Below are 142,551 nucleotides of genomic sequence, written 5' to 3'. Positions count from 1 at the left end.
TGTTTAACTTAGACTTTCTCGTAACCATGCATTGGTGTCAATGAGATTTATGCAGACATTTGAGTTTGAGAAGGGCCCATGGTCTCCAAAACATTGACGGGAATTGTATAATTATGGTCTTTGGATATTAATCATTTCCCGAAGTGTGAATTAGATGTGGGACTAAAGCATTTGGGTGTATCCATGTTTCACTTCGGAGTGTAAACAGAGTATATATGTAGGTCATTCAATGTGGAACATGAATGTATGATAAAAATGAGCACAAAGAAATGCCATTTGGATGTAGAAGAGCTATATTGTTAAATTACTATACACTCACTGTATTGTATGAACATAGATATATTAGATAGTGAAGCTAAAACATTTAATTTGGCTCTGAGGTGGCAGTACAGAATTTCACCTTTTTATTTTATGGTATTTTCACACATATCTGTTTTACCATTTAGAAATGAAAGCACTTTATGTATCTTGTCCCCCCCATTTGAAGGTATCATAAGTATTTGGACAAATTCACTTATGTGTATTAAAGTAGTCAAAAGTTTAGTATTTGGTCCCATATTTCTAGCATGCCAAGACTACAACAACCTTGCAACATTTGTTTTGGTTGTTTTTCAGATGATGTTGTGTCTAATAGAAGGGAATGGTAAATAATGTATTGTCATTGTAAATAAGAATAGAATATGTTTTTGAACACTTTACATTAATGTGGATGCTACCATGATTACGGATAATCATGAATGAATTGTGGATAATGATGAAAAAAATGCCAACCTCCACTGTTATTGGTAATGGTGATAGGTTAGCATCTCTTGGGGGTATGATCTTTGTGCCTTTAACTTTCTCACTCATCATTATTCACAATTCCTTCAAGATTATCTGTAATCGTGGTAGCATCCACATCAATGTAGAAGTGTTCTTTACTGTCGCCTCATATGAAACATTTGATCTAAAATTCAAAATACTGGAGTATAGAGCCTACAAAATGCTGGTGTATATCCTACATGTCAAACCCCTTTTCCAATGGACATTTTGTGGTAAAAAGAATTTCAGATCTGTCATTTCCTCTGTGTCCAGGTTGTGTGGCGTTACCTCCTGAACGTGTACCCCGATGGGCTGACCGGTCAGGAGAGGATGGACTACATGAAGAGAAAGACTAGGGAGTACGACCAGCTAAAGGGGGAGTGGTCAGCTAGGGTCAGTCCAGAGGACCTGGAGTTCATCAGGGGCAACGTACTGAAGGACGTCCTGAGGACCGACCGGGCCCATCCCTATTACGCCGGCTCCGAGGACAGCCCCCACCTCACCGCTCTCACCGACCTGCTTACCACCTTTGCCATTACACATCCACAGGTGTTGGGATCAATTATTTCTCTGTCCTCTTTGGTAGCCTGCTGGTGGCGTTATACGGACATGTTTGCATTCCTTTTACATTCCTTGACATGCTAAGGGGTGTGGCGTTATTAGCTCAGTGAGAACAAATATATGCTCAACGCTGGTGTTTGGCATCTTCAATTCTTTCTATTTGCTTTTGAGTAATGATTAGTAAACTCTATCTGCCTGCAGTGATACAGTATATAGACAAACGTATGTGGACACCCCTTCAAATTAGTGGATTTGTCTATTTCAGCCACACCCATTGCTGACAGGTGTGCAAAATGGAGCACACAGCCATGTAATCTCCATAGACAAACATTGGCAGTAGAATGGCCTTACTGAAGAACTCAGGGACTTTCAATGTGGCACCGTCATAGGTTGCCACCTTTCCAACAAGTCAGTTTCTCAAATTTCTGCCCTGCTAGAGCTGCCCCGGTCAACTGTAAGTTCTGTTATTGTGAAGTGGAAACATCTAGGAGCAACAATGGCTCAGCCACGAAGTGGTAGGTCACACAAGCTCACAGAACGGGATAGCCGAGTGCTGAAGCGCACAGCTCATAAAATAATTGTCTGTCTTCGGTTGCAACACTCACTACCGAGTTCCAAACTGCCTCTGGAAGCAACATCAGCACAATAACAGTTTGCCGCGAGCATTATGAAATGGTTTCCATGGCTGAGCAGCCACACACAACCCTAAGATTGCAATGCCAAGCGTTGGCTGGAGTGGTGTAAAGCTCGCTGCCATTGGACTCTGAAGTAGTGGAAAAACGTTCTCTGGAGGGATGAATCATGCTTTACCATCTGGCAGTCCAACGGACGATTTTGGGTTTGGCAGATGCCAGGAGATTGCTACCTTCCCAAATGCATAGTGCCAACTGTAAAGTTTGGTGGATGAGGAATAATGGTCTGGGGCTGTTTCTCATGTTTCGGGCTAGGGAAATCTTAACGTTACAGTTAATAATGACATTCTAGACGATTAAGTGCTTCCAACTTTGTGGCAACAGTTTGAGGAAAGACCCTTTCCTGTTTCAGTATGACAATGCCCCTGTGCACACAGCGGGGTCCATACAGAAATGGTTTGTCGAGATCGGTGTGGAAGAACTTCACTGGCCTGCACAGAGGCCTGACCTCAACCCCATCGAACAACTTTGAGAATAATTGAAACACCGACTGTGAGCCAGGCCTAAACGCCCAACATCAGTGCCCGACCTCACTAATGCTCTTGTGGCTGAATGGAACCAATTCCATATTAATGCCCAATATTTTGGAATGAAATGTTTGACAAGCAGGTGTCCACATACTTTTGTTCATGTAGTGTATGTAATCCTAGTTTTTGATGTGTTTTAATTCATTTCAACTCTGTTTCATAGGTGTCGTACTGCCAAGGCATGAGTGACATCGCTTCTCCGATACTTGCCGTTATGGACAATGAGGCACATGCATTCATCTGTTTCTGTGGCATCATGAAACGCCTAGAGGGCAATTTCCGCCCGGATGGCCAACTCATGTCCGTCAAGTTCCAGCATCTGAAGCTGCTACTGCAGTACTCAGACCCCGAGTTCTACTGTTATTTGGTGTCCCGCGGAGCTGATGACCTGTTCTTCTGTTACCGCTGGCTGCTCTTGGAACTCAAACGGGAGTTTGCCTTCGACGATGCCCTGAGGATGCTGGAGGTCACCTGGAGCTCCCTGCCTCCTGATCCTCCCGAAACGGAAGTGGAGCTTTTTGGGCCGCCCCTAGAGACAGACCAGACCAGAATGACATCTGAGAGTGGTGTTGAAAAGAGGCCTGCTTTCGCAGGTGAAGAAGAAGGGGAGCAGAAAGAGAAGCAGCGACGACACATGTTGAGGCCTTCAAGAGAGGAGGCAGACGGCGGGAGAAAGATCGACATGGAGGAAGGAGAGCGGGAGGACAGAGGAGCCAGAAGAGAGGGTGAGGGGAACTTCGACATGCCTTACGTAGGAAAGGAGAAGGCGCACAACAATGCACCTGTTCCTCCCTTTGAGAAGCAGACCAGTTTTGGTGAGTTCAAATACTACAATGCACGGAACAAGGACAGCTTTGATTTCGTGGAGAGAGACCCACCAGAGGGTCCTGTTGAGATGGAAGCCTCCTTGCACCCTGTATCAAGTCCACCGGCCCGGCAGGGCACCGAGGACAGCGAGGAGGATCCAGGGGAGAGAGCACCTCTTATAACGGATGATGACAAGTCCTCCAGCCCAGAGACGGAGGAGAGGAGCTCCCCTAATGGACAAACAGCCTCTCCGGTCTCCCCATTTCCTCATGGTCTGCCAAGCTGGAAGAATGGTTCCTCTCTGTCTCCAGGCTCCACTCCCTCCCCCTCAAGTTGGAGAGGTGCCTCCCCAGACACCCCATCACCAAAGTACACCTCCCCCATTTTACCCAACGGAAGGGTTGAGTCGCCAGAGAAAGCCACAAGAGGATTTGCTTCCTTTGCCTCGGTGCCGAACGGAACCGGAGCTAACTCTCCCGCTACCCCAACAGGGAGGTCCTTGGTTTCCTCTCCCCTACTGACTAGATCATTGCTCTCCTCCCCTATTTTGTCCTTCGGGAGAGCTCTTCCTTCGCTGCCGGTCAGCACAGTCAACAAGTCCTTTCCCAGTAACCTCCCTTCTCCTTGCAGCAGAGCCTCCAGCACCGCACCCAACACTCCAAATTCAACCAAACCAGAGAATACCACCATCAAACCTTGTTCCCTCCCACCGCCTCAAGAGTTTGGTAAAGGGAATCCTTTCATGTTGTTCCTGTGCCTGTCAATCCTGTTGGAGCATCGAGACCACATTATAAAGAACAGCTTTGATTACAACGAGCTGGCTATGCACTTTGACCGCCTTGTTCGGCGACACAATCTGGGCAGGGTGCTGCAGCGCGCCAAGGCCTTGTTTGCGGACTACCTGCAGAGTGAGGTGTGGGATTCAGAGGAAGGGGATGAGGTCAGCTCGGACTCGCCCACCACAGTCACTGCTGCTTTCCACTCCCCGCCCCCCTCTGCCACCAGGCCTCTTTTTACCCCTTTGTCATCCTCTCCAAACTCCACCTATAATCTGGCTGATACCATACCTTCCCCTTCTTCACCTGTCTCCCTCTCTCCCTCCTCTTGACTTCTGTCACTATATCCCCATGCCCAACACATTTACACTACAATGACTAATAGTTGCCTAGTCCAGCTGTTTGTCCCTTTATCGTTGCTCATCTTATTTAGCTCTACACCCATACCAGACTTGACTAGAAGGTTACTACTGTACGTTTTTCATGTCTATGCTGTCAGTATTGCTCTTCACTCCATTTCCTCTAATCGACAAGTCCTCATGCTTACTCTTGCCTTGCTATGCACTCATCCATTGAGTTTTTACTGTTTCAAACTTTTAGTTAAAGGGATAATAATAATGTTTCAAATACCTTTTACCTTTATATGGTTAACATAGATAAGAACCTCATTGGATAAGCCACAACTGTGTCTTCTTGACCAAAGAGCTCTAGTTGTGTGATCACACTGCTAAGAACCAACACCGGCACATTGCTAGTCTGGACTCTTTACATAACGGCAGTGTGTATGGTTACTGGTTCAAGCTCTGCCCCCTCTGTTCCCTGACTTGGCTACAGTTGGAGTGAGCAGTGGGTGCTGGCCATTGGAACTATGGAGAAATATGAACAGTATGAATGAGTCATGCGATTCCCCTTAAAAATGCCCTGTTGAGAATATATAAAATATGCCTGTATTTGACTGCACACGTGCCAGCATAGTGATTGAGGACACTAACAACAGCAACTGAGCTTTGTAAAGGTTATATTCGTGAGTCAGTAATTGCATTGTGTATCATTACATTTTCTATCAAAATAATTTCAATACTGTATAATTTTGTTGTTGTAAGGTCACATTTTAAATATCAAGGTGAGATGAAGTTATTTTCTTTAGAAATACTATGAAGCATGGTGTGCCCCATAGGAATCTGAATGGCAAAGAAAAGTTACAGTATATTGGGAGAGGCCTTATAAGAAATGAATGGGTTTCAGTACTGCAGTTTCATGGCCAGTTTCTGCATTTGCGCTCACAATTGACTGTTTGCTTTTGAATCACACAACCACTATGATCTGAACAATATACTGTATTAAATGGGAATGTTTTGCTATTCAGGGGTTCAATGGATCATTCAATCGATAACAAAAAAATGGATACACAAATTTTGCATTTGCCCAAGATCATGTATGGCCCTAGGTGTGTACATTGCACAATGTGCACATAGTTACTATATGGTGCTAAAAGATTTCATAAAGTATAGGATTCATCATGGCTTTATGAGAATGGTTATAAATGTATAAATTAATGTTATATTGCACAGTTTTGGCCATATATGGTCACCCCTGAACTTTTCTTAAATAATTCCCTATTTCTTCTCTAATAAGTTTAATCAAAAAGGTACTTTTGGTCACCACATCTTATTGGATTTTCAACCACCGGACAAATTAAGCATTCAAAGAAAATAACACCCTCTCCACAATAAAACATGGGGGAGGTTTGCTACCACTGGTACAGGGCTTGAATGTGTACAATACATTCAGATTAACTCAGCAGATTATCAAGGTGGTTTGGAGTGCAATGTTCAACCCAGTGTACAAAAACTGTCGATGTTAAATGTCGTGGGTCTTCCAGCAGGTCAACAATCCCGAACACACATCAGAAGCACGCTGGAATGATTCAAGAAGAAACTCTGGACTGGCCAGCAAAGAGTCCAGATCTGAATCACATCTATAACCAATGGCTAGAGCTGAAAACAGCAGTTGGTGGAGGGCTCCCCTCAAATATTGAAGAATTAGAGCAGTTTGCTGCTGAAGAGTGGGATAAATTGACAGTAGAAAGGAGCAGCAAGTTCATTGATGGCTACAAGAAGCATTTGTTGGCAGTTACAGTGCATTTTATAAATATTCAGACCCCTTCACTTTTTCCACATTTTATTTTATGTTACAGCCTTATTCTAAAACATTAACTTATTCTACACACAGAGCGAAAACTTTAAAATGTAAAACACAAATACCTTATTTACATAACTATTCAGACCCTTTGCTATGAGACTCAAAATTGAGCTCAGGTGCATCCTGTTTCCATTGATTGTCATTGAGACGTTTCTGAAACTTGATTGGAGTCCACCTGTGGTAAAATTCAATTGATTGGACATGATTTGGAAAGGCACACACCTGTCTACACAAGGTCCAAGGGTTCACAGTGCATGTCATAGCAAAAACCAAGCCATGGAATTGGAAGGAATTGTCCGCAGAGCTCCAAGACAGGATTGTGTCGTCACAGATCTGCGGAAGGGTACCAAAGCATTTCTGCTTTCATTGAAAGTCCTCATTGAAGGTCCTCAAAAACACAGTGGCCTCCATCATTCTTAAAGGGAACAAGTTTGGAACCACCAAGACTCTTCCTAGAGCTGTACACCAGGCCAAACTGAGCAATCGGGGGAGAAGGGCCTTGGTCAGAGAGGTGACCAAGAACCCGATGGTCACTCTGACAGAGCTCCAGTGTTCCTCTGTGGAGATGGTTGTCCTTCTGTAAGGTTCTCCGATCTCTGCAGCACTCCACCAATCAGGTGTAAGCCACTCCTCAGTAAAAGGCACATGACAGCCCGCTTGGAGTTTACCAGAAGGAACCTAAAGGGCTCTCAGACCATGAGAAACAACATTCTCTGATCTGATGAAACCAAGATTTAACTTTTTGGCCTGAATGCTAAGCATCACATCTGGAGGAAACCTGGCACCCTCCCTACGTTGAAGCATGGTGATGACAGCATCATGCTGTGGGAATGTTTTTCAGCGGCAGGGACTGAGAGACTAGTCAGTCGAAGGAAAGATGAACGGTGCAAAGTACAGAGAGATCCTTGATGAAAACCTGCTCCAGAGCGCTCAGGACCTCAGACTGGGGTGAGGGTTCACCTTCCAACAGGACAACGACCCTAAGCACACAGCAAAAACAATGCAGGAGTTGCTTCGGGACAAGTCTGTGAATGTCCTTGAGTGGCCCAGCCAGACCCCGGACTTGAACCCAATCGAATATCTCTGGAGAGACCTGAAAATAGCTGTGCAACGACGCTCCCCATCCAATCTGACAGCGCTTAAGAGGATCTGCAGAGAGGAATGGGAGAAACTCCCCAAATACAGGTGTGCCAAGCTTGTAGTGTCATACCCAAAAAGACTTGAGGCTGTAATTACTGCCAAAGGTGCTTCAACAAAGTACTGAATAAAGAGTCTGAATACTTATGTAATATACACTGCTCAAAAAAATAAAGGGAACACTTAAACAACACAATGTAACTCCAAGTCAATCACACTTCTGTGAAATCAAACTGTCCACTTAGGAAGCAACACTGATTGACAATAAATTTCACATGCTGTTGTGCAAATGGAATAGACAACAGGTGAAAATTATAGGCAATTATCAAGACACCCCCAATAAAGGAGTGGTTCTGCAGGTGGTGACCACAGACCACTTCTCAGTTCCTATGCTTCCTGGCTGATGTTTTGGTCACTTTTGAATGCTGGCGGTGCTTTCACTCTCGTGGTAGCATGAGACGGAGTCTACAACCCACACAAGTGGCTCAGGTAGTGCAGCTCATCCAGGATAGCACATCAATGCGAGCTGTGGCAAGAAGGTTTGCTGTGTCTGTCAGCGTAGTGTCCAGAGCATGGAGGCGCTACCAGGAGACAGGCCAGTACATCAGGAGACGTGGAGGAGGCCGTAAGAGGGCAACAACCCAGCAGCAGGACCGCTACCTCCGCCTTTGAGCAGGAGGAGTACTGCCAGAGCCCTGCAAAATGACCTCCAGCAGGCCACAAATGTGCATGTGTCTGCTCAAACGGTCAGAAACAGACTCCATGAGGGTGGTATGAGGGCCCGACGTCCACAGGTGGAGGTTGTGCTTACAACCCAACACCATGCAGGAAGTTTGGCATTTGCCAGAGAACACCAAGATTGGCAAATTCGCCACTGGCGCCCTGTGCTCTTCACAGATGAAAGAAGGTTCACACTGAGCACATGTGACAGACGTGACAGAGTCTGGAGACGCCGTGGAGAACCTTCTGCTGCCTGCAACATCCTCCAGCATGACCGGTTTGGCGGTGGGTCAGTCATGGTGTGGGGTGGCATTTCTTTGGGGGGCCGCACAGCCCTCCATGTGCTCGCCAGATGTAGCCTGACTGCCATTAGGTACCGAGATGAGATCCTCAGACCCCTTGTGAGACCATATGCTGGTGCGGTTGGCCCTGGGTTCCTCCTAATGCAAGACAATGCTAGACCTCATGTGGCTGGAGTGTGTCAGCAGTTCCTGCAAGAGGAAGGCATTGATGCTATGGACTGGCCCGCCCGTTCCCCAGACCTGAATCCAATTGAGCACATCTGGGACATCATGTCTCGCTCCATCCACCAACGCCACGTTGCACCACAGACTGTCCAGGAGTTGGCGGATGCTTTAGTCCAGGTCTGGGAGGAGATGCCTCAGGAGACCATCCGCCACCTCATCAAGTGCATGCCCAGGCGTTGTAGGGAGGTCATACAGGCACGTGGAGGACACACACACTACTGAGCCTCATTTTGACTTGTTCTAAGGACATTACATCAAAGTTGGATCAGCCTATAGTGTGGTTTTCCACTTTAACTTTGAGTGTGACTCCAAATCCAGACCTCCATGGGTTGATAAATTTGATTTCCATTGATAATGTTTGTGTGATTTTGTTGTCAGCACATTCAACTATGTAAAGATAAAAGTATTTAATAAGAATATTTCATTCAGATCTAGGATGTGTTATTTTAGTGTTCCCTTTATTTTTTTGAGCAGTGTATATATATATATATATATATATATATATATATATATATATATATATATATATATATATATATATATATATATATATATATATATACTGCTCAAAAAAATAAAGGGAACACTTAAACAACACAATGTAACTCCAAGTCAATCACACTTCTGTGAAATCAAACTGTCCACTTAGGAAGCAACACTGATTGACAATAAATTTCACATGCTGTTGTGCAAATGGAATAGACAAAAGGTGGAAATTATAGGCAATTAGCAAGACACCCCCGAAAACGGAATGGTTCTGCAGGTGGTGACCACAGACCACTTCTCAGTTCCTATGCTTCCTGGCTGATGTTTTGGTCACTTTTGAATGCTGGCGGTGCTCTCACTCTAGTGGTAGCATGAGACGGAGTCTATAACCCACACAAGTGGCTCAGGTAGTGCAATTCATCCAGGATGGCACATCAATGCGAACTGTGGCAAAAAGGTTTGCTGTGTCTGTCAGCGTAGTGTCCAGAGCATGCAGGCGCTACCAGGAGACAGGCCAGTACATCAGGAGACGTGGAGGAGGCCGTAGGAGGGCAACAACCCAGCAGCAGGACCGCTACCTCCGCCTTTGTGCAAGGAGGTGCACTGCCAGAGCCCTGCAAAATAACCTCCAGCAGGCCACAAATGTGCATGTGTCTGCTCAAACGGTCAGAAACAGACTCCATGAGGGTGGTATGAGGGCCCGACGTCCACAGGTGGGGGTTGTGCTTACAGCCCAACACCGTGCAGGACGTTTGGCATTTGCCAGAGAACACCAAGATTGGCAAATTCGCCACTGGCGCCCTGTGCTCTTCACAGATGAAAGCAGGTTCACACTGAGCACTTGAGCACATGTGACAGACGTGACAGAGTCTGGAGACGCCGTGGAAAACGTTCTGCTGCCTGCAACATCCTCCAGCATGACCGGTTTGGCGATGGGCCAGTCATGGTGTGGGGTGGCATTTCTTTGTGGGGCCGCACAGCCCTCCATGTGCTCGCCAGAGGTAGCCTGACTGCCATTAGGTACCGAGATGAGATCCCCAGACCCCTTGTGAGACCATATGCTGACACATGCTCATTTGTGGCCTGCTGGAGGTCATTTTGCAGGGCTCTGGCAGTGCACCTCCTTACACAAAGGCGGAGGTAGTGGTCCTGCTGCTGGGTTGTTGCCCTCCTACGGCCTCCTCCACGTCTCCTGATGTACTGGCCTGTCTCCTGGTAGCGCCTGCATGCTCTGGACACTACGCTGACAGACACAGCAAACTTTTTTGCCACAGTTCGCATTGATGTGCCATCCTGGATGAATTGCACTACCTGAGCCACTTGTGTGGGTTATAGACTCCGTCTCATGCTACCACTAGAGTGAGAGCACCGCCAGCATTCAAAAGTGACCAAAACATCAGCCAGGAAGCATAGGAACTGAGAAGTGGTCTGTGGTCACCACCTGTAGAATCACTCCTTTTTTGGGGGGTGTCTTGCTAATTGCCTATAATTTCCACCTTTTGTCTATTCCATTTGCACAACAGCATGTGAAATGTATTGTCAATCAGTGTTGCTTCCTAAGTGGACAGTTTGATTTCACAGAAGTGTGATTGACTTGGAGTTACATTGTGTTGTTTAAGTGTTCCCTTTATTTTTTTGAGCAGTGTATTTTATAGATTTGTGAAAATGTCGGAACCTGCTTTTCCTTAGTCATTATGGGGTATTGTGTGTAGATTTGAGGAGGGGGGGGGGACAATTTTATGAATTTTAGAATAACAAAATTTGGAAACGTCAAAAGGTCTGAATACTTTCCAAAGGCACTGTGTCTTGTAAAAATGTGTGCAACTAAGTACTATAGCTCTGGGGTGCCAATAATGTTGTCCATGCCATTTGTCTTAAGTTTACAATTTTAGTTTAGAAAACAAAGTTTACATAAATCAATTGGTTCTGCAATGTTGGCAATCCAATGACCAGGGGTGGAGACATAAAGCTTTTTTTCAATTTCAACTTATTTTAGAAGAAATAGGAATTTTAAGAAAAGTGTACGAGTGCCAATATATTTGTCTGGAACTGTATGTCTGGAGAATTCTCTTTTCCTTTAAGATATTCGATTGATTGGTCAATATTTTACTCTGAAGCTAAACATTCCACTGTGAATTATGTGGGCCACTTTCAGCAGGACAGAATGTTGTGTAACATCCAGGTAGAAATATACTCAACAAAAATATAAATGCAACATGTAAAGTGTTGGTCACATGTTTCATGAGCTGAAATAAAATATTTCAGAAATTGTGTGTATGCACAAAAAGCTTATTTCTCTCAAATGTTGTCCACAAATTTGTTTACATCCCTGTTAATGAGCATTTCAACTTTGCAAAGATAATCCATCCACCTGACAGGTGTGGCATATCAAGAAGCTGATTAAACAGCATGATCATTACAAAGGTACACCTTGTGCTGGGGACAATAAAATGCCACTCAAAAATGTGCCCTTTTGTTACAACATAATGCCACAGATGTCTCAAGTTTTGAAGGGAGCCTCCAATTGGCATGCTGACTGCAGGAATGTCCACCAGAGCTGTTGCCAGATAATTTAATTTAAATTTCTCTACCATAAGCTGCCTCCAACATTGTTTTAGAGAATTTGGCTGTATGTCCAACTGGCCTAACAACCTCAGACGTATGGTGTTGTGTGGGTCATCGTGAACATAGTGCCCCATGGTGGTATTAGGGTTATGGTATGGAAAGGCATAAGCAATTTGAATGCACAGAGATACCGTGGTGAGATCTTGAGACCCATTGTGCCATCCCCTCATGTTTCAGCATGATAATGCATGTTGCAAGGATCTGTACACAATTTCTGGAAGCTGTAAATGTCCCAGTTCTCCCATGGCCTGCATACTCGCCAGACATGTCACCCATTGAGCATGTTTGGGATGCTCTGGATCAATGTGTATGACATCGTGTTCCAGGTCCCGCCACTTCGCACAGCCATTGAACAGGAGTGGGACAACATTCCACAGGCCACCTTTAACAGCTTGAGAAGAAGATGTACTGCATGAGGAAAATGGTGGTCACACCAGATACTGACTGGTTTACTGATCCACGCCCCTACCTTTTTTTAAAGGTATTTGTGACCAACAGATTCATATCTGTATTCCCAGTCATGTGAAATCCATAGATTAGGGCCTAATGCATTCATTTCAAATTACTGATTTCCTTATATGAACTGTAACTCAGTAAAATCTTTGAAATTGTTGCATGTTGCGTTCATATTTTTGTTCAGTGTATATTATGTAGAACAAACCTGCTTCTGACATGTAAAATAACGTACGCGTCATGGAAAATCCTTGTCTCCAAAAAGTACACTTCAGGAATTTATTTTTATTTTTGGAGATCTTTCCAATTTTTGGGAGTCATGTCAACTCTTTTCATGACATTTCTATCTGCAATGTTCCGCAACGTTTGCCTACTGAATGTTGGTATCATGGTATCATGTGCAGTAGCATTGGAAATGTGGTCCTGATACACCATGTAACAAGAAGAGGCAATTACTTCATTATGTTGTATAGAGTTAGCCTAAATGGAACCTCTTTGCAGTGAAGTGCCTCATCACCAGAAGTAATTGTGTACATGTAGCCTTGATTAATGTTAGTTTTTTTGTGAGCTTGATACTCATCTTTATTTACTCCACCAACAAGGCTTATCTTCATATTGAACAGCTTGTGTGTAGCCATTAAGGTTGATGGATTTCTTTGTGGGACCTACCAAAACCACAAAGTCCTTGTGAAACATTTTTTAAAGGTACTGTAAGTGCTTTGGACAAGGGCAATGAGAATGTGGGTTAAAATCTTTTGAAATGCCAATACCCAGCACAAAATGCCTTCATCAGGTGAAGTAGTACATTTAGCTGTAGGTGTATGGAAGACAGGCTAGAGAATGGGTTGAATTGGTGTGTAGAAGTATTGTCTATGAGTCATTTCAGTGAGTGTGAAATCCTGCAGGCATGCTGGACACATTTTGAAATAGATCATCTCATGATATACTAGAAACATTTTCATAGATTCTAAGTGATCATATTGACTGTATTTTTTATTTTAAATCTTATTAATACCAAGTGTAGATGGTGTCATGTAAAATAATAAATACTGCATATTTTAATGAACCAGACAACAAAATCCTGATACAGTGCCTTCAGAAAGTATTCATACCCTTTGACTTATTCCAGATTTTGTTGTGTTACATCGTGAATTCAATAGATTTTTTTTCTCACCTATCTTCTCACTACTATTGCACACAGTGAGTCCATGCTATTTATTACATTTTTACTCCTGAACTTATTTAGCCTTGCTATAACAAAGGGTTTGAATACTGATTGACTCAAGACATTTCAGCTTTTCATTTTTTATTAATTTGTAAACATTTAAAAAAAGATAATTCCACATTGATATTATAGGGTATTGTGTGTGGGCCAGTGTCAAAATAAAATCTACATTTAGTTCATTTTAAATTCAAGCTGTAACAAAAAAAAATGTGGAAGAAGTCAAGGGGTGTGAATTCATTCGAAAGGCACTGTATCTATCTAGATTAGTCCCATGGAAGAAAACATCTTATTTTATGATGAAAATGTACACTGAACAAAAATATAAACACAACATGTAAAGTGTTTTTCCCATGTTTCATGAGCTGAAATAAAAGATCCTGGAAATGTTCCATACGCACAAAAGCTTATTTCTCAACTTTTGTAAACTAATTTGTTTATATCACTGTTAGTGAGCATTTCTCCTTTGCTAAGATAATCAATCCACCTGACAGGTGTGGCATATCAAGAAGCTGATTAAACAGCACGATAATTACACAGGTGCACCTTGTGCTGGGGGTAATAAAAGGCCACTAAAATATGCCGTTTTGTCACACAACACAATGCCACAGATGTCTCAAGTTTTGATGGAGCGTGCAATTGGCATGCTGACTTCAGGAATGTCCACCAGAGCGGTTGCGAGAGAAGCTAATGTTAATTTCTCTATCATAAAACCTCTCCACCGTCATTTTAGAGAATTTGACAGTATGTCCAACCGGCTTCAGAACCACAGACAACGTGTATGGCATTGTGTGGGTGAACGGTTTGATGTCAAATTTGTGAGTGCCCCATGGTGGCGGTGGGGTTATGGTATGGGCAGGCATAAGCTATGGACAATGAACACAATTGTATTTTATCAATGGCAATTTCAATGCAAAAAGATACCGTGACGAGATCCTGAGGCCCATTGTCGTGCCATTCCTCCACCGCCATCACCTCATGTTTAAGCATGATAATCCACAGCCCCATGTCGCAAGGATCTGTACACAATTCCTTGAAGCTGATATTATCCCAGTTCTTCCATGGCCTACATACTCACCAGACATGTCACCCATAGAGCATGTTTGGGATGCTCTGGATTGATGTGTACGACAGTGCGTTCCAGTTCCAGCTAATATCCCGCAACTTCGCACAGCCATTGAAGAGGAGTGGGACAACATTCCACAGGCCACAATCAATAGCTTGATCAACTTTATGCGAAAAAGATGTGTCGCGCTGCATGAGGCAAATGGTGGTCACACTAGATACTGACTGGTTTTCTGATCCACGCCCCTACCTTTTTTTTTTAAGGTACAGTATCAACAGATGCATATCTGTATTCCCAGTCATGTGAAATCCATAGATTAGGGCATTTCAATTGACTGATTTCCTTATATTAACTGTAACTCAGTAAAATCTTTGAAATTGCTGCATGTTGTGTTTATATTTTTGTTCAGTATAATTGCTTTGCAATTTCACTCAACTCCTTTTGACTCTTCCTTCTGAATGCAATATTGGTTGCAATTTGCAGAACTTTTGCATTTGTAGGTCATATTTTCTTTCCTGAAAAAATTGACCATATTTCTTACACCTTACATTTTGCATTTTGTCTGAGGTTGTAAAAGAACGTGAAAATCATGAGTTTAACTGGACAGGGCCTTTAACAAGGTTTATAAGTTATTGTCCTGATTTGGAAGAGTACTTGTGATATTTGGAAATAACTTATAATGATGATTATTTCTTTTCTTTGTATGTCACGATCGTCGTCACGTGGAAGAGAGGAGGACCAAGGCGCAGCGTAATAATACATCTTCTCTTTTATTTAAGATGAAGACTAAACGAAACGAAGAACACTTTACAAACTAAACAAAAACGTGAAGCTATATAAACAATAAGTGCAGACACAGGCAACTTACACATAGACAATCACCCACGAACTACCTAATGAATATGGCTGCCTAAATATGGTTCCCAATCAGAGACAACGATAGACAGCTGTCTCTAATTGAGAACCAATCTAGGCAACCATAGACATACTTACACCTAGACTGAACACTGCCCCATAAACATACAATAACCCCTAGACAATACAAAACACATACATCCCCCATGTCACACCCTGACCTAACTAAAATAATAAAGAAAACAAAGATAACTAAGGCCAGGGTGTGACAGTACCCCCCCCCCCCCCCAAAGGTGCGGACTCCGGCCGCAAAACCTGACACAGAAGGTAGGGTCCGGGTGGGCCTTCTAACGGCGGCAGCTCAGGTGCGGGACGTGGACCCCACCCCACCATAGTCAATCCCCGCTTTCGTGTCCTCCTCTTAACGGCGACCCACCAAAATAACCCCACTGTACTGATGGGCGCCTCTGGACAGAGGGGCAGCTCCGGACTGAGGAGCAATTCCGGCATCGCCAGCGTGACAGGCAGCTCCAGGCTGACTGACGACTCTGGCAGGTCCTGGCTGGCTGGCGGCTCTGGCAGCTCCTGGCTGGCTGGCGGCCCTGGCAGCTCCTGGCTGGCTGGCGGCTCTGGCAGCTCCTGGCTGGCTGACGGCTCTGGCAGCTCCTGGCTGGCTGGCGGCTCTGGCAGCTCCTGGCTGGCTGGCGGCTCTGGCCGCTCCTGTCTGGAGGCTTAGTGCGTGGTGCCGGAACTGGTGGTACCGGGCTGGAGACACGCACCACAGGGCGAGTGCGTGGAGGAGGAACAGGGCTCTGAAGACGCCCAGGAAGCCTGGTGCGTGGTGTTGGCACTGGTAGTACTGGGCTGGGGCGAGGAGGTGGCACCGGATATACCGGACCGTGAAGGCGTACTGGAGCTCTTGAGCACCAAGCCTGCCCAACCTTACCTGGTTGAATGCTCCCCGTAGCCAGGCCAGTGCGGGGAGGTGGAATAACCCGCACTGGGCTGTGTTGGCAAACCGGGGACACCATGCGTAAGGTTGGTGCCATGTACACCGGCCCGAGGAGACGTACTGGAGGCCAGATATGTAGAGCCGGCTTCATGGCACTTGGCTCAATGCTCAATCTAGCCCGGCCAGTGCGGGGAGGTGGAATAACCCGCACCGGGCTATGCACACGTACAGGAGACACCGTGCGCTCTTCCGCATAACACGGTGTCTGCCCGTACTCCCGCTCTCCATGGTAATCACACACCTCAGGGCGAGTACCGTGTATACTATGCCAAACCAACATCTCTCTCTCTTTGCTCTCCTCCAATATCACCAACAACTCATCAAATGTCTCATAATCTCCCATCCTTTCACTTTCCTCCAATCTGTCCAATAACTCCTCCACATTCTCCGACTCGTACCTCAATTTCGCCAACTGCTCCTTATGGTGAGCACGGGGAACTGGCTCAAGTCTCCCACTTGACACAGCCACACTCCCCGTGTGCCTCCCCCCAAGAAATTTTTGGGGGAGCCTCTCGGGCTTCCATCCACTCTGCCTTGCTAGCTCCTGCTTCTGCTGCTGCTGCCGCTGCTTCCCGTAGCCACGCTGCTTGGTCCGAGTTTGGTGGGTGGTTCTGTAACGGCAGTCTAAGTCGTCCTCCTCCTCAGACGAGGAGAGGCGAGAAGGATCTGAGGACCAATGTGCAGCGTGGTAATTTTCCATGATTTAATTAACACAAAACAAGACACTATACAAAATGACAAAACAAACTAACCGTCACAGTCCTAGCTGGTGCAGACAAAACACAAAGACAGGAAACAACCACCCACAATCCCCAACACAAAACAAGGCACCTATATATGATTCTCAATCAGGGACAACGATTGACAGCTGTCTCTGATTGAGAACCATATTAGGCTGGACACAGAAACAGACAAACTAGACACACAACATAGAATTCCCACCCAGCTCACGTCCTGACCAACACTAAACAAGCAAAACACATAAGAACTATGGTCAGGACGTGACAGTATGTCCATGCGAAGTCGTGACGAAAAAAGAAAGGAAGAAGCTAGCCGTTCTATTGCCAATCAACAAGAAAGGAACGTGCTTATAGACACCTGCCATAACTACGCTTGCCCTATGGATAATCTCATGCTTTCGAATGCTGTTGAAGATGACGAATTCCCCTCTTTACAGGTTACTCGGTGCAAATGAACTCTACCCTTTCCTTACTCATCAACTCCAGGTCTGGCGCGAACACCATGGTTATCAAAGGCTTGAAAAAGACTGAAGTTTGCATGTGGTGAAATCAAGGATGTGAAAATGAGTGGCAAAAGATTTAAAAAGTGTGGAAAAGTTGGAAAAGAATAACAATGTCTACCATAGACGTCTCACTGATCTGGAACAATACACAGAAGATGGAACCTGAGACTCTACGGCGTGCCAGAGGTAGAGAATGAGGATGTGCGACGAGAGGCTATCCGCCTCTCTGCCAAGAAGTTATGCCTGCAGAGAAGAACAAAGTTGGTGATACCATCGACGTTGTGCATCGCCTCAGCAAGAAGGCGGAGGACATAGAAAGAAGGAACAAGTTGTGGCCAACGATCAAGAAAGCACGAAACGAGGGAAAGGCTGCTTACTCCGTCGGAGGACGAGGCTTCATCAACGGTTCAGAAATCCATATTCAGAATCTCACCAGAAGGAACAGATTGATGGTTTCAGCTATGGTATTCTCATTTTCCTTGTACTGATTAACGTTACCTAACTGTCACGCCCTGGCTATAGAGAGGTTTTTTATTCTCTATTTTGGTTAGACCAGGGTGTGACTAGGGTGGGCAGTCTATGTTCTTATTTCTATGTTGTTGGTTTTCTATGTGTTTGGCCTGGTGTGGTTCCCAATCAGAGGCAGCTGTCTATCGTTGTCTCTGATTGGGAGCCATACTTAGGTAGTCTGTTTTCCCATTTTGTGTTGTGGGTGATTTATTTCTGTTTAGTGTGTGTTGCACCTGACGGAGCTGTTTCGGTTGTCACTTTGTTGTTTTTGCTTTTTAGTGTTCAGTTTCTATTAAACATGACGAACACTTACCACGCTGCGTTTTGGTCTTCACCTTCTTCCGACGACAGCCGTTACACTAACAAGCATCAGGTGACTGTTTTTTTCCGGAATACTCAGGTACCTCAATTTATTAGTTTGTTCTTGTATGACCAGACCAGAAGGCCTATTTTGTTTACAAACTTACGAAGAAGACTGAATGTTGTATTTATTTTTTATGCATACAGTAACTAAGATACTGTTTTAAAGGGGCATACAGGTAGGCCAACTAGTCAGAATTTGGGTTTAATACTTTTTATGGAAAAGTTTGATCTTACTGATATATTGAGAGAGAGGTTTCCGGCTCACATATCGTTCACTTGGAGTAACAAAACAGGTTCCAGACAGTCCAGAATAGATTTTTGGCTTATATCCAAATGTATTGATAGTGAGTGTGTTACTACAAATATTTGTACTACTTGTATTTGTACTACAAATATTTGTACTACCACAGACCATAGGGCCATTTACATTGATATCAAAATATTTATCCCTGATACTAACCTTGGTAGAGCATCCTACAGGAAGCTAAATAGCTTGTTATTAAATAATGATGTAGTTAAGTTTGAGGTTAAAGATCTGCTCTCACACTTTTGGGAAAGGGCTTGTGAAGAAAGATATTATTGCAAGAACTGCAAGAGCTCTAAATTTGAGGTGTCCAAGTACCTTAGAAATATAGTAGTAATCTTGCTAAGACCAAAAGAGCTGAGGAGGAAATTGTGATCATTAAGATAACCTCTAACGAGTCACAAACCCGGATCCGGGACCCCCCCATCAAAAAGGCTGACTAGCATAGCCTAGACTAAAGCCACAGGGATATCATATAATAAAATGTTCATGAAATCACAAGTCCAAGACACCAAATGAAAGATACACATCTTGTGAATCCAGCCATCATTTCAGATTTTTTAAATGTTTTACAGGGAAGACACAATATGTAAATCTATTAGCTAACCACGTTAGCAAAAGACACCACTTTTTTTACTCCACCATTTTCTTACTGCATCAGTAGCTATCACAAATTAGCTAAGTAGCTATAATTTCAAAAGTGACCAAAACATCAGCCAGGAAGCATAGGAACTGAGAAGTGGTGTGTGGTCACCACCTGCAGAACCATTCCTTTTTTGGGGGTGTCTTACTAATTGCCTATAATTTCCACCTTTTGTCTATTCCATTTGAACAACAGCATGTGAAATTTATTGTCAATCAGTGTTGCTTCCTAAGTGGACAGTTTGATTTCACAGAAGTGTGATTGACTTGGAGTTACATTGTGTTGTTTAAGTGTTCCCTTTATTTTTTTTGAGCAGTGTACAGTGGACAGTTTGATTTCACAGAAGTGTGATTGACTTGGAGTTACATTGTGTTGTTTAAGTGTTCCCTTTAAAAAATAAAGGGAACACTTAAACAACACAATGTAACTCCAAGTCAATCACACTTCTGTGAAATCAAACTGTCCACTGTACACTGCTCAAAAAAAATAAAGGGAACACTTAAACAATATATTATTATTATATTACCACAATAGCAAACATCACAACAGCATTGATTCAAGCCAAAAATACCCATAACGTATAGCAAACATCACAACAGCATTGATTCAAGCCAAAAATACCCATAACGTATAAACCACCAAAATATATTAATTTTTTCACTAACCTTCTCAGAATTCTTCAGATGACAGTCCTATAACATCATATTACACAATGCATATAGAGTTTGTTCGAAAATGTGCATATTTAGTGGCACAAATCGGGGTTATACAATGAGAAAAGTTGCCAAGCTGCCCAGAAAATGTCGGGAGAAATCTTTGGAGAGGCACCTATTCTAATCAATAAATAATCATAAACTTGACTAAAAAATACAGGTTGGACAGCAAATGAAAGACAAATTAGTTCTTAATGCAATCGCTGTGTTACATTTTCAAAATTAACGTTACTTCAACATACAGCGTGCGTTAAAGCGAGGCTGCATTGAAATTAATGGCGGCTTATGCATTTGACATTTTTCAACAGAACAACGAATTATCAGCATAAATAGTTCTTACTTTTTGATGAACTCCCATCAGAATCTTGGGAAAGGTGTCCTTTGTCCAAAAGAATCGTTGCTCGGTTGTAGAACGTCCTCTTCAACGTTGCAATTAGCAGTAAACATTAGCATTTGAGACAGAGATACCCAACTCCCTAGAATGCCACGAAAATAAATACCCGAAAATCGCAATATACTGACATAAACTGATATAATTCGGTTTAAAATAACAACAATATGATGTCTTTAAAGCCTATATCGAATAAAAACACAGCCGGAAATTTCTAAGAGCTATAACCGAAGGTTCTAGTACAATATGCCAAGGTCCTCAGTGCGTCAGAGCAAAGAGGGAAAAGACCAGACACTTCCTTGCCAAGCGATTTATAACCTTTCAGATCTACGTAGAGACTCCATTTCAAGTCTCCCTATTCGCTAACATCCAGGGGAAGGCGTATGCAGTGCATCTCAACCAATAGATGACAGGCAGATTTATAAACAGATCTCAGAGCAGCTTGCAAAATTTTGCATTCTCACATCCACATAGGAAAATTGCTCTAAGTCCAGTTCTGTTTCACTCACAGATATAATTCAAACGGTTTTAGAAACTAGAGAGTGTTTTCTATCCAATAGTAATAATAATATGCATATTGTACGAGCAAGAATTGAGTACGAGGCAGTTTAATTTGGGAACGTAATTATTACAAAGTGCTAACAGCACCCCCTATTGACAAGAAGATAACTTGCCTTTCTCAGAGGTCCCCGGCCGGCCTCTCGGGGGAGGAGAAGATGGAACTGAATGAGTTACAAAATAAACTGGATAAAATATATAGATTAAATCAACTGGATAATATATATAGATTAAATACACTGGATAATATATATAGATTAAATACACTGGATAATATATATAGATTAAATAAACTGGATAATACGTATAGATTAAATCAACTGGATAATATATATAGATTAAATCAACTGGATAATATATATAGATCAACTGGATAATATATATATAGATCAACTGGATAATATGTATAGATTAAATTAACTGGATAATATATATAGATTAAAAGTAGAAGGAGCCTTTATTAGATCTAGGAAAAAATGGATTGAGGAGGGAGAACAGAATTCATCCTATTTCTTTAGACTTGAAAAATGTCACTCTACAAATAACACTATCCATAAGTTAAACATTGATGGTGTTATTACAGATGACTAAAAATGAATAGCTACATACTGTAGCAATTTTTACAGGAAATTGTATAGCTCTACGTACTGTCAGGAATCCATAGATGTTTTTTGACTCGCTGAATAATGTTCACTCTATCAGTGATACAGAATCTAAACAGTGTGATGAACCCATCAAAGTTGAAGAGATTATAGAGTCTATCAAACATCTAAAGAACAATAAATCACCTGGTGTTGATGGAATTACTTCAGAATTTTACAAATTATTTTCTGAACAAGTTAGCTCCCTTCCTATTTGAAGTCTTTTTAGAGAGTATTCAAAACAATGTTCTACCTCCTACAATGAGTCAGCGGTTAATAACACTGATACCTAAGCCTAAAAAAGAAGTGCTGCTCATCGATAACTGGCGTCCAATTTGTCTTAATAATGACTATAAGATATTAGCCTTACTACTTGCAAAAATATTTAAAGAAGTCCTGGATGCAATCATTGATGAAACAATCTGGCTTTGTGAGGAACATGCATATTTCTAACAATATCAGACTATTGGACATACTTGATTACTCAGACCTAATAACCGAGGATAGCTTCATATTATTTTTTGTAAGGCATTTGACACAGTAGAGCATCAGTTCCTCTTCCACTCCCTTGAGAGACTTGGCTTTGGGGATTTTTTCTGTACTCTCTATTCAAATGGTAACACCTCTATCAAATTGAAATATGGCACCTCACCTAGATTTGAGTTAAAGAGAGGATTTCGGCAAGGCTGTCCTATCTCTCCGTATCTGTTTTTATTAATCACCCAACTTCTTACAAATTCCTTAAATAATAGTCCTGTACAAGGTATTTCCATAGCTGGTAAAGAAATTATTATGAGCCAGCTAGCTGACGATACTACACTTTTTCTGAAAGACGCTAACCAAATTCCCATATGTGATACGATCCTTTTCCAAAGAGTCTGGTCTACATCTTAACATTAATAAATGTGAACTCATGGCTGTAAAAGATTGTGCGACACCTTCATATTATGGTATTCCAGTGAAAGAAGAACTTACATATTTAGGCATACCCATTACTAAGGATCAGAAGTCTAGAGGCTTACTAAATTTTAACCCTCTTATTAAAAAAAAACAGAAGAAGCTAAATTGATGGCTAGAGGGACTTATCTTTAAAAGGAAGAGTCCTAATAACCAAGGCTAACGGTATCTCTAGGCTAACATATGGCGCTCTATCTTTATATCTTGACGGTAAAATAAGCAAGGAGATAGACCAGATGCTTTTCAACTTTCTGTGGAGAAACCGTACCCATTATATTAAGAACACTTTTGTAATGAACACTTATGAGTATGGTGGGCTGAATTTTCTGGACTTTACTACCTTAAATAATACTTTTAAGATCCTTGTAAGGGGTGCGTGTTGGTGGCAGGGAAGTCAGCCGCAGGAGAACGAACTTGGTATAAACGGAGTTGTTTAATAAATACTGACAAACTCCAAAACAACAAAAATGTACAAAATAACAAGTGGGTACAAAACCCGTCGCACACCAATACTAAAATGCACATCACATACAAACAAAACAATCTCCGACAAGGATATGAGGGGAAACAGAAGGTAAAATACACCATATGTAATTGATGGGATTGGAACCAGGTGTGTAGGAAGACAAGACAAAACCAATGGAAAACGAAAAATGGATCAATGATGGCTAGAAGGTCAGTGACGTCGACCGCCGAACACCGCCCGAACAAGGAGAGGGACCGGCGGAAGTCGTGACAATCCTTTGGATAAAATAATTCCTAAGAAGACCCACATCTATGTGGAATTTTATTCCTGTCTTTATCATGAAGACATTTATCATGTCTTCTCTACTTTTGGTGGCCTTAACTTCATGTTGGTTTGCAATTATAATATTGACAAAGTTTCAGTGAAACTTTCTGCTTTTCATCGGCAGGATTTCTTGTCATGGTCCTTAATTTATTAGCATACATTTTCTCCACACAGATATTATTTATGGAATAATCAAGATATATAGTATAAAAATACTTATTTGTTTTTTAAATATTGGTTCTGAAATAATATCCTATTGGTGAGCCAACTTGTAAATGCAGAGTTTTTTAAACTTAGTTATAAGGAATTCTTATCACTTTACAAGGTCCTAACACCTAAAGATTTTGCAATTGTTTTAGATGCCATTCCCTCAGTTATTGCTTTATTATTCAGGAACATTACCACTGTTGACTCATCAGTAGGAAAGATTTGTTTATCTTTTGGTCCATTCAACAACAGAGCGATACGAACCTTGTTTCAGCAGGATGTTGTATCTACACCTTATGTCATGCCTTATTGGAACAGATTTATTGATAATATCTGTTGGAAAAAAGTTTGGATATTGCCACACACATACCTACTTAACAAAATTAAGGAAGTTTCCTTTAAAATTGTTCATAAATATTATCCTGCCAATCACTAAATGAAGAAGTTTAAGGAAAACATAAACTCAAATTGTACCTTTTGTAATGACCACCCAGAAACAGTGTTGCATATTTTTGGGCATTGTATTCATGTAAGGAAACTGTGGCAAGACATCAGAAGATTTATAATTGAACACATTTATGAAGATTTTACAATATTGTGGAGAGATGTACTGCTTGGATTCTTTACCTACAATAGAAATTAACTGAAACACGTTTATGTAATTAATTTCATTATTCTTTTGGCCAAATCTCATATTCACAAATTAAAATTTTAAAACGAAACACCACATTTTATTACCTTACAAAAATAAATGGAACTATATTTTAAGACAATTAAATACTCTATTAACAAAAAAGCTGTCAGAATTCTAAGTGTATGTATGTCCCTTTATGATATTATACCTCAAGCCCAATTGTCCTTTGTATACTATGTATTTCAAGTTTATTTTATATAGCCCTTCGTACATCAGCTAATACAGGGGTCGGGAACCTATGGCTCCCGAGCCAGGTGTGGCTCTTTTGATGATTGCATCTGGCTCGCAGATCAAAAAAAAAAAAAAAAAAAAAAGTGTGATTTTTTATTATTATTTTTTTTATCCCCTTTTCTCCCCAATTTTCGTGGTATCCAATCGCTAGTAATTACTATCTTGTCGCATCGCTACAACTCCCGTACGGGCTCAGGAGAGACAAAGGTCGAAAGCCATGCGTCCTCCGAAGCACAACCCAACCAAACCGCACTGCTTCTTAGCACAGCGCGCCTCCAACCCGGAAGCCAGCCGCAACCAATGTGTCGGAGGAAACACCGTGCACCCGCCCCCCTCGGTTAGCGCGCACTGCACCCGGCCCGCCACAGGAGTTGCTGGAGCATGATGAGACAAGGATATCCCTACCAAACAAACCCTCCCTAACCCGGACGACGCTAAGCCAATTGTGTATCGCCCCACGGACCTCCCGGTCGCGGCCGGCTGCGACCGAGCCTGGGCGCGAACCCAGAGACTCTGGTGGCGCAGCTAGCACTGCGATGCAGTGCTCTAGACCACTGCGCCACCCTGGAGGCCTATTCTCACTTGTTTTAATCCAACCATCGATTTTTCACTGCTCATGTCCTGTTCAGGGCTGCAGGAGCAATTGTCCATTATTTTAATTAAATGATACTGGCCTACGCCGGCCGTTGCTAGGTAAAACAGGTAAACGCCTCCTTTTGAATCAGTCTGCTCGGTCATTAGCTCAAAGCTAACCCTTCGACGAAGAAGATGGCAAAAAGAAAAAAGATGACGAGTATCGTACATTTCAGGACGAATGGACCGAAGAATTCGCCTTTGTGGAGAGAGCAGGTTCTGCGGTGTGTCTAATTTGCAATGACAAAATTACATTGATGAAACGGTCGAATGTAAAGCGGCACTTCGACAAATTCAGAGGCTTATTATACTGACATTTAGTTGAATTCACGTTTAAAATATATTATATGGCTCTCACTGAAATAAATTTCCAAAATATTTGCTTTCATGGCTCTCTTAGTCAAAAAGGTTCCCGACCCCTGAGCTAATATCTCGAAGTGCTGTACAGAAACCCAGCCTAAAACCCCAAACAGCAAGCAATGCAGGTGTAGAAGCACGGCGGCTAGGAAAAACTCCCTAGAAAGGCCAAAACCTTGGAAGAAACCTAGGAGGAACCAGGCTATGCGGGGTGGCCAGTCCTCTTCTGGCTGTGCCGGGTGGAGATTATTAACTTGTGTTCCCACAAGTACTTCCTGTATGGATTTGCTGTTAATAAAATTAAAAAAAAAAATAATAATAATAATAATATCCCCGGATTGGTCTATTTAGTTTGCTTCCAAGCGTTCCCGTAAAATTCGCGATGTTGCGTCTCTGAGTTTAGAAACTCTGTGTTTATAACGTCATTGTTCCATCCATGTACGGGCCGGGTGTTGTAAATATAAAATGAGAACAGAACGAGAGAGGCAGCCTTTCTATGTAGCTGGCATCAATGCAGGTAGTGCAAAATAAAGTCAAAACACCCATCAGGTAGCATACCGGTGTTTTGCAAGCATTAAAAGGACAGTTCCGCGAGACTATGCTACACAGGAAAAACTAACTGCCAAAACCCGGGATCGAACCAGGGACTTCAGATCTTCAGTCTAACGCTCTCCCAACTGAGCTATTTCGGCCACGATATGAAAACAGACAACTGCGATCACTAAGTCCACTTTTTGGTATTTTGCCTTAACGTTACATTCCCACTGATTCTGTAAGAGTATACGTTATAAGTGCCTCATGAGCTTAGTTCAACTGTCGTACTCCATCAGAACCCAGAATATAAGCTTGTTTTACTTAATTGTTTGTATACAATGTCATTGTAAACAAACAATGTAACGCCTCAAAACATGGTTTATGTTGATGTCATGGCTCTGGCTTTGACTTTTAGAGTGAATATCAAATCAAATGTATTTATATAGCCCTTCTTACATCAGCTGATATCTCAAGGTGCTGTACAGAAACCCAGCCTAAAACTCCAAACAGCAAGCAATGCAGGTGTAGAAGCACGGTGGCTAGGAAAAACTCCCTAGAAATGCCAAAACCTATAGAGGAACCAGGCTATGAGGGGTGGCCAGTCCTCTTCTGGCTGAGCCGGGTGGAGATTATAACAGAACATGGCCAAGATGTTCAAATGTTCATAAATGACCAGCATGGTCAAATAATAATAATCACACAAGTTGTCGAGGGTGGAACAAGTCAGCACCTCAGGAGTAAATGTCAGTTGGCTTTTCATAGCCGATCATTAAGAGTATCTCTACCGCTCCTGCTGCCTCTAGAGAGTTGAAAACAGCAGGTCTGGGACAGATAGCACGTCCGGTGAACAGGTCAGGGTTCCATAGCCGAAGGCAGAACAGTTGAAACTGGAGCAGCAGCACAGCCAGGTGGACTGGGGACAGCAAGGAGTCATCATGCCAGGTAGTCCTGAGGCATGGTCCTAGTGCTCAGGTCCTCCGAGAGAGAAAGAAAGAAAGAGAGAGAGAGAGAATTAGAGAGAGCATACTTAAATTCACACAGGACACCGGATAAGACAGGAGAAATACTCCAGATAGAACAGGCTGACTCTAGCCCCCCGACACATAAACTACTGCAGCATAAATACTGGAGGCTGAGACAGGAGGGGTCAGGAGACACTGTGGACCCATCCGATGATACCCCCAGACAGGGCCAAACAGGCAGGATATAACCCCACCCACTTTGGCAAAGGGGGGGGGGGGGCGCCAACCCAGACAGGAAGATCACATCAGTGACTCAACCCACTCAAGTGACGCACCCCTCTTAGGGACGGCATGGAAGAGCACCAGTAAGCCAGTGACTCAGCCCCTGTAATAGGGTTAGAGGCAAAGAATCCCAGTGGAGAGAGAGGAACCGGCCAGGCAGAGACAGCAAGGGCGGTTCATTGCTCCAGAGCCTTTCCGTTCACATTCACACTCCTGAGCCAGACTCCACTCAATCATATGACCCACTGAAAAGATGAGTCTTCAGTAAAGACTTAAAGGTTGAGACCGAGTCTGCGTCTCTCACATGGGTAGGCAGACCATTCCATAAAAATTGAGCTCTATAGGAGAAAGCCTTGCCTCCAGCTGTTTGCTTAGAAATTCTAGGGACAATTAGGAGGCCTGCGTCTTGTGACCATAGCGTACGTGTAGGTATGTACGGCAGGACCAAATTGGAAAGATAGGTAGGAGCAAGCCCATGTAATGCTTTGTAGGTTAGCAGTAAAACCTTGAAATCAGCCCTTGCCTTAACAGGAAGCCAGTGTAGGGAGGCTAGCACTGGAGTAATATGATCAAATGTTTGGGTTCTAGTCAGGATTCTAGCAGACGTATTTAGCACTAACTGAAGTTTTATTTAGTGCTTTATCCGAGTAGCCAGAAAGTAGAGCATTGCAGTAGTCTGAACCTAGAAGTAACAAAAGCATGGATTCATTTTTCTGCATCATTTTTTGACAGAAAGTTTCTGATTTTTGCAATGTTACGTAAATGGAAAAAAGCTGTCCTTGAAACAGTCTTGATATGTTCGTCAAAAGATGGATCAGGGTCCAGAGTAACGCCAAGGTCCTTCACAGTTTTATTTGAGACGACTGTACAACCATCAAGATTAATTGTCAGATTCAACAGAAGATCTCTTTGTTTCTTGGGACCTAGAACAAGCATCTCTGTTTTGTCCGAGTTTAAAAGTAGAAAGTTTGCAGCCATCCACTTCCTTATGTCTGAAACACAGGCTTCTAGCGGGGGCAATTTTGGGGCTTCACCATGTTTCATTGAAATGTACTGTGTGTGTGTTATCACTCCCCCTAACAGGGAGGGGGCCAGAGACAATTACTCGATGCCGACACATCTTTCTAGCTGATTTACAGGCTGAAGCTATGTTGCGCTTGGTGACCTCTGACTGTTTCATCCTAACATCGTTGGTGCCGAAGTGGATAACAATATCTCTATACTCTCTACACTCGCCAGTTTTAGCTTTAGCCATCACCATCTTCAGATTAGCCTTAACTTTGGTAGCCCTGCTCCCTGGTAAACAGTGTATGATCGCTGGATGATTCGTTTTAAGTATAATACTGTGGGTAATGGAGTCGCCACTGACTCGTTTTTTTTCAATTTGTCAGAGCTAATGGTGGGCAGCTTCGGCGTCTCAGACCCCGTAACGGGAGGAGTAGAGACCAGAGACGGCTTGGCCTCAGACTCGCTGCTTAATGGGGAAAACCGGTTGAAAGTTTCTGTCGGCTGAATGAGCGACACTACAGCATTTCCCTCCAGAAGCCATGAGAAAGTTGTCCGGCTGCGGGGACCGTGCGAGGGGATTTGTACTAACGTTACTATCTGTACTTACTGGTGGCACAGACGCCGTTTCATCCTTTCCTACACTGAAATTACCCTTGCCTAACGATTGCGTCTGAAGCTGGGCTTGCAGCACAGCTATCCTCGCCGTAAGGTAATCGTTCCCCTGTATATTATGAGTACAGCGACTGCAATTAGAAGGCATCATGTTAATGTTACTACTTAGCTTCGGCTGTTGGAAGTCCTGACGAACCATGTCCAGATAAAGCGTCCGGAGTGAAAAAGTTGAATGAAAAAAAGTTGAGTGAGGGAAAAACTAAAAATATAAACGGTAATTAAAAAGTAAAAACCGTAAAGTTGTCAGGTAGCAAAGTAAGGTTGGCAACAAAACGCACAGAAACACGCAAACAAGTCTGCAAGTGGAGAATACACTTGCAGACTGGAGAATACATTTCTCCAGTCCCATGCATCAGCTTTTTACCAGACCATAACAATGGAAGGGTTTTACCAAAACAGTGGAAGGGTCATCGCTCTGATATTTTTTGAATGGCAGAGTTCCCATTAATTAAACATCGAAAATATGTTTGGTAATGTACCCAGGGGCGCAACTTTGGTTTTAGAAGTGTGGGGCCATAATAAAATAATACAAAATTATAACGTATTTTTTAGGGGGTAGATCAACTTTAATATTGCAGATAGATTGAGTATACCACATCAGTCACCAGCTGCATCAATAAGTGCATTGATGATGTCTTCCCAAAAGTGACCATACATACATACGCTAACCAGAAGTCATGGATTACAGACAACATCTGCACCAGGCTAAAGGGTAGAGGTGCCACTTTCAAGGAGAGGGACTCTAACCCGGACGCTTATAAGAAATCCAGCAATGCCCCCCCCCCCGAACCATCAAACAGGCAAAGCGTCAATACAGGACTAAGATTGAATCCTATTATGTATAACAAGTGGCAACAGTGAGGGACTTGTTTCTGGAGAGATGGATCTTTAAAAGTAGAAGCACGAACTGTTTGGGCATAGACCTGGATAGTATGACAGAACTCTGCAGGCAATCTACAGTAGATTGCAATTCCACCCCCTTTAGCAGTTCTGTCTTGATGGAAAATGTTGTAATTGGGGATGGAAATGTCAGAATTTTGGTGGCAATCCTAAGCCAGGATTCAGACACGGCTAGGACATCAGGGTTGGCGGAGTGTGCTAAAGCAGTGAGTAAAGCAAATTTAGGGAGGAGGCGTCTGATGTTAACATGCATGAACCCAAAGCTTTTACGGTTGCAGAAGTCAACAAATGAGAGTGCCTGGGGACACACAGGGCCTAGATTAATCTCTACATCACCAGAGGAACAGAGGAGGAGTAGAATGAGGGTACGGCTAAAGGCTATAAGAACTGGTCGTCCAGTGCTTTGGGAACAGAGAATAAAAGGAGCTAATTTCTGGGCGTGGTAGGGTAGATTCAGGGCATAGTGTACAGACAAGGGTATGGTAGGGTGTGAGTACAGTGGGGGTAAACCTAGGCATTGAGTGACGATGAGAAAGGTTGCATCTCTGGAGGCGCCAGTTAAGCTAAGTGCGGTCTCCACATGTGTGGGGGGTGGGACAAGGGGGCTATCTGAGGCATGTTGAGCAGGACTAGGGGTTCCACAGTAAAATAAAACAATGAGAGCTGCCCTAAACAAGGCATATTGACATTAGAGAAAGGTATAAAGCAATCACAGGTGTTGATTGAAAGAGCTAAGACAACAACGGGTGAGACAACAACGGGTAAACAGCTAGGACAACAACAACGGGTAAATGGCGATGAAAGGGCAGAGAGGGTCAGTTAGCTACACACAGGGCCTGAGATCGAGGCTGGGGCCGACAGCTAAACAAAATGAAGTACCGTGTTAATGAACAGTCCAGCAGGCATCAGCTGTGTAGCCGAGTGATCATAGGGTCCAATGAGCAGCAATAGATGAAACAGGGAGCTTTTCGGAAGCAGATTACTACGCTAGGCGAGCGGGAGACATGGCATTCAGGAAGCTAGCAATCCGGGTCTAGCAGAAGGATCATCACCAACATCTGCGACGCACAGGCCAGTTGAGAGCATATCGGTCGAATTACACCAGCAGACCAGTCGTGATGGATCGGCGCGGCTCCGTGTCGACAAAGGGTCCAGGCCAATTGGCAAGAGAGGTATTGTAGGTGGTGTACTTTGTTTGCTAGCCGGGAAATGGGCCTAGCTCGAGGCTAACTGGTGCATGCTTCTGGACAAGGGCGTTAGCCACAATAGCCACTTGGTAGCAACTAGCTAGCTGCGAAGATCCGGTGTAATTAGTAAGGAACTCCCCTCACGTGGGTGTCTAGGTTTAAATTGAAAAGCCCTCTGTAGAATGAGTATGACATGCCTGCCTTAAAGGTTAACTCTCAACCCCAATTTCAGCCTTTGCCCAACCCCTTCAAATTTGCAAAAGATCCATTCTGGGCTGCGTTCAGTAAGCTTTTACGTTCTGGAATCTTCAATTGAACAGAAACGGTGCTGTACTGAACGACCAGTTGAAAAACGGGAAGGGGTTGGGTTGTGGATTGGGGAACACTGTCAGCATGGATACTGCCCTTTAAATACGTCACTCATTGCTTCAAGCCACACCTCGCCACCCCCACCAAACAGGAGCAAATGTACCTCAATGTCTTCAAGCACATACAAGAACGATTTTGGGAAACGTGTCGTTCAGTACAAACCATTCCAAAACGTAGCAAACATTCAAGCAAACTGAACACACCTCAGGTGAGAAGTTGTGGGTAGGGGGAATTGCTCATAAATATTTATAAATTAACGTAGTTGTACATGAGCCCAACATTTTATCATTCTTACCAGAAGTCCACTGGCACGCTCTGATAATAAAATGACCTTTATCTCACAGTGGTAAAGCTCAGAGTTCCTGACATCTATTGCCACTTGCGTTATAAGTTTGAATCCCCCATGGGGCGCAAGAAAAAAAGTGTGCTCACATTTAGGAGGAAAAGTGCAATCATCACCTTGAAAATGAAAATGAGTGGCTCAATTCAATCCACCACGCGTTGCAGTATTTACGAAGTAGCTCTTTTTCCAATTGTCAAATTAATTAAGATTGGTTTTGGGTAGTGTATAAAAACCTGCAACTACTACCAGAGCGACCCCTCTCACAGGTATACTTTCCCTTTTCAGAATTAGAGGTGTGTGGGCATGGGATGAATATTGTAAATAAAGTATTTGGAAAAAATATATCTTCCCCATGTGGGATTAGTACTCACAGCTAAATATTTTTTGAACTAACCCAAGATAGACCACAGCCTGTCATTTCCAATGGGAGCAAATGAATAATTGTGGGCAGAACAAGCAAGGAGGTGGGCAGAACCAAGCATGAGCAAGCGACATCCTTTTGGCGCATTCTAGCATGTATTTGCATACAGTGCATTCGGAAAGTATTCAGACCCAGTGACTTTTTCCACATTTTGTTACATTTCAGCCTTATTCTAAATTAAATTAAACATGTTCCTCATCAATCTACACATGTCACGGATTCCTCCGGAACTTTCATTAATCACACCTGGCCCCTATTCCCAATGATTAGTAATTGTATAAGTGTGTCCTTGGTTTACCATTGTCCTGTCGATTGTCCTGTCTGTTTGTTCGTGTGAGTACCTGTGCTGTGTATTTTGGCTTTCGTACTATTGTGGATTTTGCAGATGATTACGCGTCTCGTCTCGCGCTTATGTTATTTATTCGAGGTACTCCTCGCTTTTGTTTGGTCTTCATGCCTGTGCCTTTACACGGCACGCCGTAATTTGGGTGTAATAACAAACCCTATTACGCATTCCTGCGCCTGTCTTCCGACCCTCGTTCCAACGTGACAACACACAATATACCATCATGACAAAGCAAAATAAAGTTTTTAGAAATGTTTGAACTGTATTAAAAATAAAAACAGAAATACCTTATTTACGTAAGTATTCAGAAAGCCAGCATCCCGGAGTCACTGTTGAGACTGGTGTTTTGCGGGTACTATTAATTTAAGCTGCCAGTTGAGGACTTGTGAGGCGTCTGTTTCTCAAACTAGACACTCTAATGTACTTGTCCTCTTGCTCAGTTGTGCACTGGGGCCTCCCACTCCTCTTTTGGTTAGGCCACTTTACGCTGTACTGTGAAGGGAGTAGTACACAGCGTTGTACGAGATCTTCAGTTTCTTGGCAATTTCTCGCATGGAATAGCATTCATTTCTCAGAACAAGAATTTACTGACGAGTTTCAAAAGAAAGTTATTTGTTTCTAGCCATTTTGAGCCTGTAATCGAACCCACAAATGCTGATGCTCCAGATACTCAACTAGTCTAAAGAAGACCAGTTTTATTGCTTCTTTAAATCAGGACAACAGTTTTCAGTTGTGCTAATATAATTGCAAAAGGGTTTTCTAATGATCAATTAGCTAATCCAAGTTTATAATTTTAAAAGGCTAACACAACATGCCATTGGAACACAGGAGTGATGGTTGCTGATAATGGGCCTCTGTACGCTTATATAGATATTCAATTTTTAAAAATCTGCCGTTTCCAGCTACAGTAGTCATTTACAACATTAACAATGTCTACACTGTATGTCTGATCAATTTGATGTTATTTTAATGGACAAAAAAAAAAGGACATTTCTAAGTGACCCCAAACTTTTGAACGGTAGTGTAGGTACTGGATGGCAGGAAGCTTGGGCCCAGTGATGTACTGGGCCGTACACATTACCCTCTGTTGCGCCTTACGGTCAGATGCCGAGCAGTTGCCATACTAGGCGGTGATGCAACCGATCAGGATGCTCCCGATGGTGCAGCTGTAGGGCTTTAAGGATCTGGGGACACATACCAAATCTTTTCAGTCTCCTGGGGGGAAAAGGTTTTCTCGTGACCTCTTCACAACTGTCTTGGTGTGTTTGGACCATGATAGTTCGTTGGTGATGTGGACACCAAGGAACTTGAAACTCTCAACACGCTCCACGACAGCCCCATCGATGTTAATGGAGGCCTGTTCGGCCCACCTTTTCCTGTGGTCCATGATCTGCTCCTTTGTCTTGCTCACATTGAGGGAGAGGTTGTTGTCCTGGCACCACACAATTTGTTATGCATTAATGAAGTTTTCAATAATCACTACAGTTAATGCAATGCTGCATTTGAAATTAAAAGACTTCATAGACTAAAGCAATTCCTTGAAAGGAAGTGAACAATGTTTTTTTAATTTCTTTAGGAAATTACATTATTATGAAAAGTGTAGTCATAATAAACTACTTTGTGTTACTACTGGTTCATGAAGGCTGCATAGACATATGTGACCAAAGGCAGCGAAATCACATGGCTAGACAATTCAATGTGTCATTTTCTAAGTTGACAATCCTTATCCCCCTCCAGGCTTGTGTTTTGATCAAAAGACTCTGAAAAAAGTCAGACATTTAGAGATAGCATTAGAGGTGACCAAAGTCCATTTAAAATTGATATAGCAACTGTGAAATCAATGTTAATGATAAGGTATTACCTATGTGTCACATAGAGGAACCTTTATACAAGCCCGAGTCTCTTGTGTGTCCTTCAACAGTGTGCAGTTCGCATCTGGCGTCCCTTCAAAATATGCTTTAGCCTTAATAGGATACCCTATTGCCTCCCTGGCATGGAAACAAATAGCAAATAAAGAGTTAGATTCACCCAATTTACACACCAAACAATAGCAGAGTGCACAGATTTCACACTGCACCAGATAATATTGAATGTGCCACTGAGCCCAAGCACTGCCTAAATTGTGTGTAGCCTACTTATTGAGAGGCATAAGAGTAGATACACACAAATTACTTGGTTAATCAGTGTGTAATAATAGTATACTATACAGTCTCCTTACGGGTATTCTGAGAGATTAGGTATGCACTTGCGTTCTCTGGTCCTTTTGGCTCCTTCTCCACAGGGGGGCTCACAATGACTCCACTCACTCCATTCACTCCAGTTACCATCAACTAAACACAAGTGAAGCATTATGTGAGGAACATAACTTCTTAGTCTACTGGTTATGAAATCTGATTTATATTATTCAACTATCACTGAAAAACAATGCAACACTTGGATTGAATTAAAGTTGAAAAAGGCATCAAAACAAACACAGCTCAATCAATGGAGGAAAGAAAAAAAATTAACTCACAGTAGCAATATTTAATGTCAAAGCAGGGCCTGTAGTCTGTGATCTTTCCTTCACACGTCAGCCCACCAAAACCTGTGTGTTCACACCATCTTTGGCGTCTTTGCTGTCCACCAATTTTACGACAGTTAATTTTTCCTCTATTAGATTTACATTCTTCCCATGTCCCCCACTGCGACCACTGACCATCCACTGTGGAACAAAGAAATAACTATTATCCCCATGGGAAGTCTTTCAGTTCTTAGGAGGGCTTGAAGGACACAATGGTTACACTACTGAATACCATACACAGTGTTACGAAACCAACTAGCTAGCCTACAGATGTTGATACACTCGCTATGTCTAGGGGTCCTAGAACTAGCTAAATGGTCTGTAACCTGATTTAATCTGTGCATTTATGTGAAAAGTCAAAGTATGCGGACAGTGTTGTATGCATGTGCCCCCAGGGGACAGCAACCTTAACTCGGTCCAGGGCCAGCACTGTCTTGAACCCCAGGTTGGCCAGCCCAAGGGGATTATCATTTGTTCAGTTCATGGTGATGAAAATAATTATATACAAAAAGGAAAGAACAAAAATCCAAAACTAAAGAGGTAACGCAAAACAAACACTGGCAGGCCGTACCTGTGTGCTTATCAAGTTCTCGCACAATACTTGGACCCGGTTACCGCTGCCACCTAGAGATGTGGTGTGGAAGGGTGCTGTCTATCTTTTGCTAACACTAAACTACGCCCCATATCATAACAGTAATATTATTACTGTTAAAGTATATAATATTATAATTACAGTGACTAAAATATAAACATCTGACCTCAGTTGTGTGAAAGCTATAATCCTCTCAAGAGAGGCTAAGTTTGATCAAATGACTCATTCACTAAAAACAACATTTGCTCAGAGGTTAATAACTGATGAAATGGGCAGAGGGAATGGGTTATTCTCTGGCTGTCAGTATTTTACCTGGGCAATGGTTTTTGCTATTGCAGATTTGTGTGTCTTTATTAGATCCAGAGCAGGGCAGACCTCCATGTTTAGGGGCTGGGTTGTCACACTGTCTGAGCATTTCCTTAACCCCCACCCCACAGGTAACGGAGCAGGAGCTGGGTGGGGCCCATGGCCCCCAGTTACCATTCACTGTTGAGGATAAAGAGGGAGGTTTGTTTTACATACACTATGAGTACATGTTAATGCTACATTCTGTGTATGAATACAAGCAATAGCTTTAGGATATCAGTCAGAACCTCAGAGGAAAATTTGATTGCTTTGCCATGTCATTTACCAGCACATGAAGGAAGCTCATCACATATCCTAGTTTCACTCCCTAACCCAGGGCATTCATCACCAGGGGGTTCTGAGGACGGTGGTGGATTGGAGCATGATCTGCAGCGCCGCTGTGTAGGTCTGGGTAAATCCTCCCTTGCACAAGTGCCTGAGCATGGCTGCCAAGTCTCCCAGTTTGACCAACCACCATGGGCTACAGTCGAAATAGGAGGTGAGTGGTGAAAACATGTCAAACTTGTATCATGTATGGAGATTGCTATTGCATTACATGAAGGAATAGAGTGTGTCTTTATCATGATGGTCATTACTTGGACAGACGCGATCAACCACGCAGTGTTCCTCCTCTTCACTTGGACCTTCGCAGCTGCTTCCACATCTAGGTGGTGGTTCGGTGCATGTCCTCACTCTCTTTCTCATGCCCTTCTCACAAGTTGCTGAACAGGGCTGCCACTCACCCCACTTGCTCCATTGTCCATGTTCTGAACAATTTTCAGCAAGATCATCAAAAGAGGCACAAAATACCTTGACTTCAGATATGATTGAATGTATGTTCCCTGACTGTTAGAAAGGGTCTGTACCTGGACAACAGTCTGGCTCAATGCAGACTTTGGTCTCTAACGTTAGTTTCTGAAGCTCTTGAAGGCTACTCTTCGGAGTACATTTTCCCTGTCCCTGGCATTCTCGTCGTCTCTGCGAAACTCCCTCCTTACAGGGGACAGAGCAGCGGCCCCAAGTAGTCCATTCAGACCACGAAGCTGGGCTACAGGTGACATAAAACACACCATATCACATCCTGCACTGGGACATTAGACATCCAAATCTGAACCAATTGAGACTCACCCACAAAACTTGCATTTTCCATCTGCTCCAATGTAGCCATAGTGAGGGTTAAGACAACAGTCTTCAATTGTCACTTCTCCCAGGAGATCGCCACATTCCCCATTATCAAACCTGCTGTAACATTTCACCTCCTGTGATACTGGAAATGTATAAATTGTTCTAGTCACTGCTTCAATCATTTTTTTCTAGCATTTTACCATATTATTAAAAAGTAACGTGATGTGTCTAGCATAATAGTGAAGTGTTGTGTTCACAAATCAATATACTAAATATCACATTTAGTTTACTGTTGTTATGAGGTTCAAAATAAATATTTATTTTTAAACAACAATAATAAAGTCACTGACCTGATTCCCTGAAGGTGATCAGCAAAACCAATGAAGTCCACAACACCTGGACCATTTCTCTGTCGGTCTATGCCTAGTACTTCTTACTCTAGCTCTCTGTCCACTCTCACTAGCAGGCTTCTCCAGAGATACTGTATATAATGACGAGATGGTATTGTCCCCGCCCTAACAATGGGAGTCGTCCCAAAGGCGAGGAAGGCAGGTGATCTGCTCTGCTTATCAGTCTCTCTATGATTGGTCTACTTTTTGCTGTATTCTCGCGGGAGTGGGACCTCTCACTTCACCTCTTCCTCTCTGGTTTATGTTTCACTTTATTGGAATTTGGAAACAAATAGGAACGGCATGCATCCCATTCCCGTAAGGTTAATAAACTCATACCTCCCCCTGACCATCTTGATCTGTTTGCAGCATTGTTACGCAATTGTTGGACAAAATGCCAAATGCACTACCTAGCTATGTTTAAGTATCCACCCAAATCTAACTGCCTGCAGCTCAGAAAATGCATATTCTTGATACCATTTCAAAGGAAACCCTTTGAAGTTTGTGGAAATGTGAAATGAATGTAGTAGAATATAACACATTAGATCTGGTAAAAGATAATACAAAGAAAAAAGCATGCGCTTTTTTGTACAATCATCTTTGAAATGCAAGAGAAAGGCCATAATGTATTATTCCAGCCCAGGCACAATTTAGATTTTGGCCACTAGATGACAGCAGTGCATCTGCAAAGTTTTAGACTGATCCAATGAACCATTGCATTTCTGTTCAAAATGTATCAAGACTGCTCAAATGTGCCTAATTGGTTTATTAATAACTTTTCAAGTTTAAAACTGTGCACTCTCAAACAATAGCATGGTATTCTTTCACTGTCATAGCTACTGTAAATTGGCCAGTGCAGTTAGGTTAACAATAATTTAAGCTTTCTGCCCATATCAGATATGTCTATGTCCTGGGAAATGTTCTTGTTACTTACAACCTCATATTAATCGCATTAGCCTACGTTAGCTCAACCGGGACCCGATCCTGTAGAGGTTTTAAACATAGAAGACTTACAGACTTTAAGCAATATAAAAGATAAAAGTGAAATAAAAAATATGTAATCAAATAGTATAAAAGCGACAGGCAGTGTATTAGAGATACAGTTTAAGATTTTGGATGCCTGATTACCATACATTTTGAAGACAGTCATTCTAATCACTGTATGAATGAAGCAATTTGGAAATATATGAAGCAATTTTGGCAATTTGCCCAATAAAAGTGCATAACTTTTGACTTAAAAAAAACCCAAATTCTTGTCATTTAGCAGACGCTCTTATCCAGAGCGATTTACAGATCATCTAAAAGGTAGCTAGTTGAGAAAACCACATCAGTCATATTTAAAAAAAAAAAAATGTATTCAATATTTGCTCAACAAACATTGCACCTCATCAGAAAAATATTTTCGCAACTAACTGCCTTATCTCATTATTTCCAGTAGGCTGTGCTCGTGGTAGGTGACATCCACTGACAGCAGACACACCCCGCCCAGTAGGTGGCGATCAATAACCTCTCTTGAAATTATCTGCCCACAAGCTGATGAAAAGGCCAAACAATTCCGGTGCCGGGTCGACACGACAGTGTTGCCCTGTCAAAATGCTCGCCCGGTTGTCACGGTTTGGGCCTGCCTTGACCCGTTTTCGCACAAATCCGGCGTTTGGGGCTCGGTTCGTATCGCAATCTCCACCCTCGGGTGCTGCTGGTTCGGCCACTGTGTCGGATTTGCAGCCTTCACGTGCCAAGGAAAGTCATGGACACGCAGAGGTCAGCGCGTTCGAGAAGGTGAGTTGGTTCTGAATCGAAACGGAAATACCCTACTCTAGCTAACCAGCTCATATCTGGTATTATTGACAATATTTCACATTCAATGTAGTTTGACATAACAATACACATTCCTTCAGTCAAACAGTGCCTAAATACTTTACTAACTGCACTCATGTGTAGCAAATACTAGCCAGCTAACAATCCAGTGTAGCATGAAAGCATAATAACAATCTCAAATCTCTACAGAATCGAGATTATCATGGGTTCTCTCAGGATCCTGTCGTTGACGAGTGGAACATGAGGATGGCCTTCTTCTTTGGCATCTCTATGGCTATTGTGGTTGGGGGTACCTTCATCCACTATTTACCAGACCATGGGTATGTTTAACCACACTGCACATCCCTCCTTGTTACTTTGTGGCTTGATCTTCATCACTTGCTGGAGCAGGTGCACAATGAGTAAGTGACAACTGAAAAGCCGAGCTACAGTAAAAATATAACACTGCTAGGAGGACTCCACAAAAAACGAGCTAGATGAATGCAACCAAACTACACTGATGAATGTTTTGAAACAGATATTTTTAGTTAAAGGGACATTCCAAAACGTCTCTACTTCATATTCATCATCAAAACCACCACCACATAAACATGTGAAAATTGCATGTTTCTATGTTTTGTAGTAAAAAAAAGATGGGGGAAGATAAGTCTAGAGACTAAGTGACAGCTTCATATTCATCATCTCCAGCACAACCTCAACATATGTGAAAACTGCACATTTATGTTTTGTAGTAACATCGACCAATTAGTATGCAATGCACACTGATGTTACTACAAAACATAGAAATGTGCAGTTTCCACACATAGTTGAAGTCGGAAGTTTACATACACTTATGTTGGAGTCATTAAAACTCATTTTTTCAACCACTCAAATTCTTGTTAACAAACTATAGTTTTGGCAAGTCGGTTAGGACATCTACTTTTTGCATAACAAAAGGAATTTTTCCAACAATTGTTTACAGACAGATTATTTCACTGTATCACAATTCCAGTGGGTCAGAAGTTTACATACACTAAATTGACTGTGCCTTTAAACAGCTTGGAAAATTCCAGAAAGTGATGTCATGGCTTTAGAAGCTTCTGATAGGTTAATTGACATCATTTGAGTCAATTGGAGGTTTACCTGTGGATGTATTTCAAGGCCTACCTTCAAACTCGGTGCCTCTTTGCTTGACATCATGGGAAAAATCAAAATAAATCAGCCAAGACCTCAGAATAAAAATGGTAGACCACAAGCCTGGTTCATCCTTGGGAGCAATTTCCAAACGCCTGAAGGTACCACGTTCATCTGTACAAACAATAGTACGCAAGTATAAACACCATGGGACCGCGCAGCTGTCATACTGCTCAGGAAGGAGACACCTTCTGTCTCCTGGAGATGAACGTACTTTGGTGCGAAAAGTGCAAATCAATCCCAGAACAACAGCAAAGGACCTTGTGAAGAGGCTGGAGGAAATGGGTACAAAAGTATCTATATCCACAGTAAAACGAGTCCTATATCGACATAAACTGAAAGGCCGCTCAGCAAGGAAGAAGCCACTGCTCCAAAACCACCATTAAAAAAGCCAGACTACGGTTTGCAGATGGGGACAAAGATTGTACTTTTTGGAGAAATGTCCTCTCGTATGATGAAACAAAAATATAACTGTTTGGCCATAATGACCATTAGGTTTGGAGGAAAAAGGGGGAGGCTTGCAAGCCTAAGAACACCATCCCAACCGTGAAGCACGGGGGTAGCAGCATCATGTTGTGGGGGTGCTTTGCTGCAGGAGGGACTGGTGCACTTCACAACATAGATAGCATTATGTCGATATATTGAAGCAACATCTCAAGACATCAGTCAGGAAGTTAAAGCTTGGTCGCAAATGGGTCTTCCAAACGGACAATGACCCCAAGCACGCTTCCAAAGTTGTGGCAAAATGGCTTAAGGACAACAAAGTCAAATTATTGGAGTGGCCATCACAAAGCCCTGACCTCAATCCTATATAAAATGTGTGGGCAGAACTGAAAAAGCGTGTGTGAGCAAGGAGGCCTCCAAACCTGACTCAGTTACACCAGTTCTGTCAGGAGGAATGGGCCAAAATTCACCCAACTTATTGTGGGAAGCTTGTGGAAGGCTAGCTGAAACGTTTGACCCAAGTTAAACAATTTAAAGGCAATGCTACCAAATACTAATTGAGTGTATGTAAACTTCTGACCCACTGGGAATGTGATGAAAGAATAAAAGCTGAAATCGTTCTCTACTATTATTCTGACATTTCACATTCTTAAAATAAAGTGGTGATCCTAACTGACCTAAGACGGGGAATTTTTATTCTGATTAAAATGTCAGGATGTGTGAAAAACTGGTATTAAATGTATTTGGCTGAGGTGTATGTAAACTTCCGATTTCAACTGTATGTTGATGTTGGGGTGGTGCTGGAGATGAATATGAAGCTGACACTTAAAAAAAGGCCCTTTCCCGGTGTGAGGAGACTTACCATACGACAGTGGGCGATGTGACCAGAGTGTACAGAGGCCCAGCTTTATGCAAATCATCAGATGTTGCTGCGTGATACCCAGTTGGGAGGAGTGTGGGGGGGTGGGGGGGGATTCTTACAAGATAGCTTTGACACATGCTGTTTGGGAGAAGTGGACTGATCTAGGCAATGCCTGAACAAAAATTAAAGCGCCATGTACAACAATTTCATAGGTTTTACTGAGTTACAGTTCATCTAAGGAAATCAGTTAAATTTAAATGAATTAGGCCCTAGTCTATGCACTTCACATAACTGGGAATACAGATATGCATCTGTTGGTCACAGATACGTACCTTTGAAAAAGAAAAAAAGGAACCAGTTGGCATCTGGTGTAACCACCATTTTCCTCATGCAGCGTGACATCTCCTTCGCATAGTTGATCAGGTTGTTGATTGTGGAATGTTGTCCCACTCCTCTTCAATGTCTGAAGTTGCTAGATATTGGTGGGAACTGGAACACACTGTCGTACACATCGATCCAGAGCTTCCCGAACATGCTCAATGGGTGACATGTCTGTTGAGTATGCGGGCCATAGAAGAACTGGAACATTTTGTGCAGATCTTAGAGACATAGGTCCGTGCATTATCATGCTGAAACATGAGGTGATTGCGGCGGATGAATAGCACGGCAATGGGCCAGGATCTCGTCACGGTATCTCTGGATTCAAATTTCCATCGATAAATTGCAATTGTGTTCGTTGTCTGTAGCTTATGCCTAACCGTACCATAACCCCACTGCCACCATGGGGCACTCTTTACAACGTTGACATCAGCAAACCACTCACCCACACAATGCCATATATGCGGTCTGCCATCTACCCGGTACAGTTGAAACTGGGATTCATCCATGAAGAGCACAGTTCTCCACTGTGCCAGTGGCCATTGAAGGTGAGCATTTGCCCACTGAAGTCTGTTACGACTCTGAACTGCCGTCAGGTCAAGACCCTGGTGAGGACTACGAGCACACAGATGGGCTTCCCTGAGACGGTTTTTAACAGTTTGTGCAGAAATTTGGTTGTGCAAACACAGTTTCATCAGCTGTCCAGGTGGCTGGTCTGACGATCTCGCAGGTGAAGAAGCCAAATGTGGAGGTCCTGGGCTGGCGTGGTTACGTGTTCTGCGTTTGTGAGGCCGGTTGGACATACTGCCAAATTCTTTAAAACAATGGAGATGGCTTATGGTAAAGAATGAATATTGAATTATCTGGTAATAGCTCTGAATTATCTGGTAATAGCTCTGGTGGATGTTACTGCAGTCAGCATGCAAATTGCACGCTCCCTCAGAACTTGAGACATCTGTGGCATTGTGTTGTGACAACTGCACATTTGTGTCCTTTTATTGTCCCCAGCACAAGGTGCATCTGTGTAATGATCATGCTGTTTATTCAGCTTCTTGATACGCCAACCTGTCAGGTGGATGTATTATCTTGCCAAAGGAGAAATGCTCACTAAAAGGGAAGTAAACAAATGTGCACAATTTGATTGAAATATGCACAAAAAGCTTATGTACAACTTTTGCGTTCTTTTATTTTAGCTCATGAAACGTGGGACCAACACTTCACATGTTGCATTTTATATTCTTCAGTGTAGTATCCAGTTGATGTGGGGTAACGGAGCATACTTATCATAGCACAAATTCACATTTTTGTTTTGGAAAAGTATTTTTGGATAATAGGGTTTCAGATTGACAGTCATTTAGCAGACGCTCTTACAGTAGTGAGTGCATACATTTTTCGTACTGCTCCCCCGTGGGAATCAACCCCAAAACTCTGGCGTCGCAAGCACCATGTGCTACCAATGGTGCTACATAGGACAATAAGCTGTATTACAATGGACTGATGGAACTTTGGATAGTAGACCAGTCAATTCCACAAGTCAATGCTGTGTTCCTGGACTCAAAATGACAACGGTGCATATAGATACGATGTCTTAGTGCTAAAACAATCTACTGAGTTTTTAAAACAATGGCTCGCAACATGGTTCAATGCACTGATAAATCAGCACCGTCTACTTTTTAATTTTTTCAAATTGATGGCATCTTGGCGCTAAAATGGGGATCAGGTATACTGTGCTAATGGGATTTTTTTTTTTTTTGTATAATGGAGAGCAATGTGCACTACGGTGAACTTAGCCAACAATGCATTTGTGGTACATGCATGGGGCCAAAATGTTAATGCACCTCCATTGTTGTTACTGTTCGGTTGTCTCCATCTCTGCACCTCTAAACAAGTATCCAAGACAAACACCTATGTGCTATATTGAATTGATCATCACAAACACTATTTGATTAGTCTTTTTGACCTATCTTTTTCTCACCAGTATGAGGCAGTGGGCCAGGAGGGAAGCAGAAAGGTTGATCACACAGAGGGAGGCTGCAGGTCTTCCTCTTATGGAGGAGAACTATTATGACCCAAGCAAGATTGTGCTACCAGGAGCTGGAGAGGAGTAGGATGTACTATAAGGAGCTGTTCACTGATAATGTTTATTTCTGACTGTTTCTTGTCAGTAAAATGTAATAAATGTCTACCACACCATTGATCATTATTTTGTAGTCAGTCAAACTGAATAGCCCTTGGTAGCAACTGACTATTGATGACAATGAAGTAGTACGATAGTCAAACTACTGCAGTCATTGCTCTGCGAGCCCCTTGTACCTGCCCCGGGCCACATCTCCAATGGATGATACCACAGCAGTGAAAGTGTGATGTCATCATGCACCACCTGCAAAGAATATTACAGTAGGAGATACCATCTCCAGGAAGTCTGGAATACATTGACAACACAGTGACGGCATGGATGTGCACAGTAGTCATCAGCAATGTGCTGGTTGACAAACTTGAATTTGGTCTAATGACCATTCTGAAAGAATAAGATATGGCTTTAAGTACCTACTGGTAACTAAGCAAGATAATGCACGTAACTGTCTGATGAATCAAAGCCTCACTGACAGCTGTCGTGACTTCTGCTCCATCAGTATGTCCACGCTGGAGCATTCTGTATTAAACCTGATTGTCAGTCTTCAAGGATGCTCAAATTTGTCCACAGCACCTTATCACAATACATTCAGGGATAGGCTTCAGTTAAGCTCTATTATGAAACTACCTAAAACATCAAAGTTCTGCCCCTGATTCTCAAATAGGGGACCGGGACCAAATCTAGTCCACAACATATTTTCATGTTGCTGGTTTAACATTTAGTAGATTAAGAGATTGTGTTACAATACGTTTTAAATATGTGCACGCATGACCAAGTCGCTTAGCATAAAAGCGTAATAAAATACATTTGAAAGATGTTCGTCATATGACGCAGCGCAATAGTTCTCTACCCCTGTTAGGGAGATCGGGGTCAAGGCATCCCATTGGTCGAGTTCCTGCCCAACTAGATGTTCAGGTGTTGCATGGTATCAACCACTGTTTGTGTTCCATGTCATCGACTGTGCAGTCGTGCATCAGATAGCTATGGTCATGTTTCCCTGTTCAGACATTGCTGATACATGCCAGATCTTACAATGCCTAGTTAGGTGTTTTACGTATCAACTAACGACATATGTTATAGCAGTCTGGTACACGACGGCATAGTCGATGACGTGCCACGCAACCATTGGTTGATGCATGCAACGTCTGAGCAGGGGAACACGGCCATGATGTGGTTAGCTGATTTGTTCAATACCTATCCAGGCGTTGTAAGATCTGGCATGCGTGTACAATGTTGAAGGCTTTTCAATTAGTATGAGAAACATCTCCCTATTTCAACCATAATATTGCCATTGACCTTCATGATGCTGTCTCTACAGAGCATAAGCAAGCAATAACGTTCATACTACAATCACTTAACGTTACAACGCCTATTATTGATTTACTGCCGTATACAATTTTGCTTTGACCCCAAAATATCCTAACCTATTGTTGAAACCATATGGTTGGGGGAAAAATATCCACTTTTCCATGCACCGGTATACGTTTATCGAGTTGTTGGCTTAAATATCTGTCACTCATTAATTTGAGGTTTCCTATTGGCTGGAGATCACGGGCATAGGCGGATGTTATCGGCGGGGCACTGTTGGGGCCGGATTGAAGGGTCGGACAGGAAAAGAGAAGGAAGGCGAGGACATCTGTAACGAAAACGGTATTAAAACGAGGAAATGTAAACTATTTATAACTTTGGTTGCTCACCTTGAAAATATATAAGTTATTTAGTAAATATTTGAATGAGGCGTTAAACTTGCTTTCTGTAGGCAAGATGACATGGGGCTATAATACGAGAGACTAACATTAGCCAACATTAGATGGCTAAACTAGCTAGCATTAATGACGGAAACGAACGAACAATTGAAGTGAAAAGACTCCTTGTTTCAGACACCATCAGCCAGAGCTGGACAGGAAAAGCTAGCAGGTCATCATAGCCAGGTATACAGTGCCATCATCACCGTTGTGAAGTTAGTAACACACTGGTCTGGAAGCTAGCAACTCTTCGCACTTGCCAGTGCCTGGGCAAGATCTCTAGCTTTCTAGCTAACTTGCTAGCCACTACTGACAAGTGACTTAATTTTCAAAACCGTCGTCCACCGACCCAGCATATGTTACACTTGGGTGTTTTAAATGGGAAAATCGTTGTAACTAGCTATTTGTTTGTCCAACAAGCTAACACTGACTGAGTTGACGTGAAGGGGGGAATTAGCTAGTTAGTAGTTTGGGTGCGGCGTTTTGTTGTTGAGGCCATGCATCCAGGTGGTGGCAAACAGTGTCTTCTGCAGGTAGACTTCTCTTGGCTAGTTGTGATAGTTTCACTAGGTATTATGGGTAATTTCATGTGAATATGGAACAAAGAAAGTCCACGTATTTTACTGAAATTCAGTAGTTAGGTCTAGAAAGATGGTTGACATGGCCAGTATTGGCGTTTTTATCTGAATTTGAGTATTGGTTATTTGCGAAATAATGAACCAAGCTTTGGTTATCATAAACGTTTGGGTTTACAGGCCTCCAACAGTAATTGACTGAAAAGCACTGTGCAATGTTGCCGAACGAATCAGGCTGTGATACCCTTGGCTACACAGTCTGGGATTAATGCCATACATTTGTTTGGAAAATGTCTACATGCCAGAATGTTGAATACAATTTGATTTGAATTTACTCTACCGGTTGTCTGTGTGGTTTGTCCTCTTGCGGATAGGAATTTGAGAAAAAATATCTACAGGGAGTTATAATTAAACCGACAACCATGTAAACACCTGCAAGACTTAGGGTAGTATGCATGCATTGCGGGCATGTCCTTCCGTCTTGTGCCCATGCTTCAGGTGAAGAGCAAACAATCCAGATCCACGTTTTGAGGTCGGTTTAATAATACTTTTCTGTGAATAGTTTGTCCATTTTAAAGGGAGAAGGACAAAATCAGCGCACAACAGGTAGAGTAAATTCAAATGAAGATTATTCAACATTCTGACTTGTAAAGGGACTGTTTGGTATTGAGTGGAAGCATCTACACTCTGATTCGTAGAGGCAATGTAGCCTCTTCGCTCCAGTAGACTTGTACACATTGGGCTCCCATCGCTGAAGGCTACATCCCTTATCCCTGAAAACATATTCACCAGCCCTTTACCTATTTCCAAGAAATTTCCCTTCACTGAAGGCAAATCTATAGCCCAATTCGGAATGCCTTACAATGGTTATACAACGTTTATATCCAAGTTTTCCAGAGTTTACCAAATTCATTCCATATTTCCCTAAAGGTGCAATGGGATCATGCTGGGATCTTGCATAGTAACAATTGAAGGATGTGTTTTTATGCATATTCTATAACTACACTGCTCAAAAAAATAAAGGGAACACTTAAACAACACAATGTAACTCCAAGTCAATCACACTTCTGTGAAATCAAACTGTCCAATTAGGAAGCAACACTGATTGGCAATAAATTTCACATGCTGTTGTGCAAATGGAATAGACAAAAGGTGGAAATTATAGGCAATTAGTATGACACCCCCAAAAAAGGAGTGATTCTGCAGGTGGTGACCACAGACAACTTCTCAGTTAAAATGCTTCCTGGCTGATGTTTTGGTCACTTTTGAATGCTGGCGGTGCTCTCACTCTAGTGGTAGCATGAGACGGAGTCTACAACCCACACAAGTGGCTCAGGTAGTGCAGTTCATCCAGGATGGCACATCAATGCGAGTTGTGGCAAAAAGGTTTGCTGTGTCTGTCAGCGTAGTGTCCAGAGCATGGAGGCGCTACCAGGAGACAGGCCAGTACATCAGGAGACGTGGAGGAGGCCGTAGGAGGGCAACAACCCAGCAGCAGGACTGCTTCCTCCGCCTTTGTGCCAGGAGGTGCACTGCCAGAGCCCTGCAAAATGACCTCCAGCAGTCCACAAATGTGCATGTGTCTGCTCAAACGGTCAGAAACAGACTCCATGAGGGTGGTATGAGGGCCCGACGTCCACAGGTGGGGGTTGTGCTTACAGCCCAGCACCGTGCAGGACGTTTGGCATTTGCCAGAGAACACCAAGTTTGGCAAATTCGCCACTGGCGCCCTGTGCTCTTCACAGATGAAAGCAGGTTCACACTGAGCACATGTGACAGACATGACAGAGTCTGGAGACGCCGTGGAGAACGTTCTGCTGCCTGCAACATCCTCCAGCATGACCGGTTTGGCGGTGGGTCAGTCATGGTGTGGGGTGGCATTTCTTTGTGGGGCCGCACAGCCCTCCATGTGCTCGCCAGAGGTAGCCTGACTGCCATTAGGTACCGAGATGAGATCCTCAGACCCCTTGTGAGACCATATGCTGACACATACACATTTGTGGCCTGCTGGAGGTCATTTTGCAGGGCTCTGGCAGTGCACCTCCTTGCACAAAGGCGGAGGTAGCGGTCCTGCTGCTGGGTTGTTGCCCTCCTACGGCCTCCTCCACGTCTCCTGATGTACTGGCCTGTCTCCTGGTAGCGCCTCCATGCTCTGGACACTACGCTGACAGACACAGCAAACCTTCTTGCCACAGCTCGCATTGATGTGCCATCCTGGATGAACTGCACTACCTGAGCCACTTGTGTGGGTTGTAGACTCCGTCTCATGCTACCACTAGAGTGAGAGCACCGCCAGCATTCAAAAGTGACCAAAACATCAGCCAGGAAGCATAGGAACTGAGAAGTGGTCTGTGGTCACCACCTGCAGAATCACTCCTTTTTTGGGGGTGTCTTGCTAATTGCCTATAATTTCCACCTTTTGTTTATTCCATTTGCACAACAGCATGTGAAATTTATTGTCAATCAGTGTTGCTTCCTAAGTGGGCAGTTTGATTTCATAGAAGTGTGATTGACTTGGAGTTACATTGTGTTGTTTAAGTGTTCCCTTTATTTTTTTGAGCAGTGTATTACGGACTGAAGGGACTAGGGAGTGAGCTTGGGAAATGTGGTTTTAAACGTATTTTACCGAAGTAGTAAACACATTGTATCACCCATACCGATTGGTAAGGTATTCCGGTTTAAAGATTTTACTTCAGTGACAATTTTTATTTTAGGAAATAGGTCAACCCAGAGGACTGGTAAATATGTTTTGGGGGATATGGGATGTAGCCTTCAGTGACGGTAGCCCACTGTGTACAGGTCTCCTGGAGCAAAGGGGCTATGTGCAATGGAAATTCTCCATTGGATGTTCTTCTTAGTCCAGGAGGATTAAGCTAAATCTGTGTGGGGGAAACTGGCACTATGGAAATGTTTCATTATGTAGCCTAACACAGTCTGTAGTCACTGGAGCTGAAGTTGGTGGCTGGCTTTCATGTGTCCTTCAGGGCCAAAATGGGACTGCTCGTCGAACATCTCATTCTAAAATCATGGGTGTTCATATGGAGTTGGTCCCCCCATTTGCTGCTATAACAGCCTTCACTCTTCTAGAAAGGCTTTCCACTGGATTTGGAACATTGCTGCGGGGAATTGCTTTCATTCAGCCACAAGAGCATTAGTGAGGTTGGGCACTGATGTTCAGCGATTAGGCCTGGCTCGCATTCGGCGTTCCAATTCATCCCAGAGGTGTTCGATGGGGTTGAGGTTGGGCATCTGTGCAGGCCAGTGAAGTTCTTCCACACCGATCTCGACAACCCATTTCTGTATGGACCTCGCTTTGTGCATGGGGCATTGTCATGCTGAAACAGGATAGAGCCTTCCCCAAACTGTTGCCACAAAGTTGGAAGCACAGAATCGTCTAGAATGCCATTGTATGCTGAAAGCATTACGATTTCCCTTCACCGGAACTAAGGGACTTAGCCCGAACTATGAAAAACTCCAAAGTTGCCATTATGCATTGGGGCATGTAGCGTTTTCCTGGCATCTGCCAAACCCAGATCGTCCATTGGACTGCCTGATGGTGCAGGGTGATTCATCACTCCAGAGAACGCGTTTCCACTGCTTCAGAATCCAATGGCGGAGAGCTTTACACCACTTCAGCCGACGCTTGGCATTGCTGATGGTGATCTTAGCCTTGTGTGCGACTGCTCGGCAATGGAAACCCATTTTATGAAGCGCCCAACGAACAGTTCTTGTGCTGACGTTGCTTCCAGAGGCAGTTTGGAGCTTGGTAGTGAGTGTTGCAGACTATTTTTCTGCACTTCAGCCCTCGGTGGTCCCATTCTGTGAGATTGTCTGGTCGACCACTTTGCGGCTGATCCGTTGTTGCCCCTAGACGTTTCCACTTCACAATAACAGTACTTTAGCAGGGCAGAAATTTGACCAACTGACTTGTTGGAAAGGTGGTATCTTATGACGGTGCCATGTTGAGGTCTTCGGTACGGGCCATTCTACTAACAATGTTGTCTTTGGAGATTGCATGGCTGTGTGCTCGATTTTTATATACCTGTCAGCAACGGCTAAAATAGCCGAATCCACTAATTTGAAGGGGTGTCCACATATTTTTGGCCCTGTAGTGTATGTTGAAAACTTGATGCTGACATACAAAACATTTTGGGACTATATCAACAATGGACTGATGAAACCAATACCAAAAGATCGTTTTTGGGTAGAGTTTTCCTTTAACACTTTTTGAAAAGTGAAAAAATAAATAATATATACATGCATACATACAGTCAGTCAGTACCGGTAAAAAGTTTGGAAACACCTACTCATTCAATGTTTTTTCTTTATTCTTACTATTTTCTACATTGTAGAATAATAGTGAAGACATTAAAACTATGAAATAACACATGGAATCATGTAGTAACCAAAAACGTGTTAAACAAATCAAAATATGTTATATTTGAGATTCTTCAAAGTAGCCACCCCTTTGCCTTCATGACAGCTTTGCGCACTCTTGGCATTCTCTCAACCAGCTTCATGAGGAATGCTTTTCCAACAGTCTTGAAGGAGTTCCCACATATGCTGAGGACTTGTTGGCTGATTTTCCTTCACTCTGCGGTGCAACTCATCCCACACCATCTCAATTGATTTGAGGTCGGGTGATTGTGGAGGCCAGGTCATCTGATGCAGCACGATCACTCTCCTTGGTCAAATAGTTCTTACACAGCCTGGAGGTGTGTTTTGGGTCATTGTCCTGTTGAAAAACAAATGACAATCACACTAAGCGCAAACCTGATGTGATGGTGTATCGCTGCAGAATGCTGTGGTAGCTATGCTGGTTAAGTGTGCCTTGAATTCTAAATAAATCATAGTGTCACCAGCAAAGCATCATCACAACTCCTCCTCCATGCTTCACGGTGGGAATCACACATGCAGAGATCATCCATTCACCTACTATGCGTCTCAAAGACAACAGTTGGATCCAAAAATCTCAAATTTGGACTCATCGGACCAAAGGACAGATTTACACCGGTCTAATGTCCATTGCTCGTGTTTCTTGACCCAAGCAAGTATCTTTTTCTTATTGTTGTCCTTTAGTAGTGGTTTCTTTGCAGCAATTCGGATGACAACACTATACATGTCAGCTACTACAGCGACTGAAATGACTGCAACATTAACAAAGAGCTGCATTAGTTTCAGAGTGGGTGGCAAGGAATAAGTTAGTCCTAAATATTTCTAAAACTAAAAGCATTGTATTTGGGACAAATCATTCACTAAACCCTAAACCTCAACTAAATCTTATAATAATAAATGTGGAAATTGAGCAAGTTGAGGTGACTAAACTGCTTGGAGTTACCCTGGATTGTAAATTGTCATGGTAAAAATATATTGATACAACAGTAGCTGATGGGGAGAAGTATGTCCATGATAAGGTGCTGCTCTACCTTCTTGACAGCACTATCAACAAGGCAGGTCCTACAGGCCCTAGTTTTGTCTACTGTTCAGTCGCGTGGTCAGGTGCCACAAAAAAAATGTGCAATTGTTTCAGAACAGGGCAGCACAGCTGGCCCTTGGGTGTACACAGAGAGCTAACATTCATAATATGCATGTCAATCTCTCCTGGCTCAAAGTGGAGGAGAGATTGACTTCATCACTGCTTGTATTTATGAGAGGTATTGACATGTTGAATGCACCGAGCTGTCTGTCTAAACTACTGGCACACAGCTCCGACACCCATATATACCCCATAAGACATGCCACGGGGCCTCTTCACAGTCCCCAAGTCCAGAACAGACTATGAAAGGCGCACAGTACTAAATAGAGCCGTGACTTCAAGGAACTCTATTCCACATAAAGTATCTCATTCAAGCAGTAATATTAGATTTTTAAAAACACCTTATGGAACAGCGGGGACCTTGAAGCAACACAAACATATACACACACACGATAGCATACGCACTATACATACATGTACACATGGATTTTGTACTGTATATATGTGGTGGAGTAGGGGTCTGAGGGCACATGGTCTGTGAATGTATTACAATGTTTTTTAAATGTTTCTGTACCAAATATTAAGTTCTGCTTTTCTGATGTATCAAATACTTATGTCATGCAATAAAATGCAAATTAGTTACTTAAAAATTTCTGGATTTTTGTTTTAGATTCCGTCTCTCACAGTTGAAGTGTACCTATGATAAAAATTACAGACCTCTACATGCTTTGTAAGTAGGAAACCTGCAAAATCGTCAGTGTATCAAATACTTGTTCTCCCTACTGTATATATACACTGCTCAAAAAAATAAAGGGAACACTAAAATAACACATCCTAGATCTGAATGAATGAAATATTCTTATTAAATACTTTTTTCTTTACATAGTTGAATGTGCTGACAACAAAATCACACAAATTATCAATGGAAATCAAATTTATCAACCCATGGAGGTCTGGATTTGGAGTCACACTCAAAATTAAAGTGGAAAACCACACTACAGGCTGATCCAACTTTGATGTAATGTCCTTAAAACAAGTCAAAATGAGGCTCAGTGGTGTGTGTGGCCTACACGTGCCTGTAAGACCTCCCTACAACGCCTGGGCATGCTCCTGATGAGGTGGCGGATGGTGTCCTGAGGGATCTCCTCCCAGACCTGGACTAAAGCATCCGCCAACTCCTGGACAGTCTGTGGTGCAACGTGGCGTTGGTGGATGGAGCGAGACATGATGTCCCAGATGTGCTCAATTGGATTCAGGTCTGGGGAACGGGCGGGCCAGTCCATAGCATCAATGCCTTCCTCTTGCAGGAACTGCTGACACACTCCAGCCACATGAGGTCTAGCATTGTCTTGCATTAGGAGGAACCCAGGGCCAACCGCACCAGCATATCGTCTCACAAGGGGTCTGAGGATCTCATCTCGGTACCTAATGGCAGTCAGGCTACCTCTGGCGAGCACATGGAGGGCTGTGCGGCCCCCCAAAGAAATGCCACCCCACACCATGACTGACCCACCGCCAAACCGGTCATGCTGGAGGATGTTGCAGGCAGCAGAACGTTCTCCACGGCGTCTCCAGACTCTGTCACATGTGCTCAGTGTGAACCTGCTTTCATCTGTGAAGAGCACAGGGCGCCAGTGGCGAATTTGCCAATCTTGGTGTTCTCTGGCAAATGCCAAATGTCCTGCACGGTGTTGGGCTGTAAGCACAACCCCCACCTGTGGACGTCGGGCCCTCATACCACCCTCATGGAGTCTGTTTCTGACCATTTGAGCAGACACATGCAGATTTGTGGCCTGCTGGAGGTCATTTTGCAGGGCTCTGGCAGTGCTCCTCCTGCTCCTCCTTGCACAAAGGCGGAGGTAGCGGTCCTGCTGCTGGGTTGTTGCCCTCCTACGGCCTCCTCCACGTCTCCTGATGTACTGGCCTGTCTCCTGGTAGCGCCTCCATGCTCTGGACACTACGCTGACAGACACAGCAAACCTTTTTGCCACAGCTCGCATTGATGTGCCATCCTGGATGAGCTGCACTACCTGAGCCACTTGTGTGGGTTTTAGACTCCGTCTCATGCTACCACTAGAGTGAAAGCACCGCCAGCATTCAAAAGTGACCAAAACATCAGCCAGGAAGCATAGGAACTGAGAAGTGGTCTGTGGTCACCACCTGCAGAACCACTCCTTTATTGGGGATGTCTTGCTAATTGCCTATAATTTCCACCTGTTGTCTATTCCATTTGCACAACAGCATGTGAAATTTATTGTCAATCAGTGTTGCTTCCTAAGTGGACAGTTTGATATCGCAGAAGTGTGATTGACTTGGAGTTACATTGTGTTGTTTAAGTGTTCCCTTTATTTTTTTGAGCAGTGTGTATATATATATATATATATATATATATATATATACGAAACATGCAACAACTTCAAAGATTTTACTGAGTTACAGTTCATAGAACGAAATCAGTCAATTGAAATGAATTCACGTGGCCCTGGTCTATGGATTTCACATGACTGGGCAGTGGTGCAGCCATGGGTGGGCCTGGGAGGGCATAGGCCCAACCACTGGGGTGCCTGGCCCAGCAAATCAGAATGAGTTTCTTTCCCACAAAGGACTTTATTACAAACAGAAATGCTCCTCAGCCCCCCCCCCCCCCCCCCCCCCCAGACAATCCCACAGGTGAAGAAGCCAGTTGTGGAAGTCCTGGGCTGCATGGTTACACGTGGTCTGCGGTTGTGAGGCCGGTTGGACGTACTGCCAAATTCTTTGAAATTACGTTGGAGGCGGCTTATGGTAGAGAAATTAACATAAAATTATCTGGCAACACCTCTGTCCTGTAGTCAGCATGCCAATTGCACGCTCCATCAAAACATGTGGCATTGTGTTGTGTGACAAAACTGCACATTTTAGAGTGACCTTTTATTGTTCCCAGCACAAGGTGCACCTGTGTAATGATCATGCTGTTTAATCCGCTTCTTGATGTGCTCACTAACAGGATTGGCAGGTAGCCTAGTGGTTAGAGAGTTGGGCCAGTAACCGAAAGGTTGCTGGATTGAATCTCCGAGCTGACAAGGTAAAAATCTGTCGTTCTGCCCCTAAACAAGGCAGTTAACCCACTGTTCCCCGGTAGGCCGTCATTGTAAATAAGAATTTGTTCTTAACTGACTTACCCGTTTTTATTTATTTATGTAACCTTTATTTAAACTAGGCATGTAAACCAATTTGTGCACCGCATTTGAGAGAAATAAGCTCGTTGTGCTTCTGGAAAATGTCTGGGATTTTGTATTACTTTGTTTTTTTTGTTCAGTAATATATTACTATATTAATGTCCGATTTTTTTTTCCCCCTACACATTTTGATTTGCTTTGTTGTGTTGCTATATTATCACTGTGATACACAATAGTTTTTCAATAACATTTTTGCCACTTTTTTTGCTGGATTTATACTTTAACAGACATTGTCTTGCAGATGGCTGCGATCCGTAAGAAGCTGGTGATCGTGGGAGATGGTGCTTGTGGGAAGACCTGTCTGTTGATAGTCTTCAGTAAAGACCAGTTCCCTGAGGTCTATGTACCTACAGTGTTTGAGAACTATGTGGCAGATATTGAGGTGGACAGTAAGCAGGTGAGATTGTATGTTTAGTAACACAGTTTGCCATCAAGACATACTTTGAAGCACCCTTTTAATGTGGATGTCTTGTGGTTTACACATTTTGATAGGTAATAATTTATTCAGAGACAATTGCAGTGTTTGGCCAAACAGCAGTGTAACTGTGAATATCTGCTCTCCCTGTGAGTTCTAGGTGGAACTGGCCCTCTGGGACACAGCCGGACAGGAGGACTACGACAGACTAAGGCCTCTCTCCTACCCTGACACTGACGTCATTCTCATGTGCTTTTCCATAGATAGTCCTGACAGCTTGGGTAAGACCTTGGTGACTAATATTCATATTTGTCATACATGGTAAATGCAACAAATTATCGTATCACTTGCAGCAGTTTCCTAAAACGATCCTGTGTCTGAAACAGAGAATATCCCAGAGAAGTGGACCCCTGAAGTAAAGCACTTCTGTCCAAATGTGCCCATCATTCTTGTGGGTAATAAGAAGGACTTGCGGAATGACGAGCACACACGTCGGGAGTTAGCAAAAATGAAGCAGGTACAGGATGCATTATGAATTCTTATTATGGGATTTCATCAAGTAGACTCATTGCCCCGATCCATTGAGGATATATTTTTTTAATTTAACATTGAAATTGAACAAACCATGCACATTTGTTTGTGGTTGTGTTGCCTTATAAGCTACCTTCACTTAGTGTACTGTTGTCTAATTATACACCGGTTCAGAGGGTTTTGTTTAGTTGGTTTATCCAACATGCTAGTGACGTTTTTGTTTGGCTTGTTGTAATGATTGGTGGTTTAGTATGTCACAAAGGATGCCAACCATAGAATGCCTCTGAACACGTTTCCAACTCTGACACATGAACAGGAACCAGTGAAGCCAGAGGAGGGCCGGGACATGGCTAACCGCATCAACGCGTTTGGCTACTTGGAGTGCTCAGCCAAGACGAAAGACGGTGTGAGGGAGGTGTTTGAGATGGCCACCAGGGCGGCGCTGCAGGCCAAGAAACGTGGCAAGAAGAATGCCTGTCTCCTGCTATAGAGAGCTGGGGAAAGAAGGGAGGGCAGGGGGAAATAAATCAGGCCAAGGAAAATGCTGCACCCCTCTGTCTCCATCTGTGGAAGGGTGGGGGAGGTTCGAGGTGGGCAAGGGAGAAAAAGATAATTAACAAGGCCTAAGGAAATGGAGAAGGTCAAATGTAATGAAAAGGGGAGTTTACATTTTTAAGGCCAGGGTGGTCGTCAACGGCTTTCAGTATAAGATTATCGTATGGTTAACATTTTTTATTGGGTCTTGGATGACTAGAAGGGTAAAGCAAAAAACACTATCTCTGGTAAACTTATGTCTGAGTGTGGTAGTGATCTCTGAGGGACGGGATAAGATTGGTGTTCTTGATCGGTCAGAAACCCCAGGGCTATTGGCCTGGTTCATAGAGCGGAGCATCATCAGAGAAAAGGGGGGATAGATTACATCAGAATTAATGTATGTTCTCCTGACTCTCGGTGACCTCCTTGGCTTGCAGTGTGTCTGTGCTTGTCTTTCATTTCTGTCCAGCCATACCATAGGTGTTTATTTTCTTTGTTCTCCCTATGGATAGACTAACCCTATCCTTGTGTGGACCAGCACCTCCTTCTATGATATTATTGGTCCAATCACATTGTTCACTTGATACAAGCAATTTAGATTTATTTAAATAGCTAAATGTTTTTATTTGCCTTTGACTATAGAATTCATATTAAAATGCATACAATAATGATACCAACTGATTTTTGTTAGTTTTATAAGCCTGTTCATAAATTGTAATGAAAAATAATTTTAGAATTTGGTTTTGTCATAAGTTGGGCTCAAGTCAGATAAAGATGTACATTTGATGTGGACTTTTGTATTAAGTGATACTAAGTTTAGCAAATTTGGGGTTTTGCAAATTTGGTATTTTCTGCTTGCAGATTGTTTTTGCCTGCATGCCAGGCTGTTATTGGGAGTGAGTTTTAAATGTTGACCTATTTCTCACTCCCTCCAGTCCACCCCTCACTCCGTCTTTCTAACAACTGTTGATGATGTCTTATGGCTTATCCTATATCAGTTATGCATATTTAGCAAATCTAGTAACTTTAGAATGAAAGTTTAAAAATAAAATGCAAAATGCTTAAAGTAATTCATGAATAAGAATAACAAGATGTCAAACTATTAAATACAAGTAACTTTAAAAAGATCTTGGTCATTTGTGAGGGGGGAGGGTTCTTGTATACAAATGCATCCTCACATTTCCTCAGTCCTTTTAAATGTACTCTAAGAAAATAAATTGTTATAGGGAATGATAGGTTGTATCGTTCTTTCATGTTTCATGCCTCAACACAATCACAAGAAAATGTAAGACTTACAAGAAATTTCACAGAATAGATCAAGGCATCTAGGAAAAGAGTGTGTTTCCTAACCATGTCACAATTGGTAACAAACTCCTCTTAATGGGGCTTTGAAAAGAAATGAATCCTCTGCTGTTCTTGTTGGTGTTTAAAGAATTGACAGTTGTACTACTGTTAACCTTTAGAACTATACTGAACAAAAATATAAATGCAACAATTTAAGATTTTATTGAGTAACAGTTCATGTAAGGCAATCGGTCAATTTAAATAAATGTATTAGGCCCTAATCTATGGATTTCAAATGACTGGGAACACAGATATGCATCTGCTGGTCACAGATGCCTTAAAAAAGTAGGGCCGTGGATCAGAAAACCAGTCAGTATCTGGTGTGACCATTTGCCTCAAGCAGAGTGACACATCTCCTTTGCATAGAGTTGATCAGGCTTTTGTTTGTGGCCTGTGGAATGTTGTCACACTCATCTTCAATGGCTGTGCGAAGTTGCTGGATATTGGCGAAACTGACACGCTGTCATACACATAGATCCAGAGCATCCCAAAAATGCTCAATTGGTGACATGTCTGGTGAGTAAGCAGGCCATGGACGAACTGGGACATTTTCACCTTCCAGGAATTGTGTACAGATCCTTGCGACATGGGGCTGTCCATTATCATACTGAAACATGAGGTGATGGCTGCGGATGAATGGACCTCAGGATCTCGTCATGGTATCTCTGCAAATTCAAATTGCCATCGATTGTGTTTGTTCGTAGCTTAAGCCTGCCCAACCCATAACCCCACCGCCACCATGGGGCACTCTGTTCACAATGACATCAGCAAACCCCTCGCCCACACGACGCCATACACATGGCCTGCGTTTGTGAGGCCGGTTGGATATACTGCCAAATTCTGTAAAACAACTTTGAAGGCGTCTTATGGTAGAGAACTTAACATGAAATTATTTGGCAACCGCTCTGGTGGACATTCCTGCAGTCAGCATGCCAACTGCACGCTCCCTAAACACTGTGGCATTGTGTTGTGTGTCCTTTTATTCTCCCCAACAAAGGAGAAACCCTTACTAACAGGGATGTAAACAAATTTGTGCACATAATTTGAAAGAAATCAGCTTTGAGCATATAGAACATTTCTGTGAAATTTTATTTCAGCTCATGAAACATGGGACCAACACTTTACATGTTGCATTTATATTTTTGTTCAGTGTATGTTATCCTGTGTCATTTATGTACTGATACAAACCTGTGGGGTTGTATGAAGGAGTGTCCGATGAAGTCTAGGACCACCATGGCACAGTTGGGCTTGAAGTCATCACTGACCAGCACTTCTTTCACCTGAAAACAACACATTGTAGGCCTACTTGAATTCCTTCTTTATGGGCCAGACATAAGAGCCATCATGCAGGACTGGAGGTGCTCAAAAGTAGTGGCTGACCTTGTCCATGGAGTAGAGGTAGAACTCTTGTACCTCCCCATCCCCTATCCTAAGCTTGAACTCAGGAGGTAGTGGCCTAGTTGAACACAAACTGGCTTTCTGGAAACATCCCCTCATTCTCATAAGTATAGCTATGAGAGAAGACACACTGATTGAAATACTGTGGATTAGAATGTAGGCCTATGTAAAAGCATGCAAAGAGACAGCATTCTCAATGAGACACTGCAGAGTGCTGGCCACTCCTGTTGAGGCATCAATCACCTCACTGCTCACATGGCACGCAGTTTCTGGTATGTCTGCTGGGATGCAGGCCTCCTGCTCACACTCTTTGATCAGGGTGTTTTCACACTGACACCTGCTACTAGACCCCCAGCTGCATGAAAATATGGTGGAAGAGCATTATCAAACCACAGTTTGCTATTCACTGAAAATATGTGAAATATCAAATCAACAAGTGCTGACCAGGATGTCCAGTTTTACAGGGTAGGTATGCTTGGTCATGGATCATCATCCCACCCACCTCCTGAGTTCCCCGTGTTCATCCTGACAGTACCCATTAATATGGACTCCATACTGTTTCACTCCAAAAAGGCATACAAAGACAATGTTAATGGGGCATGCAATGGCAGGGAAAACACACATTTCCAGTGGGTCAGAAGTTTACATACACTCAATGAGTATTTGGTAGCATTGCCTTTAAATTGTTTAACTTGGGTCAAACGTTTCAGGCAGCCTTCCACAAGCTTTCCACAATAAGTAGGATGAATTTTGGCCCATTCCTCCTGACAGAACTGGTGTAACTAAGTCAGGTTTGTAGGCCTCCTTGCTCACACACGCTTTTTCAGTTCTGCCCACACATTTTATATAGGATTGAGGTCAGGGCTTTGTGATGGCCACTCGAATACCTTGACTTTGTTGTCCTTAAGCCATTTTGCCACAACTTTGGAAGTACGCTTGTGGTCATTGTCCATTTAGTAGACCCATTTGCAACCAAGCTCTAACTTTTTGACTGATGTCTTGAGATGTTGCTTCAATATATCCACATAATTTTCCTGCCTCATGATGCTATCTATTTTCTGAAATGCACCAGTCCCTCCTGCAGCAAAGCACAACCACAACATGATGCTGCCACCCCCGTGCGTCACAGTTGGGGTGGTGTTCTTCGGCTTGCAAGCTTCCCCCTTTTTCCTCCAAACATAACGACGGTCATTATGGCCAAACAGTTCTATTTTTGTTTCATCAAACCAGAGGACATTTCTCCAAAAAAACACAATCTTTGTCCCATGTGCAGTTGCAAACCGTAGTCTGGCTTTTTCATGGCGGTTTTGGAGCAGTGGCTTCTTCCATGCTGGGCAGCATTTCAGTTTATGTCGATATTGGACTCATTTTACTGTGGATATAGATACTTTGTACCTGTTTCCTCAAGCATCTTCACAAGATCCTTTGCTCTTGTTCTGGGATTGATTTGCACTTTTTGCACCAAAGTACGTTCATCTCCAGGAGACAGAATGCGTCTCCTTCCTGAGCGCTATGACGGCTGTGTGGTCCCATGGTGTTTATACTTGCGAACTCTTATTTGTACAGATGAACGTGGTACCTTCAGGCATCTGGAAATTGCTCTCGAGGATGAACCAGACTTGTGGAGGTCTACAATTTTTATTCTGAGGTCTTGGCTGATTTCTTTTGATTTTCGCATGATGTCAAGCAAAGAAGCACTGAGTTTGAAGCTAGGCCTTGAAATACATCCACAGGTACACCTCCAATTGACTCAAATGGTGTCAATTAGCCTATCTGAAGCTTCTAAAGCCATCACATAATTTTCTGGAATTTTCCAAGCTGTTTAAAGGCACAGTCAACTCAGTGTATGTAAACTTCTGACCCACTGGAATTGTGATACAGTGAATTATAAGTGAATAATCTGTCTGTAAACAATTGTTAGAAAAATTACTTGTGTCATGCACAAAGTAGATGCACAAGTAGATGCACAAAGTAGTTTGTTAACAAGAAATTTGTGGAGTGGCTGAAAAATGAGTTTTAATGACTCCAACCTAAGTGTATGTAAACTTCCGACTTCAACTGTACATATCCCAATCAGAAGCCATTGGTTACAGGCAACATACGCATCAAGCTAAAGGCTAGAGCTGCCGCGGGAGACTAATCCGGAGGCTTATAAGAAATCCCGCTATGCCCTCAGACGAACCATCAAACAAGCAAAGCGTCAATACAGGATTAAGATTGAATCCTACTACACCAGCTCTGACGCTCGTCGAATGTGACCGGGCTTGAAAACTATTACGGTCTACAAAGGGAAACCCAGACGTGAGCTGCCCAGTGACGCGAGCCTACCAGACGAGCTAAATGCCTTTTATGCTCGCTTCGAGGCAAGCAACACTGAAGCATGCACGAGAGCTCCAGCTGTTCTGGATGACTGTGTGATAACGCTCTCGGTAGCCGATGTGAACAAAACCTTTAAACAGGTCAACATTCACAAAGCCGCTGGGCCAGACAGATTAACAGGACGTGTACTCAAAGCATGCGCGGACCAACTGTCAAGTGTCTTCACTGTCATTTTCAACCTCTCCCTGACCGAGTCTGTAATACCTACATGTTTCAAGCAGACCACCATAGTCTCTGTGCCCAAGGAAGCAAAGGTAACCCGCCTAAATGATTACCACCCCGTGGCACTCACATCGATAGCCATGAAGTGCTTTAAAAGGCTGGTCATGGCTCACATCAACAGCATCATCCTGGACACCCTAGACCCACTCCAATTTGTATGCCGCACCAACAGATCCACAGATGACACAAGCTCATTCGCACTCCATACCTCCCTTTCTCACCTGGACAAAATAAACACTTATGTGAGAATGCTGTTCATCGACTACAGCTCAGCGTTCAACACCATAGTGCCCACGAAGCTCATCACTAAGCTAAGGACTCTGGGACTAAACACGTCCCTCTGCAACTGGATCCTGGACTTCCTGACGGGCCGCCCTCAGGTGGTAAGAGTAGGTAACAATACGTCTGCCACGCTGATCCTTAACACTGGGGCCCCTCAGGGGTGTGTACTTAGTCCCCTCCTGTATTCCCTGTTCACCCACAACTGCATGGCCAAACACGACTCCAAAACCATCATTAAGTTTGCTGACGACACAACAGTGGTAGGCCTGATCCCCGACAACGATGAGACGGCCTATAGGGAGGAGGTCAGAGAACTGGCAGTGTGGTGCCAGGACAACAACCTCTTCCTCAATGTGAGCAAGACAAAGGAGCTGATCGTGGACTACAGGAAAAGGCGGGCCGAACAGGCCCCCCATTAACATCGACGGGGCTGTAGTAGAGCGGGTCGAGAGTTTCAAGTTCCTTGGTGTCCTTGGACACCAACGAACTATCATGGTCCAAACACGGTAAAGTCTACACTTGTTGTATTCGGCGCATGTGGCAAATAAAGTGTGATTTGATTTGAGATCTCTCCATACACATTAGTGGAGTGTCGCAGACTCTGGGCATTACTTCATAATTCTATAGAAGAGGCACAAATGTATAATTTTAAGTGTATAAACGTCAAATTTCGGAGTTTGGTTTAATTCTCAGAGTATATTATAGTACACATTCCATCTCATCTCATCTCTCCATCCTGTCACATTTCTGAGTTTGGTTTAATTCTCAAGAGTATATTATAGTACACTTTCCCTCTCATCTCATCTCTCCATCCAGTCACATTTCTGAGTTTGGTTTAATTCTCAGAGTATATTATAGTACACTTTCCCTCTCATCTCATCTCTCCATCCTTTCAAGACGGTCAGTGAGCCTTCCTTCCTACGTGATTTAAGAACAGAATCTACAGCCTCCGACCTCCTAAAGGAGTCAACATTTTGGCACAGACTAATAGCGCCGCCGTGTGGTCGATTGAAGAGGTTGGAAATTTACTCAAAATGGACGCCACTTTTGCAAGGCACCCGACCAACTTGCTCTCCTCCCACCCCAAACCGAAGGAAAGTGGTGCGACTGGAGCCTGGGTAGCGCAAACAAATGTTGCCTTCTAGAGAGATGCGTTGTAGTATAGGCTAGAATGATAACTAGTAGTAAATTCGCTATTAAACACACATAGATAACCACAGCTTGTCATTCCCTCCCATATCACTCCCTAGTTTCACTCTAACCTGGCGAAAGTTATTCATTCCGCGAAGCACCTGGCGCATTTGATCGTTCCAGGTAGTCATGATTTATTTTTACCTTGGTTGCTGCCACGAGTCCAATACTATTACGGAGGGTACAATTTAGACAACAATATGTTATGATTTCATTAGCTAGTAATATTTTCAGTGTGGTGAATCTGATGTTGCCTACGTCATATTTATCTCATCAGCGCGTTGACTTGGCACAAAACCAGTGATGTATATAAACATCATTGTGCAAAAGACACACATGATTCGATACATCTCCATTGGTTGAAACGAGCTTCTGTAGCAGACGCGTTCTCGGATGCCCTCTGTTATTTTAACTTTTTCACATGGGCTCTGTCCTGTAAACCCACCCAAGAAATGAATATACTTAAACATTTTCCATAATATATTTAAGCAATAAGGCACGAGGGGTGTGGTATAGGGCCAATATTGCACGGCTAGGGACTGTTCTTATGCATGACGCATTGCGGAGTGTATATTGGCAATATACCAGAAACCCCCGAGGTGCCTTATTGCTATTATAAACTGGTTACCAACGTAATTAGAACAGTAAAAAATAAATGTTTTCTCATACCCGTGGTATACCACGGCTGTCAGCCAATCAGCATTCAGGACTCGTACTAATGTGATATATTTAATCTGTGTGTGTGTGTGGGGGGGGGGGGGGGGGGGGGGGGTTCACACAATGATAAAGTGATACCTGGTGTTAACCCCTGCAAATCTTGGAATTTGTCACTTATCTCAAGAGCCTTACCAGGCCTACATTGTGTGCCCTTTATACAGCAATGACCCATTGTGCTATTCATTTGTTCTACAATACAATGCAATTCAATACAATAACATACAATACAATGGTGATATGCAATCCTGTTGATATCAATTTGATTGAATTGAAGACTCATCTGGATTACTGAAAATCTTTCTTTATTGAAAATATACAGTATTGTGGAGAAGAGTGTTTCCTCCCCTCGGTTAAAATTTCAAATAAAATATTATAGGATTATGGGGGGTTAAATCAATTTGTAGTTCAGAAATTCACTTCAAGGACATAACAAGACCTATTGTCTTTAAGGTCCCTTAATAATGGTATGGATAAAAACTAGACCACATACAAGATGTCAACCAAGGCCGATACACATTGAGGATATAACACGTGTTTAGTGGTAGATGGAGCCAAGCAGAAAGAGGTTTTTATTTCAGTGTTGTCCAACGTATTCAGGCAATAATGTGACGGTCAGAGCTAAGAGGAGGTATGAGTATTTTCCCGGGCTGAGAGTCCATGAATCTTTGGAGTCCTTTACTCAACCCCCTTCATGAATTCCAGGAACTCTGTGGAAGAGAATGACACCCCAGCTCATGATGGACAATTTCTTATTGACTGCCTGGATTTGAACTGTTTTGAATGGATTACCTAGACGAGTGTCATTGGTACATGTAGCTGACAAAAACAAACTAACAATTACACATTCTGGAAGTCCCAGCCTGATCTTTTGTCTAAAATGATTACTGTTGGACCTCTTGTCTTACCATCATAATCAATTTTTCCGTCATTATTTTTGTCTCCATCCTTCATGAGCTCTTCGATGTCATCCTCAGTGATGGCCTCTCCAGTTGACTCCAGCATGGTTTTCAGCTCCTCCAAATCAATGTAGCCATCTCCGTTTCTGTAAGCAGCATCAATGAGTACACATATCCCAGATAACATTGACATAACTTTTTTAGTTTTCTATATTTTTATCTTTATAGGTTCTTGGCAGAGTAAGCACACATGTATTTTGGCAGCCACTTTACTTGATATTAGCCTTACTTGTCGAACATGCGGAAAAGTTCAGCCAACTCTTCCTCTGATTTTCCTTTGCTCTCCTCCTTCATGCAGCGCACCATCATCACCAGGAACTCATCAAAGTCTACTGTCCCGCTGCCTGTAACCCCCCAACGCACGCACGCACGCACGCACGCACGAACACACACACACACACACACACACACACACACACACACACAGTGCCTTAATGCTGAAACATAGTAATGTGATGACTTCGAAATTAATATTTCAGACCAGTCTGAAAACTATGTATGAACCACCCCTCAGGCTACCTGACCTAATGACTTTGCCTAAGGTTAATTCATATTGAAGTGAGGGGATGTAGTATTGTGTAGTATTGAGTGTTGATATGTTTGTATCCATGGTGACGCACCATCCTCATCCACCTCATCTATCATCTCCTGCAGCTCCTCTGGGGTGGGGTTCTGCCCCAGCATTCTCATCACTTTCCCCAACTCCTTGGTGCTGATGCAGCCGTCCTCTGCACCCTGACATGCAATGTCAAAGGCTGCCTTAAACTCTGTGGGGACATAATGGTGAGAAGCAGATTAAATAGAGCTTATGGGTATTACTAGTGCTTCTCCACAGACATGAATGGTGCAAAATTAAAGAAGACATGGTTTGTAAGAGCAATTATTGTCTCCAAAAACCAAGACTCACCATTTTTCTGCTCTTCTGTTAAGTTCTCAACCTGAAGGGAACAGTAGGGAAAGTTACATATTGTATGCAATTTACTCACGTTGACAGACATGGTATAGTACTTTTGAACTCATCTTAGTCTACTTTATGTGCCTAAATTATGCAGATTGGTTTGCCTCTGACATTTATGTTTGACAAATTGACAACTCATAGTTGCACCACACTGGAGGCCATTGGTGGCCATTTCCTCATTGTCTTGTCTCTCTTCACCTTGGTATGCAGTCAGCCCTGAGCCCTCGCAGTGTGTAATATATTCCATCAGTACCCCAGCCCCTTCTCCCTCTTGTTGAACTCAGCCCAAAACCTGTCGAGCACAGCCCCCTACCCATGGTGCAGTCTGACTAAAATGTCACGCTGCTTTCTTCACCTACTATTCTTGTATTGTGGCGAGGGGGGCTCTGGCACAGATTCTGCTGACAGACATTTGTTTGAGCCGACAGCTGTCGACTCTCTTCCTCTTCCTAACTGTCCTTTGTTCTATGTTGTCAGGCAGAGAAATGCCAGAAATCCCATCTAACCTCACATTACGTCATCTGGGTACTCAGAAAAGATAATGCTGAACTCAAATGTTCATAATATCATGGCAATGAGCTTTTTGTTGTGCAGTTCACATTTAATCAAGCTTTTCAGAATAGCTGTCCTCATAGAACATGACTAACTTTGTGTTTAACCTTGATGAATCTTGGCACTTGTTAGTTGTTTATTCAAAAGATACAATGTTGAATTTCCATTGACTTTACAACTCTCTTGGTGAGATCATTTATTCAATCACTGTGAACTCTTATTTTAGAAGAACAATGACCTATTCTCAGAGGGACAATAATGGTCAACACATTCAGAAAAGTTCTGCTGGCCCTTCTTGATTACTCTTCTCTATAAAAAGATGGTGTTGAATGACACTTTCACACGAGGTGCTTTCCCATCGTATGACCATGTTTAGTTGGGTCTTGACACTCAATATTACTGCACTTACTTTGACCAATCAACGTCAAGGTGGGAACATGTCTATGTGACTACCAATCCCTTTCCTTTGACGAGTACTTGGTTTGTCAAAGGTACCTTGGGTATACTGAAATCATAATTTACAACTCGGTAGCTCTCGTGAAATATATCTTGAATTGAGGTTGACTGGTAAAACCATTTCTCGCTTCTCACAGCTCTTGAAAGCGGATTAGGGCTTTTTGACGTCATCAACGTCTAATTCAGTTGAACAACTAGAGATGACTTTCCTCAGGGCCCATTAACCTCTATTCACCTCTGGCTTGTGTCCAGAGAGTGTGTACTGTAAATATAATGTGAGCTGGAGCATATAGCCATTGTGCGAAATGTGTTAAACATAACACCACAGTCATGACGGGCTGTTATTTTCACATATTCATGTTGACCTTGTACCTCAACAGATATACCCCCGTCCACAACCTGAGCCAACAAACCGCCAAGAAAAGGCACGTGATTTCATAACAATGCCTTGATTTTTACTCAGCCACAGTACACCCAGGTACGCCAATGAATGAAGATTGAGATCACTAGTCCCTCCTTCCTCCCTAGTATATCAGATGAAGACTCCTAGCTGACCTCAGTTAATCGATTCAAACTGTAATATGAATGTGCGGTGAAAAAGACTGTCTATTATCCCAGACAAAAACTATCTGGCATCCTCCTGTGTCAACTAACCCCCAACCTGCAGGTTTTGTCCCTGTGTCTGTACTCACCGCTGCTTTGTATACATCATCCATGGCTGCTGGCCTGCCTTCGTCTCTGTCTCAGTCACTGGAACACACTGACGCTCCCACAAACGCCTCAGACACAGGACAAAGGATAGAAGCAACACCTGCCCCAGCCTTTATTGTTAGGGGCATGTGGTGTTTAAAAAAACTTCTGACCCTCTCTCTGCGTCATCCCACTGTTCTCATCAGAAGAGAGAGAGAGAGAGAGAGAGAGAACTATAAATAGAGGAAGAACTGAGATGGTCCAACAATAGGAGAGCCTAGGCCGCAGCACCTAAATTGGTGATATTTATTGTCTCCAAGCTAGATCTGGAGCAAACGGGATTCCAAGTAGGAACACATTTTTTAAGGATGTCAAATCAATACACTTGTTTGTTTTTCCCACTGTGGTTGTTCTGGACATAAGAGCATTTTTTTGGTGAAAAATAATTATATTTCACAGACAAGATTTTGTGGTTGTTGGGGATTTGGTGGCCTTTCTACACTGTGGTCTGTGGGGAAAGAATCAGTGTCTTCCAGCAGGGATCCTGTACTTCTTATGTGTTGTACTTGTACTTTTATCTCTCATTTGGCTATGGAGATAATAGTGTATGAAGTTTTGTGCCAACAAGAAAGGGGTTAAATATGTAAATAATATGCAGTTGAAGTCAGAAGTTTACATACACTTAGGTTGGAGTCATTAAAACTCGTTTTTCAACCACTCAACAAATGTCTTATTAACAAACTACAGTTTTGGCAAGTCGGTTAGGACAACTACTTTGTGCATGACACAAGTAATCTTTCCAACAATTGTTTACAGACAGATTATTTCACTTAAATTTACTTTACCACAATTCCAGTGGGTCAGAAGTTCACATACACTAAGTTGACTGTGCCTTTAAACAGCTTGGAAAATTCCAGAAAATTATGTCATGGCTTTAGAAGCTTCTCATAGGCTAATTGACATAATTTGAGTTAATTGGAGGTGTACCTGTGGATGTATGTCAAGGCCTACCTTCAAACTCAGTGCCTCTTTGCTTAACATCATGGAAAAATCAAAAGAAATCAGCCAAGACCTCAGAATAAAAATTGTAGACCTCCACACGTCTGGTTCATCCTTGGGAGCAATTTCCAAAGGTACTGAAGGTACCATGTTCATTTGTACAAACAATAGTACGCAAGTATAAACACCATGGGACCACGCAGCCGTCATACCGCTCAGGAAGGAGACGTGTTCTAGAGATGAACGTACTTTGGTGCGAAAAGTGCAAATCAATCCCAGAACAACAGCAAAGGACCTTGTGAAGATGCTGGAGGAAACAGGTACAAAAGTATCTATATCCACAGTAAAACAAGTCCTATTTCGACATAACCTGAAAGGCCACTCAGCAAGGAAGAAGCCACTGCTCCAAAACCGCCATAAAAAAGCCAGACTACGGTTTGCAACTGCACATGGGGACAAAGATCGTACTTTTTGGAGAAATGTCCTCTGGTCTGATGAAACAAAAATATAACTGTTTGGCCATAATGCCCATCACTATGTTTGGAGGAAAAAGGGTGACGCTTGCAAGCCGAAGAACACCATCCCAACCGTGACGCACGGGGGTGGCAGCATCATGTTGTGGGGGTACTTTGCTGCAGGAGGGACTGGTGCACTTCACAAAATAGATGGAATCATGAGGCAGGAAAATTATGTGGATATATTGAAGCAACATCTCAAGACATCAGTCAGGAAGTTAAACCTTGGTCACAAATGGGTTGCGTGAGAGCAAGGTGGCCTCCAAACCTGACTCAGTTACACCAGCTCTGTCAGGAAGAATGGGACAAAATTCACCCAACTTATTGTGGGAAGCTTGTGGAAGGCTACCCGAAACATTTGACCCAAGTTAAACAATTTAAAGGCAATGCTACCAAATACTAGTTGAGTGTATTTCTGACCCACTGGGAATGTGATGAAAGAAATAAAAGCTGAAATAAATCATTCTCGCTACTATTATTCTGACATTTCACATTCTTAAAATAAAGTGGTGATCCTAACTGACCTAAGACAGGGAATTTTTACTCCGATTAAATGTCAGGAATTGTGAAAAACTGAATTTAAATGTATTTGGCTAAGGTTTATGTAAACTTCCGACTTCAACTGTATATATTTCCTGAGCTTTCTTATATTTTCTTCAAAACCTTATTCGTAATGATTTATTTTTGGATTCACTGTTTGTTTAGCCATATATGAATGTGTTATTCAATGCGTTCCCATAGTGCCTTTACAAAGAATTCATACCCCTTGACTTATTCCACATTTTGTTGTTATAGCCTGAATTCAAAATGAAATAAATTATATATTTTTTTCTCAGCCATCTACACACAATGCCCCATAAGAGCAAAGTAAAACATGTTTTTTGGAAATGTAGCACATTTTTTGATAATTAAATACAGGAATATCTAATTTACATAAGTATTCACACCCCTAAGTCAATACTTTGTAGAAGCACCTTTGGCAGTAAATCCATCTTTGAGTCTTTCTGGGCAAGTCTCTAAGAGCTGTCCATACCTGGATTGTGCAACATTTGCCCATTATTCTTTTCAAAATTCTTAAAGCTCTGTCAAAATTGCTGTTTATCATTGCTAGACAACCATATTCAGGTCTTGCCATATATTGCCAAGTAGATTTAAGTCAAAACTGTAACTTGGCCACTCAAGAACATTCACTGTCTTCTGGTAAGAAGATTTGGCCTTGTGTTTTAGGTTTTAGGTTATTAACCTTATTTAATCTCCCAGTGTCTGTTGGAAAGCAGACTGAACCAGGTTTTCCTCTAGGATTTTGCCCATGCTTAGCTCCATTCCATTTGTTTTTTATCCTGGAAAACTCCCCAGTACTTAACGATTACCAGCATACTCATAACATGATGCAGCCATCACTATGCTTGAAAATATGGAGAGTGGTACTCAATAATGTGTTGTATTGGATTGGCCAATTTTTTTGCAGTGTTACTTTAGGTCCTTGTTGCAAAGAGGAGGCATGTTTTGGAATATTTTTATTCTGTACAGGCTTTCTTCTTTTCACTCTGTCAATTAGGTTATCAACTACAATGTTGTTGATCCATCTTCAGTTTTTCTCCTGTCACAGTCATTAACCTCTAACACTGTTTTAAAGACACTAGTGGCCTGATGGGGAAATCCCTGAGGAAGGACACCTGTATCTCTGTCTTGACTGGATTAATTACACCATCCAAAGTGTAATTAATAACTTCACCATGCTCAAAGGGATATTTAATGTCTGCTTTTATTATTTTTACCCATCAACCAATAGTTGTCCTTCTTTGCGAGGCATTGGAAAACCTCCCTGGTCTTTGTGGTTGAATCTGTGTTTGAAATACACTGCTCGACTGAGAGACTGTCATGCCTGCTCCCGCTCTCCCTCCCTGGCGCTCGAAGGCGCCTGGCTGCCCTGCACAACGCACTCCTGACACCATCATTACGCACACCTGTTTCCCTCGTCACGCGCATCAGCGATTTATTTGACTCACCTGGAGTCAATCACCTGCTTTCATTACCTCCCCTTTATCTGTTTGTTCCCGAGGTTGTTCCCCACTTCAGCATTATTGTCTATTTCTTCCCCCTGTTCTGACTCTGTTCCTGTTCTGTCACTTGTCCGTTCATTAAATGTTCAACTCCCTGTACCTGCTTCTTATCTCCAGCGTTGGTTCTTACAGAATGCTGAAGCCACCATTTGAAGCATCGGGGAGTGCTGGCTTTTTGGTCTTGGTGGTGAAGTTGGGTCCGGGGCCGCCGCCGATGGAACCAGTGGGGTGCCTCAGCTGGTTTGTTGGGCTTCCACGCCCTAGCTGGCTCGAGAGGTTTCCTTGCCCTGATTGGCTCAGCAGGCTCCCATCCCACGTCATGCCTCACCCGGATGGTCAGAGTTTTACGCCTCAGCCGGATCATCAGGCTCCCACATCTCAGCCTACTCATCAGGCTCCCACGTCCCAGCGGGATCATCAGGCTTCACACCTCAACCAGATCGTCAGGCTCCCATACATCAGCCAGTTCGCCAGGCTCCCACGCCTCTGCCGGTTCGTCTGGCTTCTACGCCCCAGCCGGCTTGTCCAGCGCCCATGCCTCGGCAGGCCTGTCAGGCTCGCTCAGGTGGGACGCCGGGTGGCGCCCCTAGAGGGCGCGGGGGGGGGTACTGTCACGCCTACTCCCGCTCTGCCCTACACTACGCACTCCTGCCACCATCATTTCGCACACCTGTTTCCCTCGTCACGTGCATCAGTGATTCATTGTACTCAACTGGACTCAATCACCTGCTTTCGTTACCTCACCTATATCTGTTTCTTCCCGAGGTTGTTCCCCGTTTCAGTATTATTGTTGTTTTGTTCACCCTGTTCTGACTCTGTTCCTGTTCTGTCACTTGTCCGTTCATTAAATGTTCAACTCCCTGTCCCTGCTTCTCATCTCTAGCGTCGGTTCTTACAGGGACCTTACAGATAATTGTATATGTGGGGTACAGAGATGATGTAGTCATTCAAAAATCATGTTAAACATTATTATTGCACACAGAGTGAGTCCATGCAACTTATTATGTGACTTGTTAAGCAAATTTTTACTCCTGAACTTATGTGGACTTGCCAAAACAAAGGGGTTGAATACTTGACTCAAAATAATTTCCGCTTTTAATTTTAAATGAATTTGTAAAAATAAAATAAACATCATTCCACTTTGACATTATGGGGTATTGTGTGCAGGACAGTGACAAAAAAATCGATATTTATTCCATTTTAATTTCAGGCTGTAGCACAACAAAATGTGTAAAAAGTCAAGGGCTGTGAATACTTTCTGAAGGTTAGTTTCGATCTATGAAATTATGTTTCTTGGTACGAAAGGACCGGAAAGAAAGACACGCAGGGTTTTAACCCACAATTCTGTCTTGCCAAGGCATTGTAGTAGACTAGTTTTACTAGTGTCTTATGGAAGAAAGTGGCAGAGTGGTTGTGCGGTTGACTTGTTCTGTTTGATTCCCTCATCGGGTAATAATGATGAACTATAAGTTGAGTGCTGCAACAGTGAAGCCCTGCCTATCGTAACCTGTATTAATGTCCTCAAAATACACCATGTCAACACAGAGGCATCAAATATACATTTCATTTTAATTGTTTAAACTCTTCATATTCTGTAATCGTCTGTAACGATTCTCGTCCTCTTCGTCTGAGGAGTAGGAAGGATTGGATCAATATGCAGCGTGGTAAGTGTTCGTCATATTTTAATAATAAACTGAACACTACAAAATACAAAAATAACAAAGTGAATGAAAACGAATAACCGAAACAGTCCTGAATGGTGACACAAACACAAACCCAGGAAACAACCACCCACAACCAAAATGGGGAAAACAGGCTACCTAAATATGATTCTCAATCAGAGACAACAATCTACAGCTGCCTCTGATTGAGAACCATATCAGGCCAGACATAGAAATACAACAAAATAGAAAACAGAACATAGACTACCCACCCCAACTCACGCCCTGACCAACCTAACACAAAGACATAAAAAGAAACTAAGGTCAGAACGTGACATCGTCAAAGATTCTTTTTAACATTGGATTGTATTGGTCTGTACGTTCCTTAGATTCTTGATAATCCTATATAGATGTATAATATGTTTATGACATACAGTATACACAGCAAACTGCTAAAATCAGCAAAGAAGAGGCTGGTGGAGTCATTATGACAACAGATACTGTACATAGATAAATCTATTTTGGATGCTTTGTGTCCTTGACTGGAAATAGTGCGCCTGCACCAACATTTCAGCTGTCCGAGAGAGAGGGAGGGAGAGTGAGAGAATGAGGGAGAAATAGAGAGGGAGAGAGAGAAAGAGAGAGAGCATATGGTATGGTGATACATCTTCGCTCTTCAACTACTGCTGGAGAGACAGACAGCACCTGCCATTGTCTGCCAGCTGGATTACAGGTCCCAGGTCAAAGGTCAAATTTCTTATTCTGACCTAAAATATACAGACTCTAAATAATGGTTATATTTCTGGAGATAAGTGACCACAAACTGCACTGAGGCAAACTGGTTATGTCAGTTAGGGGTTCCTTCACATGACGTGTGTGGATATATGTTTGATGTAATCATAATTTCTTTGAATGTAGTGAGGTTTCAGGTTTCTTTGTGTCTTGAGCCAAGATAAGCTTCATATGGCTGTATCTATTGTATCTCTGTCATAAATGGTAAAACATTTCTGAAAGTGCTATGCCAGGCCTTGAGTAAAAATACTATTTTGAAAGGTGTGTGGCAAATGTGACTAATTATCAAAAGTGTTGGAAAAACTTGTCAATAATCAACTGACTGGCTTTCTTGATGTCTATAGTATTCTCTCTGGTATGCAATCTGGTTTCCGCTCAGGTTACGGATGTGTGACTGCAACCTTAAAGGTCCTCAATGATGTCACCATTGCCCTTGATACTATGCAATGTTGTCCTGCTATTTTTATTGACTTGGCCAAAGCTTTTGATACGGTAGACCATTCCATTCTTGTGGGCCGGCTAAGACGTATTAGTGTCTCTTAGGGGTCTTTGGTCTGGTTGGCTAACTACCTCTCTCAAAGAGTGCAGTGTGTAAAGTCAGAAAATCTGCTGTCTCAGCCACTGCCTGTCACCAAAGGAGTACCCCAAGGCTCAATCCTAGGCCCCACGCTCTTCTCAATTTACATCAACAACATAGCTCAGGCAGTAGGAAGCTCTCTCATCCATTTATATGCAGATGATACAGTCTTATACTCAGCTGGCCCTCCCCGGATCTTGTGTTAAATGCTCTACAACAAAGCTTTCTTAGTTTCCAACAAGCTTTCGCTACCCTTAACCTTGTTCTGAACACCTCCAAAACAAAGGTCATGTGGTTTGGTAAGAAGAATGCCCCTCTCCCCACAGGTGTGATTACTACCTCTGAGGGTTTAGAGCTTGAGGTAGTCACCTCATACAAGTACTTGGGAGTATGGCTAGACGGTACACTGCCCTTCTCTCAGCACATATCAAAGCTGCAGGCTAAAGTTACATTTAGACTTTGGTTTCCTCTATCGTAATCGCTCCTCTTTCACCCCAGCTGTCAAACTATTCCTGAATCAGATGACCATCCTACCCATGCTAGATTACGGAGACATAATTCATAGAGTGCTAGATGTTCTTTACCATTCTGTCATCAGATTTGCCACCAATGCTCCTTATAGGACACATCACTGCACTCTATACTCCTCTATAAACTGGTTATCTCTGTATACTTGTCGCAAGACCCACTGGTTGATGCTTATTTATAAAACCCTCTTAGACCTCACTCCCCCCTATATGAGATATCTACTGCAGCCCTCATCCTCCACATACAAGTGACATTCTGTTCAAGGTCCCTAAAGCACACACATTCCTGGGTCGCTCGTCTTTTCAGTTCGCTGCAGTTAGCGACTGGAAGGAGCTGCAACAAACACTCAAACTGGAAAGTTTTATCTCAATCTCTTCATTCAAAGACTCAATCACAAACACTCTTACTGACAGTTGTGGCTGCTTTGCGTGATGTATTGTTGTCTCTACCTTCTTGCCCTTTGTGCTGTTGTCTGTGCCCAATAATGTTTGTACCATGTTTTGTGCTGCTACCATGTTGTGTTGCTACCATGTTGTTGTCATGTTGTGTTGCTACCATGCTGTGTTGTCATGTGTTGCTGCCTTGCTATGTTGTTGTCTTAGGTCTCTCTTTATGTAGTGTTGTGTTGTCACTCTTGTCGTGATGTGTGTTTTGTCCTATATTTATATTTTTATTTTTATTTTTAATCCCAGCACCCGTCCCCGCAGGAGGCATTTTGCCTTTTGGTAGGCTGTCATTGTAATTAAGAATTTGTTCTTAACTGACTTGCCTAGTTAAATAAAGGTTCAATAAAAAAATAACCACATGTTATTTTGTGTCTGGAATTATGTAATTCCCTTATTGTGGCAACAGATACTGCATATAGGTTTGGGTACTTAAAACATATATATTGAGACAAACGTTCTATAACAGTGAGAGATGGTAAAAGTAAAACCAAAAATATTAAATTAATTGTGTTGCAAACCAGACTTGATTCTCACATCGACTCAAATAACGTTTCTGTGTTTCGATGTCAAGGTTCAATTGAGGTCACCCTCTTAGCCAATCAACTGCTTAGTAAAAAGGCACTGTGAAAATATTAAAGATTTCAGAATTCTCAGACCGTGTAGTACATTGGAAGGTGTTAGGACAGATTTATTAATTGTTTGCACCTGTTGTTATAACAAAGCTAACCCATGTTTTCTATACTAGCTGTCAGGCTTTTCCTTCTCACAATCTTTCATTGACCTTTACCAGTAAATATCTGGGTGTAACGGATGTGAAATGGCTAGCTAGTTAGCGGGTACGCGCTAGTAGCGTTTCAATCAGTTACGTCACTTGCTCTGAAACCTAGATGTAGTGTTGCCCCTTGCTCTGCAAGGGCCGCGGCTTTTGTGGAGCGATGGGTAACGACGCTTCGTGGGTGTCAGTTGTTGATGTGTGCAGAGGGTCCCTGGTTCGCGCACGTGTCGGGGCGAGGGGACGGTTTAAAGTTATACTGTTACATGGGCCCTTATTCATAAATTGTCCCAAAGTAATAGCACTGATCAGTTTAGCCTTTTAGACAGGGGGGGACTAGATCCTAGATCAGCACTCCTAAGATTCTTTATGAATGTCACACCCTTTTCTGTTTCACCTGTCCTTGTGATTGTCTCCACCCCCCTCCAGTTGTTGCCCATCTTCCCCATTATCCCTTGTGTATTTATACCTATGTTCTCTGTTTGTCCGTTGCCAGTTCGTCTTGTTTGTCAAATCAACCAGAGTTTTGTGTCTCAGCTCCTGCTTTTTCCAGTCTCTTTTTTTCCCGCCCTCCTGGTTTTGACCCTTAGCTACCCTGACTTCGAGACCACCTGCCTGACTCTCTGCCTGCCCCTGACCCTGAGCCTGCCGACTTGTACCTTTGCTGGATCTACAGAACGCCTACAGCCTGGTGCGGATAAGGGAAGGGGACGTGTGGAAGACCGCCTTCAACGTGGCCAGCGGTCACTACGAGTATCTGGTCATGCCATTTTGCCTTACCAACTCCCCAGCTGTGTTCCAGGCTCTGGTCAATGATGTTCTCCGCGACATGTTGAACCGGTTCGTCTTTGTCTACCTAGATGACATCCTCATTTTCTCCCATTCCACCCCCAGTCCAATGGCCAGTCAGAGTGATCCAACCAGGATCTTGAGACTACTCTGCGCTGCCTGGTCTCTGCCAACCCCACCTCATGGAGCCAGCAGCTGGTGTGGGTCGACTACGCCCACAACACCCTCTGCCTGCTCTGCTATCTCCGTTTGAATGTTCCCTGGGGTATCAGCCCCTGCTCTTCCCCGAGCAGGAGGAGGTCGGCGTACCTTCTGACCAGATGTTTGTCCGCCGCTGTCGTCGTACCTGGAGTAGAGCCCGGTCGGCCCCCCTCAAGACAACCTCCAGGTATCGACTACAAGCGGATCTCCTCCGGACCCCAGTATCGTCTTGGGCAGAAGGTATGGTAAGGCCCCTCTGCTGTTCATCTTCTGTTGCCCCGTACCCTTCGTATACATCCCACCTTTCATATGTCCAGAGTCAAACCTATGTCTCACAGCCCTTTGTCTCCTGTTTCCTGTTTGTCCGTTGTCTGTTTGTCAAGTCAACCAGCGTTTTGTGTCTCAGCTCCTGCTTTTTCCAGTCTCTCTTTTTCTCACCCTCCTGGTTTTGACCCTGGCCTATCCTGACTCCGAGCCCGCCTGCCTGACCCGGAGCCTGCCCCTGACCCTGAGCCTACCTGCTGACCTGTACCTTTGCCCCCCTTTGGATTATTGACCTCTGCATACCCTGAGTCTGCCTGGCTGCCATCCGGTACCATTGCCCCACCTCTGGTTACTGACCCCTGCCTGCCTTGACCTGTCTATTGCCTGCCCCTGTTGGATTATTAAACTATTGTTTATTCGACGTGGTCTGCAGCTGGGTCTTATCTTCATCCTTGATAATGAATACAGGTCCAGGTGCAAACATTGAACTAGTGCAATCGTTGAGTAAATATGATCCTATAAGTGTCTAGGGCGTATGCTGAGATGACAGTCTGTTTTGCTTTTGGTTGGCCATGCAGCAGGTCTGCAGGTGTCTGTTTCTATAAGCAGGATGATGTAGGAGTGTTTGGTATTTACTCACTCTGAGCAGTTGGTGTCTGGCACACCTTTTTAAATCTCACAAACAGGATGTGGACATCACAATGAAGTAGGAGTAGGATGATTGGATGTGGTTTTGAGAAATTAGACATGAAATGCAACCAGGGGTCATACTGGGAGAAATAGTACGGACGGACAGTAACAGAGGTGGTCCAGAATGCAGTAAGTTTTGCTACAATCATATCACACTCCACTCAAAGATAAGGTTAAGCTTTTATGTATACTAAACGTACTATATCAGGAAACATGAATCGACAGTGTCGACATATATTGTGGTTGTCTAAGTTACAAATATTGTGTGTGTAAACAGAGATGCAAGGCCCTGGTGACACTACAGGGGGAAAACCATGCGGTCAAGCAGGGTTGAAAAGCAGAGGGAGAAAAGTCCAAGAATTTCTCAGGAGTGTGGTCTCTGTGTCTCGCTGTCCTGCTGGCTGGTAGTGGTTGGTGGTGGGGTGGGCTAGGGAGGTGTTGGACACAAAGCAACCTTTCATTCCAGCTGGACTCCGATTGGAGAGCTTGGAGAGTTTTTTTTCTTCCTTTCTGGCCATACCGTACAGCGGGCTATACCTCTTCTGGCCCGTGGCCAATGGGAATGGGCCTTAGATAAACTGTCTGTTTGGGATGTCAGAAAGCACTCCGCTGGTTGACGTCAAAGTAATTATTTGACACCTCCAATATGCAGTCTCCCTCCAATATGCAGTCTCTGACTGGACCTCCTCTATTGGTTTGTTAGGTATACCAGGGGCTGTGGGTGGAGAGGAGAGGTAGGTGGTTTCTTAAAGATGAATGAAAGGGGGTCTTTGTCCTGAAAATGTTTTCCTTTTATTTTTTTCACTTACTCCCCTGCTTCCTCTCACCACTCCTCTATCCTCTCACCTTTTGGGGGTTTTCTGGGGTGTGTGGCCAAAAATCATGTCCTGGGGGTGAGAGTCTATAAAAGCCCTTCAGGAGTTGAGATTCCTCACACTCACTTTGAAAAGGTTTCTGTCCAAAAGAAGGCTGACCAAGAGAGTCCATGGCAGAGCTGACCATGAACAGATTAGCGCTCCTATTGTTCTGCTTATATGCAGCAGCCTCACTAATTGATGGGAAGCCTAGCCATAGAACAGAGAAGCCCAGGAGCTCCAACCCCGTGGTAGCAGCTGACTTACCTGAACCGGATAATACTGATGATGCTCTCCTCCCTGGTAAGTTTTCAACATGCTCTTGGAAAAGGATGGTGGGGGCAACATGCATGCATACTTCACAGTGCTTCTAGTTTTTGTGATTACAGTGTGTTCTCCCAAGTCAAGGGTGGTCCACAATCCTTCAGAAAGAACTGCACTGAGTTTTCAAAGACAGAGTGTGGTGCATATAGTTTTATTTAGCATCAGTTTCATGTAGACCTTATCTGTGGATCATGTGTAGTTTAGGTGAGTAATGCTGTGTTTGTGTGTCTGTTGTTCTGTCTGCCTTGCAGGTGGCAGCGGGCAGTGCTCGGTGAATGGGATGTTCCTGTTTGACAGGGCCATGTGGTCGCCTCAGCCCTGCTCCGTGTGCCAGTGTCAGAGGGGAACTGTCAGCTGTCACCTTGTCCCCTGCGGCGGTAGGCATTCAAGTTGTAGATTGTTATGGAAGGATTGTAATCTTATTTGTGGCTATTATATTTAATGGCAGCTTTTTAGTTGAAATGTCCATGCTGACAAAGTGTACAGACGGATCAGGGCATGGAATTGTGTACATACAGTACCAGTCAAAAGTTTGGACACACCTGCTCATTCAACGGTTTCTTTATTTTGACTATTTTCTACATTGTAGAATAATAGTGAAGACATCAAAACTAAGAAATAACACATATGGAATCATGTAGTAACCAAAAAAAGTGTTAAACAAATCAAAATATATTTTAGATTCTTCAAAGTAGCCAGCCTTTGCCTTGATAACAACTTTCCATACTCTTGCCATTCTCTCAACCAGCTTCACCTGGAATGCTTTTCCAACAGTCTTGAAGGAGTTCCCACATATACTGAGCACTTGTTGGCTGCTTTTCCTTCACATCCGAAATCATCTCAATTTGGTTGAGGTCAGGTGATTGTGGAGGCTAGGTCATCTGATGCAGCACTCCATCCCTCTGCTTCTTGGTCAAACAGCCCTTACACAGCCTGGAGGAGTGTTGGGTCATTGTTCTGTTGAAAAACAAATGATAGTCCCACTAAGCGTAAACGAGATGGGATGAAGTATCGCTGCAGAATGCTGTGATAGCCATGCTGGTTATGTATGCCTTGAATTCTAAATGCATCACAGACAGTGTTACCAGCAAAGCTCCCCCACACCATCACACCTCCATGCTTCACGGTGGGAACTGCCCATGTGGAGATCATCCGTTCACCTACTCTGCATCTCACAAAGACACGGCAGTTGGAACCAATAATCTCACATTTGGACACATCAGACCAAAGGACAGATTTCCACCGGTCTAATGTCCATTGCTCGTGTTTCTTGGCCCAAGCAAGTCTCTTCTTATTATTGATGTCCTTTAGTAGTGGTTTCTTTGCAGCAAATCAACCATGAAGGCCTAATTCATGCAGTCTCCTCTGAACAGTTGAGAAACTTATGAAGTTCTTGAAATGTTCCAGCTTGACTGACCTTCATGTCTTAAAGTAATGATGGACTGTCGTTTCTCTTTGCTTATTTGAGTTGTTCTTGCCATAGTATGGACTTGGTCTTTTTCAAAATAGGGCTATCTTCTTTATACCACCCCTACCTTGTCACAACACAACTGATTGACTGATTGACATTAAAAAGGAAAGAAATTCCACAAATTTGTAACACTGATGCTAGTACGAACTCGAACCCAGGCACAGAGAAACACAGCAAGCAAAGGTAAGGGTAAATCCAGAACATTTACTTAGAGTCTTAACAGAAACAAGGCAACCGTACAAGAGCACACAAATAAAACATTAGACCTAAGCAAAGATACAGGCCACCTGAGGAACCTAAATAAAAAGGCAACCAGGTGAACAGAGAAGGTAATTAAACACAGATAAATCCAATAAGTAATAATCAGGGTAACCTGGAAACTAGAAAACAGGGTAAGGGTGCCCTCCAGCGGTAACCTAAGGAAACAACAATCAAATAACACAGAAACTGTGACAAAATTTACTTTTAATTCTTATGGCTGCAATCCCGTTAACGGGATGATATGACAACAGCCAGTGAAAGTGCAGGGCGCCAAATTCAAACAACAGAAATCTCATAATTAAAATTCCTCAAACATACATGTATTTTATACCATTTTAAAGGTAATCTTGTTGTTAATCCCACCAAAGTGTCCGATTTCAAATAGGCTTTACAGTGAAAGCACCACAAACGATTATGTTAGGTCACCTCAAAATCACAGACAAACACAGTCATTTTTCCAGCCAAAGACAGGAGTCACAAAAAGCAGAAATCGAGATATAATTAATCACTAACCTTTGATGATCTTCATCAGATGACACTCATAGGACTTCATGTTACACAATACATATATGTTTTTTTTGATAAAGTTCATATTTATATCCAAAAACCTCAGTTTACATTGGCGCCATGTTCAGAAATGCCTCCAAAATATCTGGAGAAATTGCAGAGAGCCACGTCAAATAACATAAATACTCATCATAAACTTTGATGAAAGATACATGTTTTACATAGAATTAAAGATACACTTGTTCTTAACTTTTACTGCCTCTGAAACCCGGATCCGGGAACCCCCCCCCCCCACCCCCCCCCACACTGATTAGCATCGCTAGCATAGCGTCACATTTAAATAGTAGCATCTAAATATCATTAAATCACAAGTCCAAGACACCTAATGAAAGATACAGATCTTGTGAATCAAGTCACCATTTCAGATTTTTAAAATGTTTTACAGGGAAGACAAAATATGTAAATCTATTAGCTAACCATGTTCGCAAAAGACACCCTTTTTCTTTGTCCACCATTTTTTCTCAACACCAGTAGCTATCAACAATTCGGCTAAACGAAGATATTGAAAGCCACTAACCAAGAAAAAAGTTCATCAGATGACAGTCTGATAACATATTTATGGTATAGGATAGGTTTTGTTAGAAAAATGTGCATATTTCAGGTATAAATCATAGTTTGCCATTGCAGCCAGCATCACAAATCTCACCAAAGCTCCTAGAATTACTACAGACAGCAACGTGTATTACCAATTTACTCATCATAAAACATTTCTTAAAAATACACAGCACATAGCAATGGAAAGACACAGATCTTGTGAATTCAGACAACATTTCAGATTTTCTAAGTGTTTTACGGCGTAAACACAATGAATCGTTATATTAGCATACCACATATGCAAACGTTGCCAGAGCATTGATTCTAGCCAAAGAGAGCGATAACTCAACATCGCCAAAATATATTAATTTTTTCACTAACCTTCTCAGAATTCTTCAGATGACACTCCTGTAACATCATATTACACAATCCATATAGAGTTTGATCGAAAATGTGCATATTTAGCGGCACAAATCGTGCTTACACAATGGAAATAGTGTTCAACTACTCAAGCAATCTGGCCGGCGCCATTTTGAAAATACAAATATTTTTATCAAAAACTATTCATAAACTTGACAAAAAAAATACAGGTTGGACATGAAATGAAAGATGTATTAGTTATTAATGCAACCGCAGAGTTAGATTTTTAAAATGAACGTTACTAGACATACAGTGTGCGTTACAGCCAGACTAGTGACGCAATAACGGCGTCACTAATCACCATTATTGAGTTTACATTTTTCCACATAAAAACGGAATAACATCATAAATAGCTCTTACTTTTCGACGAGCTTCCATCAGAATCTTGCCATGGTGGTTCTTTGTCCAAAAGAATCGTTGCTTGGTTGTAAAACGTTGCATTCAACTTCTGATATAGCAGCTAACACTAGCTAGCCATAGCTATTTTGCCATAACGTGTCCAAATCCTCAAGGCGCAATACTGAGGAAATTCCGAAAAATAGCAATATACTCTCATAATCTGATATAACTCGGTTTAAAATAGCTTCGTTATGATGCTTCTAACACCTATGTCTAATTAAATTACAGATGGATACATCTAACGTTTAAAATTGAGCGTTTGAAAATGGCATCCTGAGGTCCCTCTCTGCGCAATGCTCAGCGTGGAAAGGAAGGCTCCTCTCGCTCCTTGGCCTTTTATAACCTCTGAGAGCTACGCAGCAAGCCCATTCCACTTCTCATTGGTTACTGACATCCAGGGGAAGGCGGGTGCAGTTCATGTCGTTCCATAGGATATACAGAGACTTTCAAAACTGATCTGAAATCAGAGCTTCGCTCTCAGACCATCGCAGTACCTGTCATGGATTTCGCTGTAGAAAGAGTTCTGGGTCACCCACAGACAAAATTCCAACGGCTATAGAAACTAGAAAGTGTTTTCTATCCAATAGAATTAATAATATGCATATTGTACGATCAAGAATTGAGCACGAGGCAGTTTAATTTGGCGACACCCAGAAATAAAAAATGCTAATTGCGCCACCTATTGGCAAAAGGTTAATGCAACCGCTGTGTCAGATTTCAAAAGCTTTACGGCAAAAGCACAATATTCAATAATCTGAGAACAGCGTTCAGCCTCAAAAAGAAGCCATACAGTTACCCGCCAAATTGTGCAGTCAACAAAACTCATAAAAAACATTATAAATCTTCACTTACTTTTGCTGATCTTCGTCGGAATGCACTCCCAGGACTCCTACTTCCACAAGAAATGTTTGTTTTGTTCGGTAATGTCCATCATTTATGTCCAAATAGCTATTTGTGTTTGCGTGTTTGGTAAACAAATCCAAAGTCAGGAAGCGCGTTCACTAAAAGCAGACGAAATGTTAAAAAGTTCCGTAACAGTCAGTAGAAACATGTCAAACGATGTACTGAATCAATCTTTAGAATGTTTTTAACATAAATCTTCAGTAACGTTCCAACCGGAGAATTACATTGACTTCAGATGTGCGATGGAACAGAACTCCCTCTAATGTGAACGCGCGGTCAAGTCATGGTAGACCTGACTAATTCCTGTCTCCTTCGGCCCCACTTCACAGTAGAGGCATCAGACAAGGTTCTACAGACTTTGACATCTAGTGGAAGCCGTAGGAAGTGCAAACTCATCCATATCCCACTGTGTATTCAATAGGGTCTTGGTTGAAAATCGACCAACCTCAAAATTCCCACTTCCTGTTTGGATTTTTTCTCAGGTTTTTGACTGCCATATGAGTTCTGTTATACTCCCAGATGTCATTCAAACAGTTTTAGAAACTTCAGAGTGTTTTCTATCCAATACAAATAATAATATGCATATATTAGCAACTGGGACTGAGGAGCAGGCGGTTTACTATGGGCACCTCTGTGCACCTTTCATCCAAGCTACTCAATACTGCCCCTGCAGCCATAAGAAGTTTTAACAAGGCACACCTGTTCATTGAAATGCATTCCAGTTGACTACCTCATGAAGCTGGTTGAGAGAATGCCAAGAGTGTGCAAAGCTGTCATCAAGGCAAAAATAAAATATATTTTGATTTGTTTAACACTTTTTTTGGTTACTACATGAATTCATATGTGTTATTTCATCGTTTTGGTGTCTTTACCATTCTACAATGTAGAAAATAGTAAAAATAAAGAGAAACCCTGTGATGAGTAGGTGTGTCCAAACTTTTGACTGGTACTGTATATAGTGTATAAATATGAATGTAACATATATTGCCCTCTTCCTCAGGTTCAAATAACCAGCAGACGGTGGCTCCCAAAGCCAAGAAACCCTCCCCTAATGCAGAGAAGAAAGAGGGGATTCCAAAGCAGAAGAAGAGTCTCCAAAGGACATCAGAAGAAGGAGGAGCAGGACGTCAGAAGAAGGAGGAGCGGCATGTTACTCCAGCGAAAGTGGTGGGTGCCCACCCAATGGTGCCCATGGGAAAATGAAGAGGGCAATGCTATAGGAACTGCACAGCAGATTAACTAACAATGCTTTGACTATTGTATTAATGTTTTGCCTATGACTGAGTATTGACTGACAGGGATTTTTTGAGGAATTGAATATATATAATTTAATATATTTTGTTTGTGATGTCTATGTTGTACAGGTTACTGTTGTGAAATCCGTGGCCACCCAGAACAAAAAGCAAGAAGTAGCAGTGAAGAAACAAAACGTGTCTGTGAAGAAACAGGAAATGGCTGTGAAAACAAAAGTCAGGAAGACCGAGGTCCCTGTGGCCAAGAGGCGTGACCCGAAGATAAACAAAGACGGCCTTCCGTCCCTTCCCTACGATGATGACGATCACGATGACAATGACCACAGCGAGCATGATGATAATGATGACGATGACGATTATATCATCAGGGCCAACGGAAAACCCACCATGAGGTTGGCACCAATGGGGAGACCAGTCACCATGGCGACTGGCCGACTGGCTACTACCACCACTAGGAGACCCATGGCGAGGGGGCCGGGACGTGCTGTGGTCACATTCCCCAGGAGACACAGCATCATGGAGTCTCTCCCTGCTGGCTGCCTGCTCTCAGAATCTCTGATCGCCTGTGGCAGCACTGGCATGGTCCACATCCCCATCCTCTCAGACCAGGGGCTCAAGACCCTCTATCTGGCAGGTGAGGATATACAGAGATCTCACATGTTACTTACAGGGACAATTAGCAGAGTCAAGGGGGGGGACAAGAATCTGAGTTCAGGCTTACTAAAATGGGTAACTATGTTTAATAAGTTGGAATTTCGGGAAGGCAAAGGATTTACCGTTGTGTGCTTCAATGCAATCAAATGTCCTTTGCGGTGTTTACACAGTTGCATATATAAACACATTTTGTACACAAAGATACTGCATAAACATTAAGGCAGGTGCAATGGCATGTGGACCCAGGCCTTTCTTGGTTTGAGGAAACTGGGTCAGCTTGTGTTCTATTCTTTTATCAGACAATAAGATCAATAAGATCCCTCCCCGGGCGCTGGCTGGGCTACCCAACCTGGAGTGGCTGGACCTGAGCAAGAACAAGCTGGACGACTCCTCCATCAGCCCTGACCTGTTCCAGGTGAGTCTGAGAGCATCATTCATGTCAACACATTTGGCTTTAGTTCCAGTTTGAACTCTACTGCGCTCCCAGACCCACCTACACATCTCAGCCTCATATTACTTCAGGGCTCTATTGACCCTTATCATGCTGTATTACCTGGATTCCTCTCAGCCTGTTATGATAGAATTTAAACATGTTTTGTCACTGTGTGGTGTTACAGAATAGTACAGGTATGTGCATGTCACAGTCATTTAAGTTATAGGTAGTGCCTAATATTTAAACAAAATGATCCATCTTGTAGTTGGACTGCTAGAACTTTTGCTGTCTCCCGGGTAGCTTATAAGAACAGAAGTTTAATCTGGCCCCATCGAGGCGAATGTCAATTAGCTGTTGCAATGAACCTGGGAATATTGTCGGTCAACAGACAAGCCACAACTAAAAACAGATCAGTCATTTTTGGCAAGGCGTCCTAAGTGGCGCAGCGGTCTCCCGAGTGGCGGAGCGGTCTAAGGCACTGCATCTCAGTGCTAGAGGCGTCACTACAGACGCTGGTTCGATTCCAGGCTGTATCACAACCGGCCGTGATTGGGAGTCCCATAGGGTGGCGCACAATTGGCCCAGTGTCGTTAGGGTTTGGTTGGGGTAGGCCTTCATTGTAAATAAGAATTTGTTATTAACTTACTTGCCTAGGTAAATAAAGGTTAAATAAAATAAAATATATATTTTTTAAATGCACTTGTTCCCACTAAGGTGTCAGTCCCTGATGCCAGGAGCTCACCGTACTAAAAATTCCCTTGAGAGAGCATTAGTGTTTATTAACTACTTTGCTTGCAGTACATCTCAGAGTTAGACAGACTTGATAACAAAACACGTCACAAAAGCACTTCCTGAATAAGACATAGGGTGGAATTCAATCAAATCACCACTGGGAGAACTGCCATTGCTGGGAAAAATCATATTATTCCTGCACCATTGAAAAATACAATTGTGTACTAAGCCTACTAGCCTGTTACAGGGTATAATACTTGCGTAGATTATTCAACTGGTAGATACACAGGTTATACTGGTAGAAGGCCCATGTCATAGGTGTAAGGTAACATTGCAGTTCTTGAGCTTGGCCGTGAGAGAGAGAGGGACACTGGTTAAATCACGCTTAGCACTCTAATGTTCTAATGTGTGGAGATTCTTGGCTTGTTTCAGAACCTGACCCAGCTGAGGAGGCTGAATTTAGATGGCAACAATCTGACCAAAGTCCCCTCGATTCTACCGCCGTCCCTGGTGGAGCTTAAGATCAATGACAACAAGATCCTGGGCCTCACACCTAGCAGCTTTAAAGGTATAGAAAGGTGGAGTTTACAGAGAGAGAGAGTATATGTACAAAGCTTTGTTTGTTCAAGCTTAGCTTGCATCTGAGCACCTACAGTACTATTGCAAGTGACCTCAGATAGGATGTGCAGATTAGCACATTAGCATTGTTGGCGCAACTCATTTAGCAACAAAAATCAGCAAAACAAGTCAAATTACATTGGATTATTGTATGTTGATATTATATGTTGATATTGTCATGTTGGGATTTGAAAATGTGTCTCTCCTCAGGTTTGTCCAAATTGCTGACACTGGAGCTTGAGGACAACCACTTCCACGATGGGAATGTGTCACCTTTGACCTTCCGGCCCCTTAAGAAACTCATCTATCTGCGACTGGAGGACAACAAGTTCCGGGCCATCCCCTCTGGGCTTCCTGTGACCCTGCAGGTCAGTGATTGGACGAGGTGCCTGTGATGTCACTGTAGTGAGCATGCAGGAGCCAATGATATGTAGTAGCCTCAGTCATACAAAGGAGCATAGCTCTCAGACATCTGAAACATCACTTTATTTGAAATAGGTTTTGGAATAGTCCACAGACTACGAGAGGTTTCAGATGTTCGACTAAAGATATTACTTTTGGTAATTTGGTAATTTGGTAATTGCGTGCACATACGGTGCATTCAGAAAGTATTCAGACCCCTTGACTTTTTCACATTTTGTTACGTTACAGCCTTACTCTAAAACTGATTAAATTGATTTTCCCTCATCAATCTACACACAATACCCCATAATGACAAAGTGAAAACAGGTTTTTAGAATGTTTTGCATATTTATACAAATTTTAAAAACTGAAATATCTTATTTACATAAGTATTCAGACCCTTTTCTATGAGACTCGAAATTGAGCTCAGGTGCATCTTGTTTCCATTGATCATCCTTGAGATGTTTCTACAACTTGATTGGAATCCACCTGTGGTAAATTCAATTGATTGGAAATGATTTGGAAAAGCACATACCTGTCTATATAAGGTCGCACAGTTGACAATGCATGTCAGAACAAAAACTAAGCCATGAGGTCGAAGGAATTGTCCATAGAGCTCCCCGAAAGGATTGCGTCGAGGCACAGATCTGGGAAAGGGTACCAAAAAATGTCTGCAGCATTGAAAGTCCCCAAGAACACACTGGCCTCCATCATTCTTAAATGGAAGAAGTTTGGAACCACCAAGACTCTTCCTAGAGCTGGCTGCCCGTTCAAACTGAGCAATCGGGGGAGAAGGGCCTTGGTCAGCGAGTTGACCGATGGTCACTCTGACAGAGCTCCAGAGTTCCTCGGTGGAGATGGGAGAACCTTCCAGAAGGACAACTATCTCTGCAGCACTCCACCAATCAGGCCTTCATGGTAGAGTGGCCAGACGGAAGCCACTCCTCAGTAAAAGGCACAACAGCCCTCTTGTAGTTTGCCAAAAGGCACCTAAAGGACTCTCAGACCATGAGAAACAAGATTCTCTGGTCTGATGAAACCAAGACTCTTTGACCTGAACGCCAAGCATCACGTCTGGTGGAAACCTTACACCATCCCTACGGTGAAGCATGGTGTTGGCAGCATTATGCTGTGGGGATGTTTTTCAGCGGGAGGGACTGGAAGATTAGTCAGGATCGAGTAAAAGATGAACGGAGCAAAGTACAGAGATCCTTGATGAAAACCTGCTCCAGAGTGCTCAGGACCTCAGACTGGAGCGAAGGTTCATCGTCCAACAGGACAACAAACCTAAGCACACTGCCAAGACAATGCAGGAGTGGCTTCGGGACAAGTCTCTGAATGTCCTTGAGTGGCCCAGCCAGAGCCCGGACTTGAACCTGATCAAACATCTCTGGAGAGACCTGAAAATAGCTGTGCAGTGACCCTCCCCATCGAACCTGACAGAGCTTGAGAGGATCTGCAGAAAAACTCCTCAAATACAGGTGTGCCAAACTTGTAGCATCATCACCAAGATGTTGTTGTTTTTGTAGTTTTCAACAACAAAAAATCTATAATTTCTAAAAAACAGTTTTGCTTTGTCATTATGGGGTATTGTGTGTCTATTGATGTGGGGGAAAACAATTTAATCAATTTTAGAATAAGGCTGTAACGTAACAAAATGTGGGAAAAGTGAAGGGGTCGGAATACTTTCTGAATGTACTGTATATTATTAACTCCCAATCTGTAGTGTGTAGACTAGGTAGGTCCCCCTCACCCCCCTAACAACACGAATACTCAAAGGGTTTTGCGGTTTGTATTCCCAGGCGCTTCACCTGTCGGATAACAGAATAGAAGAGGTGCATGAGGGGATCCTCAACAAGACCGTCAACCTCAGGTTTCTAGATCTCAGTCATAATAGGATCCGGGAGGACCGCATAGCCCCAAGGGCCTGGATACACCTATTGTAAGTCCCAAAAACCTCTCTCCATTCTTGCTTTTGCAGCATTTAGGAGGTTATTGTTCAGTGTAAAGATTACTTTTACTCTGGTTTTGAGCGCCACCTTGAAGGGAATGTTGGAACACATTTTATTCCCATTTCTGATCTTGCAGAAAAGTGACCTCAGTATTTATTTTTTGAATGCATTGAATATAATTTTTTTTAACGAAAGTTTTTGTAAAATGCATGAACATCAACATTATTGCATACAGGATTCGTAATCAAAAGTTTAAATGATGTAATTCATCTGACACTCTGTACATGTGTTAGTCTCCCAGTTTCCTGGCAATAACGAGAGGAAAATATCATTTTAATTGCATCTTAGAAGAAAAAGGAGAAAAGGAAAAACAAGAGAATAGAGGACAAAGCCACAGAGGACATTGTTTTGGGGCATGCTGATGTGGCTGGCGAGACAGCGGCGCAGCAGACACAGTCCAGCTTTATGATAGGTTGTAGAGAGTCAAGCCCAAAGGGAGGGGTGTTAAGGCTCTTAGTGGTTTGAAACTCCTACAATGTTGTGAGACAAATGTGGTGGATATGATGGAACCCTCTGGTGAAAGATGGAGAAAAGGGAAACATTGAACCAGCCTTCTAAAGAAAAGGTGGACTCGAAATATAGTCCTAAGATTGAAAAAGTCCCCTTTTAACTGGAGACATAATACAGTACATTACCTTCTATCTCTTCATGTCTTCGAAACTTTCCACATATTGAGCAAAGGATCTCCCTGTGTTTTCCCTACAATTTCAGAAAGTTGGAGTCGTTGGACCTGTCGCACAATAAGCTGGTGCATGTTCCCTCCTTCCTCCCTGTGGGCCTACAGCAGCTCCACCTGCACCACAACCAGATCGAGCGGATCCCTGGCTACGTGTTTGGCCACATTAAACCGGGACTGGACCTTCTTCACCTGTCCCACAACAGTCTGGCCAACGACGGCATTGATGATGTCTCCTTCCTGGGCCTGTACAACTCTCTGACTGAACTCCTGCTGGACCACAACCAGCTTCACTCCATCCCTAGGGGGCTACTGAAGCTCAAGAGCCTGCACCTCCTCCGCCTCAACCACAACGTTATCAGGTAACTCAACCAAAACGTTATCAGGTAGATCAACCGCAATGTTATCAGGTAGATCAACCGCAATGTTATCAGGTAACTCAGCCGCAACGTTGTCAGGTAACGCGGCCGCAACATTATCTAACGTAACTAACTTCACTCTATAAAGCAGTTCTAGGTTTTACTTGTGACTTTAATCTTGCTTGATACAGTCCTCTTCCTCCCACTGGGAGATGAAACAACTTTGAGAAGAGCACAGTTGCCACTAACCATAATGGCACATTCAGATCTGAAATTGCTATTGTGAATCTCAACGTGTAATTTATGTTTCTCTCTCAGTCGTTATTTCTTTTAGTCGGATCAAAGGTTGTTCTGTCTTGTCTGAGTATCTGTCTTTCTGTCGGTGGTGACTGAATGTCCATCTTTTTCTTTCCTCCCTGCAGATACGTTCCTCTGAACTCTCTGTGTGACATGCGCCTGAGTGACGACTCGCCCCTAGTCTCCGTTCACCTGGAGTACAACCTGATTGACCGGCGCCTCATCCCGCCCACCGCCCTCTCCTGCATCAAGACCTACCACAGCATCATACTACGGCCACAGAGTTACGAGGAAGATTACCACCATGAAGATTACTAGTACCCCCCCTTTCCTCACCTCCCTCCTTCCTTTTCACCCCCCCCCCCCCGTCAGTTTGTCCTGGGTTACACCTTGTCTGCGTTTCTCATTACATAATTTCCTCTGAGTCCGTCTCTGATTGTGATTAGCTTAGCCAGACTTATGACACCCAAGCATTATGCAACAGATGAAATTAGACTTCTATCCTAAGTCTGACCATAATTCTAGGGCAATGTTTATGCAACCAGCCCTTTGTCAGTGGGCTTCATTATCACAATGAATGAGAGCGATTGTGTGTGTTTTTCCTGTTTTAAAGCTTCACTATGTAAAGCAGTTCTAGGTTTTACTTGTGACTTTGACCTTGCTTGATACAGTAGCATGTATTGAAAGAAAAATAATGTCGGGTTACCAAGGGAAACACAGGTAGCTACTTGACAGTAGTGAGAGCCAAAGATGTCCAGGTGCCCTCTATACTAAACTCACTGTTTTGTTGTTTGTACAACTGTTTCAACTTTGTGACAAACTTGTGTAATGAAAAATTGTGAAAATAAAAAATCTTAGATAATTGCTGGTCATTGTCTATGTAAACTGTAAATAGTCTTAGTACCTCAAATAATCTGCCTGTGTAGCACTGGGTAGAGTGTTGCGGGATATTTTATTCATAGTGGATTTTGTATTTGCCCTATTAGTGCTGTGATAGTACTTTTTATTTTATTTTGGCCTTATACAGTAGCTTAAATAAAAATGTATGTATATAGATCTCAAACGTTGAATCAAAATAAGTTTAAAATAACTCAAATCTCTCTCCCTTTCTCTCTCTCTCTCTTTCTGTCAGACACACGCACAAACACACAATGAAGCAGCAATGAAAAGGGGACTGGACCAATTTTGGGTTATGGCTTAAAATACTTGTTTTTTTCCTTTTGGTAACTACTTCTGTGGTTTTTAACAGGTACTGTGCAGAGTTCTGACTCTGCTGACAGACGGATTCACAGATAAAGGATCATCACATGGAATAAAACACGTATCCTGTATATCACTTTGAGGTTGAATTCATCCTTATTTCATTTATTTGTACCTTTCATTTATTTAGTAAATAATTTTTTGTTTTTTCAAGAACTGAAACGGTAAGTGTCTTAGTAAATATATTTGAGCTTCTATTTGAGTTTCTTGACCTACAGATAATAGTATATTCAGTATGGTTTACAATAGGAGGACTATAATCTACAGCTTTATTCTACAGTTCCACAGTTGGTTTAACATTCTGCATTTGAAAAAAGATTGATTGTTAAAGTAATATTTGACATTTGAAATGAACTATTTAGCTTTGAATAATTTGTTTAAGTCTTCTGGGGGCAACACAACCCTACCTTGTCTACACATTCTATATTCCTTTTATTGTCCATGTTTAATAAATGGATCTTGTAACAGAACAAAGATGAGGATAATTTCACAAACATTAAAAACTCAGAGCCACCCCATACTGTAGTTAAAGGGCTCGCTGCAGAGAGACAAGTCTATTACAAATTGATCGACTAAGCAAATAAGTAATTATTGTGTACATCATACATCTCATGCAATGTATTTAGAGATTCTCGTGTATTTAGAGATTTGACACTCTGCTGATATAGATAATGTTTGGGGGAAAGAGTGCTATGACAGAGAGGGTCTATAAAAAACCTTGCCTGAGACCAGCCAGTTATGTGGCTTCTGGGGCCTTACTGTGGTAAAGGATGTGGGAGTGCTAAGGGAGGGAGTAGGCCTTTCACAACACGTGGCAAGGCAAGGAAATGCCAAACTCCAGTTCCACAGCAAAGGCTCTTTGCTCACATGGAAAACCCTCTTTGAAGAACAAACCATTTCAATGTTCTTATTTTCATCAAGAATCTTCTAGCTGAAGGTTTATCTGAGATTATCCCAAATGACCTTAGGACATCTATTGATAGTTTGCATTACAATCCTGCTAATAAATATTGACAGATCACACACACTGTACTATATTGTACTATATTACACAGACTTATATGTAATGCCGGAATTGTCTTTTGCTATATGTTACTGGATCTGAGATTTTACCATTTTAATGCATAAATTAAAGAAGCCACAGTCTCAGCCAAAGGCAAATAATTAATGAGAGCAGATGTCATAGTTACAGACTCAAAGACCACATAGTATCCATGGTCCATGATTTTACTGCCTCTTATACCAACCACAAAATTTATGGGAAGAATAAGATTGGCTTTTAAGAGAGAACGCCTATGACAGATATGATAGATCACATCTTGAGATTGAAGCCTAACAAATAGATGTATGAAAGCCAGAGTGTATTTCATGCTTTGTCACTGGCTACAATTGCTTTTGGACTGGCTTTTGCTCTGGAGTGGCAATGTTGACAATGAGATTACTCTGGACTGGAGGAGTGAACTGTAACACAATGCTAGTTATACTGCCCTACAAAGGCAAAACCCAGTAACTACGAATTTGGTCAAAAATATTTGATCTGTTGTAATGGCCAGGTATATTATCTGAATAATGTGGTATTTAGTTTCCTGACACAAGAACAAGCCAGTTGATCAGAATATATCATGGAGTATCAGAAACATTGGAGTTACGTAGTTACTGTGTTTTGCATTTGTAGGGCAGCATAGCGTGTGTGTGTGTGTGTGGGCAACTCTCCAATTGTAGGCTACAGGAATTATAGCTAGATAGTTGCTGAATTCATAACTGTGACACTTAATAGACTGCTGCTCATTTCTGTGTGCTTTTTTGTCTTCCCCTTGTAATTTCTCTTCAACTAAAGGCCTAGCCATGCTTCCCTTCTCTGTTGTCCTTCTCCTGCTGTGTGCCACCCCTCTTCCCACCGCCTCTGTGGCCCTGCCCTTTGAGCAGAAGGGCTTATTGGACTTTGGGAAGAGCATCGATGTAGAGGGGCTGATGATGATGATGATGATGAACGATGAAGAGGAAGGCTCAGCGGTTGAGGAATACTCTAAACCAGAACAGCCTACTTGCCCATTCGGCTGTCAGTGTAACCAGAATGTTGTGCAGTGCTCTGACTTGGGTGGGTGAAGAGATACAATGTCATAATATTATAATATCTTATTGTCTCCAAATGATTCTTTACACTGAACACACAATTGTTAATGTGTAGCCAGCAGTCGCACATCTGCACGTTGCTTTTTAGTGCTACGTGGAATCATGGCCATCTGGTTTCTTCTTAATTATATGGTGACAGCTGAGCTCACACATAAACAACAACATACTGTATGGGTACAAACCACAGCCCAGAGCATTATTCAGCATTGACCAAATTACAGCATGACGATAAATTCTAACTTGTGGATTTATCCTCATATAACCTTAAGAGTGAGAACACACTGTGTGTGTTTGATATTGTCATGATTCATAGATTTTTATAAAAAATGTATTGAAGCAATAACACAATATATTATATTGCAACTGATTTGTTATCATTGTGAACTGACAGAATGTGGTAAAGTGTATAAAATAAAGCAGGTAAGTTAATCTTGTAGTTTCTATCCGCAGGTTTACACTATGTGCCATATGACATCCCCCCGGAGACCAGGCTCCTGGACCTTCAAAGCAACCAGATCACTGAGATAAGAGAGAATGACTTCAAGGGACTCAGTAACCTCTATGTGCGCACCAACAGTCAAAACACAAATGGTGGAAGAGAGTTCTGGCATTTCAATAGAAAGAAACGTCACTTATCTGTCTTTGCTTTCTTCATCGTAGCACACCCTTTCAGTATCCTAACTAAAAAGAGGCATACTTTTAATGACGTGTCTTCAAATTATACATTGTATAATATATGGGTTGTTCTTGAATTGTGGTGGCATTTGCGTCCCTTGCATTTGCAACCATGAAAAGCACTTTCAAATGACAAAGAGTTACACATCATACATGTTTTTGTGTATATTGAACTAATATATTTATATTAACAATAATGCAAGTCCTTTATACTGCAAAACTTTCAGTTCATGCATTGTTTAAAGTACTTGGGGTAAGCAAATTGGTTTGTGCCAGTAGTGATGTGCAGAGTTGTGGTGACATGTTTTGGGGATTTAGAGATATCCATCTGTTCTTTTCAAAAATAGAAAGTGAACAAAATTATTTAATAGTATTGTATAGATCAATACAAACAAAGAAGGCTATTCAAATAATTGTTTTACTAGTATAATGTCTCTCCCTCAGTTGTATGTCATTGGTGTTACCGCCTTGAAAATCACTCATTACAAAGATTTACAAGGACCTTCAGCATTCCCTCCAGTGGCAAACTCCTATCGGGGGAGGGGTACATATATTAAAGAAAATTATTAGCTAATCACACCCTTTCACTATGTCACAAATTTAAGGATTCCATTGATAATTTGGGGTGGCTAAATCAAAAGTGTCACTTGGTGTTACTCGATTCAAAGGAAGGGAAATAACACTGTGAGCAAAAGTATCATATCATTTTAGTAAATAGTTTTTTAAAGGGTTAATGACCTTACATTTGAGGATCTGTGGCCTCCATTTAAGAAAATCCTCAATAACCAAAAATGTCTCATTGGTTTTAGCATCATTGGTGTTACTACTCCTATTGGTGGCACAATGGTATCCTAATGGTAAAACATATTTAAAGTAATTAAGCTGCCATATTAGCTGATTTATAATGGAAAGATGTACACAAATACATTTAAATAAAAAGTTCATCTTTTCCAAAATTCCATGCCTAAATGCCACCGCAATTCAAGAATTAACTGTATATAACACATTTATTTTGGGTAGGGGTAGCTGGTCTCCTCATGACCTATGCCTCCTTTCTCAGGCTCTGGTGTTGGTGAATAACAAAATCTCCAGGGTGCACCCTCGGGCCTTCATGCCCCTCAAAAGGATGCACAAGCTCTACTTCTCCCACAACCAGCTGACGGCCGTGCCCAAGAACCTGCCCTCTTCCCTGGTGGAGCTGCGTATCCACGACAACCATATCAAGAGGGTGGCATCTGGGGCTTTCTCTGGCCTGCGCAGCATGAACTGCATTGGTGAGATGGCAAGCTATAGTTATAAAAGACCTTAGGCCAGATTTACTATGTGTCAGCACCAGATTAAACATTAGCAACTGTTTTTTTCTGTTTGGAAACACCATAACACATCTAACATCTTAATGTCTTTGAAGTGTAAGTCTAGCCGCTTGAGTACTGGAGCAGGTTGTGGCATTGACTTAAAACACTTATTTTTCTTCCTCAGAGATGGGGAGGAATCCTATTCAGAACAGTGGTTTTGAGCCTGGAGCCTTTGATGGACTTAAACTTACCTTCCTTCGCATTTCTGAGGCAAAACTCACAGGCATCCCTAAAGGTAGAAAACGTGACAACCTTTATAATAATTTTCTTTGGAGTGTTCTGCAGGGCAATATTTGTTTCATTGCTATTTGCCACATATTTCCACTGAAAGTCCTTTGAATCAAGCGGTCACCTGTTTTCCCTCTCCATCTAGATCTCCCTGAGGGTCTACATGAGTTGCATTTGGATCACAATCAAATTCAAGCCATTGAACTAGAAGACCTAAGACAATATGAGAGTTTGCACAGGTACGTAGCTTTACAAGAGGGTGTTCAATGTCGGAGAGTTTCTAAAACTCCATCTAATTATGAATTTATGAGGAGTTTATGAATGCTGTAGATGTTCACTACTTATCTTCAAATGTTAAAAAAATATGTAGAAAATAAACAGCGGCCTCCCGGGTGGCGCAGATGTCTAAGGCACTGCATCACAGTGCTAGAGGCATCACTACAGACCTGGGTTCGATCCCGGGCTGTATCACTACCGGCCATGATCGGGAGTCCCATAGGGCAGCGTACAATTGGCTCAGTGTCGTTTGGGCTAGGGGACGGTTTGGCCGGGGGGCTTTACTTGGCTCATCGCGCTCAAGCGACTCCTTGTGGCAGGCCAGGCACCTGCAGGCTGACCTTTGTCATCAGGTGAACTGTTTCCTCTGACATATTGGTGCGTCTGGCTTCCGGGTTAAGTGGGCGGGTGTTAAGAAGCACAGTTTGGCGGGTCATGTTTCGGAGGACGCATGTCTCAACCTTTGTCTCCCGAGCCAGTTGGGGAGTTGCAGCGATAAGACAAGATTGAAATTGGGGAGAAAAAGGGGATAAAATACAAAAAAAATCAAATAAAAAGCATAACAACAGCATAAAGGAAGAGTCATTGTCCAAGTTGCACAAAATAAATAATGTCTGGAATCATTGTGATAGTAGCACCCTCTAGTGGGTTTACCCTTCATTGTCTCATCAATCACTTGATTTCGATGTGTGTGTGTGTGTGTGTGTGTGTGTGTGTGTGTGTGTGTGTGTGTGTGTGTGTGTGTGTGTGTGTGTGTGTGTGTGTGTGTGTGTGTTAGGTTGGGTCTAGGCTACAATCACATTCGTCACATTGAGCATGGCAGCCTGTACTACCTGCAAAACCTGAGAGAGCTGCATCTAGAGAACAACCGGATCCCCAATGTCCCTGGAGGCCTTGCTGGAATGAAGTACCTGCAGGTAAAGTGTGGAGGGGGTTTGTGAAGCAGCATCAATCACATCAACATTGCTGATTTCACTTGTTATGTTAAGTTGCTAAAAATGCATATCTGTAATGTTTGTATTAAGTATAAACGTTGGTGATTTCACTTGCTATGTTATGTTATGCTTTTATGATGATAACAGTTGATATATGTAATGTTTTTAAATAGGTAGTCTACCTTCACTCCAACAACATCAGCCAGGTTGACGTGAATGACTTCTGCCCTAACGGCTTTGGTGTCAAGAAGACTTACTACAACGGGATCAGTCTCTTTGATAACCCAATCAACTACTGGGAGGTGGTGCCGGCCACCTTCCGCTGTGTCAGCAACAGGATGGCTGTACAGTTTGGCAACCACAAAAAGTAGTGCATGAGAGGCACCAGCTGTAGGGTAATACATGCAACTCAGATACAAAATAAATAACTTTGTTACACAGTTAAAAAACAATTTATTGATAGAAAGAGCCTGATGTATGGTAAAAGATAAATAACTAAAACATAACTGAAGTTTGTTTTGCATGCATGGAGTGGGTGATATTGTATATTGGAAAGAAATTGGTCATCCATATAATTTCAATCAACCAATGAAATGTATTTTAATACAATTTCTTTTGATGTATGTTACTTTCAATTCAGCTGGTCTATAGCAATTTGGGATTCTCTGTGATTTTGTTTTTTTGTTTGTGTTTTATCTCAATTTACCTCTGATCTGACAACTGATCTCAAATATTGGATATAGAAGAACAATACAAACTGACAGTTGAAAGCACCTTCAGAAGAATCTCTCCTTATAAATGTTGTTGAAAAAATGTTGTTGTCATGATGTGTTTGCAGAATATTGAAGATTATTTAGAATATGTTTTGCATACCCTTTATTGAAATCTTGAACAAATGAATGTCATGTTGTGGAAATTCTACACAGGGACACAAAGTCAATCTTAAATGAATCCTTTTTTTATTAACAGCATGCTGGAGAGGTCACAGTCAAACTTAGATGCATAAAGTATCGGCCTGAAGTGAGCTCCGCTAGGGCTGTCCCGTTAAATCGCTTATATAATTACACAGACAAGTTATATTTGCATGATTTAGCTTATTCATCATTCATAATTAATTCATAATTCATGTTTGGTTCATTCATGTGACTGACCAATACCTCACGAGGCTTCTTCTCTCCAAGCTGAGACCTTGAAACTGAGATATCCCTTTCTCAAAACAAGGTTCTGGGCGTACTGCCAAATTGCAGATACTGATAATAAGGTTTTGTTCAATCAGTCGCATGCATGAACACAGAAATTGGTTATTAGAAAAGCACAACCAATAAAATGTTCCATCACAGTCATAAGAGGGGTCTTATTTCTCACTCTCCTTGTTTCATTAGGCCTACACTATAATCAGAGCCGGCTGCAGACAATGATCAGCTAGGCTAGGGAGACATTATATTTTCAACATATTGATGCCATGTTTATAATTATATTAAATATATGTGACACATTTTTCAAACAACCAATAAACAAAGCATACCGACTTTGGGTGCTTCAATATCATGGTTTGCGTTTTCAACACCACAATAAATAGACTATGTAAATCTCAACTAACGGAAAATACATCCCTCTCTACCTTGTATGTCTACCCAGTATCGAAGGCTTGGCTTGACAATCTCAGAATGTCATTCAACTTTTTGGTGTTTTATAATAGATGCCTCTTTCCATTCATCAAAAAGCCACTGCACAGTTTGGATTGATTGATTTTATTTGTCAGTTTAAAAACATTCATATATCCACACGGTACAAAGATTTTTAAAAGTGACCAGGATTGCACAATAAAATCGGGGACTTATTTCTATTGTGGTCCTTATTTTTTACATAAATACAATTACATACTGTAGATACAATGCTGTGGTAGTTTGTTCCACTCAACAGCGCCGGTATATTAAAATGTGTTCTTACCAGATAAAACAGTGAATATTAGAGTGTCTGGTATTATGCTGGTGGACATCTCTAACAAATGAAAAAGACACCGAACAAAAAATATAAACGCAACATGTAAAGTATTGGTCCCATGTTTCATGAGCTGAAATAAAAGATCCCAGAAGTATTGCATATGCACAAAACCTTATTTCTCTCAAATTTTGTGAACAAATATGTTTACATCCCTGTTAGTGAGCATTTCTCCTTTGCCAAGATAATCCATGCACCTGACAGGTGTGGCATATCAAGAAGCTGATTAAACAGCATGACCATTACACAGGTGCACTAAAATGCGCAAGTTTGTCACACAAGACAATACCACAGATGTCTCAAGTATTGAGGGTGCATACAATTGGCATGCTGACTGCAGCAATGTCCACCAGAGCTATTGCCAGATAATTTAATGTTAATTTCTCTACCATAAGCCTACCATAAGAACAGTGAAATATACTTGCTGCAGCGCGTGGGTGTTGCTATGGAGACCAGTGAGCTGTGATAATACGGGGCTTTACCTAGCAAAGACTTATAGATGACCTGGAGCCAGTGGGTTAGGCAACAAATATGTAGCGAGAGCCAGCCAACGAGAGCATACAGGTCGCAGTGGTCGGTAGTGTATGGGGTTTTGGTGACAAAACGGATGGCACTGTGATAGACTACATCCAATTTGCTGAGTAGAGTGTTGGAGGCTATTTGCGAAGTCAAGGATCGGTAGGATAGTCAGTTTTAAGAGGGTATGTTTGGCAGCATGAGTGGAGGAGGCTTTGTTGCGAAATAGGAAGCTGACTCTAGATTTAATTTTGGATTGGAGATGCTTAATGTGAGTCTGGAAGGAGAGTTTACAGTCTATCCAGACACCTAGGTATTTGTAGTTGTCCACATGTTCAAAGTCAGAACCGTCCAGAGTAGTGATGCTAGGCAGCAACCAGTTTTACTAGCATTTAAGAGCAGTTGGAGGCCACGGAAGGAGTGTTGTATGACATTGAAGCTCGTTTGGAGGTTTGTTAAAACAGTGCCCAAGGAAGGGCCAGATGTATACAGAATGGTGTCATCTGTGTAGAGGTGGATCAGAGAATCACCAGCAGCAAGAGCGATATCATTGATATATACAGAGAAAAGATTAGGCCTGAGAATTTAACCCTGTTGCACCCCCATGGAGACTGCCAGAGATCCAGACAGCAGGCCCTCCGATTTGACACACCTCCGATTTGACACACTCTATCTGAGAAGTAGTTGGTGAACCAGGCGAGACAGTAATTTGAGAAATCAAGGCTATTGAGTTTGTTGATAAGAATGTGGTGATTGACAGAGTCGAAAGCCTTGGTCAGGTCGATGAAAACAGCTGCACAGTACTGTATTTTATCTATGGCGGTTATGATGCACCCATGACCAGCTCGGAAACCAGATTGCATAGTGAAGAAGGTACGGTGGGATTCAAAATGGTCGGTGATCTGTTTGTTAACTTGGCTTTCGAAGACTTTAGAAAGGCAGGGCAGGGTGGATATAGGTCTGTAACAGTTTGGGTCTAGAGTGTCTCTCCTTTGAAGAGGGAGATGACCACGGCAGCTTTCCAATCTTTGGGGATCTCAGACGATACGAAAGAGAGTTTGAACAGGCTAGTAATAGGGGTTGCAACAATTTCGGCGGATAATTTTAGAAAGAGAGGGTCCAGATTGTCTAGCCCAGCTGATTTGTAGGGATCCAGATTTTGCAGCTCTTTCAGAACATCAGCTATCTGGATTTGTGTGAAGGAGAAACGGGGGGGGGGGCTTGGGCAAGTTGCTGCGGGGGGTCCAGAGCTGTTGGCCAGGGTAGAGATTGCCAGGTGGAAAGCATGGCCAGCCGTAGAAAAAATGCTTATTGAAATTCTCGATTTTCGTAGATTTATCGGTGGTGACAATATTTCCTAGCCTGTGCAGCGGGCAGCTGGGAGGAGGTGCTCTTATTCTCCATGGACTTTATGGTGTCCCAAAACTTTTTGGAATTAGTGCTACAGGATGCAAATTTCTGTTTTAAAAGCTAGCCTTAGCTTTCCTAACTGACTGTGTATATTGGTTCCTGACTTCCCTGAAAAGTTGCATATCGCGGGGGTTATTCGATGCTAATGCAGTACGCCACAGGATGTTTTTGTGCTGGTCAAGGGCAGTCAAGTCTGGAGTGAACCAACGGCTATATCTATTCTTAGTTCTACCTTTTTTGAATGGGGCATGCTTATTTAAGATGGTGAGGAAAGCACTTTTTAAGAACAACCAGGCATACTCTATTGATGGGATGAGGGTAATATCCTTCCAGGATACCCAGGCCAGGTCGAATAGAAAGGCCTGCTCGCTGAAGTGTTTAGGGGAGTGTTTGACAGTGATGAGGGGTGGTCGTTTGGCCGCGGGCCCCTTACGGACGCAGGCAATGAGGCAGTGATCGCTGAAATCCTGGTGGAAGACAGCAGAGGTGTATTTAGAGGGCAAGTTGGTCAGGATGATATCTATGAGGGTGCCCATGTTTACTGATTTAGGTTTGTACCTGGTAGGTTCCTTGATAATTTGTGTGAGATTGAGGGCATCTAGTTTAGATTGTAGGACAGCTGGGGTGCTAAACATATCCCAGTTTAGGTCACCTAACAGTATGAACTCGTAAGATAGATGGGGGGCAATCAATTCACATATGGTGTCCAGGGCACAGCTGGGGGCTGAGGGGGTCTATAACAAGCAGCAACAGTGAGAGACTTATTTCTGGAAAGTTGGATTTTTAAAAGTAGAAGCTCGAACTGTTTGGGCACAGACCTGGATAGTATGACAGAAAGAACTCTGCAGGCTATCTCTGCAGTAGATTGCAACTCTGCCCCCTTTGGCAGTTGATGGAAAATGTTGTAGTTGGGAATGGAAATTTCAGAATTTTGGGTGGCCTTCCTGAGCCAGGATTCAGACACGGCTAGGACATCAGGGTTGGCGGAGTGTGCTAAAGCAGTGAATAAAACAAATTTAGGGAGGAGGCTTCTGATGTTAACATGCATGAAACCAAGGCTTTTACGGTTACAGAAGTCAACAAATGAGAGCGCCTGGGGAATAGGTGTGATGCTGGGGGCTACAGGGCCAGGGTTAACCTCTACATCACCAGAGGAACAGAGGAGGAGTAGGAGAAGGGTACGGCTAAAGGCTATAAGAACTGGTCGTCTAGTGCATTGGGAACAGAGAGTAAAAGGGGCAGATTTCTGGGCATGGTAGAATAGATTCAGGGCATAATGTACAGACAAGGGTATGGTAGGATGTGAGTACAGTGTGGGTAAACCTAGGCATTGAGTGACGATGAGATTGCTTGCATCTCTAGAGACACCAGCTAAGCCAGGTGAGGCCTCCCGTGTGTGGGGTGTGTGACAAAAGAGCTATCTAAGACATGTTGAGCTGGACTAGGGGCTCTACAGTGAAATAAAACAATAACTAACCGAAACAGCGGAAGACGAGGCATATTGACATTAGAGAGAGACATGTGTTGCCGAGTGATCATAGGGTCTAATGAGCAGCAATAGGTGAGTCCGGGAGCCGTTCAGTAGTCGCCAGTATGCTAGGTGAGCGGGAGGCATGGCGTTCAGAAAGCTAGCGGGCCGGGGCTAGCGGAAGGGTCTTCGGTGACAACGCAATGGAAAAGCCTGTTGAAACCACATCGGACGATTACGTTGGCAGACCAGTCGTGATGGATCGGCAAGGCTCCTTGTCGGCAATAAATGGTCCAGGCCAATTGGCAAAAGAGGAATTGTAGCCCACAAATTAGCGGGTATACCTCTTCGGCTAGCCGGGTGATGGGCCTAGCTCAAGGCTAGCTCAAGGCTAACTTGTTCTTGATTCGGGACAGATGCGTTAGCCAGCGGTAGCCACTCGATTGCAGCTAGCTAGCTGCGATGATCCGGTGTAATGGCCCAGAGCTTGAGGCAGGAATCCGGTGATATGTTGGAGAAAAGCAGTCCGATATCAAGCTGTGCAGACTGGCAGGTGTCGACCGAGCTAAAGCTGGCTGGTGACCGAGCTAAAGGTGAAGTCTGCTAGCCGTGGCTAACAGTGACTACTAGCTAGTAGCTAGTTAGCTGGCAAGCTGCTGGTGGAGGTTCCAGTTATAACGTATAAAAATAGCAGATCCGTACCACATTGGGTGGGGAGTTTTGCAGGAAAGTATATTTAGATCATTGAGCATGTTTGGGATGCTCTGGTTCGACGTGTACGGCAGCGGGTTCCAGTTCCTGCTAATATCCAGCAACGTCACATAGCCAAAATCAACAGCCTGATCGACTCTATGCGAAGGAGATGTGTCACGCTGCATGAGGGAAATGGTGGTCACACAAGATACTGACTGGTTTTCTGATCCATGCCCCTACCTTTTTTCTAAGGTATCTGTGACCAACAGATCTAATTCATTTATTTAAATTGACTGATTTCCTTATATGAACTGTAACTCAGTAAAATCTTTGTTGCATGTTGTGTTTATATTTTTGCTCAGTAAAGTTGGATCGGTACTTGGGGGCTGAGTCCATGATAATTCTGTGGAGCAGACCTAGCTAAATTAATAATAATATTTTTTCCACAGATAGCCAGCCTAGCTGCTTAAAATGTTCAACCACCAGATGAGCGTGAGGGGTAGTTTAAGTACAATTCTTACCAGCTGGTTTTGGCTGGTCTGTAGCTTATACTTGAGATGTTTGGGGTTGCTGGTGAACCATGATGTGCAGGCATAATCAAAGTGACACTGGACTAGCGCACTTGCCAGAGTCCATAGGGTGTATATAGCTAGGTTTCCATCCAATGGTGACAGATTTGCATGCAAATATTCAAAAATCTGCATAAAGATAATACCCACTCTGGAATTGGCACATGCGCACGAGCCAACAGCTCGCAGATACAGTGTGGGTATAACCTACATGATGAGATTATTATGGACACTTTTGTCCATAATAATCTTATCATGGACACTTCTGTTCATAATAATCTCATCATGTAGGTTATACCCACACTGTATCAGCGAGATCATTTTTATTTGTAAAACGGCAGCCATCGATCATCATGTCACCAGAATAAGACCCTCAATATTTATTGAAAGGAGCATCAAGCTCATCACCATGCACTTTCAACACCCTGTGAAGTTCATCATAATTTATTTAATCAAGCCTAATAAACTGCATGCTTTAACATAATGTTGTGACATTTTTTATCCAACATGTACAGTTGAAGTCGGAAGTTTACATACACCTTAGCCAAATACATTTAAACTCAGTTTTTCACAATTCCTGACATTTAATCCTAGTAAAAAATCCCTGCTTTAGGTCAGTTAGGATCACCATGTTATTTTAAGGCTGTGAAATGTCAGAATAATAGTAGAGAGAATGATTTATTTCAGCTTTCACTTCTTACATCACATTCCCAGTGGGTCAGAAGTGTACATACACTCAATTAGTATTTGGTAGCATTGCCTTTAAATTGTTTAACTTGGTCAAATGTTTTGGGTAGCCTTCCACAAGCTCCCCAGTCTGCTGTTCCCACATGCTTCAAGAGGGCAACCATTGTTCCTGTTCCCAAGAAAGCTAAGGTAACTGAGCTAAACGACTACCGCCCCGTATCACTCACTTCCGTCATCATGAAGTGCTTTGAGAGACTAGTCAAGGACCATATCACCTCCACCCTACCTGACACCCTAGACCCACTCCAATTTGCTTACCGACACAATAGGTCCACAGACGACGCAATCGCAACCACACTGCCCTAACCCATCTGGACAAGAGGAATACCATGTGAGAATGCTGTTCATCGACTACAGCTCAGCATTTAACACCATAGTACCCTCCAAACTCGTCATCAAGCTCGAGACCCTGGGTCTCGACCCCGCCCTGTGCAACTGGGTCCTGAACTTCCTGACGGGCTGCCCCCAGGTGGTGAGGGTAGGTAACAACATCTCCACCCCGCTGAACCTCAACACCGGGGCCCCACAAGGGTGCGTTCTGAGCCCTCTCCTGTACTCATTTACATTACATTTAAGTCATTTAGCAGACGCTCTTATCCAGAGCGATTTACAAATTGGAAAGTTCATACATATTCATCCTGGTCCCCCCGTGGGAATTGAACCCACAACCCTGGCGTTGCAAGCGCCATGCTCTACCAACTGAGCCACACGGGACCACAAGTACTCCCAGGTACAGATACTCCCTGTTCACCCACGACTGCGTGGCCATGCACGCCTCCAACTCAATCATCAAGTTTGCGGACGACACTACAGTGGTAGGCTTGATTACCAACAACGACGAGACGGCCTACAGGGAGGAGGTGAGGGCCCTCGGAGTGTGGTGTCAGGAAAATAACCTCACACTCAACGTCAACAAAGGAGATGATTGTGGACTTCAGGAAACAGCAGAGGGAGCACCCCTCTATCCACATCGACAGGACAGTAGTGGAGAAGGTGGAAAGTTTTAAGTTCCTCGGTGTACACATCACGGACAACTTGAATTGATCCACCCACACAGACAGCGTTGTGAAGAAGGCACAGCAGAGCCTCTTCAACCTCAGGAGGCTGAAGAAATTCGGCTTGTCACCAAAAGCACTCACAAACTTCTACAGATGCACAATCGAGAGCATCCTGTCGGGCTGTATCAACACCTGGTACGGCAACTGCTCCGCCCACAGCCGTAAGGCTCTCCAGAGGGTAGTGAGGTCTGCACAACGCATCACCGGGGGCAAACTACCTGCCCTCCAGGACACCTACACCACCCGATGTCACAGGAAGGCCATAAAGATCATCAAGGACAACAACCACCCGAGCCACTGCCTGTTCACCCCGCTATCATCCAGAAGGCGAGGTCAGTACAGGTGCATCAAAGCAGGGACCGAGAGACTGAAAAACAGCTTCTATCTCAAGGCCATCAGACTGTTAAACAGTCACCACTAACATTTAGTGGCCGCTGCCAACATACTGACTCAACTCCAGCCACTTTAATAATGGGAATTGATGGAAATTATGTAAAAATGTACCACTAGCCACTTTAAACAATGCCACTTAATATAATGTTTACATACCCTACATTACTCATCTCATATGTATATACTGTACTCTATACCATCTACTGCATCTTGCCTATGCCGTTCTGTACCATCACTCATTCATATATCTTTATGTACATATTCTTTATCCCTTTACACTTGTGTGTAATAAGGTAGTAGTTGTGGAATTGTTAGGTTAGATTACTTGTTGGTTATTACTGCATTGTCGGAACTAGAAGCACAAGCATTTCGCTACACTTGCATTAACATCTGCTAACCATGTGTATGTGACAAATAAAATTTGATTTGATTTGTTTGGTGAATTTTGGCCCATTCCTCCCGACAAAGCTGGTGTAACTGAGTCGGGTTTGTAGGCCTCCTTGCTCGCACACGCTTTTTCAGTTCTATTTTCGTTTCATCACACGAGAGGACATTCCTCCAAAAAGTATGATCTTTGTACCCATGTGCAGTTGAAAACCGTAGTCTGGCTTTTTTATGGTGGTTTTGGAGCAGTGGCTTCTTCCTTGCTGAGGGGCCTTTCAGGTTATGTCGATATAGGACTCGTTTTACTGTGGATATAGATACTTTTGTACCTGTTTCCTCCAGCATCTTCACAAGGTCCTTTGCTGTTGTTCTGGGATTCTTTTGCACTTTTCGCACCAAAGTACGCTCATCTCTAGGAGACAGAACGTGTCTCCTTCCTGAGCAGTATGATGGCTGCGTTGTCCCATGGTGTTTATACTTGCGTACTATTGTTTGTACAGATGAACGTGGTACCTCCAGGCGTTTGGAAATTGCTCCCAAGGATGAACCAGACTTGTGGAGGTCTACAATTTTTCTTCTGAGGTCTTGGCTGATTTCTTTTGATTTTCCCATGATGTCAAGCAATGAGGCACTGAGTTTAAAGGTAGGCCTTGAAATACATCCACAGGTACACCTCCAATTGACTCAAATGATGTCAATTAGCCTATCAGAAGCTTCTAAAGCCATGACATCATTTTCTGTAATTTTCCAAGCTGTTTAAAGGCACAGTCAATTTAGTGTATGTTATCTTCTGACCCACTGGAATTGTGATACTGTACAGTGAATTATAAGTGAAATAATCTGTCTGTAAACAATTGTTGGAAAAATTACTTGTGTCATGTACAAAGTAGATGTCCTAACCGACTTGCCAAAACTATAGTTTTTTCTGAAATTTGAAATTTGTGGAGTGAAATTTGTGGAGTGGATGAAAAATGTGTTTTAATAACTCCAACCTAAGTGTATGTAAACTTCCGACTTCAACTGTACTTTCCTCACATAGAAAGGTTGGATGGAACCCTGGTTAATGTCAAGCCATTTTGAGGACACTGGAATTATATTTTGGACAAATGTACACATGCCTATAGGAGACTTATGGTACATTTTAAAAGTTAAATGACGCTTGCATTGGAGAGGAAGCAGAGCGCATCTCAGTATCAAAATTAAAAACACTGCCAGACTGACCTGCTACTGTGCCTTTCTAGACCTTATAAACTGTCGAGAGTAGACCACAACTGACCCAAATGGAATTAAACATTCAAATCACAGGGATTACTCGTTGTTATTCATGACATTTTCACTGCAGCCTAGAGCAGAATGTTGTACTCCCTTGAAAATAATAAGGCAATTGTTCATTGCATTGTGGTGTTGTAGGCTAGTCTAGGTAGGGTTATTGTATTGTACCTAAAAAAGATATTCTAGGGGGGCTATTTGGGCTGCGTGTCTCATGTCTTCAATGTTCTTTCATGCGCAATGTTGCACCTGGGCTTTCCACTGCCTATCAGCTATTCCTATTTGTTCTTGTGGATTCATATTGAAAATGTATGTAGCTTTTAATTTATTTGACCCTTATTTTACCAGGTAGGTTGACTGAGAACACATTCTCATTTACAGCAATGACCTGGGGAATAGTTACAGGGGGGAGGAAGGGGGATGAATGAAATAATTGTAGGCTGGGGATGATTAGGTAATAACCAGGATGGTATGAGGGCCAGATTGGGAATCTAGCCAGAACACCGGGGTTAACACCCCTACTCTTACGATAAGTGCCATGGGATCTTTAGTGACCAGAGAGTCAGGACACCCGTTTAACATCCCATCCGAAAGACGGCACCCCTACACAGGGAAATGTCCCCAATCACTGCCCTGGGGCATTGGGATATTTTATTTTAGACCAGAGGAAAGAGTGCCTCCTACTGGCTCTCCTACACTACTTCCAGCAGCATCTGGTCTCCCATCCAGGGACTGACCAAGACCACCCTGCTGAGCAGAAGCAAGCCAGCAGTGGGATGTAGCAACTGCAGATTGGCCAATGTGGTTTGATTTCTAGTTAGCCTATTGCAGATCTGGACAAATGATCCATCTACCACTTCTGTGGATAGAGGGCAGGATAGACAGAATAGACACTATATTGACCTGTGGTATTGTGAAAGTTAGCAGTCTGAAAAGTGTGGAGCATAAGGGAAGCACCAAAACACCTTGATATAGGGGAGGCGCATGCAAGCCGATGAGTCAATTCAGCTAGGATGCAAGAAATGATATAGTAAAACCTGCAAAAGAGTGAATGTAAACCAGGGGGAAAAATGTAATACCCTCCCGTGCCCAATAAAAAAAACACACAACCTTGCCGAAAGCAACAATAAAAAGTTTGCCATCCCTTCCCCCCCAGTAAATGTCGAACTGTCCCTAATTTGTAAATGAGCTTCATATCACCTATCATAACCCAAACACATTAATCCTGTTTTTGTTGTCATAAACAAACAATCCATCTCATGTAGAGAAACATGTGTTTTTACCTAGCCAACTGTGTTTAGATCAAAGAGTACTTCAAGAGAGAGAACTTCGAAGAAGGAAATGAGTGTCTGGTTTACAAGCATTCTAACGCGAACCGAATTTGAGACTCGCTAGTCTAAACCATTGTAACCCGGATGTTAATTCTACGTAGTGTACCGGATGTTCTTTCATTTTAGCTGAGAAACGAAAATGGGCATGCTAATTGTTAGCCTTGTGAAAGAGTGTGCAATTATACACCATAATTGTGTTTTCTGATCTTGAAGGAGCTAGTTAAGCGTTCAACCAAAAACGTTAAGTAAGTATCTACGGTATTTCAAGTTAAATTACTTTGAATCAAGGTATTAACTCAAGGAAACGTAGCTAAGGTAAGCATCAATAGCCAGGTAACGTTATCTACTTTGCTAAAGTTAGCCAACTAGCATAAGCGACCTAGTCCTTGTTAGCTAACTAGCTTTTTTGAAAAACTAGTTAGTTACTGGTGGTGTCGTTTATTTTATGACTAAACTTTTGTTGCATTTTGTTGTTGTGTGTAACTGAAATATTTAGCTAACTAGTTTATCTAAATTGAAACTAGTTGACGTAGCTAACGTTAGCTAGCTACATTTTCACAATAACAAGCTGCTTATTTGTAGCAAGGTGGCTAGCCAGTTAGCTGCGTGGTTTAGTCAGCTAGCTAAGGTTAGCTAGCCATTTAGGGTTAGCGACAGTCAACAATGTCACCATGTAGCTAGTTAGTACTCTAGCGTTAGCTAGCTGGTCATTACTGTTTACAACAAGCTACGTTAGCTTCCCGACTGTTGTGATTTAGTTAACGGTAGCTTAGTTGAGGAACGCCTCAATGTAGCCAGTTCTCGGAGGCGGAGTAGTGTATTGATAACTGGTAGCGCAATTATCTAACAACATTGGGTCACCATCAGTCGATACTTGTAAACATGTTAATTCTGAAAACGCTTACATATACCTATGTTTGTCCTGTACAACTGCAGTCCTTCCGCGGGGTAAGAGTTACTGACATTCATACTTTAAATAAAAACTTTGATTCCCAACCGTTTGGTTACTGTAACATCAAGTACATTTTGCTCTGCCCAGACTACCCTTGAAGTACCCCTTCATGTGCACTTTACCAATAAGCCTATGGTCTCACGAGTCTTCTCAAGTACCCCTAGGGGGCCTAGTACCCCTGGTTTGGAAACACTGGAATACAACAACCAACGTTTTCCTCATGTGTTCCTCAACTGGGGACGTAGCTGCCGTGATTGACGTACTACATACACAGATATTCAATTGGCACAAGCGCATTGAAAATAAGGTTTTTGCGTTCAATAATAAAATAAATAAAAGTATGAAATTCAACACATAGTTACAAGTAAGCGTTTTTCAGTTAGACATTCCAGCGTGTCTTTTTTATGAAAATATACATTTCATAAGGATGTGGTAGCCTAAACCTACTGGTGATTTTAAAACTAAAATGTATAAGGTAATTTCGTCAAACGTGTGAGGCTCATCAGTTGCTTATTCAACATATTTGCAGCTACTTCACTCAATCCCGTTTTAAGTCTCCCTTCCCAGCTGTTTTACATTCCATGAGACGAACCAGAAATATTCCCAGATTTTCATAAAACAGCCAAACTGTGGTCTCTCATTTCTGCGTCACCAAATTTTGCGCGAGACAAAAGAGTAGGCTAGGTGCGCTTCAATTGCTCGTTCAGTGCAGCAGACTGCAGTGGTGGAGCGCTTCCGATGTACCACTTTAGTAAAAGCTGAATCAGTCTTCGAAGATAATATAATGATTAATTAGTATTTTACATAACATAACCAAATATAATAGTAATACGTTATTGTTACACCAAAAACATCACCATTTATAAAGATATTTTAGGATGATAGGCTAAATGTAAAAACATTTTTATAATAAATCTCATGCGGGCAAAACTCAACAGTGCGAGCTACTAGGCAGACTGTTCTTTGATTGAAACAAAATACCAGAAGGCTATATAGTTTAACACCATCTGCTCTAATGTATTCACGAAACAATTCAAGAACATCTAAATCTATATTACCAATGAAACTGATTGAGATCAAATGATTAGAATGCAGACACATTTTTGACATTTTACTGGTAAAACCAGAGTTATCATTCACGATTGACATTGATCATGCCATGGTCTATTTTGAAATTTGTTATGCCTAATTTGGTGTTTGAGGGTAGCCTATTAAAAACAGAAATGTTGGGCATATGCAAACGTTGCAATTGAAGGATGCGTTTTTATGCATATTCTATAAATACACTGCTCAAAAAAATAAAGGGAACACTTAAACAACACAATGTAACTCCAAGTCAATCACACTTCTGTGAAATCAAACTGTCCACTTAGGAAGCAACACTGATTGACAATAAATTTCACATGCTGTTGTGCAAATGGAATAGACAAAAGGTGGAAATTATAGGCAATTAGCAAGACACCCCCAATAAAGGAGTGATTCTGCAGGTGGTGACCACAGACCACTTCTCAGTTCCTATGCTTCCTGGCTGATGTTTTGGTCACTTTTGAATGCTGGCGGTGCTTTCACTCTAGTGGTAGCATGAGACGGAGTCTACAACCCACACAAGTGGCTCAGGTAGTGCAGCTCATCCAGGATGGCACATCAATGCGAGCTGTGGCAAGAAGGTTTGCTGTGTCTGTCAGCGTAGTGTCCAGAGCATGGAGGCGCTACCAGGAGACAGGCCAGTACATCAGGAGATGTAGAGGAGGCCGTAGGAGGGCAACAACCCAGCAGCAGGACCGCTACCTCCACCTTTGTGCAAGGAGGAGCACTGCCAGAGCCCTGCAAACTGACCTCCAGCAGGCCACGAATGTGCATGTGTCAGCATATGGTCTCACAAGGGGTCTGAGGATCTCATCTCGGTACCTAATGGCAGTCAGGCTACCTCTGGCGAGCACATGGAGGGCTGTGCGGCCCCACAAGGAAATGCCACCCACACCATGACTGACCCACCCCCAAACCGGTCATGCTGGAGGATGTTGCAGGCAGCAAAACGTTCTCCACGGCGTTTCCAGACTCTGTCACGTGCTCAGTGTGAACCTGCTTTCATCTGTGAAGAGCACAGGGCGCCAGTGGCGAATTTGCCAATCTTGGTGTTCTCTGGCAAATGCCAAACGTCCTGCACGGTGTTGGGCTGTAAGCACAACCCCCACCTGTGGACGTCGGGCCCTCATACCACCCTCATGGAGTCTGTTTCTGACCGTTTGAGCAGACACATGCACATTTGTGGCCTGCTGGAGGTCATTTTGCAGGGCTCTGGCAGTGCTCATCCTGATCCTCCTTGCACAAAGGCGGAGGTAGCGGTCCTGCTGCTGGGTTGTTGCCCTCCTACGGCCTCCTCCACGTCTCCTGATGTACTGGCCTGTCTCCTGGTAGCGCCTCCATGCTCTGGACACTACGCTGACAGACACAGCAAACCTTCTTGCCACAGCTCGCATTGATGTGCCATCCTGGATGAGCTGCACTACCTGAGCCACTTGTGTGGGTTGTAGACTCCGTCTCATGCTACCACTAGAGTGAAAGCACCGCCAGCATTCAAAAGTGACCAAAACATCAGCCAGGAAGCATAGAAACTGAGAAGTGGTCTGTGGTCACCACCTGCAGAACCACTCCTTTATTGGGGGTGTCTTGCTAATTGCCTATAATTTCCACCTTTTGTCTATTCCATTTGCACAACAGCATGTGAAATTTATTGTCAATCAGTGTTGCTTCCTAAGTGGACAGTTTGATTTCACAGAAGTGTGATTGACTTGGAGTTACATTGTGTTGTTTAAGTGTTCCCTTTATTTTTTTGAGCAGTGTATATTCAATAAGCTACATTTGTCAGTACAACCTTGAAGAAATTATGATGAAGCCATTAACATTTGGCGGGGGGGGTGCTACCAAATGTTTGTATTTATGTAAGCTCACACTGTCCTGCAAAATCATCCTGTTGTCCTGCATTTGTGTATTTTAAATGTCGTCACTTTAGGTGTGAATAGTGTTTTGTCCCTCCTTTTCTTGTAGGAAAGCAGTTGAAGTACTCAGACACAACACAGAAGTTGTTGGGATCGTCCACCCCTAACACAGTGATGACCTCACAGCAGCATTACCTCCCCAATGCAAATGTCAACCCTCCCCTCCTCGTCCCCCAGAACTCATTAGCTCACCCGGGTAGGCCTCACATTCATCCAAACCAGCTGGACTCTACTCAGAGTAGTGCTGCGGGGCACCCTGCCTCCCACACAGGTCTGATGGGCGCTGTGGGGTCCTCGTCGGTGGGGACCTCCAGCGGAGTGGCAGTGAATAGGGGCACGTTGGCCTCCTGCACTAACTCTGCCTCCTCAAGGATGCCCTCGTCGGGACGCTTTGAACCCTGGCCCGAGGAAGCCGTAGACAATGCTTACGGCTTGTACTCGCTGCACCGCATGTTCGACATAGTGGGAGCCCAGCTCACGCACCGCGACGTGCGAGTGCTCTCGTTCCTGTTCGTGGACGTTATTGACGAGTATGAGCGCGGTGGCATCAGGAGTGGCCGGGACTTCCTGCTGGCTCTGGAGCGCCAGGGGCGATGTGATGAGACCAACTTCAGACACGTCCTGCAGCTGCTTCGCATCATCACACGGCACGACCTGCTGCCCTACGTCACACTCAGGAAGAGACAGACCGGTAAGTGTTGGTTTCCTTCTCAAACTTAGTCTTTTTCAGGCCCACCGTCATTTTATAAAAAAATGAAAGACCAAACTACATGTAATGTTGTTGAGACAGAGAAATGTAGATTCCCGATCTGCAAAATGTTATGTTGTCAATTCTTAAATGTTATTCCGAATATTTTTCCCGCCACTTCTCGCCATCTTAAACACACTTTCTAGTCCCTTAGTTAATAATTGACAGTTTACGTTAAATTGAAATATTTTATGTCACTAACCAAAAGCCTTCATGTGCTTTACCTTTCAGTGTGCCCAGACCCAGTGGATAAGTACCTGGAAGAGACGTCGGTGCGTTATGTGTCCCCCAGAAGAGGAGGAGAGAGCAGGGAGGCTGCACCCCACAGAAGGACAGGTGAGTTTGGCTCTGCATGTATACAGCTACATACTTCAGTATACTGTATGTAGTGGATGTAGTGTATGTGGACAATGCTTCAAATGAGTGGATTTGGCTATTTCAGCTACACTCAATTTTATACAGGTGTATAAAATTGAGCACACAGCATGCAAACGCCATAGAAAAACATTGGCAGTAGAATGGCCTTACTGAAGAGCTCAGTGACTTTCAACGTGGCACCATCATAGGATGTCACTTTTCCAACAAGTGAGTTAGTCAAATTTCTGCCCTGGTAGAGCTGCCCTGGTCAACTGTACGTTCTGTTATTGTGAAGTGGAAACGCCTAGGAGCAACAATGGCTCAGCCGCAAAGTGGTAGACCACAAAAGCTTACCAACCGGGACAGCGAAGTGCTGAAACGTGTAAAAATTCTGTCCTCAGTTGCAACACTCCCTACCGAGTTAAAAACTGCCTCTGGAAGCAACGTCAGCACAAGAACTGTTCGTCGGGAGCTTCATGAAATGGGTTTCCATGGCCGAGCAGCTGCACACACGCCTAAGATCACTATGCGCAACGCCAAGTGTCGTCTGGAGTGGTAGCTCGCCGCCATTGGACTTTGGAGCAGTAGAAACGCGTTCTCTGAAGTAATGAATTGCTTCACCATCTGGCAGTCTGACGGACTAAAATGGGTTTGGCAGATGCCAGGATAATGCTACCTGCCCCAATGCACAGTGCCAACTGTAAAGTTTGGTGGAGAAAGAATAATGGTCTGAGGCATTTCATGTTTCTGGCTAGGCCCCTTAGTTCTAGTGAAGGGAAATCTTAACGCTACAATGACATTCTTTGTGGCAAAAGTTTGGGAAGCATGACAATGCCCCTGTGCACAAAGCAAGGTCCATATAGAAATGGTTTGTCGAGATCGGTGTGGAAGAACTTGACTGGCCTGCACAGAGCCCTGACCCCAACCCCATCGAACACTTTTGGGATGAATTGGAACGCCGACTGTGAGCCAGGCCTAATTGCCGAACATCAGTGCCTGACCTCACTAATGCGCTTGTGGCTGAATGAAAGCAAGTCCTCGCAGCAATGTTCCAACATCTAGTGGAAAGCATTCCCAGAACAGTGGAGGCTTTTACAACATCAAATGGGGGGGCAATTCCATATTAATGTCCTTCATTTTGGAATGACCTGTTTGACAAGCAGGTGTCCACATACTTTTGGTGATGTAGTGTATGTGTGTTGGGGGAATTAATAGAATTGGTGGAAATAGTGACATAAATACATCTGTAAATGTCTTTGCCCCCCACTCCAATAACAGGTCCCCAGCCAGTGATCTGCTGTTCTCCATCGGGGACCCAGGTGGGTCCTTCCCGCACCAAGCCAGGCCCCCCATTACCCAGCCGCAAAAGAAAGAGGGCCTACGCCACAGGAGACTGCAGGGAAAAGCAAACCTGTGGTAAGGGCATTTTGAGTGTGTATCACGAAAGCACGGAATAAAAATAATTCTTAAGTAACTTTATGCTTTCAAAGGTTGTATCTACTTTTTGTCAGTTATTTCATGACAATGAATGACAAAGGACTTGGCTAAAGCACATGCATACAGATCTGCGCCAAATTATACAGACGCTGATTAAAAATGAAAGATCGCGGCATGATTCATTGACAGTATAATTTCCAATAGACGGCACACCTCTTCCTCTGTGTCACTCCTCCCCTTTCTCTTCCCTATTCACCCCACACCCTGCAGACATCCGCCTACGAGTGCGCGCTGAGTACTGCCAGCATGAATCAGCGCTTCTGGGAAACATTTTCTCCAACAAGCAGGAGGCTCTGGAGAGGCAGTTTGAGAGGTTCAACCAGGCAAACACTATCCTCAAGTCCCGGGACTTGGGCTCCATCATCTGCGACATCAAGTTCTCGGAGCTCACCTACCTAGATGCTTTTTGGCGGGACTACATCAACGGCTCCCTGCTGGAGGCCCTGAAGGGCGTCTTCATCACAGACTCACTCAAACAGGCGGTGGGCCATGAGGCCATCAAACTCCTGGTCAATGTGGATGAGGAGGACTATCAGGCTGGCCGCCGCAAGCTGCTCTGGAACCTGGTTACTGGAGTGGGGGCAGGGTCTGCAGCTGAAGCCGCAGCCGCACTTGGAGGGAGCAGAGAGACTCCATCCTAGAAACGCATGCGTCTGCTGCTTTTAGCAGAGGGGGAACCCGTGTCCCAAATAAGAGAACTTGACTTCATGGTGAGGACAGGAGCAAGAAAAGTGAAAGGCTGTTCTGTTTCAGGAAGAAGTGTGAGGGAGAATGCTGGGTGCCCTGCCCTTTCATCTATGAAGGGAATGTGAAATAAAAATGAGCCAAAGCAAGTGAGTCATAGTAAGTGAGTCAGGAGATGTGGAACACAGACCGAAGAGAAGTGCTTTGAAAGTTGAAGGGTTTTGTTCTTTCTGCTGGAGGAACAATGCTAATATTTTCTATTGTAACTTGTGAGTTGACTATAAAATCAGATTTTACATTTTCTTTTGGTATCACACATCTCTTTCCCAAAAAGTGTTAATGAAATGTCCTCTTGTAGACTATTACTTCACATGGCTATAAACAGGCAAGTCACTGTTGGGACATTTTGCATTTCGTTTATTGCCAGGCTAGGACAGAATCCTTTTAAGCCAGAGACATTACCATCATACAATTATTTGGTAGTAAATAAGTCTTGATTTTTCTCAAACTGCTGGTACCTTGTTGTCAAATGAACAAATATTGTGAACCAAATCAACAAGAATGATTCACAATATTTGTTCATTTGACAACAAGGTACAAGCATTTTGAGAAGGAAAAAAATATTAACCTTACTGAGAGGTGTCAGAAGTGCTTGAAAATTGTTGCAACACAAACATACATTCAACAACATATAGAATGCAGATATATATATTATTATTTTTTAACGGGAAGTCATGTTGAAGTCATTTTGCTCCCTAAATTCTGTATCTGGGCAATTCCACGGTAGCAGTAACGCTGAGACTCCGATGTTTCACTTTAAGCTGTATGCCAAACAAAACCTATGATTGCAAAGTTACACAAACCATACAACTCTATGCACAATAACTTGTTTAAAAGATTTCCACAGAACATTGCATATGCAAAGTTTGGTAGCCGAATGACAGCACAAACCGTCATTCTATTACCAAACTTTGCATCGGCACTGTTCTGTGTTTTTGTAACATTTTCAGTAGGAATTGTAAAAATAGGCATAGAGTTGTAAGGTTTGATTAACTTTGCAATCATTGGTTTTTGTTTAACGTACATTTAAAAAGTCTCAGTAGCCATGTTTCCATCAACTTGTCAAGTGAATTATATATTTATTTTCTGTTGACATTTACAAAGTTTGCATAGAAAATTGTTGCGCCAATTGACTGCTATGGTGCGTTTCCATTTAACTGTTGTGTGTTATTAAAAAAACAGCTGGGCGTAATGACGGCACTTTAAAAAAAACTGAAAGTGTTGAATACAAATGAAATGGTTGAAGTGTTTCCATTATCCATTTAGGCAAATTGCGCGTGAATAAATTGGCGACAGCCTGTATGCCCTCCCCACCTATCTGTTTCATGTCTCAGGTAGACCAAGTTACCTGGATATAATGCAATAGTTGACTGGTATTTGCCGTAGTCTTTGATATATTTATATATTTTGGGGGGTACATTTGACCCCTTTTTCATAATATCCAATTGGTAGTTAGTTTCGTACCATCGTTGCAACTCCCGTACGAACTTGGGAGAGGCGACGGTCCAGAGCCCTGCGTCCCCTGAAACACAACCCTGCCAAGCCACACTGCTCGCTTAACCAGCCGCACCAGTGTGTTGGCGGAAACACAGTCCAGCTGGCGACCGCAGTCAGCGTGCAAGCGCCCGGCCCGCCACAAGGAGTCGCTAGAGCGCGATGGGACAAGGATATCCCGCCGGCCTAACCTGGACGACGCTGGGCCAATTGTGCGCCGCCTCATGGGTCTCCCGGTCGCCTGCGACACAACCTGGGATCGAACCCAGGTCTGTAGTAATGCCTCTAGCGATGCAGTGCTTTAGACCGCTGTGCCAATCGGGAGGTCTTATTTGCCATATTCTAATCATAATCATGTGCTAATGTATTGCCATGGTCCGTGCCATGGTGACTCCTGTAGATCTGTAATTGGATGGTGAAAACTGCATCCAGCCAACCAGAAAAGCAGGGCGAAGCAATTCAGGGAAACAATCGTTGTTCTGCAAAGAAACATTTTTATAATTGAAAAATAGATTTAGCAAGCAGTAGGCATTTACAATGAAATGTGGAGTGGAGCTTTTATAGTTAGGTGATCTCACATGCCCGCATACATAAAAAATTATTTGGCAATCATCATTTATTTGAAAAAGTTTCCATAATTTGTCGCCATAAATTAAGTAAGTTGACAAAAGTCCACCCGTGTCGAACGGATAATAATTATCATGTCTGCCGTTTCCATAACATGTTTCCATAACATTCTTTTGATGTGACATTGCTTGGTCAATGGAAACCTGCCTCGCGTCACTTTTACCGTACTGTGGAATTGCCCGTCTACCCTCCCGTATAAAACATTGTTAAATTGTATTTCACCCATGGCTCAGATTTCTTATTGATTTGTATGTCAATATTTGCATTTAATTTGAAAAATGCTACATTTTTATTCTTTAAGCAATTGTTTTATTATCGTTATATTTGTGAGAGGTACAACCTCCCTGCCTCTTCTAAATCCACATGAAATCAATCCTCCGTTTTACTATACTTTTTTTGATGTCAATGTAAATTCTCATGAATATTCGCCTCTAATAGAGAAGCAGGTTGGCATTTATTGTCATGAGTCTTTTCCCAGGAGGCAGCGATTCTGCAGAGGTCACTAGCTGGCACAGCCACAAATCTGATTTTAAACCTAACCTTAACCACATTGGTAACCCTAATGCCTAACCTTAAATTAAGCCCAAAAAGCAAATATTTGTTTCCATAAATTTTTTCAATATAGCCAATTTTGACTTTGCTGTTTTGAAATTGAAAAAAGACTCATTTAGATAATAAAATGCATAAAACAAACTTTCAGAAAAAGAAAGACAAACGTTTTGAGTTTATCAGTATTGATTCAATACTATCTTTGATCTGCTTTCCAAGTCATCTCAAATTTTACTACAATAGCTCATTTTGTTTCATGCAATTGTGCAAGACCAAAATCATTTTCAGGACATGTCTGCGTTAAGGATTCTATTATGTTTGGCTGGCATAGATTCATCTTTGTCCACAGTTCAATAGCCTACAATCAGACACAATTTAGCATGGTTAAGTGCTACCCCAGTTAAGAGCCTCCGATACTTACTTTAGGAAATGAACATGAGCAAAGACTGCCATTTGAATATTTAATACAGTTCAGGTGGCTATACCTCTGGCATACCATGTTGAATACCTCAGTTTGAATTCTTTCTGATGATGTGGTTTTCTAGGCACCATTTTTTCTATAGGTTGTATGTTTGGCTTTCATAGATGCAGCAAGGTCAAAAGCAGTGATGAGTGTGGGGAAGTGAATGTGATTGTTGCTGATTATTTTACACTTCATACTTGTTTGCATTGTAACACAATGTTCTCAGTGTCATATAGGCTACAGCAGGTGTCTGCCTCTGTTAAACAGTGTATACTGTGTACATCTGTTACGTTGAACAGATGTTCCCTATCCAGAAGATTCCTCCCACATGAAAAGGTAGTATAGTTAATCTAGAGTGCAGTATATGTAATATTTGTATTCCCCTCATTTTTTAAATTTGTTTGTAAATGAATGTTATAGCCTACAAGATGAGCATTTGCACTTTTGCAAAGCAGCAATTACATTTTTTTATGGAAGATGAAGCCGCTTTCAAAAATCACTCTTGATTTTAACTGTAGTTAATAAAATGATCAGTGACATTCCCCTTTACATGGTCATTTAATGAAATAGCTAGTCCTAATTGGTGCTAAAATCTAATCTTGGTACATAAAAGGTTTTGTCTGGTAGTTTGAAGTAAGAATGCCAGAAATTAAATTAGGATTGTTTAGCAATTTGACACATGCCATCTTTTATTTTAGTATCAGTTTTACTGCTACCTTTTATTGCTTTTAATAGGAGAAAAAACATTTAAAAGGAATTCTAACCCAATTATCTTTAGATAGATAGTTGTATAAAAAAAGTCCCCTCTGCCAACTGAAGTTATTGAGTTTGCCATACCAACCCTTGGGCACATGTCAGAAAAGGACACACCACACTTTAAAGCCACTGTTACGATGGGATATGTTTTTCTAATGGAATATAGCAAAGTTGCAAACTGGTATCTATTGTAAACAGTGTACAAAAAATTAGGAACACCTTCCTTATATTGAGTTGCACCCCCTTTTGCCCTCAGAAGAGTCTCAATTCGTCTGGCATGGACTCTACAAGGTGTCGAAAGCATTCCACAGGAATACTGGCCCATGTTGACCCCAATGCTTCCCAGCTAATTTGACACAACTGTGGATGTCCTTTGGATGGTGGACCATTGTTGATACACACAGAAAACTGTTGTGTGAAAAACCCAGCAGTGTTGCAGTTCTTGGCACCTACTGTCATTATTCATTCAAATGCACTTAAATATTTTGTCTTCCCCATTCACGCTCTGAATATCACACATACACAATCTATGTCTCAATTATTTCAAGGCTTAAAAATCCTTCTTTACTCTCTCTTCCCCTTCATCTACACTGATTGAAGTGGATTTAACAGGTGACATCAATACGGGATCATAGTTTTCACCGGTATTCACCTGGTCAGTATGTCATGGAAGGAGCAGGTGTTCCTAATTTTTTTGTGCACTCAGTATATAGGTTCTATATTAGTTTTTAAACATCTGACTTAAGATAGATTGCATGTCTGATCATGATCCCCGGAAACTTGAGACAAGTTTTGTAACTTGTAGATAATTCATTCAATTATATTTAATTTGCTTTGCAACTTTTTTAATGCATTTTTCTTGCGTAGTGCAAGCAAATGGGACTGTTCATAAATTGGAGAGATGTGTATTGTCAATACCATACAGCTGATGGGCACTTTATTTTTTAACTGTTTAAAATATTTAGCTGTACCACACAAACATTAGTCAAATCCACCACTCAGAAATCTAGGACATAAAAGCAAAAAATGCATCACATTGTTGTGTCGACCAATTTATTTTGTAATTATTGTGTGTTGACCAAGAAAGAGATTGTGGTATTATGTGAATATGAACATGGTTATAGGTGATGGGTACATTTTAATGTCTGTAAAAAAAAAACTGTTATTTAAAAATCTATAAAAATGTTGTATTAGCAATATTGTGACATTAACAAGATTGCATTGATTTAACATTTGCTAAACTGCTGTTTTTATTTTATTACAAGAAAAAGGGATTGATTAATCATCTATAGTCTGATTTTGACCAAGTTTCATGCCCATTTGTCTTGTAATGGATTTCAATTGCACCAGATAATTTGAATGTACTGTAGAATGTAAAACAAATTCTTCAGAAATTATTGCAGTTTTTCCTTTTTCTTTCGGCAAAGAGCCCTGCCTAAAACCTTGCAAGTCATTAGCGTTAGTAACACAACAGAGACTACAACAGTCAGGAGAAGTACCAGCACATCCACATTGTGGTAAGCATACCAGGGCATCTTGTAGGACTCAGTGCGCAAGTGTGCTGTACCCTTGTGTCTCATGGCAAATTCTAGCCAGAAGATGGCGTTGTCCATTGGTTTGAGAGGTGTATCATGGTGGAGCTTTGACATCCTGCGCATATTGTCTCTATAGTGCTTCCTGTTGTCCATGATGTCTGTCAGTGCCTGTGTCATAGGTTCCACCTTTAGGGCCGTCACCTCGAGAACCTTAGCCACACCCCTGGCCTGTAGACGCAGCATGTTGTCAAACTGGTCAAAGATGAGAGGAAGGCCTAACATGGGAACCCCATGGTAGATGGCCTCATAGATCCCATTGGTACCCCCATGTGTCACAAAGGCTCTTGTTTTGGGATGGCCCAGTAGGTCGTTCTGAGGCAGCCAGTTCGCCAACAGTGTGTTGTTGCCTAGAGTAGAGGGCTTCTCTCCCGTGTGTCTCCACACCACCTTCTGAGGCAGGAGGGTGAAGGCAGCAGCAATGACCTCTGAGATCTCCGGTAGGAGGCTACCCAGCAGACTCCCCAAAGACATGACCACGACCCCATGTTCCCCCGAGCTCTGCATAAATGCCTCTAACTCTGCGGGCAAAGGCTTAGAAGGCTTACACTGGAAGCCCCCCATGTAGACCACGTTGGGCATGGTGGGGCGTGGGAACTCGAACACAAAGTCCACTCTCATCAGCCATAGGTCAGCCCCTTGAATGAGAGAATAGATGTTGGTGTTTGGATCGATGAATTTGTTGATCACACCCTGGTATAAGGGTCTTGTTATGCCATAATCAATATAAAGAGCAATTCCATAATGCAAGAAGTTTTTCAGTTTGTTGGCAAAGCTCATTTTATCTGTGACCAGTGACCCGATAGTTGGTATGTAAGAAAGGGGCGAAGGTGCAATTGCAAAGTGTCCCTCTGCATTAGTGATCCAACGAACGTTAAGCACAATAGGAAGACCCAAGTAATTCCCTAATACAACTCCTCCTGCAAATCCAGGATCAGTCAACATTAAATCAAAGTTGGCTGCCTTCAGCTTCTCCATTAATTGTTTGTCCTCCATGGCTAAGAGGGCCATTTCAGCACTGCCGCGATGGGCCTCCTCCAGCAAATTAATTGTCTCTTTCTGTAGCTCAATGAAGGACAAAACAGAGCGCTCTCGTGTCCATATCTCCAGGCTCCTCTTCAGGAAGTGTGCCATGTACTGTGGGTCCTCCAGGCTGCTGGCCCCGGGCACCGGCACTGTGACGGAGGAGTAGTGGGGGGCGTGTTCAGGGACGTACCAGCTGGTGGACGAGCGGACCACCGTTAAAGAGTGCCCCCGCTGGTGCAGCTCTCGCAGGAGGATGTCCATGTTGAGCCAATGGCTGCCGTCCACAGGGTACACCAGGATGTTGCCAGAGTGGCTCTGAGTTGGGAACACCCACAGGAGACAGGTCAGGAGGAAGAGAGCAGGATGTGGAGGGAAGCAAAGTGGGGCTGCCACAGTGACTTGCATGGTTTCTCTGGAGAGGGCAAAGAATGTAACAAATATTGTTGCTTTCTGTGTTTGAACAGTCTAAAAGTGTTTTCATCCACCCCCCTCCCACCACACACACATTAAGTAATGTGACTAGCTGTTTACTATCTCAAACATGAATTCAATGCATTGGTTGCATATGTTCTTTTATCTTTTAGCTACATTGACGGTAACAGACTGCCATTGATAAAAAGATAAATCCATGAGATACTGCAACTTTAAGATTTCCCGGCAGAAGGTGATATGAAGCAGGCTAGGCAGATATGTTGGTGAGGCCATTACTGAGAATAAATAGTGGTTAGGCTAGACAAAATTGATTCACTGTTTAATGGATTTAACCCCCCAGAAAGTGAGGCAAGCGAGAGAGAAAACAAAAAAAACATTAAGTGTGTAACGGCAGTCCTCCTCCTCTTCATCTGAAGAAGAGGAGGAGTATTGAGGGAACCAAGGCGCAGCGTAGAGAACAGACATTTTATTAACGAAACACGAACTTGATTAAACTAACAAAAACAACAAACGGTGTAGACAGACCTAGACGACGTACTTACATAAAACAAGAAAACGCACGAATAGGAGACATAGGCTACACAAACCGAACAAACCGTAAACAGTCCCGCGTGGTGAAACAGACACAGACACGGAAGACATTCACCCACAACGAACACTGTGACAACGCCTACCTAAATATGACTCTTAATTAGAGGAACGCCAAACACCTGCCTCTAATTAAGAGCCATACCAGGCAACCCAAAACCAACACAGAAACAGAAAACATAGAATGCCCACCCAACCTCACGTCCTGACCAACTAACACACATAACAAACTAACAGAAATAGGTCAGGAACGTGACATAACCCCCCCCATAAGGTGCGAACTCCGGGCGCACCAGCACAAAGTCTAGGGGAGGGTCTGGGTGGGCATCTGACCACGGTGGTGGCTCAGGCTCCGGGCGAGGTCCCCACCCCACCATAATCCATCCTAGCCTCCATCTCCCCCTAAGAATGTCCACCCTCATTTTACCCCCACAAAATCCCCTTAGTAACATCAATGACAGGGACAGCACCGGGACAGAGAGATAGATCAAGACAGAGGGATAGATCAGAATAAAGAGGTAGATCAAGATAGAGAGGGAGATTTTTTATTTATTTATTTATTTAACCTTTATTTAACCAGGTAGGCAAATTGAGAACACGTTCTCATTTACAATTGCGACCTGGCCAAGATAAAGCAAAGCAGTTCGACACATACAACAACACATAGTTACACATGGAGTAAAAACAAACATATAGTCAATAATACAGTGAAAAAAAATAAGTCTATATACAATGTGAGCAAGTGAGGTGAGATAAGGGAGGTGAAGGCAAACAGATATATGTATAAATAAATAAAAATATGAAAAGGCCATGGAGGCGAAGTGAGTACAACACAGCAAGTAAAATAAAAACTAAAAAAAACACTGGAATGTTTGGTTTGCATTGGAAGAAAGTGCAAAGTAGAGACAGAAATAATGGGGTGCAAAGGAGCAAAATAAATTAATAAATAAATACAGTAGGTAAAGAGGTAGTTGTTTGGGCTAAATTGTAGATGGGTTATGTACAGGTGCAGTAATCTATGAGCTGCTCTGACAGCTGGTGCTTAAAGCTAGTGAGGGAGATAGGTGTTTCCAGTTTCAGAGATTTTTGTAGTTCGTTCCAGTCATTGGCAGCAGAGAACTGGAAGGAGAGGCGTCCAAAGGAAGAATTGGTTTTGGGGGTGACTAGAGAGATATACCTGCTGGAGCGCGTGCTACAGGTAGGTGCTGCTATGGTGACCAGCGAGCTGAGATAAGGGGGGACTTTACCTAGCAGGGTCTTGTAGATGACCTGGAACCAGTGGGTTTGGCGACGAGTATGAAGCGAGGGCCAGCCAACGAGAGTGTACAGGTCGCAGTGGTGGGTAGTATATGGGGCTTTGGTGACAAAACGGATGGCACTGTGATAGACTGCATCCAATTTATTGAGTAGGGTTTTGGAGGCTATTTTGTAAATGACATCACCGAAGTCGAGGATTGGTAGGATGGTCAGTTTTACAAGGGTATGTTTGGCAGCATGAGTAAAGGATGCTTTGTTGCGGAATAGGAAGCCAATTCTAGATTTGACTTTGGATTGGAGATGTTTGATGTGGGTCTGGAAGGAGAGTTTACAGTCTAACCAGACACCTAGGTATTTGTAGTTGTCCACATATTCTAAGTCAGAGCCGTCCAAAGTAGTGATGTTGGACAGGCGGGCAGGAGCAGGCAGCGATCGGTTGAAGAGCATGCATTTGGTTTTACTTGTATTTAAGAGCAGTTGGAGGCCACGGAAGGAGAGTTGTATGGCATTGAAGCTCGCCTGGAGGGTTGTTAACACAGTGTCAAAAGAAGGGCCAGAAGTATACAGAATAGTGTCGTCTGCGTAGAGGTGGATCAGAGAATCACCAGCAGCAAGAGCGACATCATTGATGTAAACAGAGAAGAGAGTCGGTCCAAGAATTGAACCCTGTGGCACCCCCATAGAGACTGCCAGAGGCCCGGACAACAGACCCTCCGATTTGACACACTGAACTCTATCAGAGAAGTAGTTGGTGAACCAGGCGAGGCAATCATTAGAGAAACCAAGGCTGTCGAGTCTGCCAATGAGGATGTGGTGATTGACAGAGTCAAAAGCCTTGGCCAGGTCAATGAATACGGCTGCACAGTATTGTTTCCTATCGATGGCGGTTACGATATCGTTTATGACCTTGAGCGTGGCTGAGGTGCACCCATGACCAGCTCTGAAGCCAGATTGCATAGCGGAGAAGGTGTGGTGTGATTCGAAATGGTCGGTAATCTATTTGTTGACTTGGCTTTCGAAGACCTTAGAAAGGCAGGGTAGGATAGATATAGGTCTGTAGCAGTTAGGGTCAAGGGTGTCCCCCCCTTTGAAGAGGGGGATAACCGCAGCTGCTTTCCAATCTTTGGGGATCTCAGACGACACGAAAGAGAGGTTGAAGAGGCTAGTAATAGGGGTGGCAACAATTTCAGCAGATAGTTTTAGAAAGAAAGGGTCCAGATTATCTAGCCCGGCTGATTTGTAAGGGTCCAGGTTTTGCAGCTCATTAAGAACATCAGCTGACTGTATTTGGGAGAAAGAGAAATGGGGAAGGCTTGGGCGAGTAGCAGAGGGGAGGGCAGTGCTGTTGTCCGGGGTAGGGGTAGCCAGGTGGAAAGCATGGCCAGCCGTAGAAAAATGCTTATTGAAATTCTCAATTATAGTGGATTTGTCGGTGGTGACAGTGTTTCCTATCTTCAGAGCGGTTGGAAGCTGGGAGGAGGTGTTCTTATTCTCCATGGACTTTACGGTGTCCCAGAACTTTTTTGAATTTGTGTTGCAGGAAGCAAATTTCTGCTTGAAAAAGCTAGCCTTGGCTGTTCTAACTGCCTGTGTATATTGGTTTCTGGCTTCCCTGAAAAGTTGCATATCACGGGGGCTGTTCGATGCTAATGCAGAACGCCATAGGATGTTTTTCTGTTGGTTAAGGGCAGTCAGGTCAGGAGAGAACCAAGGGCTATATCTGTTCCTGGTTCTAAATTTCTTGAATGGGACATGCTTATTCAAGATGGTGAGGAAGGCATTTTAAAAAAATGACCAGGCATCCTCTACTGACGGGATGAGATCAATATCCTTCCAGGATACCCCGGCCAGGTCGATTAGGAAGGCCTGCTCGCTGAAGTGTTTCAGGGAGCGTTTGACAGTGATGAGTGGAGGTCGTTTGACCGCTGACCCATTACGGATGCAGGCAATGAGGCAGTGATCGCTGAGATCTTGGTTGAAAACAGCAGAGGTGTATTTGGAGGGCAAGTTTGTTAGGATGATATCTATTAGGGTACCCGTGTTTACGGAATTGGGGTGGTACCTGGTAGGTTCATTGATAATTTGTGTGAGATTGAGGGCATCAAGCTTAGATTGTAGGGTGGCTGGGGTGTTGAGCATGTTCAAATTTAGGTCGCCTAGCAGCACGAGCTCTGAAGATAGATGGGGGGCAATCAGTTCACATATAGTGTCCAGAGCACAGCTGGGGGCAGAGGGTGGTCTATAGCAGGCGGCAACGGTGAGAGACTTGTTTTTAGAGAGGTGGATTTTTAAAAGTAGAAGTTCAAATTGTTTGGGAACAGACCTGGATAGTATAACAGAACTCTGCAGGCAGTCTTTGCAGTAGATTGCAACACCGCCCCCTTTGGCCGTTCTATCTTGTCTGAAAATATTGTAATTGGGGATAAAAATGTCTGAATTTTTGGTGGTCTTTCTAAGCCAGGATTCAGACACGGCTAAAACATCCGGGTTGGTAGAGTGTGCTAAAGCAGTGAACAAAACAAACTTAGGGAGGAGGCTTCTAATGTTAACATGCATGAAGCCAAGGCTATTACGGTTACAGAAGTCATCAAAAGAGAGCGCCTGGGGAATAGGAGTGGAGCCAGGTACTGCAGGGCCTGGATTCACCTCTACATCACCAGAGGAACAGAGGAGAAGTACGATAAGGGTACGGCTAAAAGCTATGAGAATTGGTCGCCTAGAGCTACTAGAGCAGAGAGTAAAAGGAAGTTTCTGGGGGCGATAAAATAGTTTAAAGGAATAATGTACAGACAAAGGTATGGTAGGATGTGAATACAGTGGAGGTAAACCTAGGTATTGAGTGATGATGAGAGAGATCTTGTCTCTAGAAACATCATTGAAACCAGGTGATGTCATCGCATATGTGGGTGGTGGAACTGAGAGGTTGGATATGGTATAGAGAGCAGGGCTAGAATCTCTACAGTGAAATAAGCCAATAAACACTAACCAGAACAGCAATGGACAAGGCATATTTACATTAAGGAGAGGCATGCTTAATCGAGTGATCAATAAGGGTCCAGTGAGTAGAGGTTGGTTGGGGTCGTGGCGATCCAGACAGCTGGCCGGGTATATGGCTATCGGTAGCAGCATAGGATGGAGGTCTGTTTGTAGATACCTCGGGCGTTTCCGTCGGTAGGTTCCGTGTAGTGGGGTTTTGTTCAGATAGCAGCCGATAAGACAGCTAACGATTAGCGGGCCTCAGATGAGCGTTCAGGTAACGTCGGGACGGAGGTGCCGGTTGGATAAATCCCTCGGGCAGATAACGTCGGCAGTCAGTCGTGAAGGCCCGGTGGGGTTCCGTATCTGCAGCAGCAACAAAAGAAACGGGTCCGGATGGTGATGGAACTCCTCAGCTGGCTAGCTCCAGCATGATTTGAGTTTGCTCCGGGGTCGACGTAAGCCAATAGTCACACGGTATGCAGCTAGCTAGCTGCGAAATCAAGGTGCAAGTGTCCAGAGCCTGCGGTTGGAATCCGGGGAAACTGAGAGAAAAAAAGTCCCGGAATGCTCCGGTCCGAGTCGCGTTGCACAAAAGTGCCGGTAGATTATCGAGCTAAAGGAATAGCTGATGACCGCAAAACGTGGGCAGCTGAAACACCAACACTAGCCAGCAAACCGGCTAATTTCGGGGCAGCTACAGATTAGCTTCTGGCTAGCTATCGGAGTAGCTTCTGGTTAGCTTTCAGGCTAGCTTCTGAATTAGCCCCTGGCTATCTTCCACGATGGATTTTCAGATTGAGGTAAATAATACTTATTGTAATTGGTGAAGCGGGTTGCGGGAAAGCTTTTGCAGGAAAGCTTTTGTAGTTGAGTTCTTGGATAATAAAATAAATTAAAGATATGTGAAGAAAAGGTGTAAATATATATATATACAGGACACGACACGACAATACGGAAAAAGACGTCTGAACTGCTCAGCCACCTTGGAACAAGGTCATGATAGAGGGGCAACTCCGGACTGAAAGGCAGCTCCGGACAGAGAGACAGCTCTGGACTGAGGGGCAGTTCTGGGTATATAGCCGTTTCTGGCTGAAGGGCAGCTCATGGCTGACTGACGAATCTGGACGCTCATGGCAGGCTGACGGCTCTGGACGCTCATGGCTCGCTGGCGGCTCTGGCCGCTCATGGCTCGCTGGCGGCTCTGGCAGATCCTGTCTGGTTGGCGGCTCTGGCAGATCCTGTCTGGTTGGCGGCTCTGGCAGATCCTGTCTGGTTGGCGGCTCTGGCAGATCCTGTCTGGTTGGCGGCTCTGGCAGATCCTGTCTGGTTGGCGGCTCTGGCAGATCCTGTCTGACGGACGGCTCTAGCGGCTCCTGTCTGGCGGGCGGCTCTAGCGGCTCCTGTCTGGCGGACGGCTCTGTAGGCTCATGGCAGACGGGCGGCTTTGCAGGCTCATGGCAGACGGGCGGCTTTGCAGGCTCATTGCAGACGGATGGCTCAGACGGCGCTGGGGAGACGGATGGCTCAGATGGCGCTGGGGAGACGGATGGCTCAGATGGCGCTGGGGAGACGGATGGCTCAGATGGCGCTGGGGAGACGGATGGCTCTGGCCGGATAAGGCGCACTGTAGACCTGGTGCGTGGTGCCGGAACTGGAGGCACCGGGCTAAGGACACGCACCTTCATACTAGTGCGGGGAGCAGGGACAGGGCACACTGGACTCTCAAAGCCCACTCTATACCTGGTGCGTGGTACCGGCACTGGTGACACCGGGCTGAGGGCAAGCACATCAGGATTAGTAGGGGGAGAAGAAACAGTGTGTACAGGGCTCTGGAGACGCACAGGAGGCTTAGTGCGTGGTGCCGGAACTGGAGGCACCGAACTGGATACACGCACTACAGGGAGAGTGCGTGGAGGAGGAACAGGGCTCAGGAGACGCACTGGTAGCCTAGTGCGTAGTGTAGGCACTGTAGGTACTAGGCTGGGGCGGGGAGGTGGCGCCGGAAATACCGGACCGTGCAGGCGTACTGGCTCTCTTGAGCATTGAGCCTGCCCAACCTTACCTGGTTGAATGTTCCCGGTTGCCCGACCAGTGCGGGGAGGTGGAATAACCCGCACCGGGCTATGTAGGCGAACCGGGAAACCATGCGTAAGGCAGGTGCCATGTATGCCGGCCCGAGGAGATGCACTGGAGACCAGACGCGTTGAGCCGGCCTCATGACACCTGGCTCAATACCCAATCTAGCCCTACCAGTGCAGGGAGGTGGAATAACCCGCACTGGGCTATGCACTCGTACAGGAGACACCGTGCGCTCTACTGCGTAACACGGCGCCTGCCCATACTCCCGCTCTCCACGGTAAGCCTGGGAAGTGGGCGCAGGTCTCCTACCTGCCCATGGCCCACTACCTCTTAGCCCCCCCCCCCCAAGAAATGTTTGGGTGTTACTCACGGGCTTTTTGGGCTTCCGTGCAAGACGCCTCCCCTCATAACTCCGGTTCCTCTCTCTCTTTTCCTCCACTCTCCGAGCTGCCTCCAGCTGTTCCCATGGACGGTGATTCACTTTAGCCCATGGTCCTTCTCCGTTAAATATTTGCTCCCAACTCCACAAGTCCTGTATACTTGCCCGTTGCTCAAAACTCCGCTGCTTGGTTCTGGATTTATGGTGGGTGATTCTGTAACGGCAGTCCTCCTCCTCTTCATCTTCGGAAGAGGAGGAGTATTGAGGGAACCAAGGCGCAGCGTAGAGAACAGACATATTTTTTTAACGAAACACGAACTTGATTAAACTAACAAAAACAACAAACGGTGTAGACAGACCTAGACTACGTACTTACATAAAACAAGAAAACGCACGAATAGGAACATAGGCTACACAAACCAAACAAACCGTAAACAGTCCCACGTGGTGTACAGACACAGACACGGAAGACATTCACCCACCACGAACACTGTGACAACGCCTACCTAAATATGACTCTTAATTAGAGGAACGCCAAACACCTGCCTCTAATTAAGAGCCATACCAGGCAACCCAAAACCAACACAGAAACAGAAAACATAGAATGCCCACCCAACCTCACGTCCTGACCAACTAACACACATAACAAACTAACAGAAATAGGTCAGGAACGTGACAAAGTGGATAAGGAATAACTTTACCACATTGTCCTAGGCACTTGTGCAGGCTCTAGGCCTAATGTGAGCTTCAAAAGTTATATTTTTCCATGGGAAAACCTACACTATTTTTCTTAAAAAGAATGCAGATGTTACAATGTTGTTATAACCATGAGAAATGAAACACAATGGGAAGTATAACTTGTGACAGTTTCTTTATTCCTGATTATAAAAAAGTGCAATCCAATCTCATAATTGAATGTGATGTATAGGGCAATAGCGTAAACATCTAATTACAGAATGATTGACAATAAACGTGTAATAAAGTAAATGTTTATGTATAATAATGCATCTCTTTAGCCTATAGGCATTAACAAAATATTCATACAAATATGATTAGGTCTGTCATAGACTAGGTCTTGTAGAAAGAGCGTCAATCAAGTTAGGTCTGCCAAATTAATGTAGCATTGTAAAAAAAAAGAAATACACATATCCAGCCGTAGAGTATAGCCTATCATCATCAAAATAAAAAATTTGGTTTATAACATGCACAATTAGAGGCATCAATCTATAGAGCGCAAGCTTGACTAAATTCGAGCCCAGTAACTTTGCTCAACGCGTCCTCCTTCGATTGTCTCGCCTGGCTGCCCAGAAAAGGCCCCACCTTGGAGACCGTAGATCACATCATTGGGGAACTGCAGATCTGCACGAAGCGTGTGCGCACTTCAAACGCATTCTGTCTTGGTGTTATTGGTTGACCTACACCTACTGGTAGTACCGGTAAAATTTAAGTTATGAATCGCAAATCACCATACAACTAACACACTTAGATTTCATCAATCATTTTGACTTCAATTTGGTTGTCCAAAATACTATCAGTCCAAAATACTATCAGCTTGCACTGCGTCTTTGCTGATGAATACCCTGATCTCTGGCCAGTCAATTGGTTCAATGACATTGTTGAATTGTAGAAGTCTATTAATCACTTCTAATATATCTGAAAATGATGCATTAACCATGCATTTAACCGACTGTTTGTTTATAATGAGGGACGTTCCACGTTTAACCTGGCCACATAAATAGTAGGCATTTTGCGCTGGCTTCAGCCATGACAGCATGAGAGAGAAATTAAACTTCTGCAAGTGACCTGCAGGTACGAGCCTGTGTGTTACACTGTCGCGAGACTCGAACATGATCTGAACACGTGATCTGAGGCTGTTTGGTCTCTTGAGCGTCAATTTGGGAAAGCCTCAAAGGAGAGCGGACTGTGCATTACAAGCAATACATATATTGCCCATATATTTGCGGGGTGTGGAGAAAAGTAAGGCGGGGCATCCGTTAAACAGTAATTCAACTTTGTCCGGCCTTAGATTATAAAAAATTAGACTAGCATTCAAATAGCAGTAGTTGTTGTCCAGTGGAGGCTCTGCAGATCCTCCAGTGAATTTCATTTAAAAAATGGTTAAACATTTAAAAGGTTATTCTTTTTAGATAAAACTTTACTAAATATATTTACGTCACCAAATAATTTATTTAAACACACTTTTTTTTCATTGAAGGTCTACAGTAGCCTCAACGGCACTCTTTAGGGTAGCACCATGGTGTAGGACATCCGGAGGACATCTAGCTTCCGTCCTCCTCTGGGTGCATTTACTTCAATACAAAACCTAGGAAGCTCATGGTTCTCCCCCTTCCATAGACTTACACAGTAATTATGACAACTTCTGGAGGACTTCCTCCAACCTATTAGAGCTCTTGCAGCATGAACTGACATGTTGTCCACCCAGTCAAAGTACCAGAGAACGAATCTAGTACTGAAAGCATAAGCTACAGTAGTTGACTCAAAGAGAGAGAAAGACAATGGTTGAACAGTTTTGAACAAATTAATTTCTTCCAAAATGAAAGACAAGAAGGAGAGAGAGATTATTATTTCTTTTTTTACTTTAAGTTTCACTTACTTAGCTAGCAAATGCAGCTAGTGAGTTTACCCTACTCAAGCACCCTGCTCAAACAGAGGGATGCTATGTTAGCTAGCTGGCAATGACTATCCAACACAACACTGGAACTCCTCCAAGTCAAGGTAAGCTTTTGGTTTGACTAATTTATTGCCACCGGAGCCCGCCGGTGTAAGTGCTAAACTACTTACTGACTACACTAACGTTACTGCATGATCGTAGCGGGTTTACTAACGCATTTAGTTGTATTAGCTATGTTGACTGTGACGTTACTTTAGCTAATATGGTGACAACGATGTAGGATGTGTGTAGAGGTTAAGATATGGCTTGGCTTGGATATGGCACCCCCCCAGAAAAAAAAAAAAAAAAAAAAAGATATGGCTTGGCTTGGAAAGGTTTTTTGCCTGGTCACGTACAAGTGATGTGTTGTGGATTGAAATCCACAAGCAAAGGGAAAAGGTGAGAGGAGGAGAGCGCATAGATGCAAGAATTAATAAATCATGGCTGCTATGAAAGTGAACTGTGTTTACACGTGATCAGGGGTGTATTCATTCCGCCGATTCTGTTGAAATACCTTTCTTAAACAGAAGCAAAACGGAACAAAACAGGAATATACATACCTACATTTGTTCAATAGAAACTCTGGTTCGCAACTGTTGGACTAATGATTACACCCTAGATCAGCTAGATGCAGGCAAGAGTGTGCAAGGCAGTATTGAATGGGTCACTGTCTGTCCATGTGTCACTCTCTGTCGCCTCAACATTTTCTCTCAACCTTCTGTCGCCTTAACATTTTCTCTCAACCTGTGTGCACCTACGTTGTAAACTTTCATTCATAGGCTAGGTTGTAGCAACTTCATGATGGGTATAGAGAAAATGTGAGTATCATGTAGCCTTAATCTATAGTAGTTAAATTGAACTGGGTGAATGGAATATGAATGACAGTCATCCAATACGCTGTAATAGAAATAAGGCCATGCTCATTAAAAATATATATTGTCCTCCCTCATCTTAAACTGCACTGACTGCCACTGTTGTAGTCATGGTGTACCCTTGAACTGAAGTTGGATCCCTTCCTTCACCTGACACCAACCTTTGTGTTAGCCACAATGGACATGGCCAAACAAGTTTTTACAAGAAAATTGACTTTTATGTGATGATATACACTGCACATAGAAATCTCATTTAGTGTAATCAGAATGTAGTTGTTTGAGGGAGGGGAGAACAATGTGCTCATAAATGTGAAGCTCTTTAGGCTTGAGGATGTTATGTATAGGTACCAGTAGACCTTTCTGTTACTCATTTGCAGAAAATCATAACATTTTGCATCCACTTGTGTAACATAACTTTACCTGAACCCAAAGTAGGGGAGGCTCTGCAAAAGCAGGGGTTGGACCACATTTATTTTAAGTTATTTGGTACAGTATTATGGATATTTTTTTTCAAAGAACAGAATGTAACACACACACACATACTATACCAAAATAAAAGGCCACATCTTACCTTGGGTAGGAAGATATGATGAGCACCTTGTTGAAAGTGGCCCCAAAGAGCCCCTTTAAGTATGAGAGTACTTTGAAATAGGGATGAATATCGCCAAGGCAAAGAAAAATGCAATCCTGTCAGTGGCTGTTTCTTCACTACTGGTCAACACAGTTTTTCAGAGACTACTAAAACAAACATGCATGTTTGACACACCACAGGAAAAGTACAAATGAACTTTGACACAGATTTCTGACATTGTCTGGGCCATAGCCAAAGGAGAGAAGGTGTGCCTGATCTGAAGCATGTGTTCTAGAATACAATGCCTGCCCCAAAAACAGATTATGCAGAGGGGATTATGTACAATTCATTCACAATGACTCAGCCTCTCATAATCCAAAAACAATGTGATCGTGAAAAGTGTAATATATGAGATATATTCCCATGCAAGCATATTCATTCATAATTAAATATTGTTTCAAAACCGATAGTAAGATCATTAGCAGTTATATGATCTCTAAAGGGGAATTATATATCTAACATGCAATTTGTGCATCACCAGTTAGAAAACAACTTTGCATAGAGCTTTTTATGACGGGTTGAACTGAGTTATTGCGGGTGGCATAATTATACATTTTTTAAAATCTTTTCCCCCTGCTTTATTCTCTCATTTACATAATGCATGTGCATGAATCCTAATTTAGAATTGGGTCCTTAGTGAAAAGGGAGTTTCCTTTTAAGGTGTAACCCGTTGAGATATTGACCCCACTATCTATCATGAAACAGGCCTACCCCTCAAGGAATTGAAAGTGGGAAGAGGAAAGCACCTTGAACATTCTCATTTGGCTCTGAAACAACCATTTCCCAATTAAATTCATTATTTTTTCCAAAGCTTGTATTCTGTTTTGTTAAACAGTGTGCTAGTCTTATTCCCAGAGAAGATGCCTTCATGTGGTTTCTTCAAATAGTAATCTTCACGGGTGTTATATAACGTGTGTTCAGTAAAAAATAAATGCCACCTTTTGTTAGATATCAGTTTTTTTCGTAGGAATCAGGTGACACACAACAAAAGGTAACATAATCTGTCTATAAAAAGGTTCATACATGACAATACACTCGTTCTCAACGTTGATCATGACTCTTACACCCAAGCGCAAGTGGTATCTAGCATTTGTGATTGCAGGTGAGCAAGTTGTATTTTAACAATACCATTTATGAATATTTATGTTAACTATTTATGAATGTGTTTGTCCCATATGAGCAAATATTGTGTTTCACAAAATACTTGATGTACAATTCATATTTTGTGTACTACATGTATACACAGGGCTCTAAGATTTCATGTTGTAGTTTTGTGCATAGGTTCTCAGAAAATAATAATTGATTTCATATTATTGGGTTAATCCACAATAGTGACTACTCACTAACATTTCCATTGTATATTCTATTGCTTTAGAAAAGTTCAGAAACAGCACTGTGAGCTGTATGACTACTAATATCCTGATCTACTTTGCTTTCCAATTAATCTGTTAACTAAAAGCAAATGAGAACTGAAACACGTCCGTGTCCATCTCTTATCAACTCACACAGACAGAGGACTTTTGACATGGCAATACAATATAACATCTTTACCTCATTGTATGTTTATCATTATTTTCCACTCAAGTAGTTGTTTGCACCAATGAAGGAGCATCTCGAGTTCTAGATAGAAGTAAGTATAGTGAAGCAGACTTGTAATTAATTCTGTTATTAAGTTTAATCTTAATAAAAATACAAAATCAAATGTACAGTGCCTTGCAAAAGTATTCACCCACCCTGGCATTTTTCCTATTTTGTTGCATTACAACCGGTAATTTAAATGGATTTTTATTTGGATTTCATGCAATGGACATACACAAAATAGTCCAAATTGGTGAAGTGAAATGAAAAAAATAACTTGTTTAAAAAAAAATCGGAAATTCTAAACGAAAAAGTGGTGCGTGCATATTTTTTATTTATTTTATTTTACATATTCAACCCCTTTGCTATGAAGCCCCTAATAAGATCTGGTGCAACCAATTACCTTCAGAAGTCACATAATTAGTTAAATAAAGTCCACCTGTGTGCAATCTAAGTGTCACATGATCTGTCACATGATCTCAGTATATATACACCAGTTCTGAAAGGCACCAGAGTCTGCAACACCACTAAGCAAAGGGCACCACCAAGCAAGCGGCACCATGAAGACCAAGGAGCTCTCCAAACAGGTCGGGGTCAAAGTTGTGGAGAAGGACAGATCAGGGTTGGGTTATAAAAAAATATCAGAAACTTTGAATATCCCACGGAGCACCATTAAATCCATTATTTAAAAATGGAAAGAATATGGCACCACAACAAATCTGACAGAGGGCCGCCGACCAAAACTCACGGACCAGGCAAGGAAAGCATTAATCAGAGAGGCAACAAAGAGACCAAAGATACTCCACAGCAGAGATTGGAGTATCTGTCCATAGGACCACTTTAAGCCGTACACTCCACAGAGCTGGGCTTTACGGAAGAGTGGCCAGAAAAAAGCCATTGCTTAAAGAAAAAAATAAGCAAACCCATTTGGTGTTTGCAAAAAGGCATGTGGGAGACTCCCCAAACATATGGAAGAAGGTACTCTGGTTAGATGAGACTAAATTTGAGCTTTTTGGCCATAAAGGAAAACACATTGTCTGGCTCAAACCCAACACCTCTCATCACCCCGAGAACACCATCCTCACAGTGAAGCATGGTGGTGGCAGCATCATGCTGTGGGGAAACTGGTCAGAATTGAAGGAATGATGGTACTAAATACAGGGAAATTCTTGAGGGAAACCTGTTTCAGTCTTCAAGAGATTTGAGACTGGGACGGAGGTTCACCTTCCAGCAGGACAAGGGCGTTAAGCATACTGCAGAAGCAACACTCGAGTGGTTTAAGGGGAAGCATTTAAATGTCTTGGAATGGCCTAGTCAAAGCCCAGACCTCAATCCAATTGAGAATCTGTGGTGTGACTTAAAGATTGCTGTACACCAGCAGAACCCATCCAACTTGAAGGAGCTGAAGAAGTTTTGCCTTGAAGAATGGGCAAAATTCCCAGTGGCTAGATGTGCCAAGCATGTAGAGACATACCCCAAGAGACTTGCAACTGTAATTGCTGCAATAGGTGGCTCTACAAAGTATTGACTTTGGGGGGTGAATAGTTATGCGCGCTCAGGGTTTCTGTTTTTTTTTGTCTTATTTCTTGTTTGTTTCACAATAAATAATATTTTGCATCTTCAAAGTGGTAGGCATGTTGTGTAAATCAAATGATACAAACCCCCCAAAAATCTATTTTAATTCCAGGGCAACAAAGTAAGAAAAATGCCAAGGGAGGTGAATACTTTCACCAAGCCATTGTAGTTCCATGATGGCAATCATACACTGTAGTTCTTATATATGTGACTATCATATAAATACCCAGTCACTTAATGTGGGACTTAACAAAACAATTATTTTCCAGCCTCCACAGTCAGTGCTGGAGGAGTACGTTTAGTGGATGGCCCAAACAACTGCTCTGGCAGGGTGGAGGTGTATTATGCAGGCCAGTGGGGTACAGTGTGTGATGATGACTGGGACCTTCTGGATGCCAAGGTAGTGTGTAGAGCGCTGGGCTGTGGGGTGGCGCTGGAAGCCCCGGACCAAGCTCACTTTGGCCAAGGCAGGGGGGAGATCTGGTTAGATGATGTGGAATGTTTTGGGAATGAAGAGGCGCTGCTTGGCTGCAGCTCAGATGGACTGGGGTCACACAACTGTGGACATTCTGAAGATGCAGCAGCGATATGTGAGTGGCAGTCAGGTAAGTGTGTGGTTGAATTTTCTCAGAAGATTTATCTAAACTACCAACACCAGCCAGGGGCTTGTGTAATGCTACCATTTCTCCCCTCTCTCTCCCTCCCTCTCTCTCTCTGTCTCTTTCTCTCCCTCCCTCTTTCTCTCTCTCTCCCCCGCTCTCTCCCTCTTTTTCTCTCTCCCTCTCTCCCTCTTTCTCTCTCAGGTCCATCCCCTTCAGATTTCCATTGTGAGTAATTTAAAAATTATTCCCCAATGGGCACAGACATCAATTCAATGTCTATTCCACGTTGGTTTAACGTAATTTCATTGTAATGATGTGGAAACAATGTTGATTTATACAGTGTGTTCCCAGTGGGTCTTTATTTTATGTTTCAATTGCAGAAAACCTCACTATTTGCAAAGAAATTATGGTCACATCAGATATCCTGTATATTCACACGTCATGAGAGGAAACCCTTTACCGCAAGGGCAAATCGACAGATTTTTCACCTAGTCAACTCAGGAATGCGAACCGCCAACGCTATTACCCGCTTGGCTACCTACCGCCTTTGACCTTTGACAATGGTAGGTGCTGTCTGTCTCTCCAGCAGTAGTTGAAGAGGAAAGATTAAAATCAAATTTATTGTTCACATACACGTGTTTAGCAGGCCGCTCAGCAAGGAAGAAGCCACTGCTCCAAAACCGCCATAAAAAAATCCAGACTACGGTTTGCAACTGCACATGGGGATACAGATCGTACTTTTTGGAGAAATGTCCTCTGGTCTGATGAAACAAAAATATAACTGCTTGGCCATAATAACCATCGTTATGTTTGGAGGAAAAAGGGGGAGGCTTGCAAGCCGAAAAACACCATCCCAACCGTGAAGCACGGGGGTGGCAGCATCATGTGAACAGGCAGTGGCTCAGGTGGTTGATGTCCTTGATGATCTTTTTTGCCTTCCTATGGCATCGGTGCTGTAGGTGTTCAGGAGGGCAGAAAGTTTTCTCCCGGTAATGCGTTGGGCAGACCGCACCACCCTCTGGAGAGCTTTGCGGTTGGTGGCCGTGCCGTTGCCCTACCAGGCGGTGATACAGCCCAACAGAATGCTCTCAATTGTGCATCTGTAAAAAAAATTGAGGGTTTTATGTGTTAAGCCAAATTTCTTTAGCCTCCTGAGGTTGAAGAGGCGTTGTTGCGCCTTCTTCACCACACTGTCTGTGTGGGTGGACCATTTCAGTTTGTCAGTGATGTGTACGCCGAGGAACTTGAAACTTTCCACCTTCTCCAGTGCGGTCCCGTTGATGTGGATAGGGGGGGTGCTCCCTCTGCTGTTTCCTGAAGTCCACGATCATCTCCTTAGTTTTGTTGACGTTGAGTGAGAGTTTTTTTTCCTGGCACCACACTCCCAGAGCCCTCACCTCCTCCCTGTAGGCTGTCTCATCGTTGTTAGTAGTCAAGCCTACTACTGTTGTGTCGTCTGCAAACTTGATGATTGAGTTGGAGGAGTGCATGGCCACGCAGTCATGGGTGAACAGGGAGTACAGGAGGGGGCTGAGCACGCACCTTTATGGGGCCCCAGTGTTGAGGATCAGTGAAGAGGAGATGTTGTTTCCCACATTCACCACCTGGTGGTGACCCGTCAGAAAGTCCAGGACACAGTTGCACAGGGTGGGGTTCAGACCCAGGGCCTCGAGCTTGATGATGAGTTTGGAGGGTAATATAGTGTTGAATGCTGAGCTATAGTCAATGAACAGAATTCTTACATAGGTATGCCTCTTGTCCCGATGGGACAGGACAGTGTGCAGTGTGGTGGCGATTGCATTGTCTGTCAATCTATTGGGGCGGTAAGCAAATTGAAGTGGGTCTAGGGTAGCAGGTAAGGTGGAGGTGATATGATCTTTGACTAGTCTCTCAAGTCACTTCATGATTACAGAGGTAAGTGCTATGGGGCTATAATTATTTAGTTCAATTACCTTTGCTTTCTTAGGTGCAAGGACAACGGTGGCCATCTTGAAGCATGTAGGGACAACAGACTGGGATAGGGAGAGATTTAAATTATCTGTAAACACACCAGCCAGCTGGCCTGCGCATGCTCTGAGGACGCGGCTAGGGATACCATCTGGGCCGGCAGCCTTGCGAGGGTTAACATGTTTAAATGTCCTACTCATGTCGGTCATGGAGCAGGAGAGCCCACAGTCCTTGATAGCAGGCCGCATTGGTGTCCCTGTATTATCCTCAAAGAATTGAAGAAGGTGTTCAGCCTGCCCGGAAACAAGACGTCGGTGTTCCTGGTTTTCCTTTATAGTCCGTGATTGTCTGTAGACCCTGCCACATACGTCTTGTGTGTGAGACGTTGAACTGGGACTCAACTTTGTCCCTATACCGACGTTTAGCCTGCTTGATTGCTTTGCGGAGGGAATAACTACGCTGTTTTGTATTCTGCCACATTCCCAGTCACCTTGCCATGGTTAAATGCGGTTCTTTGCTCCCTTCTATCCAGTTTTTGGTTGGGGTAGGTTTTAATAGTCACAGTGGGTACAACATCTCCTATGCACTTCCTGATAAACTCATTCACCGTATCGTTATATGTGTCGATATTATTTTCTGACGCTACTCTGAACATATCCCAGTCCGCGTGATCAAAACAATCATGAAGCGTGGATTCCGATTGGTCAGACCAACGTTGAATAGTTGTCACGACGGGTGCTTCCTGTTTGTGTTTCTGCCTGTAGGAGAAAGATGTAATCGTGGTCCAATTTGCCGAATGGAGG

The 142,551-nt window shown here is 43.1% G+C and overlaps 10 protein-coding genes, 1 long non-coding RNA gene, 1 other non-coding gene and 1 pseudogene across 22 annotated transcripts in view; 7 read left to right on the top strand and 6 right to left on the bottom strand.

Moving 5' to 3' along the window:
* tbc1d25 (TBC1 domain family, member 25) overlaps positions 1-5,525 on the top strand; it is an 8,326-nt gene extending 2,801 nt beyond the window's left edge. For all 3 annotated transcript variants that reach the window (XM_055931856.1, XM_055931857.1, XM_055931858.1), the window contains 2 exons: positions 1,075-1,350; positions 2,745-5,525. In XM_055931856.1, the coding sequence (XP_055787831.1) occupies positions 1,075-1,350; positions 2,745-4,496 (2,028 nt within the window). In that variant the 3' untranslated portion in view covers positions 4,497-5,525. The remainder of the gene's footprint in view (positions 1-1,074; positions 1,351-2,744) is intronic.
* A 17,681-nt stretch (positions 5,526-23,206) lies between these two features.
* Positions 23,207-31,541, bottom strand: LOC129860925 (uncharacterized). The gene is made up of 2 exons (XR_008760480.1): positions 30,942-31,541; positions 23,207-27,213 (listed from the first exon to the last, which is right to left on the bottom strand). It is a non-coding gene; the product is annotated as an uncharacterized LOC129860925 (long non-coding RNA).
* On the bottom strand, positions 26,325-26,396 carry trnaf-gaa (transfer RNA phenylalanine (anticodon GAA)). Its single transcript has one exon. It is a non-coding gene; the product is annotated as a tRNA-Phe (tRNA).
* A 2,721-nt stretch (positions 31,542-34,262) lies between the features above and the next one.
* Positions 34,263-37,833, bottom strand: LOC129860924 (properdin-like). Its single transcript, XM_055931854.1, has 10 exons — positions 37,701-37,833; positions 37,354-37,492; positions 37,092-37,273; positions 36,822-36,992; positions 36,512-36,706; positions 36,193-36,366; positions 35,241-35,429; positions 34,947-35,058; positions 34,590-34,716; positions 34,263-34,488 (listed from the first exon to the last, which is right to left on the bottom strand). Exons 1-9 carry the CDS (start codon positions 37,753-37,755, stop codon positions 34,590-34,592), a joined length of 1,344 nt encoding a protein of 447 aa, XP_055787829.1. The 5' UTR covers positions 37,756-37,833; the 3' UTR covers positions 34,263-34,488.
* Positions 37,834-39,272: 1,439 nt separating this feature from the next.
* Positions 39,273-44,609, top strand: LOC129860923 (NADH dehydrogenase [ubiquinone] 1 beta subcomplex subunit 11, mitochondrial-like). Its single transcript, XM_055931853.1, has 3 exons — positions 39,273-39,518; positions 39,747-39,877; positions 44,393-44,609. The coding sequence occupies exons 1-3, from the start codon at positions 39,276-39,278 to the stop codon at positions 44,520-44,522; spliced, it is 504 nt and encodes a 167-aa protein (XP_055787828.1). The 5' UTR covers positions 39,273-39,275; the 3' UTR covers positions 44,523-44,609.
* Positions 44,610-45,762: 1,153 nt separating this feature from the next.
* On the top strand, positions 45,763-58,275 carry LOC129860921 (rho-related GTP-binding protein RhoA-C). 8 transcript variants are annotated; one of them, XM_055931846.1, is made up of 7 exons: positions 45,764-46,198; positions 53,015-53,074; positions 55,331-55,408; positions 55,804-55,959; positions 56,138-56,258; positions 56,364-56,494; positions 56,825-58,275. In XM_055931846.1, exons 4-7 carry the CDS (start codon positions 55,804-55,806, stop codon positions 56,996-56,998), a joined length of 582 nt encoding a protein of 193 aa, XP_055787821.1. In that variant the 5' UTR covers positions 45,764-46,198; positions 53,015-53,074; positions 55,331-55,408; the 3' UTR covers positions 56,999-58,275. The 8 variants fall into 8 exon arrangements, with proteins under 8 accessions (XP_055787825.1, XP_055787821.1, XP_055787824.1 ...); XM_055931849.1 differs by having other exon boundaries at positions 45,764-46,216; XM_055931850.1 differs by lacking the exon at positions 55,331-55,408 and having other exon boundaries at positions 45,763-46,198.
* A 1,277-nt stretch (positions 58,276-59,552) lies between these two features.
* Positions 59,553-60,308, bottom strand: LOC129861446 (uncharacterized; annotated as a pseudogene).
* Positions 60,309-64,860: 4,552 nt separating this feature from the next.
* On the bottom strand, positions 64,861-68,343 carry LOC129860920 (troponin C, slow skeletal and cardiac muscles-like). Its single transcript, XM_055931844.1, has 6 exons — positions 68,190-68,343; positions 66,439-66,469; positions 66,152-66,298; positions 65,761-65,875; positions 65,481-65,617; positions 64,861-65,282 (listed from the first exon to the last, which is right to left on the bottom strand). The coding sequence occupies exons 1-6, from the start codon at positions 68,211-68,213 to the stop codon at positions 65,251-65,253; spliced, it is 486 nt and encodes a 161-aa protein (XP_055787819.1). The 5' UTR covers positions 68,214-68,343; the 3' UTR covers positions 64,861-65,250.
* An 11,076-nt stretch (positions 68,344-79,419) lies between these two features.
* Positions 79,420-92,014, top strand: LOC129860919 (extracellular matrix protein 2-like). Its single transcript, XM_055931843.1, has 10 exons — positions 79,420-79,641; positions 79,914-80,039; positions 85,218-85,384; positions 85,582-86,104; positions 86,424-86,539; positions 87,722-87,857; positions 88,118-88,275; positions 90,112-90,251; positions 91,033-91,359; positions 91,779-92,014. Exons 1-10 carry the CDS (start codon positions 79,470-79,472, stop codon positions 91,969-91,971), a joined length of 2,058 nt encoding a protein of 685 aa, XP_055787818.1. The 5' UTR covers positions 79,420-79,469; the 3' UTR covers positions 91,972-92,014.
* An 859-nt stretch (positions 92,015-92,873) lies between these two features.
* bgna (biglycan a) lies at positions 92,874-100,613 on the top strand. The gene is made up of 8 exons (XM_055931841.1): positions 92,874-93,077; positions 94,751-95,011; positions 95,497-95,609; positions 96,782-96,995; positions 97,201-97,311; positions 97,450-97,543; positions 98,359-98,497; positions 98,689-100,613. The coding sequence occupies exons 2-8, from the start codon at positions 94,759-94,761 to the stop codon at positions 98,884-98,886; spliced, it is 1,122 nt and encodes a 373-aa protein (XP_055787816.1). The 5' UTR covers positions 92,874-93,077; positions 94,751-94,758; the 3' UTR covers positions 98,887-100,613.
* Positions 100,614-110,459: 9,846 nt separating this feature from the next.
* Positions 110,460-122,576, top strand: LOC129860917 (death effector domain-containing protein-like). Of its 2 annotated transcripts, none has more exons than XM_055931839.1 (5): positions 110,460-110,599; positions 114,355-114,996; positions 115,285-115,389; positions 116,689-116,826; positions 117,118-122,576. In XM_055931839.1, exons 2-5 carry the CDS (start codon positions 114,420-114,422, stop codon positions 117,546-117,548), a joined length of 1,251 nt encoding a protein of 416 aa, XP_055787814.1. In that variant the 5' UTR covers positions 110,460-110,599; positions 114,355-114,419; the 3' UTR covers positions 117,549-122,576. The 2 variants fall into 2 exon arrangements, with proteins under 2 accessions (XP_055787814.1, XP_055787815.1); XM_055931840.1 differs by having other exon boundaries at positions 110,460-110,669.
* LOC129860916 (UDP-glucuronosyltransferase 2A1-like) lies at positions 122,572-136,179 on the bottom strand. The gene is made up of 2 exons (XM_055931838.1): positions 135,987-136,179; positions 122,572-124,570 (listed from the first exon to the last, which is right to left on the bottom strand). Exon 2 carries the CDS (start codon positions 124,561-124,563, stop codon positions 122,935-122,937), a length of 1,629 nt encoding a protein of 542 aa, XP_055787813.1. The 5' UTR covers positions 124,564-124,570; positions 135,987-136,179; the 3' UTR covers positions 122,572-122,934.
* Positions 136,180-139,708: 3,529 nt separating this feature from the next.
* LOC129861445 (deleted in malignant brain tumors 1 protein-like) overlaps positions 139,709-142,551 on the top strand; it is a 9,460-nt gene continuing 6,617 nt past the window's right edge. Inside the window, exon 1 of the mRNA XM_055932823.1 lies at positions 139,709-139,804. Within this exon, the coding sequence (XP_055788798.1) occupies positions 139,709-139,804 (96 nt within the window). The remainder of the gene's footprint in view (positions 139,805-142,551) is intronic.

This window comes from Salvelinus fontinalis, chromosome 8 (assembly GCF_029448725.1).
Source record: "Salvelinus fontinalis isolate EN_2023a chromosome 8, ASM2944872v1, whole genome shotgun sequence".
NCBI classification, from domain to species: Eukaryota; Metazoa; Chordata; class Actinopteri; order Salmoniformes; family Salmonidae; genus Salvelinus; species Salvelinus fontinalis.
Note: the sequence above shows the minus strand (reverse complement) of the source record. Positions and strands in the feature narration are given on the sequence as shown.

What these genes read in the sequence shown, in the direction of transcription:
- LOC129860924 (XM_055931854.1), bottom strand. Translation starts at nt 37,755, where the DNA reads ATGGTCCAGGTGTTGTGGACTTCATTGGTTTTGCTGATCACCTTCAGG. An exon ending in GATCACCTTCAGGGAATCAG is followed by an intron (nt 37,493 to 37,700) that starts GTCAGTGACTTT and finishes ATACATTTCCAG; the next exon opens with TATCACAGGAGGTGAAATGT. An exon ending in GGAAAATGCAAGTTTTGTGG is followed by an intron (nt 37,274 to 37,353) that starts GTGAGTCTCAAT and finishes TGTCACCTGTAG; the next exon opens with CCCAGCTTCGTGGTCTGAAT.
- LOC129860923 (XM_055931853.1), top strand. Translation starts at nt 39,276, where the DNA reads ATGAAAAGGCCAAACAATTCCGGTGCCGGGTCGACACGACAGTGTTGC. An exon ending in AGGTCAGCGCGTTCGAGAAG is followed by an intron (nt 39,519 to 39,746) that starts GTGAGTTGGTTC and finishes AAATCTCTACAG; the next exon opens with AATCGAGATTATCATGGGTT. An exon ending in CACTATTTACCAGACCATGG is followed by an intron (nt 39,878 to 44,392) that starts GTATGTTTAACC and finishes TTTTCTCACCAG; the next exon opens with TATGAGGCAGTGGGCCAGGA.
- LOC129860921 (XM_055931850.1), top strand. Translation starts at nt 55,804, where the DNA reads ATGGCTGCGATCCGTAAGAAGCTGGTGATCGTGGGAGATGGTGCTTGT. An exon ending in TTGAGGTGGACAGTAAGCAG is followed by an intron (nt 55,960 to 56,137) that starts GTGAGATTGTAT and finishes TGTGAGTTCTAG; the next exon opens with GTGGAACTGGCCCTCTGGGA. An exon ending in AGATAGTCCTGACAGCTTGG is followed by an intron (nt 56,259 to 56,363) that starts GTAAGACCTTGG and finishes TGTCTGAAACAG; the next exon opens with AGAATATCCCAGAGAAGTGG.
- LOC129860920 (XM_055931844.1), bottom strand. Translation starts at nt 68,213, where the DNA reads ATGGATGATGTATACAAAGCAGCG. An exon ending in AACAGAAGAGCAGAAAAATG is followed by an intron (nt 66,299 to 66,438) that starts GTGAGTCTTGGT and finishes ATGTCCCCACAG; the next exon opens with AGTTTAAGGCAGCCTTTGAC. An exon ending in AGATGAGGTGGATGAGGATG is followed by an intron (nt 65,876 to 66,151) that starts GTGCGTCACCAT and finishes GGGGGGTTACAG; the next exon opens with GCAGCGGGACAGTAGACTTT.
- LOC129860919 (XM_055931843.1), top strand. Translation starts at nt 79,470, where the DNA reads ATGGCAGAGCTGACCATGAACAGATTAGCGCTCCTATTGTTCTGCTTA. An exon ending in ATGTTACTCCAGCGAAAGTG is followed by an intron (nt 85,385 to 85,581) that starts GTGGGTGCCCAC and finishes TATGTTGTACAG; the next exon opens with GTTACTGTTGTGAAATCCGT. An exon ending in CTCAACCACAACGTTATCAG is followed by an intron (nt 91,360 to 91,778) that starts GTAACTCAACCA and finishes TCCTCCCTGCAG; the next exon opens with ATACGTTCCTCTGAACTCTC.
- bgna (XM_055931841.1), top strand. Translation starts at nt 94,759, where the DNA reads ATGCTTCCCTTCTCTGTTGTCCTTCTCCTGCTGTGTGCCACCCCTCTT. An exon ending in TGTGCAGTGCTCTGACTTGG is followed by an intron (nt 95,012 to 95,496) that starts GTGGGTGAAGAG and finishes TTCTATCCGCAG; the next exon opens with GTTTACACTATGTGCCATAT. An exon ending in CTGGAATGAAGTACCTGCAG is followed by an intron (nt 98,498 to 98,688) that starts GTAAAGTGTGGA and finishes GTTTTTAAATAG; the next exon opens with GTAGTCTACCTTCACTCCAA.
- LOC129860917 (XM_055931839.1), top strand. Translation starts at nt 114,420, where the DNA reads ATGACCTCACAGCAGCATTACCTCCCCAATGCAAATGTCAACCCTCCC. An exon ending in TGCACCCCACAGAAGGACAG is followed by an intron (nt 115,390 to 116,688) that starts GTGAGTTTGGCT and finishes CTCCAATAACAG; the next exon opens with GTCCCCAGCCAGTGATCTGC. An exon ending in CAGGGAAAAGCAAACCTGTG is followed by an intron (nt 116,827 to 117,117) that starts GTAAGGGCATTT and finishes CACACCCTGCAG; the next exon opens with ACATCCGCCTACGAGTGCGC.
- LOC129860916 (XM_055931838.1), bottom strand. Translation starts at nt 124,563, where the DNA reads ATGCAAGTCACTGTGGCAGCCCCACTTTGCTTCCCTCCACATCCTGCT.